At 43.7% G+C, this 144,179-nt stretch overlaps 3 protein-coding genes across 8 annotated transcripts; 1 reads left to right on the forward strand and 2 right to left on the reverse strand.

Annotated features, from left to right (window-relative positions):
- The first annotated feature begins 26,560 nt into the window (after nt 1-26,560).
- On the forward strand, nt 26,561-41,648 carry arhgap15 (Rho GTPase activating protein 15). Of its 4 annotated transcripts, none has more exons than XM_063498459.1 (14): nt 26,561-26,664; nt 28,211-28,376; nt 28,809-28,980; nt 29,050-29,121; nt 30,519-30,659; nt 30,753-30,842; nt 30,935-31,033; nt 31,201-31,330; nt 35,984-36,118; nt 36,488-36,586; nt 39,640-39,717; nt 40,114-40,248; nt 40,486-40,591; nt 41,296-41,648. In XM_063498459.1, exons 3-14 carry the CDS (start codon nt 28,891-28,893, stop codon nt 41,477-41,479), a joined length of 1,359 nt encoding a protein of 452 aa, XP_063354529.1. In that variant the 5' UTR covers nt 26,561-26,664; nt 28,211-28,376; nt 28,809-28,890; the 3' UTR covers nt 41,480-41,648. The 4 variants fall into 4 exon arrangements, with proteins under 4 accessions (XP_063354529.1, XP_063354527.1, XP_063354530.1 ...); XM_063498460.1 differs by having other exon boundaries at nt 26,598-26,664; nt 28,335-28,376; XM_063498458.1 differs by having other exon boundaries at nt 26,613-26,664; nt 27,645-28,376.
- Nucleotides 41,649-43,463: 1,815 nt separating this feature from the next.
- On the reverse strand, nt 43,464-94,549 carry LOC134644876 (kinesin heavy chain-like). The gene is made up of 26 exons (XM_063498007.1): nt 94,273-94,549; nt 88,333-88,420; nt 88,170-88,243; nt 87,980-88,084; nt 87,702-87,750; nt 87,524-87,579; nt 80,373-80,460; nt 80,154-80,278; nt 79,962-80,066; nt 79,670-79,818; nt 79,419-79,567; nt 77,265-77,434; nt 75,654-75,722; nt 75,369-75,575; nt 72,114-72,260; nt 71,844-72,032; nt 71,617-71,734; nt 71,421-71,497; nt 71,199-71,308; nt 70,895-70,996; nt 70,515-70,575; nt 66,035-66,106; nt 65,580-65,684; nt 62,976-63,192; nt 62,717-62,881; nt 43,464-47,072 (listed from the first exon to the last, which is right to left on the reverse strand). The coding sequence occupies exons 1-25, from the start codon at nt 94,402-94,404 to the stop codon at nt 62,724-62,726; spliced, it is 2,922 nt and encodes a 973-aa protein (XP_063354077.1). The 5' UTR covers nt 94,405-94,549; the 3' UTR covers nt 43,464-47,072; nt 62,717-62,723.
- Nucleotides 94,550-98,038: 3,489 nt separating this feature from the next.
- Nucleotides 98,039-109,817, reverse strand: acvr2aa (activin A receptor type 2Aa). 3 transcript variants are annotated; one of them, XM_063499443.1, is made up of 12 exons: nt 108,879-109,788; nt 108,260-108,479; nt 106,138-106,256; nt 105,864-106,018; nt 105,257-105,280; nt 104,819-104,962; nt 100,711-100,854; nt 100,275-100,408; nt 100,089-100,203; nt 99,239-99,377; nt 98,825-98,955; nt 98,039-98,661 (listed from the first exon to the last, which is right to left on the reverse strand). In XM_063499443.1, the coding sequence occupies exons 1-12, from the start codon at nt 108,931-108,933 to the stop codon at nt 98,464-98,466; spliced, it is 1,578 nt and encodes a 525-aa protein (XP_063355513.1). In that variant the 5' UTR covers nt 108,934-109,788; the 3' UTR covers nt 98,039-98,463. The 3 variants fall into 3 exon arrangements, with proteins under 3 accessions (XP_063355513.1, XP_063355514.1, XP_063355515.1); XM_063499444.1 differs by lacking the exon at nt 105,257-105,280; XM_063499445.1 differs by lacking the exon at nt 98,039-98,661 and having other exon boundaries at nt 98,847-98,955; nt 99,205-99,377; nt 108,879-109,817.
- Between the last annotated feature and the right edge of the window lie 34,362 nt (nt 109,818-144,179).

The following is a 144,179-nucleotide window of genomic DNA, read 5'->3' on the forward strand; positions in this document are numbered from 1 at the left end:
ACCCTGTCCACTCTGAGAGGGACAGGTTCTTTTTCTCACTCCTAACCAGCCAGCGCCTCGATCCGGTTGGTCTTTGGGTCTCACTCCTAGTTAAAGCTAAATCTGGCACCTATGCCCTACCCAAATTATAACCCTAACCCTAACCAATTTGTTTATCTAAAATTAATTGAATCCTAATTGGAATTTAGCCCTATTTTGCCTACCCCCTGATCTAATCTGGCCCTAAAAATTTACTATTTCGGACAAATCCCAATTCTACTTCATTTTTTGGAAATTGAATCTCAAACCTCAGCCCAGTACTAGATCTGAAGCCCAAGTAATCCTAACCCTAACTGAAACCTAAAGCCTAACCCACAGTCACATCGCCTTTCTAAATTGTTTACTCCCCAAGTAGGGTTGAGTCCTCCCCAAGTAGGGTAGAGAGTTATAGAAAAAGCCAAGTCGGCATTAATAGGAACCTAAAATTGGAAGAGAAAGAGACAGATGTAGGCCAAAAGGAAGGGTAAAGGGCAGAGGTCAAGAGAAGGGAAGAAAAGGATGAGGAAAAGGGAAAAGTCAAAGGGGAAAGAGGAAAAGACTGAAAATGAAGAAAGGAAAAAGAAGGGAAAGATTAGAGCCAAAAAGACTGGCAGAATTGGAGAAAAGCAAAAAGCTGAAAAGAAATTTAACAGAAAGCCGAAAAAAAGCCAAAGGAGGCGGGATCAGAGGGGAGAGTATAAATAGGAGGCTCAAAACACAGCTCTTCAGTATGCCCTCGCCTGAGGAAGGAGGAACATCTTCGAAACGTCGCGACAGGGGCATACTCATTTAATTTTTTCAATTTTATGTTAGTTTGTTATTTTAGTTTGTTATTTTGGGGGATTTTATTTCATATTTTAATTCATGTTTTATTCATTTTCCTTAAAAACTCAAATTGGAGATTAATTCAAACTAAATTTGAAAGGAAACACAGAAAACAAATTGGAATTAAAAATCTTTATTGGACAACCTGCAAAAAAAGAAACACTTACCTGTTAAAAAAGTAAAAAAATACTTACCTGATTGGAAAAAAACCTGCAAAAAGAAATACTTACCTGAAAATTAAAAAACAATTATGGAGGTAGAGGGATGTGAGGCTGCAGACCGTCGGGTGCGATGGCCCGTGCACGCTCTGTTCCTCCTGGAGTGCGCACGGGGACTCGATTGCTGTGACCCTGTCCACTCTGAGAGGGACAGGTTCTTTTTCTCACTCCTAACCAGCCAGCGCCTCGATCCGGTTGGTCTTTGGGTCTCACTCCTAGTTAAAGCTAAATCTGGCACCTATGCCCTACCCAAATTATAACCCTAACCCTAACCAATTTGTTTATCTAAAATTAATTGAATCCTAATTGGAATTTAGCCCTATTTTGCCTACCCCCTGATCTAATCTGGCCCTAAAAATTTACTATTTCGGACAAATCCCAATTCTACTTCATTTTTTGGAAATTGAATCTCAAACCTCAGCCCAGTACTAGATCTGAAGCCCAAGTAATCCTAACCCTAACTGAAACCTAAAGCCTAACCCACAGTCACATCGCCTTTCTAAATTGTTTACTCCCCAAGTAGGGTTGAGTCCTCCCCAAGTAGGGTAGAGAGTTATAGAAAAAGCCAAGTCGGCATTAATAGGAACCTAAAATTGGAAGAGAAAGAGACAGATGTAGGCCAAAAGGAAGGGTAAAGGGCAGAGGTCAAGAGAAGGGAAGAAAAGGATGAGGAAAAGGGAAAAGTCAAAGGGGAAAGAGGAAAAGACTGAAAATGAAGAAAGGAAAAAGAAGGGAAAGATTAGAGCCAAAAAGACTGGCAGAATTGGAGAAAAGCAAAAAGCTGAAAAGAAATTTAACAGAAAGCCGAAAAAAAGCCAAAGGAGGCGGGATCAGAGGGGAGAGTATAAATAGGAGGCTCAAAACACAGCTCTTCAGTATGCCCTCGCCTGAGGAAGGAGGAACATCTTCGAAACGTCGCGACAGGGGCATACTCATTTAATTTTTTCAATTTTATGTTAGTTTGTTATTTTAGTTTGTTATTTTGGGGGATTTTATTTCATATTTTAATTCATGTTTTATTCATTTTCCTTAAAAACTCAAATTGGAGATTAATTCAAACTAAATTTGAAAGGAAACACAGAAAACAAATTGGAATTAAAAATCTTTATTGGACAACCTGCAAAAAAAGAAACACTTACCTGTTAAAAAAGTAAAAAAATACTTACCTGATTGGAAAAAAACCTGCAAAAAGAAATACTTACCTGAAAATTAAAAAACAATTATGGAGGTAGAGGGATGTGAGGCTGCAGACCGTCGGGTGCGATGGCCCGTGCACGCTCTGTTCCTCCTGGAGTGCGCACGGGGACTCGATTGCTGTGACCCTGTCCACTCTGAGAGGGACAGGTTCTTTTTCTCACTCCTAACCAGCCAGCGCCTCGATCCGGTTGGTCTTTGGGTCTCACTCCTAGTTAAAGCTAAATCTGGCACCTATGCCCTACCCAAATTATAACCCTAACCCTAACCAATTTGTTTATCTAAAATTAATTGAATCCTAATTGGAATTTAGCCCTATTTTGCCTACCCCCTGATCTAATCTGGCCCTAAAAATTTACTATTTCGGACAAATCCCAATTCTACTTCATTTTTTGGAAATTGAATCTCAAACCTCAGCCCAGTACTAGATCTGAAGCCCAAGTAATCCTAACCCTAACTGAAACCTAAAGCCTAACCCACAGTCACATCGCCTTTCTAAATTGTTTACTCCCCAAGTAGGGTTGAGTCCTCCCCAAGTAGGGTAGAGAGTTATAGAAAAAGCCAAGTCGGCATTAATAGGAACCTAAAATTGGAAGAGAAAGAGACAGATGTAGGCCAAAAGGAAGGGTAAAGGGCAGAGGTCAAGAGAAGGGAAGAAAAGGATGAGGAAAAGGGAAAAGTCAAAGGGGAAAGAGGAAAAGACTGAAAATGAAGAAAGGAAAAAGAAGGGAAAGATTAGAGCCAAAAAGACTGGCAGAATTGGAGAAAAGCAAAAAGCTGAAAAGAAATTTAACAGAAAGCCGAAAAAAAGCCAAAGGAGGCGGGATCAGAGGGGAGAGTATAAATAGGAGGCTCAAAACACAGCTCTTCAGTATGCCCTCGCCTGAGGAAGGAGGAACATCTTCGAAACGTCGCGACAGGGGCATACTCATTTAATTTTTTCAATTTTATGTTAGTTTGTTATTTTAGTTTGTTATTTTGGGGGATTTTATTTCATATTTTAATTCATGTTTTATTCATTTTCCTTAAAAACTCAAATTGGAGATTAATTCAAACTAAATTTGAAAGGAAACACAGAAAACAAATTGGAATTAAAAATCTTTATTGGACAACCTGCAAAAAAAGAAACACTTACCTGTTAAAAAAGTAAAAAAATACTTACCTGATTGGAAAAAAACCTGCAAAAAGAAATACTTACCTGAAAATTAAAAAACAATTATGGAGGTAGAGGGATGTGAGGCTGCAGACCGTCGGGTGCGATGGCCCGTGCACGCTCTGTTCCTCCTGGAGTGCGCACGGGGACTCGATTGCTGTGACCCTGTCCACTCTGAGAGGGACAGGTTCTTTTTCTCACTCCTAACCAGCCAGCGCCTCGATCCGGTTGGTCTTTGGGTCTCACTCCTAGTTAAAGCTAAATCTGGCACCTATGCCCTACCCAAATTATAACCCTAACCCTAACCAATTTGTTTATCTAAAATTAATTGAATCCTAATTGGAATTTAGCCCTATTTTGCCTACCCCCTGATCTAATCTGGCCCTAAAAATTTACTATTTCGGACAAATCCCAATTCTACTTCATTTTTTGGAAATTGAATCTCAAACCTCAGCCCAGTACTAGATCTGAAGCCCAAGTAATCCTAACCCTAACTGAAACCTAAAGCCTAACCCACAGTCACATCGCCTTTCTAAATTGTTTACTCCCCAAGTAGGGTTGAGTCCTCCCCAAGTAGGGTAGAGAGTTATAGAAAAAGCCAAGTCGGCATTAATAGGAACCTAAAATTGGAAGAGAAAGAGACAGATGTAGGCCAAAAGGAAGGGTAAAGGGCAGAGGTCAAGAGAAGGGAAGAAAAGGATGAGGAAAAGGGAAAAGTCAAAGGGGAAAGAGGAAAAGACTGAAAATGAAGAAAGGAAAAAGAAGGGAAAGATTAGAGCCAAAAAGACTGGCAGAATTGGAGAAAAGCAAAAAGCTGAAAAGAAATTTAACAGAAAGCCGAAAAAAAGCCAAAGGAGGCGGGATCAGAGGGGAGAGTATAAATAGGAGGCTCAAAACACAGCTCTTCAGTATGCCCTCGCCTGAGGAAGGAGGAACATCTTCGAAACGTCGCGACAGGGGCATACTCATTTAATTTTTTCAATTTTATGTTAGTTTGTTATTTTAGTTTGTTATTTTGGGGGATTTTATTTCATATTTTAATTCATGTTTTATTCATTTTCCTTAAAAACTCAAATTGGAGATTAATTCAAACTAAATTTGAAAGGAAACACAGAAAACAAATTGGAATTAAAAATCTTTATTGGACAACCTGCAAAAAAAGAAACACTTACCTGTTAAAAAAGTAAAAAAATACTTACCTGATTGGAAAAAAACCTGCAAAAAGAAATACTTACCTGAAAATTAAAAAACAATTATGGAGGTAGAGGGATGTGAGGCTGCAGACCGTCGGGTGCGATGGCCCGTGCACGCTCTGTTCCTCCTGGAGTGCGCACGGGGACTCGATTGCTGTGACCCTGTCCACTCTGAGAGGGACAGGTTCTTTTTCTCACTCCTAACCAGCCAGCGCCTCGATCCGGTTGGTCTTTGGGTCTCACTCCTAGTTAAAGCTAAATCTGGCACCTATGCCCTACCCAAATTATAACCCTAACCCTAACCAATTTGTTTATCTAAAATTAATTGAATCCTAATTGGAATTTAGCCCTATTTTGCCTACCCCCTGATCTAATCTGGCCCTAAAAATTTACTATTTCGGACAAATCCCAATTCTACTTCATTTTTTGGAAATTGAATCTCAAACCTCAGCCCAGTACTAGATCTGAAGCCCAAGTAATCCTAACCCTAACTGAAACCTAAAGCCTAACCCACAGTCACATCGCCTTTCTAAATTGTTTACTCCCCAAGTAGGGTTGAGTCCTCCCCAAGTAGGGTAGAGAGTTATAGAAAAAGCCAAGTCGGCATTAATAGGAACCTAAAATTGGAAGAGAAAGAGACAGATGTAGGCCAAAAGGAAGGGTAAAGGGCAGAGGTCAAGAGAAGGGAAGAAAAGGATGAGGAAAAGGGAAAAGTCAAAGGGGAAAGAGGAAAAGACTGAAAATGAAGAAAGGAAAAAGAAGGGAAAGATTAGAGCCAAAAAGACTGGCAGAATTGGAGAAAAGCAAAAAGCTGAAAAGAAATTTAACAGAAAGCCGAAAAAAAGCCAAAGGAGGCGGGATCAGAGGGGAGAGTATAAATAGGAGGCTCAAAACACAGCTCTTCAGTATGCCCTCGCCTGAGGAAGGAGGAACATCTTCGAAACGTCGCGACAGGGGCATACTCATTTAATTTTTTCAATTTTATGTTAGTTTGTTATTTTAGTTTGTTATTTTGGGGGATTTTATTTCATATTTTAATTCATGTTTTATTCATTTTCCTTAAAAACTCAAATTGGAGATTAATTCAAACTAAATTTGAAAGGAAACACAGAAAACAAATTGGAATTAAAAATCTTTATTGGACAACCTGCAAAAAAAGAAACACTTACCTGTTAAAAAAGTAAAAAAATACTTACCTGATTGGAAAAAAACCTGCAAAAAGAAATACTTACCTGAAAATTAAAAAACAATTATGGAGGTAGAGGGATGTGAGGCTGCAGACCGTCGGGTGCGATGGCCCGTGCACGCTCTGTTCCTCCTGGAGTGCGCACGGGGACTCGATTGCTGTGACCCTGTCCACTCTGAGAGGGACAGGTTCTTTTTCTCACTCCTAACCAGCCAGCGCCTCGATCCGGTTGGTCTTTGGGTCTCACTCCTAGTTAAAGCTAAATCTGGCACCTATGCCCTACCCAAATTATAACCCTAACCCTAACCAATTTGTTTATCTAAAATTAATTGAATCCTAATTGGAATTTAGCCCTATTTTGCCTACCCCCTGATCTAATCTGGCCCTAAAAATTTACTATTTCGGACAAATCCCAATTCTACTTCATTTTTTGGAAATTGAATCTCAAACCTCAGCCCAGTACTAGATCTGAAGCCCAAGTAATCCTAACCCTAACTGAAACCTAAAGCCTAACCCACAGTCACATCGCCTTTCTAAATTGTTTACTCCCCAAGTAGGGTTGAGTCCTCCCCAAGTAGGGTAGAGAGTTATAGAAAAAGCCAAGTCGGCATTAATAGGAACCTAAAATTGGAAGAGAAAGAGACAGATGTAGGCCAAAAGGAAGGGTAAAGGGCAGAGGTCAAGAGAAGGGAAGAAAAGGATGAGGAAAAGGGAAAAGTCAAAGGGGAAAGAGGAAAAGACTGAAAATGAAGAAAGGAAAAAGAAGGGAAAGATTAGAGCCAAAAAGACTGGCAGAATTGGAGAAAAGCAAAAAGCTGAAAAGAAATTTAACAGAAAGCCGAAAAAAAGCCAAAGGAGGCGGGATCAGAGGGGAGAGTATAAATAGGAGGCTCAAAACACAGCTCTTCAGTATGCCCTCGCCTGAGGAAGGAGGAACATCTTCGAAACGTCGCGACAGGGGCATACTCATTTAATTTTTTCAATTTTATGTTAGTTTGTTATTTTAGTTTGTTATTTTGGGGGATTTTATTTCATATTTTAATTCATGTTTTATTCATTTTCCTTAAAAACTCAAATTGGAGATTAATTCAAACTAAATTTGAAAGGAAACACAGAAAACAAATTGGAATTAAAAATCTTTATTGGACAACCTGCAAAAAAAGAAACACTTACCTGTTAAAAAAGTAAAAAAATACTTACCTGATTGGAAAAAAACCTGCAAAAAGAAATACTTACCTGAAAATTAAAAAACAATTATGGAGGTAGAGGGATGTGAGGCTGCAGACCGTCGGGTGCGATGGCCCGTGCACGCTCTGTTCCTCCTGGAGTGCGCACGGGGACTCGATTGCTGTGACCCTGTCCACTCTGAGAGGGACAGGTTCTTTTTCTCACTCCTAACCAGCCAGCGCCTCGATCCGGTTGGTCTTTGGGTCTCACTCCTAGTTAAAGCTAAATCTGGCACCTATGCCCTACCCAAATTATAACCCTAACCCTAACCAATTTGTTTATCTAAAATTAATTGAATCCTAATTGGAATTTAGCCCTATTTTGCCTACCCCCTGATCTAATCTGGCCCTAAAAATTTACTATTTCGGACAAATCCCAATTCTACTTCATTTTTTGGAAATTGAATCTCAAACCTCAGCCCAGTACTAGATCTGAAGCCCAAGTAATCCTAACCCTAACTGAAACCTAAAGCCTAACCCACAGTCACATCGCCTTTCTAAATTGTTTACTCCCCAAGTAGGGTTGAGTCCTCCCCAAGTAGGGTAGAGAGTTATAGAAAAAGCCAAGTCGGCATTAATAGGAACCTAAAATTGGAAGAGAAAGAGACAGATGTAGGCCAAAAGGAAGGGTAAAGGGCAGAGGTCAAGAGAAGGGAAGAAAAGGATGAGGAAAAGGGAAAAGTCAAAGGGGAAAGAGGAAAAGACTGAAAATGAAGAAAGGAAAAAGAAGGGAAAGATTAGAGCCAAAAAGACTGGCAGAATTGGAGAAAAGCAAAAAGCTGAAAAGAAATTTAACAGAAAGCCGAAAAAAAGCCAAAGGAGGCGGGATCAGAGGGGAGAGTATAAATAGGAGGCTCAAAACACAGCTCTTCAGTATGCCCTCGCCTGAGGAAGGAGGAACATCTTCGAAACGTCGCGACAGGGGCATACTCATTTAATTTTTTCAATTTTATGTTAGTTTGTTATTTTAGTTTGTTATTTTGGGGGATTTTATTTCATATTTTAATTCATGTTTTATTCATTTTCCTTAAAAACTCAAATTGGAGATTAATTCAAACTAAATTTGAAAGGAAACACAGAAAACAAATTGGAATTAAAAATCTTTATTGGACAACCTGCAAAAAAAGAAACACTTACCTGTTAAAAAAGTAAAAAAATACTTACCTGATTGGAAAAAAACCTGCAAAAAGAAATACTTACCTGAAAATTAAAAAACAATTATGGAGGTAGAGGGATGTGAGGCTGCAGACCGTCGGGTGCGATGGCCCGTGCACGCTCTGTTCCTCCTGGAGTGCGCACGGGGACTCGATTGCTGTGACCCTGTCCACTCTGAGAGGGACAGGTTCTTTTTCTCACTCCTAACCAGCCAGCGCCTCGATCCGGTTGGTCTTTGGGTCTCACTCCTAGTTAAAGCTAAATCTGGCACCTATGCCCTACCCAAATTATAACCCTAACCCTAACCAATTTGTTTATCTAAAATTAATTGAATCCTAATTGGAATTTAGCCCTATTTTGCCTACCCCCTGATCTAATCTGGCCCTAAAAATTTACTATTTCGGACAAATCCCAATTCTACTTCATTTTTTGGAAATTGAATCTCAAACCTCAGCCCAGTACTAGATCTGAAGCCCAAGTAATCCTAACCCTAACTGAAACCTAAAGCCTAACCCACAGTCACATCGCCTTTCTAAATTGTTTACTCCCCAAGTAGGGTTGAGTCCTCCCCAAGTAGGGTAGAGAGTTATAGAAAAAGCCAAGTCGGCATTAATAGGAACCTAAAATTGGAAGAGAAAGAGACAGATGTAGGCCAAAAGGAAGGGTAAAGGGCAGAGGTCAAGAGAAGGGAAGAAAAGGATGAGGAAAAGGGAAAAGTCAAAGGGGAAAGAGGAAAAGACTGAAAATGAAGAAAGGAAAAAGAAGGGAAAGATTAGAGCCAAAAAGACTGGCAGAATTGGAGAAAAGCAAAAAGCTGAAAAGAAATTTAACAGAAAGCCGAAAAAAAGCCAAAGGAGGCGGGATCAGAGGGGAGAGTATAAATAGGAGGCTCAAAACACAGCTCTTCAGTATGCCCTCGCCTGAGGAAGGAGGAACATCTTCGAAACGTCGCGACAGGGGCATACTCATTTAATTTTTTCAATTTTATGTTAGTTTGTTATTTTAGTTTGTTATTTTGGGGGATTTTATTTCATATTTTAATTCATGTTTTATTCATTTTCCTTAAAAACTCAAATTGGAGATTAATTCAAACTAAATTTGAAAGGAAACACAGAAAACAAATTGGAATTAAAAATCTTTATTGGACAACCTGCAAAAAAAGAAACACTTACCTGTTAAAAAAGTAAAAAAATACTTACCTGATTGGAAAAAAACCTGCAAAAAGAAATACTTACCTGAAAATTAAAAAACAATTATGGAGGTAGAGGGATGTGAGGCTGCAGACCGTCGGGTGCGATGGCCCGTGCACGCTCTGTTCCTCCTGGAGTGCGCACGGGGACTCGATTGCTGTGACCCTGTCCACTCTGAGAGGGACAGGTTCTTTTTCTCACTCCTAACCAGCCAGCGCCTCGATCCGGTTGGTCTTTGGGTCTCACTCCTAGTTAAAGCTAAATCTGGCACCTATGCCCTACCCAAATTATAACCCTAACCCTAACCAATTTGTTTATCTAAAATTAATTGAATCCTAATTGGAATTTAGCCCTATTTTGCCTACCCCCTGATCTAATCTGGCCCTAAAAATTTACTATTTCGGACAAATCCCAATTCTACTTCATTTTTTGGAAATTGAATCTCAAACCTCAGCCCAGTACTAGATCTGAAGCCCAAGTAATCCTAACCCTAACTGAAACCTAAAGCCTAACCCACAGTCACATCGCCTTTCTAAATTGTTTACTCCCCAAGTAGGGTTGAGTCCTCCCCAAGTAGGGTAGAGAGTTATAGAAAAAGCCAAGTCGGCATTAATAGGAACCTAAAATTGGAAGAGAAAGAGACAGATGTAGGCCAAAAGGAAGGGTAAAGGGCAGAGGTCAAGAGAAGGGAAGAAAAGGATGAGGAAAAGGGAAAAGTCAAAGGGGAAAGAGGAAAAGACTGAAAATGAAGAAAGGAAAAAGAAGGGAAAGATTAGAGCCAAAAAGACTGGCAGAATTGGAGAAAAGCAAAAAGCTGAAAAGAAATTTAACAGAAAGCCGAAAAAAAGCCAAAGGAGGCGGGATCAGAGGGGAGAGTATAAATAGGAGGCTCAAAACACAGCTCTTCAGTATGCCCTCGCCTGAGGAAGGAGGAACATCTTCGAAACGTCGCGACAGGGGCATACTCATTTAATTTTTTCAATTTTATGTTAGTTTGTTATTTTAGTTTGTTATTTTGGGGGATTTTATTTCATATTTTAATTCATGTTTTATTCATTTTCCTTAAAAACTCAAATTGGAGATTAATTCAAACTAAATTTGAAAGGAAACACAGAAAACAAATTGGAATTAAAAATCTTTATTGGACAACCTGCAAAAAAAGAAACACTTACCTGTTAAAAAAGTAAAAAAATACTTACCTGATTGGAAAAAAACCTGCAAAAAGAAATACTTACCTGAAAATTAAAAAACAATTATGGAGGTAGAGGGATGTGAGGCTGCAGACCGTCGGGTGCGATGGCCCGTGCACGCTCTGTTCCTCCTGGAGTGCGCACGGGGACTCGATTGCTGTGACCCTGTCCACTCTGAGAGGGACAGGTTCTTTTTCTCACTCCTAACCAGCCAGCGCCTCGATCCGGTTGGTCTTTGGGTCTCACTCCTAGTTAAAGCTAAATCTGGCACCTATGCCCTACCCAAATTATAACCCTAACCCTAACCAATTTGTTTATCTAAAATTAATTGAATCCTAATTGGAATTTAGCCCTATTTTGCCTACCCCCTGATCTAATCTGGCCCTAAAAATTTACTATTTCGGACAAATCCCAATTCTACTTCATTTTTTGGAAATTGAATCTCAAACCTCAGCCCAGTACTAGATCTGAAGCCCAAGTAATCCTAACCCTAACTGAAACCTAAAGCCTAACCCACAGTCACATCGCCTTTCTAAATTGTTTACTCCCCAAGTAGGGTTGAGTCCTCCCCAAGTAGGGTAGAGAGTTATAGAAAAAGCCAAGTCGGCATTAATAGGAACCTAAAATTGGAAGAGAAAGAGACAGATGTAGGCCAAAAGGAAGGGTAAAGGGCAGAGGTCAAGAGAAGGGAAGAAAAGGATGAGGAAAAGGGAAAAGTCAAAGGGGAAAGAGGAAAAGACTGAAAATGAAGAAAGGAAAAAGAAGGGAAAGATTAGAGCCAAAAAGACTGGCAGAATTGGAGAAAAGCAAAAAGCTGAAAAGAAATTTAACAGAAAGCCGAAAAAAAGCCAAAGGAGGCGGGATCAGAGGGGAGAGTATAAATAGGAGGCTCAAAACACAGCTCTTCAGTATGCCCTCGCCTGAGGAAGGAGGAACATCTTCGAAACGTCGCGACAGGGGCATACTCATTTAATTTTTTCAATTTTATGTTAGTTTGTTATTTTAGTTTGTTATTTTGGGGGATTTTATTTCATATTTTAATTCATGTTTTATTCATTTTCCTTAAAAACTCAAATTGGAGATTAATTCAAACTAAATTTGAAAGGAAACACAGAAAACAAATTGGAATTAAAAATCTTTATTGGACAACCTGCAAAAAAAGAAACACTTACCTGTTAAAAAAGTAAAAAAATACTTACCTGATTGGAAAAAAACCTGCAAAAAGAAATACTTACCTGAAAATTAAAAAACAATTATGGAGGTAGAGGGATGTGAGGCTGCAGACCGTCGGGTGCGATGGCCCGTGCACGCTCTGTTCCTCCTGGAGTGCGCACGGGGACTCGATTGCTGTGACCCTGTCCACTCTGAGAGGGACAGGTTCTTTTTCTCACTCCTAACCAGCCAGCGCCTCGATCCGGTTGGTCTTTGGGTCTCACTCCTAGTTAAAGCTAAATCTGGCACCTATGCCCTACCCAAATTATAACCCTAACCCTAACCAATTTGTTTATCTAAAATTAATTGAATCCTAATTGGAATTTAGCCCTATTTTGCCTACCCCCTGATCTAATCTGGCCCTAAAAATTTACTATTTCGGACAAATCCCAATTCTACTTCATTTTTTGGAAATTGAATCTCAAACCTCAGCCCAGTACTAGATCTGAAGCCCAAGTAATCCTAACCCTAACTGAAACCTAAAGCCTAACCCACAGTCACATCGCCTTTCTAAATTGTTTACTCCCCAAGTAGGGTTGAGTCCTCCCCAAGTAGGGTAGAGAGTTATAGAAAAAGCCAAGTCGGCATTAATAGGAACCTAAAATTGGAAGAGAAAGAGACAGATGTAGGCCAAAAGGAAGGGTAAAGGGCAGAGGTCAAGAGAAGGGAAGAAAAGGATGAGGAAAAGGGAAAAGTCAAAGGGGAAAGAGGAAAAGACTGAAAATGAAGAAAGGAAAAAGAAGGGAAAGATTAGAGCCAAAAAGACTGGCAGAATTGGAGAAAAGCAAAAAGCTGAAAAGAAATTTAACAGAAAGCCGAAAAAAAGCCAAAGGAGGCGGGATCAGAGGGGAGAGTATAAATAGGAGGCTCAAAACACAGCTCTTCAGTATGCCCTCGCCTGAGGAAGGAGGAACATCTTCGAAACGTCGCGACAGGGGCATACTCATTTAATTTTTTCAATTTTATGTTAGTTTGTTATTTTAGTTTGTTATTTTGGGGGATTTTATTTCATATTTTAATTCATGTTTTATTCATTTTCCTTAAAAACTCAAATTGGAGATTAATTCAAACTAAATTTGAAAGGAAACACAGAAAACAAATTGGAATTAAAAATCTTTATTGGACAACCTGCAAAAAAAGAAACACTTACCTGTTAAAAAAGTAAAAAAATACTTACCTGATTGGAAAAAAACCTGCAAAAAGAAATACTTACCTGAAAATTAAAAAACAATTATGGAGGTAGAGGGATGTGAGGCTGCAGACCGTCGGGTGCGATGGCCCGTGCACGCTCTGTTCCTCCTGGAGTGCGCACGGGGACTCGATTGCTGTGACCCTGTCCACTCTGAGAGGGACAGGTTCTTTTTCTCACTCCTAACCAGCCAGCGCCTCGATCCGGTTGGTCTTTGGGTCTCACTCCTAGTTAAAGCTAAATCTGGCACCTATGCCCTACCCAAATTATAACCCTAACCCTAACCAATTTGTTTATCTAAAATTAATTGAATCCTAATTGGAATTTAGCCCTATTTTGCCTACCCCCTGATCTAATCTGGCCCTAAAAATTTACTATTTCGGACAAATCCCAATTCTACTTCATTTTTTGGAAATTGAATCTCAAACCTCAGCCCAGTACTAGATCTGAAGCCCAAGTAATCCTAACCCTAACTGAAACCTAAAGCCTAACCCACAGTCACATCGCCTTTCTAAATTGTTTACTCCCCAAGTAGGGTTGAGTCCTCCCCAAGTAGGGTAGAGAGTTATAGAAAAAGCCAAGTCGGCATTAATAGGAACCTAAAATTGGAAGAGAAAGAGACAGATGTAGGCCAAAAGGAAGGGTAAAGGGCAGAGGTCAAGAGAAGGGAAGAAAAGGATGAGGAAAAGGGAAAAGTCAAAGGGGAAAGAGGAAAAGACTGAAAATGAAGAAAGGAAAAAGAAGGGAAAGATTAGAGCCAAAAAGACTGGCAGAATTGGAGAAAAGCAAAAAGCTGAAAAGAAATTTAACAGAAAGCCGAAAAAAAGCCAAAGGAGGCGGGATCAGAGGGGAGAGTATAAATAGGAGGCTCAAAACACAGCTCTTCAGTATGCCCTCGCCTGAGGAAGGAGGAACATCTTCGAAACGTCGCGACAGGGGCATACTCATTTAATTTTTTCAATTTTATGTTAGTTTGTTATTTTAGTTTGTTATTTTGGGGGATTTTATTTCATATTTTAATTCATGTTTTATTCATTTTCCTTAAAAACTCAAATTGGAGATTAATTCAAACTAAATTTGAAAGGAAACACAGAAAACAAATTGGAATTAAAAATCTTTATTGGACAACCTGCAAAAAAAGAAACACTTACCTGTTAAAAAAGTAAAAAAATACTTACCTGATTGGAAAAAAACCTGCAAAAAGAAATACTTACCTGAAAATTAAAAAACAATTATGGAGGTAGAGGGATGTGAGGCTGCAGACCGTCGGGTGCGATGGCCCGTGCACGCTCTGTTCCTCCTGGAGTGCGCACGGGGACTCGATTGCTGTGACCCTGTCCACTCTGAGAGGGACAGGTTCTTTTTCTCACTCCTAACCAGCCAGCGCCTCGATCCGGTTGGTCTTTGGGTCTCACTCCTAGTTAAAGCTAAATCTGGCACCTATGCCCTACCCAAATTATAACCCTAACCCTAACCAATTTGTTTATCTAAAATTAATTGAATCCTAATTGGAATTTAGCCCTATTTTGCCTACCCCCTGATCTAATCTGGCCCTAAAAATTTACTATTTCGGACAAATCCCAATTCTACTTCATTTTTTGGAAATTGAATCTCAAACCTCAGCCCAGTACTAGATCTGAAGCCCAAGTAATCCTAACCCTAACTGAAACCTAAAGCCTAACCCACAGTCACATCGCCTTTCTAAATTGTTTACTCCCCAAGTAGGGTTGAGTCCTCCCCAAGTAGGGTAGAGAGTTATAGAAAAAGCCAAGTCGGCATTAATAGGAACCTAAAATTGGAAGAGAAAGAGACAGATGTAGGCCAAAAGGAAGGGTAAAGGGCAGAGGTCAAGAGAAGGGAAGAAAAGGATGAGGAAAAGGGAAAAGTCAAAGGGGAAAGAGGAAAAGACTGAAAATGAAGAAAGGAAAAAGAAGGGAAAGATTAGAGCCAAAAAGACTGGCAGAATTGGAGAAAAGCAAAAAGCTGAAAAGAAATTTAACAGAAAGCCGAAAAAAAGCCAAAGGAGGCGGGATCAGAGGGGAGAGTATAAATAGGAGGCTCAAAACACAGCTCTTCAGTATGCCCTCGCCTGAGGAAGGAGGAACATCTTCGAAACGTCGCGACAGGGGCATACTCATTTAATTTTTTCAATTTTATGTTAGTTTGTTATTTTAGTTTGTTATTTTGGGGGATTTTATTTCATATTTTAATTCATGTTTTATTCATTTTCCTTAAAAACTCAAATTGGAGATTAATTCAAACTAAATTTGAAAGGAAACACAGAAAACAAATTGGAATTAAAAATCTTTATTGGACAACCTGCAAAAAAAGAAACACTTACCTGTTAAAAAAGTAAAAAAATACTTACCTGATTGGAAAAAAACCTGCAAAAAGAAATACTTACCTGAAAATTAAAAAACAATTATGGAGGTAGAGGGATGTGAGGCTGCAGACCGTCGGGTGCGATGGCCCGTGCACGCTCTGTTCCTCCTGGAGTGCGCACGGGGACTCGATTGCTGTGACCCTGTCCACTCTGAGAGGGACAGGTTCTTTTTCTCACTCCTAACCAGCCAGCGCCTCGATCCGGTTGGTCTTTGGGTCTCACTCCTAGTTAAAGCTAAATCTGGCACCTATGCCCTACCCAAATTATAACCCTAACCCTAACCAATTTGTTTATCTAAAATTAATTGAATCCTAATTGGAATTTAGCCCTATTTTGCCTACCCCCTGATCTAATCTGGCCCTAAAAATTTACTATTTCGGACAAATCCCAATTCTACTTCATTTTTTGGAAATTGAATCTCAAACCTCAGCCCAGTACTAGATCTGAAGCCCAAGTAATCCTAACCCTAACTGAAACCTAAAGCCTAACCCACAGTCACATCGCCTTTCTAAATTGTTTACTCCCCAAGTAGGGTTGAGTCCTCCCCAAGTAGGGTAGAGAGTTATAGAAAAAGCCAAGTCGGCATTAATAGGAACCTAAAATTGGAAGAGAAAGAGACAGATGTAGGCCAAAAGGAAGGGTAAAGGGCAGAGGTCAAGAGAAGGGAAGAAAAGGATGAGGAAAAGGGAAAAGTCAAAGGGGAAAGAGGAAAAGACTGAAAATGAAGAAAGGAAAAAGAAGGGAAAGATTAGAGCCAAAAAGACTGGCAGAATTGGAGAAAAGCAAAAAGCTGAAAAGAAATTTAACAGAAAGCCGAAAAAAAGCCAAAGGAGGCGGGATCAGAGGGGAGAGTATAAATAGGAGGCTCAAAACACAGCTCTTCAGTATGCCCTCGCCTGAGGAAGGAGGAACATCTTCGAAACGTCGCGACAGGGGCATACTCATTTAATTTTTTCAATTTTATGTTAGTTTGTTATTTTAGTTTGTTATTTTGGGGGATTTTATTTCATATTTTAATTCATGTTTTATTCATTTTCCTTAAAAACTCAAATTGGAGATTAATTCAAACTAAATTTGAAAGGAAACACAGAAAACAAATTGGAATTAAAAATCTTTATTGGACAACCTGCAAAAAAAGAAACACTTACCTGTTAAAAAAGTAAAAAAATACTTACCTGATTGGAAAAAAACCTGCAAAAAGAAATACTTACCTGAAAATTAAAAAACAATTATGGAGGTAGAGGGATGTGAGGCTGCAGACCGTCGGGTGCGATGGCCCGTGCACGCTCTGTTCCTCCTGGAGTGCGCACGGGGACTCGATTGCTGTGACCCTGTCCACTCTGAGAGGGACAGGTTCTTTTTCTCACTCCTAACCCTTTCTCTAAATATATAAATCAATATTCATAACCCTTTTAATCACTGCATAATTCACACGGAAAACACAAAAATAGTTATTAAAATCACAAATTTTATTAAAACCCCTAAAAATACCATATTGATTAAATACACAACCCTAATAAGCATAAAACCACAATTCGGCTAAAAACATACAACTACAATTTTCAAATCATAAACACATATCTCTACAACACTATAAAATTCATAAAATTCATAAAAACACAATTGGATTAAAAACATACAAATGCAAATTTAAAAATCTTATGTACATCACTAAAAAATACAGTTCTTTAAAAATTCACATAATGTACAAAATAAAAATACACTTTACACAATTTCATTACAAAGGTTAAAAAAACACACGTTCATTTTAGTCTAAAATCATTACAGACATTTTAAAACACATTGGCTAACCTAAAAATGAAAAATCACCAACACCAAACCAAGCCTATAAAAGGCTGCACAGCAGAGAGGAGCTCATTTGGGAGCTGACCTTCGAAGGGACAACATCTCTCTCGCTGTGCTTATCCCAGCTTTCAATTCATTGTGCCCCAGCCTGAGGAAGACCTATTTCAGGTCGAAACGTCGCGGCAGTGGGCACATTAATTCATTGATTTTCACTTATTAAAAAATTAAAAAAACTTTATTAATTTCATTTTTTATTTTTCTTTAAAACACAAATTTCATTTACTTTTTTTCTCTTTTTTTTTTTCTCTCGCCTTTGTGATTGTAAATTCATATACATATTTTTCATATCTAACTAAAATATAATAGCACATCACAACAATTATTAAATAAAGATAACAAAGGGGAAATCAAGACACAAAAAATTGAAAATTCAAATATGGGGTCCCGGATGGACTCGGAGGGCTGGACTGTGGTGCGTCATGGGAGAGGGCGGCTGCCTTCCCGTGGACGTGTCCAGCAGGGGACAAGCGGCAGAGGCGGAGGGATGGACAGAGCACCGTCTGGACCCTTTAGGGACCGGACTCACTTCCACATCCCTAACCCCACCCATGATCCCTTCCCCTAACCCTAACCTTTCCCCCTTCCCCTAACGCCCCAAATTGGCTTTATGTTTAACCCCTAATTTGGAATAAATAAATAAATAAATAAATAGTTTAAAAACCTTTTTTGAATAAATATATAAAGATAAAAAACTACTTTTTTCAATTCATGTCATATAAAATAAATACCTAAACATAAAACTATTTTTATGAATAAATACATACATAAATATAATAAATCTCATTACTATTTTTTTAATTCATGTTAAATATGTTAAAACCCTAATTTTATGGAAGGAAACAGGAATACAAAACATCATTCGTAAATTGGACAATATAAAACACATTACCGACCAGAGGGTAGAAAAGGAGCGCAGGTAGGAGAGAGGGCTCATTTTGCTCTTGACAGCCGAACAGTGCACATCTCCAGCAGCCAGCCATTGTTTTGAGCGCTTGGATTTGAGTTTGTTTTGTTTTCTTTCGTGCCTCACAGGCCTGAGGAAGACCTTTTGAGGTCGAAACGTTGCCTGAGGCACGTTTAATTTTTTTCAACCGGAAACCACGGTTTTTTGTTTTTAGGGATTTTTAAGCCCCTGTGCTCTCTTTTAGTTGTTTGCAGAATTTTTATTTTTGTTTACACCAAACAACCGAACACACGGTTTTTCTTTTAAGGGAGTTTTAAGCCTTCGGGCTCTCTTTTAGTTGTTTGGGACCGAATTTACGGTGTTTTATTTTAAGGGATTTTTAAGCCTTTGGGCTCTCTTTTAGTTGTTTAAAAACAATTTTGTTTTATTTCATTTATATTTAAAATAAATAATTAAAAACCACTCGTCATGGCGGACGAGTGGCAAGTAGTCCGCTACGGAAGACAACGCCAGCGTCTCTTCCTTGAGAACCCTGACAGGGATCGGGGGTTCTTCCGTGGGATGGCCCGTGCACCTTCCTTCTACCCTCGTAGGAGGAATCAACTCCCCTACCATAACCCGAAGATAAAGAGAAAAACAGTGAGAAAAACAAAGAGATGAAAGAAAAGAAATAGAGAAAAACAAAGAGAAAAACAGTAAGACAAAGACAAAAGTAAAAGAAAACCAAGTAAAAGCAAAATAATGTTTCACAAAAACTAAGAAAGAATTTTTTCAACTAAAAGCACAAGTAGGAGGAGCTAACAAAAGTATAAAAAGCCAAGAGAGGCAAACAGAAAACAGAAAGACAGAGACAAGACACACTGGGTCGGCCTGAAGAAGGCAAAAACATGCCGAAACATCGCGAACGGCCCAGTGATGCTAAAGTGCACTACTACCCTAGATATGGGCAATTTTTTGAATCAGGGCAGGGACACCACCACCCGGCCCCATCGATGGCCCGTGCACCTCACGCTGCCAGCTTGCTGGTGGTCTGCTCTGACTCAAAACCCTAACCCCCTAACCCTAACCCTGATGCTGCAGGCGGGAGGATGTGCTGTCTGGGTCCTCCAGACCCTCAGCTAACGAGGTGTGGTGCTGGCTGGGCTCCTCAGACCCACCAGCAGACGTGGCATAAGGCTGGACGGGCTCCTCGGGCCCTCCAGCTGACGACACTAAAGGCTGGCTGGGTTCTCCTGAACCTCGAGCTAACGACACTTGAGGCTGGCTGGGCTCCTCCGAACCCCCAGCTGACGACACTTGAAGCTGGCTGGGCTCCTCCGAACCCCCAGCTGACGACACTTGAAGCTGGCTGGGTTCTCCCGAACCCCCAGCAGACGACACTTGAAGCTGGTTGGGCTCCTCCGAACCCCCAGCTAACGTGGATTGAGACTGGACGGGCTCCTCGGGCCCTCCAGTGGAAACAGACACTGAGGCAGCAGGTACGCAGACCTCTGCCGGTGTGGACACTGGTTGGAACTGAGCAGCACAGTGGCTAGACTCAGGCAGCAACAGTGGGATGCAGTCCTCAGAGGGCTGAAAGTGTTCCCCAACACACTCAGCAGAGGACGGAGGAGGAAGGGTGAACTCACTTGAGCTCTCAGGGGGTGCTGAGAGCTGAGACTGCTCTGGTGAGTTCCCCGGTGAAACTGCTGGAGCTGGCGTCTTGACCTCTAGGGGTCCAGAGTCAGCTGGTGAACGACACCCAGCCTCTGGGGAGGCCCTAGAGGGAGTAACGGTCTCTGAGGTGGCCAGCTTAAGAGAACCAGCAGATGTTGTGGTGAAGTGTGTTCCCTGCTTAGAATGAGACGGTGAGGATGGTGACTGAATGAACGGGTGGGTAGGCTGCTGAACTGGTGGTAACTGAGCTACAAGTAGCGAAGTTGTAACAGGTGGTGGAGTGGCAGACTGAACCGAGGGCAGCGCGGCTGCTGACTGAACCGAGGGCAGCGCGGCTGCTCACTGAACCGAGGGCAGCGCGGCTGCTGACTGAACTGCTAACTGTCCTTCTAGCTGTGTTACAGACCCCACATTAGACTGTGGTGAAAGTGTGAATGGGAAAACATGGTCAGGAAGCACTGTTCCAGTGAGGTTTACAGCTTCCCCTGAATAGACCAGTGCAGATGAAAAAGAGTCCAAAACATTTTCCTTCTCTACACTCATAGTCTTTAACTCAGTAACCCCAGGCTTAGAAACAACAGTGTGAACACAGTCATTAACACAAAACGTAGGCTCAGAAAAGGCGGTCTGTGGCGCAATGGCCATGGGTGAGACAGAAAAATCATTGTTAGCGTCAGAAGGAACACAAAAAATAGCTCCAGAAAACACAGTCACTGAATCTGACGCAGCAGAAAAAGTGTCCCTTTCACTCACCACAGCCGACTGCTTACATGTCCTTACATCCGGCTGTGGGGTGCCGCGCCGGAGGCGCGAACGTCGCTTCCTTCTTGGAGACTGCTCCGACGGACCGGGTAATTCCTCGTCCGGCCGGTCGGGCGGCACGTCCTCCATTGAAGCGAGTGGGCGAGCGGCAGCGGCGGGAGGGTGAAGGTGAAGCTCGTAAAGAACAAAATTCTGTACGAGCGGGTGCAATGAGTCCAATAACCAGGGGTAACTGGAAATAAGGTGTTGTTGTCACGCCCGGTGTGGCAGGCGTGTGGAGATTATAGAGAGGACCCAAAAGGCGGCAGCTCTGGTGCAGGTGAGTCTTTATTTACACGCGTGGGCACAAACAACAAAGGCAGGTGAACAAGAACTGAAAAACCTAAACTGGGAAGAGCTAACAAACAAACCTGAAACCTTGGGTCGAGAAACTGAGATGCAGGGAGAAAAACACGAGAACACGGAGGGGAGCAACACAGACGAACCAGCAACTAACAGAGGCAGACACGAGGTTTAAGTACACAGAAGGATAACGAGGGAATGAGACACAAAAGGAGGGCACAGCTGGGAGTAATCTGACCTGACGAGACAGGGGAAATGTAACTGAACACACTGAGATAAGACAGAGACTTTCAAAGTAAAACAGGAAACACACACGTAATGACACAGACTCAAAAACGCAGACTAAACACAGGGATACACGGGCAGAAAAGAATGAACACTAACCGAGGGAGAACAGAACCAAAAGTACAATAATAGAAAACACAAAACGCTGGGTCAAAAAGGACCCAGGATCATGACAGTTGTAGGTCGGTTTCCACAGTGTAAAGAGAGGCTTCTCCCTCATGCTCTAACAACTGGTAAATTAATATAGAAGCAGAGTTGATAACGGCCTCCTGAAGCTCCCTCGGTGGACTGAATGCCGCTGGATCCATATCTGGCTGGTCCGTACTGTCACGGCGAGTGAGATGAGCCGTGTGGAAAATAAAGGAGGATCCAAACGCAGGCACTTGTACAGGTGTGAGGGTGGTTTATTAAACACAACAATGAAATGGACAAACGGCGAACGGAGCAAAGACTAAACTACACTGGGAACAAACTAACTACAGAACACGAACCTGGACATGAATGAGAGCGGGCGGAAACAGATGACGACGGATGACAGCAGGGCGAACACACGGATGAGACATGGTGGATACACAGACGGACCAGCAACAACAATGACTAAAGACGTGACTTAAATACACACAGAGAAACACAAGGAGATTACACACAGGTGGAAGACACAGCTGGGAGTAATTAACAAGACGAGACAGAGGTAAAACTGAACACACTCACATGAGACGCAGACCTTCACAATAAAACAGGAAACAAGAACACTACACCGAGACGCAGACCTGACACTGAGAAACAGACAGAAAATGACACATAGAACTAAACCCACACCAAAACATGAGAACACAAATCCTAAATATCAATAAACAGAAACATGGAACTCAAATAACAATAATCACCATCACCACAAAATGAGAAAACAATCCAAAACACCAAGATAACTGAAACACAAAGTGCCAGAGAAACATAAAGAACAATCCATAATGCAAAAGTAAACCAAAACATAATAAACTCAAAATACTGGGTCCAACGGACCCAGAACCGTGACATAAAGTGTATGTAAATATCTGGTTTCAGCTGTGAATATACTGCTGTGTATTGAAATTCCTCTTGTTTTGCATAGAAATATACTGAAGAACATACAAAGCATAATATATAAAATGACATCTACCAGAGTTTTTTCTTTGAAAGAAGCCCCTTATGTCCATTCTTGTATATCAGTACATTACTGTAACCGATTTATTTAGCCGTGGGGGGTAACAACTGAAAATATGAAATAAATATACATGTAAGCTAAGACTCTCTAAAGAAACAGCATTGTTGTTGTTCGGCTTTTCATTTCACCATTTGTTGATTCACTTGAAGAGCAAGTAACGTAATATGGGTCAAGTGATCAGTTTGATATCAATCTTTTGTGATACACCGTCATATTTACATTATTTGTACAGTACGAATGATTTGCTTTGGTACCTGGTCAAACTTCAGTTCTCCTCTGTCTGCCTCGCTGCCAGTGTTGCCAACTCCTCAGTATTGAAAATCGCTATTGGCTGTCCTAAAAGTCGCTAGAAGTCGCTAAATGACGTCATCGCCTAATTTGCATAATTGGTCATGCTTTTTTTTTTTTCCCCCCTGTCCCGTTTGGATCTTTAGCCATCAGAATTGTTGTCTTAAGGCCAAGAGAGATGCCAAGCGGATTTACTTTACCAAGTGGATCATCATGGCCTTGCCATATTGGTCCATTTGATTGACCTTTATTATAATTATGTATTTATTTTATTTTCGGTTGTTACAGTCGGGACAGACATGACTGGGGGATAGGACAGGGAGAAAGAATGAAAGAAAGAGGGGGAGAAAGAAAAATAGAGGGGAGAAGAGATGGTGAGAAAGGGGAGAAGAAAGAAAGAGAAAACAAACAAAACACCTGGATCCCCTGTATGGAGAAAAAAAAACAGAAGAGAAAACAAACAAACAAAAAACAGCAACATAATAAATACAGCACCATCACAATAAACTAGCTAGCAGTAGATAACAGTAGATACTAAATATTAAATGTTATTGTGCAGCACGCAAGATAGACAGCGCACAATGTGCTTTGAGGTAGCAGCCAAGAAAGGTGTAGTTTGTGTCTCTGAACACCTGTGTGTACACCTGTGTGGATAAGCATGCTTGTATTCCGAAGGTTTCTCCATGTAACGATCTGCTAGGGAGTGTGGGGAGCCATAGACCCGTCCCCCAGGGCATGAAGCAGGTATGGAGAAGATCCAGGCCCCAGACATCTAGAGGCCCCAGAGTACGAGGACCCAAGGAGGACCACCAAAGGGGGGGGGGGAACCGTGCCACCCTCCTGGGAAGAGCTGAGTAGAGCCCCAAACGAGAGGTCACCCAGCAGCCACAGAGCAGAGGCCAGAGGGGGTTGCAGTGGTGTGCCCGCGGGCTCTGCCGGCAGCCAGCTGCGCCAGAGAGGACCGAGCTTCAGGCCCTGAGGACACCCCACCCCCCGGAAGCGGCCCAGCCGGGCCACAGGCGCCAGGACCCGCCAATCGGCCACCAGGAGTGAGCTGGTACATACATGAGTGCCCAGCCCCAGCCGACAAGAACCACCAGCACACCAACGTCTGAGGGCATCAGCCACTGGCAGGGAGTGTGGTGAGGGGAGATAGGCCTCCGTACTTTGGAGGGCCTGAGATGTTCCCAGAGAGGTGGAGTCTAAGACCCAACCTGACATATAGACACAGACGAACAGGCGCACGCAGACTCAAACGTGTATTCCCACCCCCATATACACAACCAAATACTCGGCACTTACCCAACGTGTAGACAGACACAAATAGACACTGCACAGACAATCACACTCCCCAAACATACTCTATATCCAAGGTCCAGGTACCCCCGCCCCCAGAGGGGCAAGCCGCACCTAGACCCAGGAGGTGTAACCCTTCTCTCTGGGGTGGAGGCAAGCGGACCGCCTCCTTATCTGCAGTAGTAGGGAGGCCCCGCATCACAGACCCCAATCTGACGGCCAGCACCTCTTCCCAGCCCCCCAGCCCTGACGGCTAACAGAACCGGGGTGAGTGAAGACCCCAAACCTCCCTCTGCCCACTCATATGTAGTGTTGCTGTGTGCTGTTCTAAAGTGCATTTAAAACACAGGAGGGCATGGTGCATCCTGCCAGAGAGCAGCACGGCTCCTCCCGAAAACCTTCAGTGTCTATATGCATTAAAATTGAGGGTAGGGCACAAGCGCCAGAGGTGGGTTGGAATACACCGACCGTCCTCTGGATGCTGTAAAACGTGCCCACCCCCAAGGCCCTATATGTATGTGTTATGTGAGAGTGTGAGTAATGTGGATGTCTAGGTTGCAGAATAAAATTGAGGCACAGGTGGCCAGAAGGGGAAAGAGGGGGAGTGCCTCCCCTGCACCCTGGTGACATATCTGCACCCCAAGCCCTGCGTGTGTGGCAGCAGCACCGCCCAGCCCTACAGAGTCCGGGGCAGCCCACCCGACTCCACCGCAGAGAAAACTGCACCCACCCCATCATCCAATCATCTCCCAAACTACACAAGACAATAGACACCCAGGTTGAGTTCATTCTCTACCTCTCCTATATCTCTCCCCCACCTGCAAAGTGAGCTCCTGTAGAGAGGAGAACACCTGCAAAGATATAACAGCCTAATTGGTCATGCTAATGTAATTGTAACCTACGTTGTTGGAGAGAGAAATAACATCATGGAAGAGACATAAAGTGAGTAAAAACGTCCTAAATGCATTTAGAGTTTGTTTTGAACTACAAATTAAATTTCTTTTAGCAATTATTGTTTTTTGTTTTTTTTTAATGTCACAATTCCAACCCTGCTCCTTTACCCGGGCTTGGACCGGCAAAAGTGACCCGAAATAGGCGCTCTGGTGGAGTTACTTTGTATGTGTGTTTATAAGTAGTTTTAAACATTGTGATCCACAAAACAGCATAACAGTAAAAGAAGATCTGACTGCTTTCAGTCAGTGCGGGAGCAGAGGCTTCGCTCATGCGCGATTCATTTGCAGTTTGGACGCATAGGTGTGAACATCTTCTGCCCTGATAGCAGCAGGGGGAGGACTATCCTCCGCCTGTGAGCGCTTTGGACCGGGCAAGGTGCCCACGGCAGCACCGCTACTTGTTGAGAGTAGGAGCGATATGTGCTTTCACATCAAAAGTCGTCATAAATAAGTCTCCAAGAACACCAGAAAAATTCGCCAGATTTGTCGCTAGTCGCTTTTTAGAAAAAAAGTCGCTAAGGGGGTCTGAAAACTCGCTAAATATAGCGACAAAGTTGCTAAGTTGGCAACACTGCTCGCTGCGTTTCTCCAACAGCGCACTTGCAGGCAGCAGCTGCCCCCGCCCCCTCACTCAGTCGCTTAGTGTCTGAGCTCGGATCATACCAATATTAGGGGGGATTTACGCACAGTCGTAAATTCCTACAGTGTGCACTATGTGCTTTGAATATTGTGTGTAGTTTTTTGTTTTGTACAGTTGTCAGCCAGGCATCTAACTATGAAAAAAAATTACACTCCAAAAGACCCCGGGCTTCTGAAAAACAACCCGGGCTTTAGCCCAGTAAGCCACCCCCCCCCGCTCCGCCACTGGTGGACAGCCTTCGTCGTGTCGCTGTGACAACTAATGATCTTTCCTTATTGAAATAATATGTTTAATACAACTACTACACATGTCAGTTTAAAATTATAGAAAGACATTCATTATATTATATAAAATGTTTTGTATCTTTGTGATTTGTCTGTTTCCTTTTCCTGTTGTATAGACTCACTTTAGATCAGCTAACTCTAAATACTGAACTAGCAGCTGGTACCTGTCAGAACGTCTCAAGCTTAACTACAGCATGAAATAAATATTAATAAAATCTGTGCTAACACACAGTTAGCCCATTTCACCATCATTATTGAGATTATGTATAATATCTAAACACTTTGTTAATCATTTATTTAGAATTTCCAAATGATGCCAAAACCATGCCATGAGCCATCAACAGCTCCTTGATAACTTGTGTGCAGTTGGTGTAATATTTATTTTAAAATGGTGAATATATCGTTTGCAATGTATAAAGCTACTGTTATTAAACATGTTATATTATAGTATATAAGCATATTAATTACATATAAGTCACTTATATCTTATAAATTAGATATTTAGGTGGAATAATATTTCTAAAATAATAAATTTACTATGTACTGACACAACAACAGGCCAAAAAAGCCTTGAAATAATCAAAATAATCTGATTAGGTTTATAAATCCAGGGTAAATAAAGTCAGACCGTCTGTAATGTTTGAACACCAGCACTGACAGAAGTGACAAACTGCCCGTGTCTGGTCTCACGAGAGTGAGGTTTGTTTTCAGGAAATGGGGAGGTTGCAGCAGTTGTAGTTTGAGACGTCTGGTTTGAAGAAACCACGTGATGCTTTTTACTTCCTCTGACAGTTAGGCCTCTCTGCGTCTCTTCTTTTGTGATCTGAGACATACAGAGATGGCGGGTACAAGGTGAGTTCATTTTAAATATGAAATCTCATTATTCTGTTGTCTCTGTGATTGGTTTGTTTTGGTGCGTGTCTGCAGGTCTTACCACTGCGTTACTGGGGTTCACATTTGTTTACTTTCTGTAGGCCTCCGCTCACTTCTGGCTGAAATTAAAAATAGGCCAATAATAATAGGAATAACCCTAAATGAGCATAAAGATTTCATTTGCTTATTTATTTAGACTAATCTCATCTCAAGTTAAGGAAACATTATAACAGTCTCTGATTCAGACTATGAGGTTATGATAGTAAGACTTCATGCACGACTGACGGTCCAGCTTCCGTTGTTTGGAGGGTTTCATTTTGTTTCCGGTTAATGAGGCTTCACTTCTCATCATGTCAGTTCTGAGACCTGATCATATTTTTAAGTGTGCTGTTTTTATGATGTGGTTTTATGTCACAGTCAGTTACTGAAACAGCTCAAACCCACAGAACTGCAGACACGAGGGTTGATTCAAACATATGTCAACGTCATAAAAACGAAACGATCAGAGTGTTTAATGTTTTTATTTGCATTTTCTAACACACTAATCAGACATTTCAACAATATATTTAAATTTAATATTGAACACAAAGAGTTCAGGAAGTACATACAAACCATCAGCTTCTTTCTATAACCCCACATACTCCAGCCCTGCCCTCTATTTTTAAATTATTTGATTAACCACATTTTAGGAGGAAGACCAAAGTGTTACGAGATGGTACTTTGACATTTTCATGATACCGCTCGACCTCTGATGTACACGGAACTTTTCATTAAAACTGTTGAAAAAAAGATGTGACTAGGGATTTCAAGAAATGCTGTTTTTTGTTGTTGATTGTTTTTCCATTGTATTCTCCAGGAAAAGTGTAAACTTCATCCTACTCTTTTGTGTGGACATAAAGATATACATGAAAACTTGATGTTTTTAAAGTTGTGCTATTTCTTCTTTTCTCTTATTTCAGTTATTTCCATGTTTGAAGTAAAAATCTCTCTCCCTAGCCCTCCCTCCTCCCCCGTTGACTTTTGAGGGAACTGTTGTTGTGATTTGGCGGTATATAAATAAAGACGATGGTTGTTTACACACCTGACACGTGGTAAAATTCTGTCACCAGAATCATGTTTGTTGATGCTTAGGCCTGGAAGTATCTGCATAACAGTGATAAGAACTACTTGAATTCTCCAGATACTAAGAAAAAGAGCTTCAATGTTTCCCTTATTAACGTCTTTAGAACAGGAAAAATGCTGTTCTATAGTTTAAAAATACACCATCCAGCCATTCATGTAAACCAGCAACAGAACTGTAAATGTCAAGTAACAGTGTGTTTTACATTCCATGCCAAAAGCTGCTGACACTGCCTGTTAAATACAACCGGACACACCCTTCTCTTGTTCTAAGTCCTGGTTAATTTTCCTACCCAGCTTTCCTTATATTGTTTCCCACTGAGATCGAGGAAAACTGGTTAGAAAAGGAGAGAAGAGGTACTATTCAAACATAGCCTCAGTCTTTTCAGCTCTGGTTTCCTTGCAGCTGGCTAGCAGAAAGGCAGACATTGTGTAACTAAAGTGAAGCAAACAGGAAAAAGTCAAACTGTCCTCAGATCCTTTTGTGGATGGAACTTCTGAATGTTCAGTCACTCGGTTTAAACAAACAGGAGGTGGAGGAGTGGATGAGAAGTCAGGGTGGATGTGAACAGGTGAATAGACACAGACACAGACATTTCAGTTAAATTTAACTGATTCTAATATTACATATTTTATTAAATGTATTTTTATTTAATCATGGTTAATTTAACATTAAGCATAATGGGTGTTTAAAAGCTACTTTTTAAATAAATTGTAAAATAAACTTTCAGTGGGGGATACAAATTCTACAAAGTATTTCCCAAAGTACACAAATGAAAAGAATGAACAGTCTATGTACGGTTTTACCTGAGAAAAGGGTTACCTATACTGCCTGAGGAAACATAATATTCTTCATGATTTTAATGGGAAATAAAATGTAATATCATGATACATTTTCTATAAAGTGGATTGTTTAGGAGCATAGAAATATAAATTCACAGACATCAAAACTAACTGTAAAGCTATGAAATGATAAAAATGATTGTTTTGTTTTTCATTTGCAGAATCACGAACCTGCAGAGTACCGTGAAACCACCGGTGATTCAGGCTCCACAGCGCAGCACAGCGACACAGGGAGCCGTGCAGATGCGCATTAAAAACTCCCCGAGCTCCGGAGACCGTCTGAGTCAGTCCAAGTCGATGGTGCTGCAGGAGACCGACCTTCCTCAGAAGCCTGTACGTAAATCACAAAGCAGCACCAGCCTGCAGGAGACGCTTTTGTTTTAATGAACATGTCTTTTGCAGATCTCTCGACATCGCAGGAATCAGTCTCAGCACAATGTTGTGGTAGCAGGAGCTGCTACATTTGAACCTCTGGTAATTACAAACTATATAATCATTATATTCCTCCTGTTTTCAAAAAGTTCCTTCACAGATTCGGTTTAATCTCCTCTCTCCACATCTGACTCCCCCACATTCACTCTTCTGTAAGATGATCTTACTTTGTCATTTTGCTTTCCTTTTTTTTTTGCGATCCACAACAACTGATCCCAGTGCAGATTGGTCATCATTTATGAAAACAAAAAAAATCTACTTCCCAATTAAATGAGTGAATGTTTCAACGACAGCACAGTGGCGTACGAAACAGTGATTAGCACCGTTTCCTCACAGCAAGAAGGTCCTGAGTTTGATTCCACCACCAGTCTCTCTGCGTTAGCCCTGTGACAGACTGGCGACATGTCCAGAGTGTACCCTGCCTCTTGCCCTATGGTAGCTGGGATAGGCTCCGCATTTGACTTAACTTCATACAAAGTGTTTTTGGTGTTGTTCTTTTTCTTCAGTTAGAGAAACCTACTTTGTCTCGGGCTTGAACAAATGCATTAAAGCCTGTGTGAATGTCTGTTCATATATAAAAGTAGACCTAATACTTTCTGTGCCCAGGTTCTTATGTGTGGAAAGTTCTACTGTTGAATAAAAATAGATAAGATGATAAGTAGATAACACTTTATAATACAGCCTGTGACTAAGGGTGTAATTCCCATAGAGTTAAATAAAATTTTACATGACATTACTATGCAGTTATATTTAGCTACAAGTACTTACTGGTGGATGTACTGCAATGAAGGGGTAAAAGTTCAAGTTTTTACAGGAAATAAGAAATATTACACTGAAAGTAATGTGGAGTTTGTAACTTCAGGTATTTTAAAGGAAAGAAGAAATAATTATACTGAAGGTAACTTTAAGTACTTTGTCATTTTTGTGTAATTAAGTAGATAAATATAATTTCTCCATCTTAAACTGTAATTGCACTGTTCTTTTAGGGGCATTAGGTAGTAGCTTAACCTTGTCCTTTTACATTTTTATTATCCATTACATTGAATACATACATATGGCTATCCAAATCTGCATGTCAGATTTGGATAGCCATCTGGTTGGAACTACTGGTGAGGCCAGGAACGTTCAAAGCTTTAGAAGTGGCTTGTTCTGATCCCCACAAGTGAGTCTGATTATCGGTGTCTACAGAAGGTTCACTGACATCTTGGTTTGGTTGACATATGGATTAAATATGCATGTCTGTTCATTCAGATTAGTTTTTCACAACTAAACATGTTTATTTTAAAATAGATTTGATGTAAAGTCCCATGTTCAGTTTGTCTTTCTGGGTTTCTGATGATTTTCCTTCCCCCCCCCCCCGCCCCGCCCCACTCTACTCTCGACAGCATATGTATAAAACGTCTGAACACTTCCTAAATTTCCCTTTTGTGTGCTTCCAGGTGGATTTGAAAGGTGAAATCATGAATATGGCTAAAATTTCAGAGAGTGGTAAGAAGCAGAGGAAGAACTGGTCTTCAGTGTGGACTGTGCTCACCTCAGACCAGTTAATGTTTTATAAAGACAAACAGGAAACTGGACAGGTATAAAAATCTTTCATCACTACTGTCAGTATATCTCTACTTATATTTATGTTTAACTTGTGTGACCCATCACATTACTGTCTTTGCGCTTAGAAACCAGGAGGTAAGGCTGATGTGCTTCAGCTGTGTGGAGCAGTCATTGAGTGGAATACTGAGAAATCAAGCAGGAAAAATGTCTTCCAGGTGAACACTTACCTGCTGCTGATGGCTTATTCTCTCTGGTTATTTAAAATAGATGGTACAGAAATGAACTATTTTCTTTTTACCTGTTCTAGATTACAACAAGCACAGGAAGTGAGTACCTTGTCCAGACTGACAGTTACTCCACTGCCAGCAAATGGTACGACGCCATCAAAAAGACTGTCGACTCTTCAGTAAGAAGTCCCCACCCTTTAAAATCATCATTATATTCCTTGTTCATTAATTCATTATTTATAAATTGTTTCTGTGCATTTTGTGAATTTTTTTTCAAAAGGACAAATTGATCACTTATTAATAAAACCAATCTTCCTGAGATTGCGTGTACCTCTTTTCTGCTCAGACTAAAGAAGGTTTTCCTCTGCGGAGATCAAACAGCACTGACTACCTGCCCAGACACAGCTCCCTACCTGGATACGGCTCTGCTTCTCCTGGTGTCAAACAACGTAACCCGATACACCGACGATCCATCAGTGAGTCTGAGGAATAATGATTTGTATTTATACAAAGCAGCAGTAAGCAGCTAAAGGGACAGAAACCATTAGTGTGTAAAACATGATTCACATCTAAATTATCATGACTGAGGTGGAAAGCAGCTGTGCAACTCTTAAAAAAAGTTAAGGTAATAATGTCACGGACTCGGGCGCAGACCAGCTGAACTAGTATTACAGTCACAAGTGTATTTACAAACACACCATGTGAAATTATATACAGTGTATGGGGGCAGGGACTTTCATTGGTCCAAGGGAAAAAGGGAAGAGAGTCCAAACACGCTCCGCTCGCATTTGTCTTTAGCACTCTCACCTACTCCACGCCACGCTGCCAGGGAAACAGATCCAGGGATAAGGACGAGTCCGGGAGTCTATGCACAGGAGAACCGTGGTTAGAATAAACTGAGAAATCACGCAAGAAACAGATTATCAGAGCTGTACTGACGAGAATAACTCAACAATCCAGCAAAGACGCCTTCTGAGCCCTCAGCTTAGAAATCAGGCCAGGAGTCCAGGTAATCAGGCAGATTCACAGCAGCTGCATGGGCCAAGGGCGGGAGCCCAGCTGAGCTCCGCCCAGGCAGACAGGTGAGAGACAGGAAAGGGGAGAGAGAGAGACGCTCAAAACAAAATGTGGCCTGGAAATTAGGTCAACCAGGGAGACACGGAGACCATGACAAATACAGTCCTTGGACCAGTCAGTACGGGGTTTATGTGTATTTAGCCATGGATAACCGAGAACAAAGGATACAAGCGTCGTCAAACAGAAAGGAACTAATCTTTTCAACATGGTTGCCGGAAAGGGAGATCTGAATGGCAATATATATGTCAATATAAACCTGACACTAACACTGGAGTCTATGTAGGGAGACGTCCTCAATCATGCCCCCCAGCATTCCTGCTGCTACTGACGGACAAGATCTTTCGGCCACGTGGGACAGGTGTCTGCATAGTGTCCTTATCTGCCACAATAAAAACACTGACCATGTCATTTCCTGCAGTCTGAGAGCGAAAGTTGGGCCTGGCCAAGCTGCGTGGTCTGCTCTTCCTCCTCTGCTGGCTCGTCTCTTCCTGGCCTTTGTTCCGCGGGGTCAGCCCCTCATGGATCTGTCAGGACTGGAGACCTGTTTACCATATACCTGCATGTTGTCATCAATCCTAACACTCATGGAAATCAAAGCATCCTACTCACTGGAGTTGAATGCTACCGTGCAGTGACTTCTCTTCATAGTGAAAATACAGCTCCCAGCTCTATCTCTGTACAATGGTGCTCAGCTATCTCCACATGTTCCTGTAAATCTCCTGGGAGACTTTCACCTTGACGAGCTGGATTACTGACTGTGTTCCTCAACGATACAGTGTCAGCTACTCTGTTAAGTAGAGAGCTATTGACAAGGCTGATCAGCATCAGGATAGCATGATTAGTCAGGAGGGGTGGCCAGCACCAAGGCAGGAAACTCTTCAGGCTGGATTTGCACCAAAACACAAACACCACTACACACACACACACACACAAACATGCACAGACCAGGGGTCCGTTCTTCGTACCTCGCTTACTACATCCAAGATCAAATGACACATCCAAGATCAAATCATCGCGCTAACTTTGAGCTCGCTAATCCGGTTCTCCGAACACACCTGTTGTTGACGATTAGTACAGCTGGATGAAGTAATCTGAGATCACTGGGTGGCTTAAAAGGGGCTACGCATCGATAGTAGAAACATTGATCGGCAACCCTTTGATTGGTCGGCGAAGATGTCGAAGGAGCGCGCTCAGTATTTCACGGCAGCAGAGCAAGAACTCTTGATTGAGGGATATCAGGGGTTTCAGAGTTTAATTAAAACGCAGGGGAACACTGCAAAGGCTGCAAAAGCAAGGAGAGAGGGCTGGCAGAAAGTTGCTGACAAATTAAACTCGTAAGTGATCCATGATATTACATTATATCATGTGATATTATATTATACCACATTATATTATATTACATCATATCCTCTTTCACATTAGAGCCACAACAGGACCCACTAGAACATGGGAACAAGTAAAAGTGAAATATAAGAATATTCTACAGAATGGTAATATTTATCACTTATATTGCTTTTAGTCTCTTGAAAAGAGACCCTGAAATAATCTGTTTGTTTGTTTATAACAGCAACCAAGAAAAGGGCAGAGCAAATAAAGACAGGTGGTGGTCCTGCACCCCCTCGTCACACCCCGGCTTTCTGTACCGTGACATTTATTGACATTGTGGGTTTTCTTGTGTGTAGTTTTACACAACACTCCATCACTTTTACCTGTTCCCATGCAAGGGGTGGCTGAAGCATGCACAGTAAGTTGGGAGATATATCTATCTATCTATCTATCTATATATATATCTGTATAGAGAGAGAGAGAGAGAGAGAGAGAGAGAGAGAGAGTGAGTGTGTGTGTGTTAAGTAAATAACAAAAAAAGCGATATCTCTCTATGAGCACACTGTCACGCTGAGCTAAAGGAGCCTGTCTATCCCGCAATATACGCTGAATTCTGAAGACTCTCCTTATCAATCTTGCACCTTCCGCAATGGGTTGCTCGCGTACAAACGGACAGGACATGGCTGCGACAGAATTCCCAAATCCACCTTCGCTTTTATAGCCGTGGTCTCTCATCTTGATTACACGAAGTAATTTACTATTACTACTCTAAAATATGAATTACATCTGACATAATCAAATACATGACAAAGAATGATTAATAGTACATTTCCCTTTTTTTCGGAAATGACCTGTATGTATCTGTATGATATCAATAAAAGAATCAAATGCTGCATTGTATTTAGTTACATTGATAATATTTATTTATGGTAAAACAGTGGAGAAATATCGCTGTTGCTTTCGTATAAATGCAGCGGACATACCTGAGTGGCCGCGATCTAATCCTGTTTACATAAAGTAAGCCTGCTCCCAAGCAGGTTTACGCTTACGGATCTGTTGCTATGACAGCAAGTCCCGGATGAGCTTCGGAGAACTGAATGATCCAAGATCACGCGAAATCGTCAACAATCAAATCCGGCTAACTTACTTAGCGAGGTATGAAGAACGGGCCCCAGGAGTAGAAAACACAAATACAAATACAACACAGACATGGCAGGTCGACTGGCGAGGAATGGCGGACCATGACAGAAAAAGACTCGATGGTACTAAAAGTAGCTGTAGATAATGTTACATCTGTGTGATGATTATGGGTCATTTTGGCTCTAATGGTTAAAATGTTATTTGTGAAGAAGTGGCTACAGTGCTGAAGGCAAACCTAGGGTTGTTCTTATTTTTTATTTCTCCAGGCTAAATGATGATCCTCTAAATTTGTGACACGCCATTTCCTCTCCAGCTTACGAGTTATCTGCTTTAGGCTACGTGTTTGAGAATTATACCACGGAGTCAGGTACTTCTGATTTGAGGCCTTAGTTTTCACCGGAGCTACAGTATCCAGAGTCGTACGTAGTGAGGAGGTAAAATTATTAACAAGATGATCGACCTCTGTTGGAGTAGCGTTCAGGTAGCTGCCCTGCTCTGTGTTGGTACAGGGCATTGAAGATGATAACAGTGGGTGGATTATATTCTTAAACTTAGTTACAGCACTTTCAGAAAGACATCTACTGTGATAAAGTCGACTCCCCACTGCTGTGTAATCAATTATTGTAAATGTAAATGTTATCAGGAAATGATCAGACAGCAGAGGGTTTTCAGGAAACACTGTTAAATGTTCAGTTTCTATGCCATATGTTAAAACAAGATCTAGAGTGTGATTAAAGTGGTGGGTGGGTTCTTTTACATTTTGACAGAAGCCAATTGAGTCTAATAACAGATTAAATGCCATGTTGAGGCTGTCATTTTTAGCATCTACATGGATGTTAAAATCACCCACAATAATTATTTTATCAGAGCTGAGCACTAAATCAGATAAAAAGTCTGAGAAATCAGAGAGAAACTCTGTGTAAGGCCCAGGTGGACGATAGATGATAACAAGTAAGACTGGTTTCTGAGTTTTACAGCTGGGGTGGACAAGGCTAAGCATCAGGCTTTCAAATGAATTAAAAGTCTGTCTTGGTCTTTGGTTGATTAATAACCATACCATCAGAATATGGGTGATGAGAAACATCATTTAAAGTTAACATTGAGAAACATTATTCTGAACATTATTCCACCATAGTTTGTTGCAGATTGGTGAACCTCTGCCTATTTTCACTTCTGAGAGCTCCTGTTGTGCCCAAACTGTACAAAGATTGGCTACAATCTGTTTGCATCCATGAAAACGCTGTTGTGATTGGATACAATTACCCTGATTAGCTGCAAATTGTTCCTGCAGCTGTTTCTTTTTAGTACCTCTTACTTATCCAGCTTTTTGTTTCTCTGTCCCAAGAGCTGATGTTTTGCTCCCATCTAATTCAAAATGAGCGCATGTGTGTGTTTTCTGTTCTATTGTGAGTAAAATATGGCTTTATAAGATTTGAAAATAATTCATTTCTGTTTTTTTAATCCCTAACCCTTTTACATTCAATTCAACTTAATTCAATCCTGTTTTATTTACACAGCGCCAAATCACAACATCACTTGTTTTACATAGTATCTCAAAGCTGTACCTCAACCTGTTTCTTCTGTAGACATGTTTGGCAGCTCAAAGCTGAAGCACAGCGCCTCAGATAGTGCAGACAAGAATGGAGTGAAAAACAGGCTGAAGAAATTCATCATCAGACGTCCATCCATGAAGACTCTACAGGAGAAAGGCCTGATAAAAGGTTTCTGCTTGTTTTGCTTCGGCCTTTTTTCTGAAGCCTTGTTTTCCAGTCGTGTTTTTATGCTTGCTTCCTTTCCTTTAGAAATGTCTTTTTTAAAAATTAAAACTTAACTAACAGTTTGGATAAATTTTGTTTCAACAGCATTGCTGGCAGACTAGAGAGGTTTAAGAAATAAAATAACATCATGTTTTTAGATACAGTATGTTACCTTTGCAGAAGCTTTACAGGTTCGGTTTTACAACCTAACCCTGGTCCTAACACAAGCTTAAAATGATTTTTGTGAGTGAACTGGCTTTCAAAATGTGCTTAATATAATAATTAAGTTAACAAAAATTGTAATTGATCAAATTGTTATAACATCTGTCTCAGATCGAGTGTTTGGCTGCCATCTGTCGAGTCTCTGTGAGCGTGAAGGGAGCACAGTACCAAAGTTTGTTCAGATCTGTGTGGATGCCGTTGAGAAACGAGGTACGTTTACTGATACTGAAACTCAGAGGCACTACAGCTTAGTTGTTCCCCCTCCTTTGTCCTCCTGTCTGTCTCCCCCCCCCCCCCCCCCCCCCTCCAACGAGGAGTTAAACAGTCTGATGGCGTGTGGGACAAAGGAGTTTTTAAATCTGTTGGTTCTTGTCTTTGGGAGAAGCAACCTATCACTGAACAGACTCTTCTGGTTGTTTATGACCGTGTGCAGAGGATGCCCAGCATTGTCCATAATGTCCAGCAGTTTCTTCAGTGTCCTTTTCTCTGCCAGTGACACCAGAGTGTCCAGCTTCATGCTGACCACAGAGCTTGCTTTCCTGATCAGTTTTTTCCAGCCTGGATGAGTCCTTCTTTGCTGTGCTGCTCCCCCAGCACACCACAGCATAGAAAAGTAGGGGAGACCGGGGATAGTTGTAACATTTTTGACATTTTTGTCTGTAGCTTGGAGCTCTTTTAAGGTAGTGGATTCAAAATGTAAGTAAGTATTTACATGTCTCTGCTATTAAATAGTGCAGCTATTTTCTCTGCAGCACAATTACCCATTGCATGGTATGGTCTCAAACACAAAGAGTGAAATGTTACAATTAACCCCATAGTCTGGGTTAGTTGTAACATATCCTGGGGTGAAATGTAACACAATGAAATAAGGGTACTGACAAAACATTAACATGTAATCTTTGTTTATTCAACACATGAATGCACTTAGAGCCATTTATGTAGCTGTGTGTGTGTGTGTGTGTGTGTGTGTGTGTGTGTGTGTGTGTGTGTGTGTGTGTGTGTGTGTGACAGAATGCAGAAATCTAGCTTTTGAACATATTCCAACCCCCCAAAAAAAGACAAATTATGGAATTTTCTGCAGCTGAATATTTCATTAATTTTGGTTGGTCTTCCTTGAGTTTGGCCTCATTGGCTCAGTGGGCATTATAACCTACAACTCTTGCACCAACTTTTGAACATAGCAATGAAGCTGAAAAAATGTAGTTGTGTACCAGCATCGCAATTTCATTACTTTTTATCACGGCTTACCTTGGTGTGGTTTGCAAAGTGCTTCAGAAAGATGAGGAAATCTGTTTCTTGCACCCATCCTGATTTATTTCCACTACCAGTACTTCCTACTGGTCCATCTCTGACACAGTGGTCTGGATAATGTATGTGTGGGAACACAAACAGAGGTTGTGTTGCCAATGGCATTAACCACATATACAAAGGCGACCAGTGAACCTCTCTCTGCTGATGTCGTTGCCCCAACTTGTTTAGTATAAGTTAAAGTAATAGTGTGGTAAGTTGTAACATCTGCATTATTGTTACAACTAACCCAGACTGTTGCTGTTACAACTGACCAAGACTCCTATAGCCATGAACTAGCTAAGATTACAGCCAACGGCTAAAACATTAGCACTAAAGACCTACACAGAATATATCCCCATAGACATACAAATAACATAATTTAAGTTTGATGAGTTTAACTGCAAAGCAGATAATGCTATTAGAAATTGAAATAAAGTAGAAAAACGTACTTTTTGGCATACAAATGACTTTTTTTCATGTTAAATTGTCTGTGTTTGACAAAACGTGCTGATTTTTCACATGTGATAGCAGAACTGAATTGGGCATGCACAGGATGAGTCACATCATTTGAAACTTAGCCCTGATTGGAGAAATTGGAAGTGTTACAACTGACCCACGTTACAACTATCCCCGGTCTCCCCTACTCCAGCAACCACTGACTGGTAAAACATCCTCAGGAGCTTCCTGCAGATGTTAAAAGACCTCAGCCTCCTGAGGAAGTACAGTCGGCTTTGGGCTTTTTTATCCAGTTTGTTATCCACCCACAGCCCGAGGTACTTGTACTTGTTCACCACCTCCACCTCCTCTCCCTCTACCTGAACTGGCAGTGGACCTTCTCTGGACCTCCCGAAGTCCACAACCAGTTCCTTGGTCTTTGAGGTGTTGAGTTGCAGGTGGTTTGTGTGACTCCATGCGACAAAGTTCCTCACCAGACTTCTGTACTCCTCTTCCTGATTATCCCAGATACATCCCATGATGGCTGTGTCGTCTGCAAATTTCTGAATGTGGCAGGATTCAGAGTTGTAGCAGAAGTCAGAGGTGTACAGGGTGAAGAGAAGAGGGGACAGCACAGTTCCCTGTGGTGCTCCTGTGCTGCTGACCACAGTGTCAGACGTGATGTCCTTCAGCCTGACGTACTGTGGTCTGTCAGTGAGGTAGTCGGAGATCCAAGCCACCAGGCAGGGGTCCACCTCCATCCTGTTCAGTTTTTCCTGAAGCAGACAGAGCTGGATGGTATTAAAGGCACTGGAAAAGTCAAGAAACAGGATCCTGACCGTGCCTTTTCCCCCATCCAGGTGTGAGTGGGCTCTATGTAGGAGGTACAGGATGGCATCCTCCACTCCGACATCCGCCTTGTATGCGAACTGTAGTGGGTCCTGGGCATGTTGTACCTGTGGTCGGAGGAGGATGAGGAAGAGCCGTTCAGTCTGTTACTGTTATTGTGTGTGTGTAACTGTGACCACATGATTTCTTTTGGCATTATTCTGATTGTAAACACAGGTACAGTGGTATGAAAACGTGTTTGCACTCTTCTTCAGTTCCATCTGGAAATTAAGAAGACTCAGATTCATGCTGACCAGTGCATGAGCCAGAGTCCAGTTTCTGCATCTCTGTGAAAGTTAAAAAGTGCTTCTGCATGGAATTGTTGTATAAAGAATGTGCTGCCATCTGTTTGTGACCTCAAACTGAAGCGCACTCGGGTTCTGCAGCAGAACACAGCAGCAAGTCCACCTCCGAGTGGCTTAAGAAAAACAAAATGAAGAATTTGGAGTGGCCCAGTCAAAGTCCTGACCTGAACCCAGACCTTATAAAGCCAGTTCATGCTCAAATAACCTCAGATGTGCTAAAATTCCTCCACAGAGCTGTAGAAGATTCATTGCTAGTTATCACACTTAATTGCACATGTACATATGGATCTATTGAATGAGCTCAGACTTAAATTAAGGTTTTTAATAAAGTGCATCTCTTTGCAGGTCTGGAAGCTGATGGGATCTACAGAGTCAGTGGAAACCTGGCCACAATCCAGAAACTTCGCTTCCTCGTCGATGAAGGTCAACTAAACAGTAGCTTCTACAGTAGCTGTAAAGTAGTTAATTTCCCTTTCATTTATGAAAATGGGTTATAATTAATCAGCGTAAGTCTTGCATTGCCCTGACAAAGCTATGGGATTAAAACAAAGAGTCAAACAATGCAGGTTACAAAATGAAACAGAATTTTATTTAGAAATTAAACCTCGATACACAGCTAAGCAACTAAGTCAGTCAAACAAACCCATCAAAATAGTGCTTGTGGCATGAACTTTTACCAATAATTTATATCAAAATGTATTAAATCCTCCTAAGTAGACTCCGAAGTTAAAAACCAATATGTAGAAAATGGTACAAGAATGTGCTCTGACCTCTTCTCATAAAATTCTGCTCAGTAATATTTCCATGGTTGTCCCACAGAGGAGGATCTAGACCTGGAACACAGTCAGTGGGAGGATGTCCACGTTGTCACCGGAGCCCTCAAAATGTTTTTCCGTGAGCTGCCAGAGCCACTGTTTCCATTCAGGTTTTTCCAGCCTTTTGTGGAGGCCATCAGTGAGTAAAACCTGCCTTTGTTATAAATCTTCAGTTTGTGATGACTTTACAAAATGGGTCTTTTATTTCTGTAATCTCTGCTGCTCTTGGTCAGGTCACTTTAAGAATGAGACTTGTATTTGGACAGAATCTATAGACTGCTTGAACAAGACTCCCCCCCCCCCAAGTTTAAAAATGTTTAAACTTCAATTAGAAACCTAAAGGTTAAACTAATGCTGCTGTCATTTGTTTTAACAGAGATCAAAGAACCCAAACAAAAAGTTCAGGCCATGAAGAAACTGATACAGCAGCTGCCCAAACCCAACCATGACACCATGAAGCTTCTCTTCAGCCACCTGCACAAGTAATCCAACACACACCTGAACCTCACCTGTTAGGAGCATTTACAGTGTTCAGGCTGATCACTGTGGAATAAACCACTGCACATATTACTTTACAAACAAGTGACAATTCTTACATTCCTGTCCTTAAATTTGGCTTTTATCTTATGTTTCTTGTATTTTGCACACCGCTGTTGCTTGTGAAGCTTGCACACAAGAATTTCACTCACATGTGCTGTGACAGTTCACACAATCAGAAAGGCACCATCACAATATCAGGCATATGGCACTTTGATTTAGACAAAATGATCAGATCAAAGACTGAATACCTTTGATCTGATGACAAGAACAGTCACCTCAAGGTTTTTTTTATATTGTAAGAATATAAATCCAGAGAAAAATCCATCATACAATGTCCTATAAACAAGCACTTGACAACAGTGGGAAGGGAAAACTCAATTTTTAACAGGAAGAAACCTGTTAAAGGGAGGGGCAGCCATTTGCTGCAACTGATTTAAACATGTTAAGCAGTTTTGTTTTGGCTTTGGATTACATAATCTCACATTGAAAAAGTTTACTATCAATATTCAGAAAAGAACCTGGATTTCCCTGGGGTGGGGTCGTATTTATAAACTCAGGATGGGTAGCACACAGTACACTGTTTGATGCTTTGTTAGCTCATTTAAAGGACATGTTAACTTTTGCATTTTCCTTTTGGTTCTTGCAGAGTTCTGGCCTTTTCCAGGAAGAACCTGATGTCCACTCAGGGCATCGGAATCGTGTTCGGTCCAACGCTGATGTGGCCTGAACTGGATGCCGGAAACATGGCGGTCAACATGGTGTATCAGAATCAGATTGTGGAGTTCATTCTCACTGAAAGCCAAGAAATCTTCAACTTGGACAGGAAGTAAAAGGTGCTGAGCGGGACCAAATCATCTGATGGACTCACGTTTACAGATATTAGAAGCCATGTCTGGTTTGGGCCGGGATGTAAAAACTGGAATTTTCAGAAGATATTTTGTCAGAGTTTATATTGTATTAGCACAAACAAATCTATAATTAAATGTTCTGACTGTTTTACCTCTGCCACAATCGGTTTTGTTTTCAAATACAAAAATATACAGTACTCCAATAAATCATTCTAATGATTTTCTGTATATTTGTAACGTACCACTGAATATTTAAAACATATCCTAGTGTCATTATAAAATTCAGCTGCATTATCACAAAATTAGCCTGCAGAGCAAACATGTTTTTATTTATAAAACAGAATCGTAGTTATTTCAAATATAGCATTCACACTACTCAAGGCTCCACATGAACATCTCAAACAAACCCTGTCATATTATTGGTAAAATATTGCTGAAGATTATTTTAAAGTTATTGAATGATGGTGAGTAAATAAGATGATTTGTCTGATTAGTGTGTTTGTTTGTAAACAGTCTTGCAGTATAAATATTGACTAAAAAGAAACAATAGAGCCTGAAGTCAACATCGTAAACATCCAACTTTAGTGAGAACGGACGCATTTAAAAAATCTACAGCAAACAGATTACTGGATCCAGACAATAATTTGTGTGTCAAAAGTTAAAATGAGTGAATATAACGGAAAATATGTTCATGTGTGAATAATTCAGCCCAGAAAGTGTAAATCTGTCAGCACAAAGAGTTTGATGTGTGTTTGTGAGTTTGACAATTAATCAATGAATTCTGCCCGGAGGTACTGAACCGATTAAAGTTTTTAAAGGTTCTTTCTTGTGGTCTGAACATATCAGACTACAGCGACAAAAATTTATTTAATAAGAATAGAAAAAGAGGTGATTTTAAATTCCTGTAAACAGCACAGGTTCCCACTAGTTCGTGTTTGTATGTTAAGATATTTTAACTGAACAGAAATGAAACGTTCTAAAAATTATTTGAGATTTTAAAGGTTGAACATCTTGTGAGAGATGAAGATACTGAAGGTACATCTCAAGTTTATTTGACTAGTTCCTACTGATAAAGATATTCTAGAGAATTCGCTGATTAAAATTTACTAAGTTCAGCCGTCTGCTCCTTGCTGTCTAAAATATAACGGAGTAAACTCTCGACCGTCTCACACTTCTGTTTGATCAGTTTTCTGTTTGACGTTTATTCAGCTGTGTGGAAACTATAACTTTAATCTCAGCCAAACCAATTTACTCACGAACAAATTGAACACTGAAAAAAGACAAACATTAACATTTTCAAGTTATCTGAGTAGCCAAAGACCGCGGGGATGTGAAAACGATGTGCAGGGAGTTTGCTGTTGTCGCCCCGGTCAGCTATCAAGCTGGTGGGTCTCTGAAAACGTCGGAGCACTTTTACAAATATGTGATGTCTTGATAAACTGAGCAGATATTTGAAGTTTACACACCTACTTTCTCACCTTATAATATGTTAAAAGTTTATTTTGTGACCCAGAAAGATTAATAAGAGTAATATTAAAACTTAGTAGTGGCCGCCATTGTTGGAAACTGGAATTGGCTGGGCCGCGCCATGAATTCTGGGATATGGTGGGCCACGAAGGACACACCCGACCCATCCTTCAAATTCGGGGAAAAGGAGGACGCATTTGTCGGCTGCATTTGGAGGAGTCTACGAATTTGGACAGCCTTCAGCATGTCGGCCTACAAATGCGGCCTCAGAAGGATGCAGCCCATGAATTTGGATACCCCCAAAGTGTCACAGTAAAGTGGCAATTCATGAGAGGCTGATTAAAAGTCTGTTTTATAAATGTTATTCTAGAATTTTTCCAGTGTTTTTTTAAGACTTGAATTTTATTAGATTTTTTACAAGAAACAGAAAGAAAAAATAGAAGGGACATTCCACTCAAGACAGTTAAAATAGCAAATGTATTGAAGATGCGTACACCATCTCAACAAAAACAGAGTGCAAAATATAACATAAATAAATAACGATGCCAACAGTTCACGTAAACCCGATTACAGCTGTTCTAATTAATCACAAGCTTAACTACTTAAGCCAGATACATCACTGACCTGTATATGAAAAACAGTTGGCCCATTTATCAGTTTAATCATCCGATCTCACATTTTTCCAGTGTTTAAATAAATGATTAAGAAGTAAACACTATTCCTGATGTCAGATAAACATCTTTCACTTTATTTGACATGTTCAGAAACACGTGATGTTCGATGTCTTTACAACAACCTGTGAATCACTTCAGTATCACTTTGTTCTTACAGCACATTATGAACATAGTTATGATAAACACTTTCATTGGCAGCACGTAAACATTACCAATACATCAATAAACACTTACAAACAGATGTGCTTTAGCTTGCTTTCAATACAATGTTGGAGATGTAAAGTGACCACAAACACTGCAGAAAACATGATGTTCTGATTGGCTGACATCATGTCACTAACTTCCTGTTCACAACATCTGCCATCAGCTGATCGTGTCACTTTGAAGCTGTCATTCATCAGCCTCGCCGCTCTGTAAACTTACTGCAGATTCACAACAACAACCACAACACAAACACACTGACACATGATCATTTCCAGCTGGATGACAAAAGTAACATACACACTTTTCACTTTAAGCTAATAAATAAACAGTAAAATAAACTCCTTAAATTACACTCCAGTAATAAACACATTAAAAACACACAATCAATATCTGCAATCCAACACTGTCGTCAGGGAAATAAGTTTTAAATTAATTTTTTTTTAAAAACACAACAACTTTCGATCGTGTTCCTGGAATTTCCTGAATTTTATTCCTCCAGCAGCGTCTTTTAAAGCTGCAATCATATTTATGGTTTGAATGAAAGAGAAAGTGTGTGAGAGGATCGCTGCAATTTTTAAAAACTCATATAATCAAAAGTTGTAACACTTTGAAAATTTTATTTCAAAATGAAAAAAAATGTGAGAAACATTTGTTTCATTAAAAAAAGATTTTATACTGAGGTTTTTAATGCAACAACATAAACAAGGCTCTAGAGTGTGACATGTGACCCAACTTCTCAGTTGGGTCACATAAAAGAATCCTAGGTCGCACCGGTGCAACCAGTCATTCAAGTAAAGAAAACATCACACATTATGCCTGTATCGTGGTCTAAACCAATCAGAGATAGTGAGGGGCAGGAGCTCTCTGATTGGTCATGGTCCAGATGTAGGCCTATGTGTATGTACATTTGAAGGTGCAGGCAGGTAGACAGAGGTGAGCAGCCTAGACCCGATAGAAGTGGCTGTAGCTGTGGGTAATGAGAAAAGATGAAAAGAACGATTGATAACTCTTTCATTAAGGTCTGATCCGTCTGAAATTCATAGTGAGTGCTCTGACACGGAGCCATCAACCTCTCAGGTTATGTCTAACACTGGTCCAGAGATGGCATCAGATAATGAGCCCACTGACAGTAAAAGCGTAAAGTGTATACGTTGGGAAGAGAGCGGCTTGACCAGTTTCCCTGGCTAAGATACAGTAAAGCTGACAACATGATGCACTGCATTTACTGCGGTGAGTGTGGAGAAACTGTGGCCGGCAATACTGCATTTGTGACTGCAGCTAATACGTTTCAAAATGAAACGCTGAAAAAGCACAGTGTATTCAGGAAACACATTATATGCTGCGATAAATGCACTGGCCAAGTTTCCCCTCTCCCCACGGCCTTTCAGCGGCAGCAAACAGGTCGTCAGAAGAGGCCGATGTGATGATTACGTTTAACATTGCCTACGATATTCCCAAAGAAGATGTTCCATTCACTAAGTTCAAGACCAAAATAATTCTTCACAAGAAAAATGTCTTGAAGGTAAACCCCACGTACAGTAATGATGTCACGTGTGCCCAGGTTACAGGTGTCATCGCAGACACATGGGAAAAAAGGGGGGAAAGGCCAGATTACAGGAGTTGGCCATCTGAGGGCCATGTGACTGCAATGGAGGAGGGTCCACAAGATATAAAGCTGTTCAGACACTGAGATGTTCACTTTGAAGCCTGTCAGACACTTTGAGGTCTTTTTAATTTACATTTTCTTTTTATTGAATATATCTTGAGATGTTTTAAGTTTAAATTTCAGCTCAGTCAAGCACTTTAAACACATTTTTCAGTAACTTGTCTTTCTTGTAGAAATGTGCTCCAAATAAAGAACTTTGTGTTGACAATTTAAAAAAAATAAAATAAGTGAACATGTAAAACTGCGGTCTTAAGTGACGCGGTTAAAAAATTTGGATGCACCTAAGGAAAAAAGTTAGCCGCACCAGTGCAACTGTAGCAAGAAGTTAGTCTAGAGCCCTGACTGATTTTAGTATCATTATTATGTGTGTTTTTATTTGTGTGGCCCCTCCCACCAGAGGATGTGGGTGTGGGTTTTTCTCTCTCCTCCCTCCCAGGGTTGTGTGTGGGTATATCTTGACAGCCGAGTTGTTTGCTTGGATTCCTGTTCCCAGACTGGACAACAAGCTGTGTGTTTCTGATGGTAACTTTGAGTGTTCTCTGTGTGAAACTCCTGAGTCAAAAAGGTCATTAGTGAGTAAAGTGAGTGATCTTGTGTGTGTGGCGTTGTGAGACCTAATCAAGCACTTTGTAAATAGTTATTAATAGTTTTGTAAATTAGACAACCTGGAGTATTCTTTTACTTTATGTTAAACAAGGCAGCAGCCTGATAGGAATGAGAAGCCTTTTCTGTTGAAATCCGTTTTCTCTTGTTTGAGTAGGACCTTAGGTTAGAAATGTATCTGTTGTTTGACTTTCATTTTGGGCAGGGAACATCAGGGACCTTTATTTTGGTGTGGCTCACTGCCGAAGTCAACAAACGGCTGCGTAGAGTTTAGACTGCTAAAAGTTTTTGTCCTTGGGTGGAGTTGGAATCAGGGAGCAGCATTTCCAGATTACCCCTAGGTTTGGAGAATAACACTTTTTAAAGATTACAATAAACTCTTATTTAATTTAATTTCAAACGAGGAATTCTGCACCTCTGTGAAAAATCTGTTTGCTTTAAATCTGAGAGTTGAATGCCATAAACATGATGAGTAAACCCTGACAGGTTTACAGACTCAGATTCAGACTCAGATTTTAAAATTTAGGAGAGCAGGTTTAGCTCACAGCTAAAGGCAACCAGACGCAGCGACCAGGCAGAACTGACCCGAGAGCCTTTGGTGCATCTTTCCTCTCTTTCTCCACTGTGCTGTGTAATAAAGGCAACAGACACCCAAAAATCTAAAAATGTCATTTAGTTAAAAAAAAAGAAAAAGATAAAATATTAACTTTTCTTAGCGGTAATTCTTTGATTGTTTGAGAATAAACAACAACAACAAAAATTCAGAAAACAGTCAGAGAGAGCACCTGTGTTAGGGTGGAATGTTTGTTAAGCTGGCAAGGCTGTTAAGGTGGATTGTTTAAGGTGGAATGGCTGTTAAGGCAGAACATTGTGGGATGTGGTTCCAGTATAGGCAGAGTGGTGAAAACAGGAGGGTCCAAAGATCCACAGAAAAGGAAACTGATCCAGAGTCATCTGCTACCTGTGAAGAACAGGAGTGATTAAAAAAATGACTCAGAAAGAAGTGAACAAACTGACTGATTAAACAGTTAATTCAGGGTTTCAACATTAAATATTAAACATACTCTGACCCGGGAGAAAGAGTTTGCTCCTATTCAGTTTTCTCAGACTTTTTATCAGCGTAGATAAATAATTATAGCGAGTGACTTTAATATCCATGTAGATATGTGCTCTCTTTCCCAGCACCCTGGCATAGGCTTTCCTGGGAGGGCAAAGATGGGAACCACCAAAACAGCCCTACAGCATCCAGAGCCTTCAGGAACTCAGGCCAAACTTCTTCCACCCCAGGAGTTCTGCCACCATGGAGTTGTTTAAGTGGCCTCACTCCCGGTGATGGACAACTCGCCCCCCCCCCCGTACACAGACTCTGCTTTCTTTACAGATAACATGTCAGTAGAATTAAAAAGGCTTTCAGCATGGCCTCTCCGAATTCCACCTAAACCCAGGTTTTTGCTTCGGCCACTGCCCGACCCATGATCCTCTTGGCCTGTCATTACCTATCCCCACCAGTGAAGTGACATTCCATGTCCCAACTGCTAGTCTCAATAGCCTGGGATTAGTCCACCGGGGTTTTCTAAAAACCTTAAAAACATGAGATCTAACCAGATACTTGGCGTTACCTTGGCCTCCAATAACACTGTGAGGAATCCAATTAATCTTGGATTGATGTGATGGCAGCGTGCTACTTCGGTTCCTAAAAAGGTGCATTTTTTTGTTTTTTGTTTGCTTTTCTATTGATTCTGCCCCCGTATTACACAACGTGTGTGAAAGATACAAAGACTCTCATACACCCGCTACGCTCTTCTGGAATATCAATGTGAGATTTAAAACTCTAACCAAAGATCCTCTAACAAAAGAATACAATACAATACAACTTTATTTATAGAGCACATTTAAAAACCAATGGTATAACAAAGTGCTTCACATAAAAGACAGAAAATAAGACAGAAATATTATAAATATTATAGGACCATAACAAAATACCACGTATGCTAACAGGTCAGTGTCACTAATACACAGGAACGGCATAAAATGCATATCAAGTAAAACATGTTAAAAGCACAAAACCACAAAAGATAGTCAAGTATTTATTTATTGTCATTGTCAAGAACAATGAAATTGTGTTTGGAGCTTCTACAACAAATAATAATAAATACTAAATTCCCCTTAGACCAAAGTGTAACCATTTAACCCAGTGTGACTTCAGTGCAATGAGACGATCCTTAGCAAAAACATGAGAATATGACAGGTAATGTTCATGGGACATTCAGACAAAGACCTGAGAAATATGACAAAGTGCAACAGTGCAACCCATTCAATTATTGTACTGTGACATATGATAATTGTCTATTTTTCAGACCAGTTCACTGCTATTAATAAGTTGGATATGGTTATTGTCCGTGAGAGGGGGGGCAGAGAGGGGGGGGGGTGGGGCAGAGTTCAGGAGCCTCACAGCCTGTGGATACAGGCTGTTGGCCAATCTGGACGTTCTGGCCTGTATGGACCTGTATCTTCTCCCTGAGGGCAGCAGGTGGAAAAGGTGGTGCGCAGGGTGATGTTGGTCCCGCAGGATACTGTGCACCCTCCTCAGACAGCGAGTGGGGAAGATGTTGCTAATCTCTGGCAGAATCGTTCCAATAATTCTGCCAGCTTCTTTCACCACCCGCTGGAGTGCTTGCTGGTCGGCCTTGGTGCAGCTGGGGAACCACACTAGAAATCCATACGTCAGAACGCTGCTGATGGCACAGTTGTAGAAGTTCAACATCAGAGGTCTGGGAATGTGTGCGCTCCGCAGTCTCCTCAGGTAGTAGAGGCGCTGTTGGGCCTTCCGTACAGCTGAGGTGATGTGGTTGCCCCAGGACAAGTCCTCAGTCACAGTTACCCCCAAGAATTTAAAACTGCTCACCCTCTCCACCGCCTCACTGCCAATGAAGAGAGGCCGGTAGTTGTTATGACCTTTCCTCCGGAAATCTACAATAATCTCCTTGGTCTTTTTGGTGTTTAAGACCAAGTTATTGTCGCGGCACCATGACTCTAGTTGTTGCACCTCTGTCCTGTAGTTTGTCTCATCGTTGTAGGATATGAGTCCGAGCACTGTGGTGTCGTCGGCAAACTTAACAATGAGATTGGACGTACATTGGAAATACAGTCATGAGTGAAGAGAGTGTATAGCAGAGGGCTCAGAACACACCCCTGAGGGGCACCGGTGTTGACCACAAGGGTGGAAGAGGTGTTCTTACCCACTCTGACACTCTGTCTACGGTTAGTGAGGAAGTCCACAATCCAGTTGCACAGGGAGGAGTTGAGTCCCAGTTGATGGAGTTTGGGACGGAGTTTGTATGGCCGGATGGTATTAAAGGCCGAGCTGTAGTCTACAAAGAGGAGCCGTGCATAGGTGTTCTTGTGCTCCAGGTGCTCCAGTAGTGTGTGCAGCACTGTGGCAATCGCGTCCTCAGTTGACCGGTTCTCCCTGTATGCAAACTGGTGCGGGTCCAGAGATGGTGGAAGGGCAGCTCTGATGTGTTTAATGACCAGTCTCTCCAGGCATTTGGCAGGAATGGGGGTGAGTGCCACAGGTCTGAAATCGTTCAGACATGTGACATTTGACTGCTTGGGGATGGGAACGATGGTTGCTGCTTTGAAACAGGATGGTACCAGTGAACAGGACAGCGAGGTGTTATATATAGAGGTGAAGACGTCCGCCAGGTCCGCAGCACAGTCTTTTAGCACCCGGCCCAGCACTCCATCTGGTCCGGCCGCCTTCCTGATGTTAATGCTGCGGAACACACGCCTCAGCTCATGAGTGCTCAGGACTGGAGCAGGGTCGGTTGAGGGGAGTGGGGACAGGACAGGGTCGGTGTTATCCCTATCAAAACGGGCATAAAAGAGGTTTAGGTCCTCAGCCAGAGTAGGACTGTCGGCTGAGGGTGATGGTGTTCTCCTCTTGTAGTCTGTGATGGCCCTGATGCTCTCCCAGACCTGTCTTGGGTTTGTGATGTTCTCAAACCTGGCCTCGATGCGCCTCCTGTGCTGCTGCTTGGCAGTCTTGATGCCTCTTCTCAGGTTAGCCCTGGCAGCACTGTATGCCTCCAGGTCCCCGGAATGGAAAGCGTTGTTCCTCGTTCGGATAAGTTGTTGAACTCCGTGTGTCATCCAGGGTGGATTATTAGGGAACACACTGAGTCGTTTCCAAGTTGTTACATTGTCCACACAGAAACAGATGTAGTCCAAGACAGTGGAGGTGTAACTGTCCAATGCGACACGATTGTCAGTGTCCTGCTCCTTGAATACCTCCCAGTCTGTGCGGTGGAAACAGTCCTGGAGCATCGGAATAGCATCCTGCGGCCATGTTCTCACGGTTTTGGTTGTAATCCCAGTGCTCTTGATCTTTGGTGTGTATATTGGGTGTAGCAGAAGAGAGAGATGGTCTGACAGGCCCAGGTGGGGACAGGCCTGGGCTCTGTATGCGTTCGCCATGTTGGTGTACACCTGGTCCAAAGTTCTATCTCCTCTGGTAGCACACTTCACATTTCGGTGGAAATTGTGAAGTACAGATTTCAGGTCCGCGTGGTTAAAATCCCCAGCCACAATAAAGACACTGTCCGGGTGTGCTACCAGGCTGTTATTGATGCTGCTGCTCAGTTGTGCTAACGCTAGCTTAGCATTAGCATCTGGTGGAATGTAAACAGCGCAGATGTAAACGGCAGAAAATTCCCGAGGGAGATAGAATGGACGGCACTTTAACACCAACAGTTCTGCCTCTGTACTGCACAGTCTGTCCGTTACCGTGACGTTCGTGCACCAAAAGTTGTTGATATAGATGCACAGCCCCCCGCCGGTCTTCTTACCAGAGTCCGCAGACCTGTCGGCTCGGTAGGCGGTACGGCCTGCTAGCTCAATAGCCGCGTCGGGAATGGCACTGTCCAGCCACGTTTCAGTGAAAATCATGCACGAACAGTTGTTGAAAGTCCGTCGAGTGGCGATCTGCAGTCGTATTTCATCCAGTTTGTAACGGATTGAACGAACATTGGAGAGGAATATGGTCGGGAGTGGTGGTTTGAACGGACTAGCCTTTAGCCGTGCCCACAGGCCTCCCCGCCTGCCTCTCTTCTGCCTCCGCTCGCAGCGTCTCCTCCTGCGGCTCGCTGTTGCAGGTAGCCCCGGGGGTTGCTTGACGATCTCCGGGGGGATGAGATACTCGGATGTTAGTTGAAGATCTCCACGGCTTAGTTGTAATAGTTGTAGTAGATCATCTCTTTTGTACTGAAGTAAACCCAGACTGTGTGAAATGATACACAGTGCCACCAAAAGTGCAAAAATGTAGGAGCTCCGGGCCGCTGCGTCTGTGCGCGCCGCCATTCGAATCAAGTGTATGAAAGGTAAAATAGAGTAAGTCTAGGGATCAGATACAGGCATGAACGAGCAGGAAAGGCGATAAATAGGTTTTTAACCGTGATTTAGAATCAAACGCGCAGATAACAATAGGAAGGTTATTCCATAAATGTGGTGCAGCCAAGGCAAACGCACGGTCACCTCAAGATCTTGGCTGCACCAGGAGTAACTGAGTAGATGATCTCAGTGCTCGAGCGGGAATGTACAAACTAAGGAGCTCGATCAGGTAGCTCGGGGCTGTGTTGCTGATCATTTTAAAAGTAAGCAGCAGTATTTTAAATTGGATGCGGTATTTAATGGGTAGCCAGTGCAGGTCAGCTAGAACAGGGGTAATAGAGGCAAACCTCCCAGTTCCGGTCAGAAGGTCACAAAGGCGTGAACAAGCTTTTCCAGGTCCTTAAGCGGAACATAATGCCTAGCCTTAGAAATGACACGCAGTTGGTAGAAAGTAGATCTAACTACAGCAGACACTTGTTTATCAATTGCTAACAGTGTCAGAGAGGGAGCTGGCAACCAAAGGCATCGTGAAATTGTCCGCGAGAAATATTACTATCAAATACAACGATTTCAGTTTTCTTATCATTTAAGATATGTCACGGTCCTGGGTCTGTGACACAGTATTTTCTGTTCTATATTGTTAATCTTTGATTTCTTGATGTATCTTTGTTTATTCTTATGTTTTGGTTCTGTGTATCCCTTCTATTGTAGTCAGGTCTTTGTTAAGCCCGCGTCTCTGAGTCTGTGTCTTTGCGTGTGAGTTTCCTGTTTTACTTTGAAGGTCTTTGTCTCATGTGAGTGTGTTCAGTTTACGTCTCCCCTGTCTCATCAGCTCTGATTTTTCCCATGTGTGTTCCTCTCCTGACTCCCATCCCTTGATTACTGCTGTGTGTATTTAAGCCCTGTGTGTTATCCTGCCTGTTGCCGGTTCGTCTGCGTTATCGCCCTACGTCATCCTATGTTTTTCTCTCCATGTCTCCCTGCATCTGGCTTCAGGTTTGTTTTATGCTTAGTTTTCCCAGTTTAGATTTTCTCAGTTCCTTTTTTTCGCCACCCTCGCCTTTTTGTATTTTCAACCGCCACAAATAAAGCTACCTCACATCAGCAGTGCCTGCATCTTGGGTCCTTCACTAATTCCACACGGCTCGCCCCGCGAGCCTTGACAAGATAAGAGAATTTCCTAAGAGCCACTCTTTGACCTGACACATGCACTCTTGAAAGCAGTGCAGAGACAGAGCAGGATCATCAGCTAGTTCAAAGTAGATCTGTATATCATCAGCGTAACAGTGAAAAGCGATATTGTATTTCTCAAAGATTAGCATATACAGCGAGAAAAGAATAGGGCCCAGCACAGATCCTTGAGGCACGCCACAGCAGACAGGTGCAGCGGAGGAAGAGCAGGTGCCCAGGTTAACCGAGAAGGACCTATTGGAGAGGTATGATTTAAACCAATCAAGAGCGACACCTCTAATGCCTACAGTATGCTCAAGCCTCGCTAACAACATGCTGTGATCCACCATGTCAAAAGTCGAGGATAAATCCAATAGAACTAGGACCGCAGCGCATCCAGTATCAGCAATTAGAAGATCATTTAGGACTCTAAGCAAAGCAGTTTCAGTGCTGTGACGTGGTTTAAAGGCAGACTGGAATTTATCAATAATGTCATTTGCATCCAAATACGCCTGGAGTTGTGAAAGAACTATCCTCTCGCAAATTTTAGACAGGAACGGGAGCTTAGAGATCGGCCTGCAATTCACATAATCATTATAATCAAGGTTCCTTTTTTTAAGAACAGGTTGGACTACAGCATGTTTAAAAGCTGACGGGTCGAAGCAGTCCTATACTATGCGAGGTGGGAGGATATCATATATAGGATTAGTATTATTCAGTTGCTCAGCTAATCGCTTGAGAGTAAGGAGGGACACGGGCTCAAACTGATGGAAAGTTGATGAACAACCAGGAGTAGAAACAGGGCTCGACACTAAAGGAAGCGAGGAAGAGAAGAAACTTTATCTAAGAAGTGATTTAAAAATTGTTCACAAAGAGCTGGAGAGCACACCAGCGACATAGCAGGACGGGGATTGGCCACCGAATTAAAAATTTTAAATAGCGTTCGGGGGTTGTGACCATGAGCCAGAATCATTTTTGATAAGAAAGCCGCTTTGGCCATTTTAGCAGCAGTTTGAAATTTCGAGCGGCTGGAATGTAGGATTTCACAGGATACCTGGAGTTTATCTGTTTTCCACCTCCTCTCATCGCGGCGGTAGACACGTCGTAAGGCACACGTAGAGTCGTTTAACCAGCATTGGGAAAAGGTTGTAGGGCGCTTCATTTTAATGGGTGCAACAGTGTCAAGGATAGAGGAGCATATGGATGGCAAGGTGTTTGCAAAGTCATCAACCATATGAGAGGCAGAACAATCAAAAGTACTGGACGCAGAATTCAGGAAAGACACAGAAAAATTTGCCACAGTTTCAGCATTAACTACACGTAAAGCAGGAACTCAGGGTGCAGTTCAGTATTATCTAAGTCAACATGACTGCGGAGTGGTCGGAGATCCCAACATTGTTTATATTCTTGATACAAATGTCCAAGCCATACGAAAAGATCGAGTCAAGGGTGTGGCCCTTAGCGTGGGTAGGTTCATTTACCCACTGAACGAGGTTAAAAGAGTCAGTTAATGCAAGAAAGTCTTTAGCTAACGGGTCGTCCTTACAGCAGATGTGTATATTAAAATCACCAAAAATAAGAACACAGCCATGTTTAATAAGAACAGATCCTAAAAGGTCGGCAAATTCAGAGTTAAAAGTCTTATTGTATTTAGGCCAGCGATAGGCCACAACACACAGAGTAGCCAAAGAGTCAGTCATCTCCAGTAGCTGAGCTTCAAAGCTGGGGTAGGTAGGGGAGGGGAGCTGCTGAACGTTATTTTTAAAAACCGGAGCTAAGCCACCACCTCTGCCAGTAAGTCTCGGTGAGCTAAAAAAGGCACAGTCTGGGGGGAGAAGCTCGGAGAAGGGGATGGACTCACCGGGGCGAATCCAGGTCTCCGTCAGGAGTAAAACATCCAGTTCAGAAGCGAGGAAAAAGTCATTTAAAAGAAAGGTCTTGTTTGCCAGTCACCTGACATTTGTAGCTCGTCACATTATGCTTAGGTTGCTGTGATGGACGCCACATCTGGAGCACGTAATCCAGGACCGAACAGGGGGGCATGCCACTGGAAGGGCTGGGTAGGCTTGTAATCCAGCGGGGCAGATCCACCGATAGCTAAGCAATTTAGCATCAAAGCGGTCTCCGGAGGAGGGGAGAAAGCGTACGATATCCCGGCCAGCATTTGGATAATCCTTAGCCTTTGCTTTAACCCTTAGATGCACACGTGGGGTCAAAAATGACCCCACAGGTTGTTTTTCTTCAAAATCTTTAAAATGCAAAGTTGTAATATATTCATATTCCAGGTACTCCTCATGAAACATGTTTGTAACATGAGGCCATTTGCATTTTTATTTATTTTTTCATTAATTTAAAAAAAATGCAGTTTTTGTATCACTACCCCACTCTTCCACAAGTGGGGTCAAAAATGACCCCAAGCAGTTCCTATGGAATCTTCATTCTTAGGAACTCTGACTGTCCCACTTACACTTCTGATGGATCAAGAATTATTTTTTACACAGTAACATACATGATTTATAGTCAGGGCTGCACATAAGTGGTCCGCAGGTGTGTATTCGCTATCAAAATAAAAGTAATCCCGGAAATTCAGAGATTATGCGCTTCTTTTGTGGTGGAGGAACACCAAAGTAATTGCTTACGGAGCTTGCTTCTTCGACATCTTTAAGAGTTCTGAACAAATGTCTGTCCTCCTCCAGATTATCTTATGTACGCAAACGAGCGTTCCAACTTCTTATCTGGTACGCATCTTTTATTTTGACAGCGAATGCGCACCTGCGGACCATTTATGTGCGGCCCTGTTTATAGTTTCCTGTGCATTTCAAACATTGTCCTTTCTGATGTTTTTTTTTATAATATTTAAAGTAACATGGCTGTAATGAGGACAGCTAGGATCCCTGTGGACCTTGCCCTACAAATGATCCAGGACGGATGGGATGAAGAGCCCATCGGAGGCATTGACTCAGAATCTGACATCTCAGATATAGAGGACCCAGACTATTGTCCCCCCACTGAACAAGGCCAGTCAGATACAGAGGAGTCCTCTGATGAGTCCTCTGAAGAGTAAATGGATATTGAGTCTAACAGAATGAGCCCCTCTTACTGCTCTAGCCACAATATTCTGAATTAGTCGGCCAGGGCTTGCACCTGGGTTTAGTACTGTCTCCCCAATAGATGGATGGAAGATGTTCATGTCTGATAATATAATAGAAGAGGTTCTGACATGCACAAACATGGAGGCATGAAGAGTTGCCATAGACAGGGGAAAAGAGTGGAAAAATGTAATCAAACATAAGCTCCTAGCCTTCATTTGATTGACCATTCTTGCAGGAAGTGAGAAGAACTGGGATGTACCAGTCGGTGTTTTTTGGGAGTCATTGTACAAGGCCACTATGTCAATTGAAAGATTTAAAGATATTCGCCGTTTCTTGCACTTTGATGACAAGAGGACCAGAGCCTACCGACTGAAAACAAACCACATGGCAGCTTTCCGCTACATATGGGGCCTGTTCCTGGTCAACTGCAGGCAGAAATTCCTCAGTGATTGTGTTACAGTGGATGAACAACTTGTGCCTTTCAGAGGGAAGACCCAGCTTCTGCAGTATATGCAGAGCAAGCATACAAAAGTGATGCAAGTGATACAAAAACTGCAATTTCTTAAAATTAATGAAAAAATAAATAAAAATGCAAAGGGCAAACATGTTTTATGAGGAATACCTCAAATATGAAAATATTACAACTCTTCATTTTAAAGATTTTGAAGAATAACAACCGAGTTTATAGCAAAATGCATTGTTTCTATTTGGGGTCATTTTTGACCCCACTCGTGGAAGAGTGTAGGTATTGGTAGGTTGTGCATCCAAGGGTTAAGGTAAGCCTTGAGGCGGACGCGAAGACCACTCCTTTTACCCCGTTTCCTGTAACGTTTCTTGTGCAGGTTGGGAAGGGGTAGGCAGGAAATACTGGTGGAGGAGTCTAGCCGTAACAGGGTGGCGTCACCCAGGTTCCAATATGGATCCGAGCAATGCGAGTAAGAGAATTGGAGATTTAAAAGCGTTTGTCTGTCGTAGGTTATTAGTGCACAAAATGAGCATGAGCATAAAATCAAAAAAATTAACGAGTACTATGCCAAGGTCCAGTAAAAGGGGTAGGGAATGTAAAAAGCAGAGGCACAGACGCAGACGCGGACGGCTTGCCATACACACTGGCGCCATCTTGAGTCCCCGCAAGTGCGCCCTCAAATTGCCTACTGCTACCATCACAGTTCCGAACCCGGAAGCGCAGCAAGGAAGTTCAAAAAACTCGCTGAAAAGCCTTCAGTTGATCCAAAATGCTGCAGCAAGAGTCCTGACAGGGACTAGAAAGAGAGAGCAGATTTCTCCTGTATTGGCTTCCCTTCATTGACTCCCTGTTAAATCCAGAATTCAAAATCCTGCTCCTCACATACAAGGTCTTAAATAATCAGGCCCCATCTTATCTTAATGACCTTGTAGTACCATATCACCCTATTAGAGCACTTCGCTCTCACACTGCAGGCTTACTTGTTGTTCCTAGAGTATTTAAAAGTAGAATGGGAGGCAGAGCCTTCAGTTTTCAGGCCCCTCTTCTGTGGAACCAGCTTCCAGTTTGGATTCAGGAGACAGACACTATCTCTACTTATGCTGCAATAGGTGCCCACATAGCAAAATTGGTATGGCCCCGGATCTGGCCCACACCTGGCCCACACAATGTGCTTACACATGGCCCACATACCGCAAAGAATGATGGCCCTTTGGTGGTCCAGGTGTCAGCTTTATGTGTACCTTAATCAAGCCATGTAATAACAACATGTGCCAGAACATAATAGTGCTAAAGTCACATGACGAAACTCTGTTCAGACAGTGAATGGACTGATTCTTGTATAGCGCTTTTCTACTGTCCCGGATTACTCAAAGTGCTCTATACAACGTTGGCTACCATAGCAGTATAGTATTGCAACATGGCATTTGGGTCTTCTAATTAAAATAGGAAAATAGGAACATAAACAGTGGCATCTACGCCAGGCCTGGCCCACATCTGGATGACATACCACTTACCATGCCAGAAGTCAACCAGCAGTCCCGGCTTGATACCAGATCCGGGCCAGACCTGCTTGCTATGTGGGTGTAGGCTGCTGGGGGATTCCCATGATGCACTGGGTGTTTCTTCTTCAGTCAGCTTTTTCACTCACTATGTGTTTATACACCTCTCTGCATTTAATCATTAGTTATTATTAGTCTCTGGCTCTCTCCCACAGCATGTCTTTTATCCTGTTTTCCTCCACTCAAATATACAGGGTGGGCCATTTATATGGATACACCGTAATAACATGGGGATGGTTGGTGATATTAAAGTCCTGTTTGTGGCACATTAGTATATGTGAGGGGGCAAACTCCTCAAGATGGGTGGTGACCATGGTGGCCATTTAGAAGTCGGCCATCTTGGATACAACTTTTGTTTTTTCAATAGGAAGAGGGCCATGTGACACATCAAACTTATTGGTAATGTCACAAGAAAAACAATGGTGTGCTTGGTTTCAACGTAACTTTATTCTTTCATGAGTTATTTACAAGTTTCTCTTTGTTCACAGCCATTGACATGTCGAAGAGGTTAACACGTGAGGAGCGAATCGTAATTGTGTTGATATCTGGTGAACGCAGTAACCGGGTCATTGCAGCAGATTTCAATGCAAGACATCCTACGAGACCACCCATCTCCCATGCTACAGTTAGCAAACTGCTTGCTAAGTTTCGTGAAACTGGTTCAGTGTTGGATTTGCCAAAATGTGGACGCAAGAAAACTGTCACTAATGAAGAAACAACAGTGGCTGTCCTAGCTTCATTCAGCAAGAGCCCACAGCGTAGCACTCGCCGCATGTCACTGGAGAGTGGCATTACTCGAACATCCCTTCGGCGGATATTAGCTACTCACAAATGGCACCCTTACAAACTCCAGCTACTGCAGCATCTCAACAAGCGTCTGGACTTCTTTAAGTTGCTTGAAGACGTTTCACCTCTCATCCGAGAAGCTTCTTCAGTTCTAAGGTCAAATGGCCGAGAGTCCCAGACTTAAACCCAGTGGGAGTATCCCCCCAAAGAGGGACAAAGGACCCCCTGGTGATCCTCTAATCACATGAGCCAAGGTGTGAAAGCGGGTGTGGGACCTAATCAGCCAGGGTTTCGGGTGAGCTCATTGTGAAACCTGGCCCCACCTTGTCATGTGAATTCCTGAGGTCAGATGGCCCAGGATGTGAGTGGGCATTAAGGCGTCTGGGGAGGGAACTCAAAACTGGATTATAGATGGCAGACAGTTGGTGTCGTAAACCACCGCCTCTGTTCAAAGATGGTCGCTCACAGTGGACATAGATGGCCTCTTTCACTCCTCTTTCAAACCATCTGTCCTCTCTGTCCAAAATGTGAACATTGGCATCCTCGAAAGAGTGTCCTTTATCCTTAAGATGCAGATGGACTGCTGAGTCTTGTCCTGTGGAGGTGGCTCTTCTATGTTGCGCCATGCGCTTGTGAAGTGGCTGTTTGGTCTCTCCAATGTAGAGGTCTGGGCATTCCTCGCTGCACTGTACAGCATACACCACGTTGTTAAGTCTGTGTTTTGGAGTTTTGTCTTTCGGGTGAACCAGTTTCTGTCTGAGTGTGTTGCTGGGTCTGAAGTACACTGGAATGTCGTGCTTGGAGAAAACTCTCCTGAGTTTCTCTGATACACCGGCTACATAGGGGATGACAACGTTGTTGCGTCTGTCTTTCTTATCCTCCCTCGCTGGTGTCTGATCTTCTTTTCTGTGCCTCTTTGCTGACTTTATGAACGCCCAGTTAGGATAACCACATGTTTTGAGTGCTTCCTTTACGTGTGTGTGTTCCTTCTTTTTTCCCTCAGGCTTAGAGGGAACATGTTCTGCCCGGTGGTGTAAAGAAGTCCAGACGCTTTTCTTTGCAAACTCCTTTGACTACGATGACCTGGATGACTGAGAACCTTCACAGACATATTGCCGTACATTTTGGGAGAAACACCCTTCAACTGGTACGGGAGTATGAAAGGGAATCAAGGAAACCTTCGTTTCAACCTAAGATGCAGACAAAGCAGAGTTGTTCCTAAGAGCTTGCGCCTTGGATCCACATTCAGGGGACACAGAGCAGACTTGATTCTACAGAGAGCACAAAATCACCTTTTAAGTGAAAGGATAAGACAGGTCCATTTCACTATAGATGCCCTCCAGATCAAGATCAGCCAGACTCTGCAGGAACTGGAAACCCTTCTACCCTCTCCAATCCTAGAAGAGGTTTACAAGTTTGTGGACAAGGCTCAGCGGGCCCAACACTCTCAAGGAAAAGAAAGACAACGCAGGAAATTTCACACCTTGCTTTCAAAAACCCACACTCCTCAGTCGGAACCCACACAACTCAGAGAAGAAAACACACCTGAAGACAGTCGGGAGAAATGGGTAAAGAACTTTTCAGACCGGAATCTCACTGAACCTGAAAAGAGGGTTTTAGCCAAAGGACTCAATTTCGCCATTTCTCCGCAACAGTTGCCCATAGTGGACCTCATCACACCCACAGAAACCGCCATACGGATTAATAAATTATCACAGACAGAAGCAGAGCAAATCAGGATGAAAGTCTCAGCCACCCTCTCCAGTGCCAAAGTCCCTCCGTCCAACCTTACATTACAAGAAAAGAAGGCCGTCGCTTCCCTGAGCAAAGACCACAACATCACGATATTACCAGCGGATAAGGGAAGGTGCACCGTGGTCCTAAACACAACAGATTACCACACAAAGATCACTACTCTCCTCAGTGACAACAACACCTACGAAGCTTTAAAGCGAGACCCCACAAGCAGCTACAAAAAGAAAGTTATAGCTTGCCTTCAAGACCTTGAAAAGGACAAAATCATTGACCGCATTACATATCACCGCCTTTATCCAGGGGATGCCATACCCTGCATTTATGGACTTCCTAAAATCCACAAGGAAGGGGTCCCACTCAGACCCATAGTCAGTAGCATAAACTCAGCCACTTATAACATTGCGAAACACCTTGCTACCATCCTTGCACCTCTCGTGGGGAACACCCCACACCACATCAAGAACTCCACCGACTTCACCGACAAGGTCCAGAAACTGACCCTGGATCCAGATGAAACCATGGTGTCCTTTGCTGTAGTCTCTCTCTTCACTTGCATACCCACCACGGAAGCAGTAGAGACTGTCAGAAAACGACTACAAGAAAACAGCTCCTTGGAAGACAGGACCAACTTCACACCCGATCAGACCTGCACACTGTTAGACCTCTGCCTTACCACAACATACTTCAAATACAACGAAGGCTTCTACAGACAAAAACATGGCTGTGCCATGGGCTCCCCCGTGTCACCTATTGTAGCCAACCTTTACATGGAGGAAGTGGAAAGGAAGGTTCTTGGCTCTTTCAAAGAAAGAGTACCCAGCCACTGGTACAGATATGTAGACGACACCTGGGTCGAAATCAAGACACAAGAAGTGGAATCCTTCACTGCGCACAATAACGCTGTGGATAAAAACATCAAGTTCACCAGGGAAGACACAAAGGATAACTGTTTGCCTTTCCTGGACTGCGCCGTGCACATTGAAGAGAATGGCAACCTCAACATCGAAGTTTACCGGAAGCCCACACACACGGACCAGTACCTCCTCTTTGACTCCCATCACCCTCTGGAACACAAACTTGGAGTAATCAGGACCCTACACCACCGAGCAGAACATGTTCCCTCTAAGCCTGAGGGAAAAAAGAAGGAACACACACACGTAAAGGAAGCACTCAAAACATGTGGTTATCCTAACTGGGCGTTCATAAAGTCAGCAAAGAGGCACAGAAAAGAAGATCAGACACCAGCGAGGGAGGATAAGAAAGACAGACGCAACAACGTTGTCATCCCCTATGTAGCCGGTGTATCAGAGAAACTCAGCAGAGTTTTCTCCAAGCACGACATCCCAGTGTACTTCAGACCCAGCAACACACTCAGACAGAAACTGGTTCACCCGAAAGACAAAACTCCAAAACACAGACTTAACAACGTGGTGTATGCTGTACAGTGCAGCGAGGAATGCCCAGACCTCTACATTGGAGAGACCAAACAGCCACTTCACAAGCGCACAACATAGAAGAGCCACCTCCACAGGACAAGACTCAGCAGTCCATCTGCATCTTAAGGTCAAAGGTCACTCTTTCGAGGATGCCAATGTTCACATTTTGGACAGAGAGGACAGATGGTTTGAAAGAGGAGTGAAAGAGGCCATCTATGTCCACTGTGAGCGACCATCTTTGAACAGAGGCGGTGGTTTACGACACCAACTGTCTGCCATCTATAATCCAGTTTTGAGTTCCCTCCCCAGACGCCTTAATGCCCACTCACATCCTGGGCCATCTGACCTCAGGAATTCACATGACAAGGTGGGGCCAGGTTTCACAATGAGCTCACCCGAAACCCTGGCTGATTAGGTCCCACACCCGCTTTCACACCTTGGCTCATGTGATTAGAGGATCACCAGGGGGTCCTTTGTCCCTCTTTGGGGGGACACTCCCACTGGGTTTAAATCTGGGACTCTCGGCCATTTGACCTTAGAACTGAAGAAGCTTCTCGGATGAGAGGTGAAACGTCTTCAAGCAACTCAAAGAAGTCCAGACGCTTTTCTTTGCAAACTCCTTTGACGACGTCACATTTTCAATCTCTATTGAAAAAACAAAAGTTGTATCCAAGATGGCCGACTTCTAAATGGCCACCATGGTCACCACCCATCTTGAGGAGTTTGCCCCCTCACATATACTAATGTGCCACAAACAGGACTTTAATATCACCAACCATCCCCATGTTATTACGGTGTATCCATATAAATGGCCCACCCTGTAGAAAAGCTCCCAAGGATTTTATTTAATGAGCTGTAATAAAACACATCAGTTTGACAAGCAGTGCTGACAGAAATAAAGTTGTGGCTGAAGCTTTGTAGTTGTGTGCCATGGTTTCTGAGGTGTGACTCACCTGGAGCCTACTTGCTGCTGCTCTGGTGGAGATGTTGCTGAGGTTGCTGTCGGGGGGGTTGGTGTCGTGGGCTGGACCCTGCACCCCCTCCTCTGATGGTCGGTCGGATAGCATGGGAGAAGGACGGATTCTGATGGTGCTGATGACCGGCTCTTATTGGCTTGGCTATATGAATGCAGGTAACAGGTGAGTTTAGGTAATGACAAACAGCCTATCACATCACATATCAGACTTGGCCTGTTTTAAGTTATCTTCTCACCAATCTGAGCCGAGTGTCCTTTCCTGAACAGGTTTTTGGACCGCACGGCCTCTTTGATGCGGTCAACTTCCTGTTGGTAGCGTTTGCGATCCCTCACGGCTGACTCTTTTGCATTTTTCAGAGCAGTTTCCAGAGCTTTCACTCGCTCCGCTGTCGCCCGAAGACGCTTCTCCAATTTGGGCAGCTCACAGCGGAGCTCAGCGTTATCCCGAACCAGCTGAAGGAAACAGCTACTGTCAGTTATGTGACTTGAAAGCGTGTTTGTTTATCCACCTTGAGGAATCCCCAGTAAAACACTTCTTTCTTTAATTATTATTTATTAAAGCAGGCGATGAATGATTACATGTTATCATGTACATGGATCCCTTTTGTTCAGAAGACCACAGGCTGTAAAGTTGCAGATCAGAGTTCCTCAACTTATCAGTATACAAAGTTTTATATGCATCTATCTGATTGATTAAAACTGATGGGGAGAAATCATAGTTTACACTTAATTCTCCCTTCGTCAGTGCCCCAGGCTGTTCCCAGCCTCTCAGCAGTCCGCCTTGTCCAATCCAGGGGAGCAGCACCTACAAACTCTGCTAAACGTGTACTAAGTGCTTTTCCCTATTCTCTCACCTTTCACCTAACAGCCTGTTGTCTTAGTGACCGTGAAAGCAACCCTGACTGAGACGCCAGATGTTGTCTTGTCTCAAGCGGTCGCAAATGCAGTGTTGGGCAAGTTACTTTGAAAAAGTAATTAATTATAGTTACTAGTTACTTCTTCAAAAAAGTAACTTAGTTAGTAACTGAGTTACAAGATTCTAAAAGTAATTAATTACTTGAAAAGTAACTATTGCATTACTTTAAAAAAAAATGTTTAACCCTCTGGGGTCCAGGGTATAATTGGCCATTTTTAACTACTTTTGATTTCGCTCTACATTTCACCTTTAAAAACGATTTACTTTGTTTGGTATCATTCTTTTCAGCACAACCTCACGTGTCTGAATTTACAGTTATGTTTTCATTTTGACTGTATTAACACAACTGATCTAAAATCAGACAAAAAACATAAAATCCGAGTAGAAAGTTATATGTTTTACTGTAACAACCACAAACATGTTTATTGAATCATATTTCATAACTTTAAATGCAAATATAAATTGTCAGTGTTAAAATCCTATGCACAAGTTTTCCAAACAACAAAGTTATTTGCAGCCATTTACCTTTTACCCCTTTTTAAAATAACCATTTCAAACTGTTTACAGAACAATCAGCTATTCTTCAATAAGATGCCACAAATTATTTGTGCCACTCCAAAACAATAATTTCTGTCCACTATAAAGGAGAACATCACAGCTGATACCTGCAGGTCTGACAGCAGCAGGTGTATCACTCCTGTTTCTACCTGGAGACAGCAGTCGCCTCATTGCTCTGACACACAACACAAAACTATCCACAACACTACACACTAACTACACAAGACAACACATTAACTACACACTCCAAACACGCTAAACGTCACAAATCTCTCACATCTCAAAACTCGCTCTCTCTCTTTTTCTGCTCTCTCTCTCTCGCCGTCACTCCTAAATCTTCCCCCTCTTCCTAAACAACCAAATGTCATATTGCCATATCATTTTTTGATTGGTCGACATGGTGCATTTTTCCACCAACAGGAACGGGCTGTTTTTTGTTTTGGTTTTTTTGGTCATAAGCAGAGAGTGCTTGCTGCGCTGTCCTTAGACAGTAAACGCAACGAAGCTATTGAGGAAAAAACACGTATATATTGTTTATCATGACTCTGGTTTTACGTGGCCTATCAACACAATTTAAAAGCTGGTATATATCACCTTGTTGCTTTGTCATCTTGAAGTGGTCATGTGATTGGCTTACCACGACTACTTTATTCTTCCTCAGTCAAACAGCAGCACTCCTGCGATTGTTTTGCCCCCTGAGCTCCAGGTGTTTTGCCAAAAAGTGATCGTCGGGCAGAAAGTGATTGCCGTCCGCTGGAGCGCGCGGAGCTGCTTAAAGCTGTAGCGCCCAGATTACTTACAGCTACTTCCGTGCAACTGATATAAGATGCTGTAAGCTGAACACAGCTTCAACCGTCTGTTTATTGAAAAATAGTAATGGGCCGCATTTTCTTGTTAGTAACGGTAACGGCGTTACGATAGGAATAGTAATTAGTTAGATTACTCGTTACTGAAAAAAGTAACGCCGTTAGTAACACTGTTATTCCCATCACTGCCCAAGTCTCCACCTTATCATAGGACTTAGTGTCCCTTCACCTGGAAGCTTCTACACTGTCTACACGTCTAAATTCTTAGGCTTTTATGCACTATTATACCTGAGAGACTGCTTCTCATTCACATGGTCACACAGAGGATCACAGCTGGAGACACAAGCTTCACTGCAGGATCTGTACTCTGTCATATTTCAAGAAATAATTGCCAACAAACACAACATCACCAAACATCCAATCACAGAGCGACCTGTCAATGACAGACCCGCACTAAAGATCCTGGTTTTAAAAACTGAAACACACACTTCCAATGGGGGAGACACCAGTTGAGGGTGACCCTGTGGGTAGGGCTTAGAGACTAGGTGAGAATCACTTACCTGTTTGTGGACCCTGCTGAGCTGCTCCAAGTTATTTTCTAAGAAGACGATCCTCTGTCTCTGAGCCAAACTGCCACCAGCCTCATCGCTGTCATTCTCTGAACTCTGATCATGACAATAACACATGAGACTTTATCACTGAACAGACAAACAGACACACACACACACACACACACACACACACACACACACACACACACAATGATCCCTAAAACTCCTCACAAAATGGACTGAGGCAGATCAGCTAGGTTAACGTCAGTGGAAATGCAATGTCGCAATGGCACTCTTTAAACTTTATTAAATTTGAATGAAAATAAGCTGGAAAATGATAAATGAGCTTATTGTAAACCTGGAGCAGCGACAGCATTCAAAGCAGGAAGTGACATCAGCGATTGTGTGAAGAATCAAAGCTCTGCTGCTCTGAATCTCAAAGTAAAGCTACTTTTTATTCTTACATTCTTGATTCGAGCTCCGATGTCGTCGATGAAGAGTTTGCGAAGGTTGTTGAGCATCTGCAGCTCTTTGGCCTGTTGGAGGAAACAGAGACTCAGCTGGTCTCACATCAGCAGTAAGAGATTTTGGACTTTATCATTTTGCTTCTGTACATCATCACAGAGGAAACCAAGCATCCAGCATGTGACTGAAGAGTAGACTTATACCAGTATACCCAGGAACTAAACACTACTCACCCTCTGCACAGCAGCACCATTTGTGGTGAGGTCTGTGTGGTGATCTTTGCCGGGCCTCCTGAAATCACTCTCTCTTTCATTTTTTCCACACTGATGGTGACTTTTGGATCTACACCTGACTTCAAGCTGCTTCATGTCCATTCTGTAAACGGACTAAACACCGTAACTGATGGGACCGACCACTGACATGTCATCTGGAAATGTTACAATGTGGTTGTTGCTGGATCTGACTGTAAAGTCATGTGTAAACAGTCTAAACAGCAATGAGCTCAGGACACGCTCCTGAGGTGTACTGACTGAGATGGTTTTTCATCTGTGGCTGCCATTTTGAATTCAAAATCCTGCTCCTCACATACAAGGTCTTAAATAATCAGGCCCCATCTTATCTTAATGACCTTGTAGTACCATATCACCCTATTAGAGCACTTGGCTCTCACACTGCAGGCTTACTTGTTGTTCCTAGAGTATTTAAAAGTAGAATGGGAGGCAGAGCCTTCAGTTTTCAGGCCCCTCTTCTGTGGAACCAGCTTCCAGTTTGGATTCAGGAGACAGACACTATCTCTACTTTTAAGATTAGGCTTCAAACAATTCAATTCAGGATGCAGAACTCATGACTGTGAAATGTCTCCCATTCTATTCACCTTGTCAGTTTTTGGAGATTTTTGTCATAGCAGCCTACATAGCACCGCATGCTAATGCTAACAACGCACTGAAGGAGCTACACAATAACATCAGCTCGCTTCAGAATAAGCACCTGGAAGGTTTTTAGGTAGTGGCTGGGGATTTTAACCACTTGAACCTGACAGACATCTTACCAAGGTTTTATCAGCATGTCACCATACCGACACGGGGAAATAACACGCTGGACCGTGTTTACACCAACATGCGAGATGCATACAGAGCAGTACCCCGCCCCCACCTCAGCCTCTCCGACCACATCTGTATTATGCTGGTCTCTGCCTACCATCCCCCACTACGACGCTCCAAACCACGCTCCAGACCATCACTGTGTGCCCCAGTGACGGTGACTCTGCACAGGGTGTGGCCACTTGCCCCTCCCTTCCTTCCCTCCCCATCTCCAGCTGCCTCCCTCGTCCCGCTCCACCACAATCACCCACACATGCAGGGCCTTGGGGTGCGGGTGTATCACCAGGGTGCAGGGGAGGCATCCCCCCCTCTGTCCCCTTCTGGCCGCCTGTGCCTCAATTTTATCCCACAACTTAGACATTCACATTACTCACACTCTCATAACACAAACATATAGGACCTTGGGGGTGGGCACGCTACACGGCATCCAGAAGACCATCAGGGTGTACAACCTCACCGCTGGCGTCATTGCCCACCTCTCAATTTTAAATACACGTAGACATTGAGGGCTATCAGGAGGGGCTATACGCTTACCTGCTGCTCTCTGGCAGGTAGCTCCATGCCCTCCTGGGTTTTAAATGCACCTTAGAACACACATGCATCAACACTACATATGAGCGGGCGGAGGGAGGTTTGGAGTCTTCACACATCCCCGTTCTCTGTTGCCTGTTGGGGTGGGGGGGCTGGGAGGAGGAGTTGGCCGTCTGATTGGGGTCTGGAATGTGGGGCCTCCCTGCTGCTGCGGAGTCAGGGCAGGCCTATCTCCCCCCACCACTTCCCCTGCCAGTGGCAGATGCCCTCAGACATCGGTGCGTTGGTGGTTCTTTGTGTCCGGGTACCCACCGGCTCACTCCTGGTGGCTGCTTGTCGGGGCCTGGAGCCTGGGGCTCGCTCGGGCCCCTTCGGGGGTGGGGTGCCCTCGGCCTCTCGGCCTGGGGCTCGGTCACTCTGGCACAGCTGGCTGCCGGCGGAGCTCACAGGCACGTCACTGCAACCCCCCCTGGCTTCTGCTCCGCGGCTGCTGAGTGACCCCTCATCTGGGGCTCTCCTCAGCTCTTTCTGGGATAGTGGCACGGCTGCCCCTCTGTTGGTCTTCCTTGGTCTCTTGTGCTCTGAGGGTCTCTGGATGTCTGGAGTTTTGATCTCCTCCATACCTGCTTCATGCCCTGGAGGACGGGGCTGTGGCCCCCCACACCCTCTAGCAGATCATTACATGAAGGAACCTTTTAAAAACAAGCGCGTCCATGCTCACAGGTGTACACACGGGTGCTCACACACACAAACTACACCCTTTTTGGCTCCTACCTCAAAGCACACTGTGCGCTGTCGATCTTACGTGCTGCACAATAATGTTTAGTATTTACTGTTATATTCACATAGATCATCGCGATGATGTTGTTTATTATATTGCTCTCTTTTTTGCTTGTTTTCTCTTTTTTCTTTCTCAACAGGTGATCCAGGTGATTGATAGATGTATTTTTTGTCTGTTTGTTTTGTTGGTTTTTGTTTTTTGCCCTTTATCACCGTTCCTCTTCCCCACTGTTTTTCTTTCCCTCTTTCTTTCTCCCTTTTCTTTCCCCCAGTCATGTCTGTCCCGTATTTAGCAAGTGAAAATAAAATAAAAAAAACAATAAAAGCAAAGGTGAATCAAATAGACCAATACGGCAAGGCCGGGATGGTCCATTTGGTAAAGTGAATCTGTTTGGCATCTTTCTTTGCCTTTAGACAATAATTCTGATGGCAAAAGAACCAAACGGGACAGGCAAAAAAAAAAAAAAGAAAGAAGAAGAAGTCTGTGCCCTGCTGAAAGCCGCCTTCAGGTCTGGTGACGCACAGGAACTCAGGAGGGCTAGAAGAGAAATGACTGCAGGCGTCACGAGAGTCAAAGCCACATACGCACAGGAGATAGACGGTTATTTTTCTTCCCAGGATCCACGCAGTATGTGGAGGAGTAAGTGCATCACTGACTACAAAACTAGGGATACACAATGGCCCAGGGATCCTTCTCTGCCTGAGGCTCTCGACCGGTTCTACGCCCGCTTTGAGGACCCTAACACGAGGACCCTGTGCTAAGTCCCCTCCTGTTCACACTGCTCACCCAACCATCCAGGCTGTCATATTGTAAGGTTTGCAGCTGTGGTTGGTTGCATCACAAACAATGATGAGACCGGCTACAGGAAGGAGGTGGAACACTTGCAGGACTGGTGCAGGAAAAACAATCTCTGCTTAAATGAGAAGAAGACGAAGGAGATGATTGTGGACTTCAGGAGAGGAAGACACACACACACACCCCTGCATGTCAGAGGATCTGCAGTCGAAGTAGTACCCAGCTACAAGTACCTGGGTATGTACCTAGATAGCAACCTCACCTGGAAAAACACTTCCAGCCTGATCACGAAGGCTCACCAGAGGCTCTACTTCCCAGTGGCAGTGGAAGTATCTGTGCCTTTTGTTAACCCTAAACTGTGCATAGACGTTGTTCAGTTTATCTGGTAGAGAGCGGTCGAAATGTCTTATCATCAAGGAGGGGGGCTTTGTAGTCACTAATCTGCGTAAACAGACTGCAGAGTCCTGGCCTGACGAGGTAGCTCTTCTGTGTTGTGCCATCCGCTTCGCCAGAGGTTGTTTGGTTTCCCCGATGTATAAATCCTGGCAATACTCCTGGCACTTAACAGCGTACACTATGTTACTCTGTTTGTGTCGGGGGACCCGATCCTTGGGGTGGACCAGTTTTTGGCGCAACATGTTTTAGGGTTTAAAAGCCACAGAGACCCGGTGTTTAGAAAAAATGCGTCTCAACTGTTCCGATACTCCTGACACATATGGGATCACTACAGGTTTTCTGTTAGGCAGCGGTTGTCCTTCTCTCCTGGATCGGGTGGAGCTTTCTTTTGGCGCCTCCCCAGCTTTGACAAAAGTCCAGCTGGGATAACCACATTTACTCAGGGCCTTCTTGATGTGATGTTCTTCTGCCTCCCTGGCTGCTGTGTCTGTGGGGATGGTGTTCGCTCTGTGTTGTAGCGTCCTGATGACGACATGAAATTGAAAAATTGAATTGGAGGCCCTTAATTGAAGAGCTTATTTGCAGACTTTCAGGAGTAATCCTTTATACAGCACCAAATCACAACAACAGTCGCCTCAAGGCGCTTTATCTTGTAATGTAGACCTACAATAATACATGAAGAGAAGATAAACAGAATCAACTTTTTAGGATTTCCTTACCTGGAAGATTGAGCACGCATTTCAACAGTTCATATAAAATTTTAGTTGAATTGAAAATCTGCACTTCAGTCACAGATTGATGCAACACCCACTGTGGTGCTGCACAGAAGCACTTCTGGATCCAGGGCATCTATGCAGTGAAAATATAATCTCATACCACCGTCTCCTCCAGACCCTTCAGGTCTTCTTTAGCTTGTTCTCTCTTCTCGTTCACAAACCTGAAGACACAAGCAGAGTTTAGTTTAGTTGAGCTGAACTCCGTTTACACCCACTGCCTGTTAATGTGAGTTCACTGATTGGTCAGAGAAACGGTAGGTGGAAGCAGAAGGAGGCGACATGATACGATGATGTCATCTGAGCGCCGCAGGAGTTTAAATGAGAAAAATAACATGATAAATAAATATGTGTTTTCTGTCTGACACACTTAGACGTCACAGGTTATATCGTGAACTGAATGTGGACACAACCATGTCTGATGGCGCTAAAACCTCAATCACGATGTTTGAGGCGACTGCAAGAACAGAGGGACAGACGTACATGAGCTTTTGAAGCTTCTGGTCTTTGTTCTGATCCTCTGCTCTCAGTTTGTCCAAGTCAGACTGAAGCTTCCTATTTTCCAGCTGCAGAGCCTGGTTCACGCTGAAAGAAACAAAGAAGCTGGAAACAGCCGGCTCAACACTCTGACAAAACACATGCTTGAAGCAAAAATCTGACCAATAACAAATCTCTTTAAAATGAACGATGTGACTGAACCCAGAACAGCTGAGAAGAGTCTGAGAGCAGCTCAATCACTCAGTAATCAGTAATATCAATAATCAATCAATAATAATCAATAACTCACTCTTTGAGTCGGTCGACGTCTCTGTGTTTCTGATCGATCTCATCGCGGAGTCGACTCAGCTGTTTGTGATGAACCTCCCGGTGGTTCTCCATCTGTTCCTCCAGTGTTCTCTACAGAACACACAGCGACACTTCCATCACCTCTATCACTGATTTACCTTTGACAGACCTGCCTCACTTCCTGATTGTTACTTTGCTCGCAGTGACATCACGCCATGTTTACCTTCATCTCCACAACATCCTTCAGCTGGCTCATGTGTTCTTTCTCTTTGTCCATCACTGTCAGCTCGTGCATTTGACCTGCTCACACACAAACACAGAGTCTCTTATTGTTTCTACCTGTTCACCTGTGATGGATTTTTAAAAATACCTGTTAGCCAATCAGAGTTTACTGTTTCCTGTAACCATGGCAGTATTACCTTGAGCGCGGAGCTTGGCGACCTCCTCCATCAGAGCATCCTGACTCTCCTCCAGCTGCCTCTTCTTCTGTTCCACCTTCTGGAGGTCATCGGTGAGAGACCCCAGCTTTGCCCGGAGCTGCACAAGCAGACACACAAACAACTCACACAGGTGAGTTTATCATCACACCTGCTCAGACAGGCTGTGTGTGTGTGTGTCTCTCTGTCTCAGTTTGTATTTGTCTCACCTGCGACACGAGCAGCTGGCACGTGCTCAGCTCCTTCTCATTCGCCTTCATCTTGCAGGTGTTTTCTGTCAGGTTGACCTCCAACTGTTTGCTGCGGTTCACCAGAGATTTGACTTCAGACTTCATCTTACTGATGTAGAGTCGGGCGGATGTGAACTCTTCCTCCATCACTCCACTCACTTCAGTCATCTGAAGAGACAGAATCAGAGTTTGTTTTCAGACACATGAAAAGTAGAAGTAGATGAGAAGAAGAACTAGTTTGAGGCTCACAGCTTTGAGCTCGGTGGTCCCGAGAACACTGCCGATCTCACTGAGGTCTCTGAGCAGCAAACTGACGATCTCCGCTGACCTCCTCTTATGATGAGAGCTGAGCTCCTGCAGGGAGAACAGCTCCCTCTGAACAGCCTCCAGACTGACCTGGAAACACAGCAGGCTCATTACACATCCATCCATCCAAAAATCCATCTAAACATCCATCCATCCAAACATACATACATACAGTCAGGTCCATAAATATTGGGACATCGACACAATTCTAACATTTTTGGCTCTATACACCACCACAATGGATTCCAAATGAAACGAACAAGACATGCTTTAACTGCAGAGTGTCAGCTTTTATTTGAGGGTATTTACATCCAAATCAGGTGAACGGTGTAGGAATTACAACAGTTTGCAAATGTGCCTCCCACTTCTTGAGGGACCAAAAGTAATGGGACAGAATAAGAACCATAAATCAAACATTCATTTTTTAATACTTGGTTGCAAATCCTTTACAGTCAATCACAGCCTGAAGTCTGGAACACATAGACATCACCAGACGCCGGGTTTCATCCCTGGTGATGCTCTGCCAGGCCTCTACTGCAACAGTCTTCAGTTCCTGCTTGTTCTTGGGGCATTTTCCCTTCAGTTTTGTCTTCAGCAAGTGAAATACATGCTCAATCGGATTCAGGTCAGGTGATTGACTTGGCCATTGCAAAACAGTCCACTTCTTTCCCTTCAAAAACTCTGCAGTATGCTTTGGGTCGTTGTCCACCTGCACTGTGAAGCGCCGTCCAATGAGTTTTGAAGCATTTGTCTGAATATGAGCAGATAATATTGCCCGAAACACTTCAGAATTCATCGTGCTGCTTTTGTCAGCAGTCACATCATCAATAAATACAAGAGAACCAGTTCCACTGGCAGCCATACATGCCCACGCCATGACACTTCCACCCCAATGCTTCACTGATGAGGTGGTATGCTTAGGATCATGAGCAGTTCCTTTCCTTCTCCATACTCTTCTCTTCCCATCACTCTGGTACAAGTTGATGTTGGTCTCATCTGTCCATAGGATGTTGTTCCAGAACTGTGACGGCTTTTTCAGATGTCGTTTGGCAAACTCTAATCTGGCCTGCCTGTTTTTGGGGCTCACCAAAGGTTTACATCTTGTGGTGAACCCTCTGTATTCACACTGGTGGAGTCTTCTCTTGATTGTTGACTCTGACGCACATACACCTGCCTCCTAGAGAGTGTTCTTGATCTGGCCAACTGTTGTGAAGGGTGTTTTCTTCACCAGGGAAAGGATTCTTTGGTCATCCACCACAGTTGTGTCCCGTGGTCTTCCTAGTTTTTTGGTGTTGCTGAGCTCACCAGTGCGTTCCTTCTTTTTGGGAATGTTCTAAACAGTTGTTTTGGCCACGCCTGATGTTTTTGCAATCTCTCTGATGGGTTTGTTTTGTTTTTTTCAGCCTAATGATGGCTTGCTTCACTGGTAGTGACAGCTCTTTGGATCTCATCCTGGCAGTTGACAGCAACAGGTTCAAAAAGCAAACAGCACACTTGAAATGAACTCTGGACCTTTTATTTGTTCATTGTAATTGGGGTAATGAGGGAATAACACACACCTGGCCATGGAACAGCTGGGAAGCCAATTGTCCCATTACTTTTGGTCCCTTAAGAAGTGGGAGGCACATATACAAACTGTCATAATTCCTATACTGTTCACCTGATTTGGATGTAAATACCCTCAAATAAAAGCTGACACTCTGCAGTTAAAGCATGTCTTGTTCGTTTCATTTGGAATCCATTGTGGTTGTGTATAGAGCCAAAAATGTTAGAATTGTGTCGATGTCCCAATATTTATGGACCTGACTGTACATACATACATACATCCAAACATCCATCCACCCACCCATCCAAACATCCATCCATCCAAACATCCATCCATCCATCCATCTAAACATCCATCCATCCATCTAAACATCCATCCATCCAAACATACATCCAAACATCCATCCACCCACCCATCCAAAAATCCATCCATCCAAACATCCATCCATCCAAAAATCCATCCCTCCAAAAATCCATCCATCCAAACATCAATCCATCCCTCCAAACATCCATCCATCCATCCAAACATACATACATACATCCATCCAGACATCCATCCACCCACCCATCCAAACATCCATCCATTCATCCAAACATCCATCCATCCATCCAAACATCCATCCATCCATCCATCCAAACATCCATCCATCCATCCATCCAAACAATCCATCCAAGTATCCATCCATCCATCCAAACATCCATCCATTCATCCAAACATCCAAACATCCATCCATTCATCCAAAAATCCATCCATCCATCCAAACATACATCCATTCATCCAAACATCCATCCATCCATCCAAACATCCATCCATTCATCCAAAAATCCATCCAGCCATCCAAACATCCATCCATTCATCCAAACATCCATCCATTCATCCAAAAATCCATCCATCCATCCAAACATACATCCATTCATCCAAACATCCATCCATTCATCCAAACATCCAGCCATCCATCCATCCATAAATCCATCCATCCATCCAAACATCCATCCAAGTATCCATCATCCATCCAAAAATCCATCCATCCATCCAAACATCCATCCAAGTATCCATCCATTCATCAAAAATCCATCCATCCATCCATCCAAACATACATACATCCATCCATCCAAACATCATTCCACCAACCCATCCAAAAATCCATCCATCCAAACATCCATCCATCCAAACATCCATCCAAACATCCATCCCTCCAAACAACCATCCATCCAAAAATCCATCCACCCACCCATCCAAACATCCATCCATCCAAAAATCCATCCATCCAAAAATCCATCCAAACATCCATCCATCCAAAAATCCATCCATCCATCCAAACATCCATCCATTCATCCAAAAATCCATCCATCCATCCAAACATCAATCCATTCATCCAAACATCCATCCATCCATCCATCCACCCATCCATCCAAGCATCCATCCATCCATCCAAGCGTCCATCCATCCATCCCCATCCATCGAAACATCAATCCATTCATCCAAACATCCATCCATCCATCCATCCAAACATCCAAAACTCCATCCATTCATCCATCCAAACATCCATCCATCCATTCATCCATCCATCCAAGTATCCATCCAAACATCCATCAATCATCCATCCATGCATCCATCCAAACATTCATCCATCTCTCTGACTGTGGACTCACAGTTTTGTGAGCGAGCTCGTCGTTCAGCTGTTCATTGCAGCGGTTCTTATTCTCCACCTCCTGACTCTTGTGGTCATAGTTGACAGCCAGCTCCTCCAGCGCCTGCAACACCTCTTTCACCTCCTCTTTAGCTGAATCGCTTTCCCTCTGCAGGCGGGACAGCTCCTCCTGCAGCCGCTCATAGTCCTGGCGGATAGATGCCAGCAGCTGGTGGAGAGCTATTGATTAACCTGTGATCCATCGATCAGTGGATAGTATGGAATGTAACACTCAGGTGAGACTCACCTCATCCTGGTCGATCAGCTGCTGTTTGAGTTTCTCAGACATCTGACTCTGCTGGTTGATCTCATCATCCTAAACATCAATCAGACGGAGTTTAATGATTTAAACATGTCTTCCAGCTAGTTATCACAGCAGGTGTTAAAAAGACTGACTGTACAAAACCAGACAAGATCTGGCCCATCCATGCAACTTGTGACAACAGATAATTTCACACACTATCCAGAAAATGGGCTGGATGCTCTCCGGGGTTACTGCACATGCTGGAATTTTGGCATGGACTGTCCATTGATCCCTTGGCATTTTACTGTTACCTTGTTAAAATAAAACCCTATCATCTCATATTTCCCGACTTTTTCTAAAATGGGCTTACTCATCAAATACTGAATTTTGGGTGTGTGGGATCCAAAGACAAATAATTATGACCACTATAACCTAGAAGTGGAGAGGATGTTTTGACCCGGCCTAAATTATCCACTACAGAGGGACTCCGGGTTGCCTAGCAACACAATTATTGACATACATTTTGATGTAAAGACTGCTTTAACATGACTAAGAGCTAGCTATGTGTGACTGATCAATAAATATGTAGATGATGGTGACAGGGTGGGTCAGAGCGGGAGTCTATGACTGAAGCGGTGGAGGGCAGCAGAGGAATGGCAGCTGAACTAATCAGAGAATCCAGAGTGTTTAGAACTACCTGGAGAAAATAATGAATGAAATCCAGGGTAGAAAGGCAGAATCAGACTTTGACTGTTCTACTTTTACAGTAATTATTTATTGTTATTGTTACTAAGTGTTTCTTACATTTTTGTAGCAGTGGTGAAGCCAGTTTTAAAATGCAGATGCTCATTGCCTAAGGGAAGCATGTATAATGTAAACAGAATTGGTCCTAGCACTGAACCCTGTGGAACACCATAATTAACCTCAGTGTGTGAAGAGGACTCTCCATTTACATGCACAAATTGGAGTCTATTAGATAGATATGATACAAACCACTGCAGCGCAGTACCTGTAATACCTACAGCATGTTCTAATCGCTCTAATAGGATATTATGGTCAACAGTATCGAACGCTGCACTGAGGTCTAGCAGGACAAGCACAGAGATGAGTCCACTGTCAGAGGATATAAGAAGATCATTTGTAAGCTTCACTAAAGATCCCAAAGGTTGATTGTGCTCATCTGGATGTTCTCAGTGGGAGAAACGTTGCATCATCACCCAGGTGGACCTCTTCAGTCTCAGCTGCCTGCAGGTTTCCAACCTTATAAACAGGACATTAGCACAATGACTGAAACTAGCACCACTGACTAACACTGGGTTGTGAGGTCAGTTTCTTTGATATGATGTTCATCACATCAAGAAGGCCCTGAGCAAATGTGGTTATCACAGCTGGACTTTTGTCAAAGCTGGGAAGGCGCCTAAAGAAAGCTCCAGCCGATCCAGGAGAGGGACAACTGCTGACTAAGGGAAAACCTGTAGTGATCCCTTTTAAAAATCTTTTGTTCCACAGTCAGAGCTGCTGTCATGAGACCTCCACAATCCGTTAAAAGAAAAGCACTGCTGTCTTTGAGCTTTTAAATAGTTTGGCCTCACACAGGGTACAGGTGCGACTCACTTTGTCGTCCAGCTGCTGGTACAGGTCAGTGATGAGAGTCTCGTACTGCGACTTCTCCTCCTCAGACAGGGCAACGGGGGGCGGAGCCAAGCTGTCAATCGCTGCTGCTGTCTCGCTGCTGCACTTCTTGTTTCTGTTGCCCATCTGTTCCTCCACAGGTACAGACTCACCTGGAGGAGTCAAAATTACTGATAATAGCATCAAATCAGGATCCATGAATAAAACATTGGCCACATGCTAACATCACGAGAGACGGAGCTGCAGCTGAGAGTCTTATCAGTGAGCTGCCAACAGAAACTAAACAGGAATTCAATCAGACGCAAAACGAAGGCTCAGACACAAACAGCTCCACTCTGACAAAATATTAAGAGACTCTCCATCATAAACGGTTCACAGTGACAGCTTTCCCAAACAAACAACTACTACCACGTGTACAGTATAGCAGCCTGTAGTGGACAGGTGAATAGCTGCATGTAAAACGCTCCCTGGTACTGTCGCTGCCTTCTCTAAAACGAGTTTAAAGAGAACTGATCAAAGCGTGACACGGAAACCTTCAAAGTAGGGCTGGGCCATATCATACCGTTCACGATAATACTGGTATAATGTTGGGCAATGATAAGAAAATGAAATATGGCGATAGAATATGGGTAAAACGCGCATGCGCAGTGCCTTTGTTTTCATACGCACATGGCAGAAAAAGCATGGCGGAGAATGAGAAGGGCGAAAGCGGATCGTTGAGTGAAACAGATGAACCAGAAGTGGTTTGTAAAAATGCTGCAACTTCAGTGGTGTGGAACTGGTTTAGCTTTCGTCCGTCAGATACACAACAAAGCACAGTTTTTTGTTAGAGCATGCAAGCGGGCCGTCGTTATTATCGTGTTTTTCGGAAAATAAGTCGCGCTTAAAATCCTTTAATTTTCTCAAAGAATCGACAGTGCGCCTTATGTATGAATTCTGGTTGTGCTTACTGACCTCGAACCGATTTTATGTACATGGCGCTCAGAAATCTGTCAAAAATGTTTTAGTGCGACTTTGCTAAGCTACGAAGCCGCACCGCTTGATGGATTTTTGTAGCATTACAGCTACCGCAGTCAGGAGCCTCGCGGAGTGATACGTACTGTGCTTCAACATAATATTACCGTATTGTGTGTGTATAACCTCTTTTTAAGTTTTGTGGATATTATACATGGTTATGCTGAGGATATGTCGGCCAGTTTCCACTGGAAATGCCTTTTGGTTAAACTGTCAGCGAGGAATTTGCATAAAAAACAGCTGCTTGTTTAAGTGAAAATACATTGATGGGTTTTTTGGGGTTTTTTGCACTAATAAAGTATTTTTTCTCGCGTCAGTTATATCGTCAGTTATATCGTTATTGCAAATTTTCAAATGTATATCATGATAAATATTTTTGGCCATATTGCTCTGTCCTACTTCAAAGAGTCCCGAAGTGAAACCTTTACAGACTAAAGTAACACAAAGATGGAGGCAGACGTTTACCTTCCAGGAGGAAGAAAAAGCTTTAAACGTTCTTTTGGAACAAAGCTGGTAAATGTTAAAGGATGAGTGTTTCTTTATCATTAAAGCTCATTTAGGAAAAGCTGCCAGAATACATGCCCAGAGGCTGTCACGTGGGGAGACTTGCTGATAGGAGTAGTTTGATGTCAGAGGGTTGAGTCCAGCAAAAATCATGATCTTTCTCTAACCGAACTCTTTTGGTACCAGAACCAAATGTGAAAAAAATTACAGTGCAGAATGCGTTCGTGCCACCACCAAATGACCTGCCTTCCAAAACACGTGACAGATTTAAGATGACGTAGCAGCAAGATGCAGCCTCACTCCACCTTTGTGGAAACTGTGGACTTTAAAGCACATACATCGTTTACAGCTGCTGTTTCCTGGATAGTCACATTCAGTGCAGGAAGAAAACTGAAAAAACCCAAACATGATGCCCCCTTTGCTGTTGGTGGAAAATGCACCACATCAACCAATCAGATTATTTGACAACATGGGCATTCGGTAGCTCTGAGTAAAAAGTTGTGGGAGTGCCAGCGGTGAGAGAGAGCGATATCAATCGTGGGTTTTGAGCTGTCTGGAGTGTGCAGGCAGATTGAAGTATAAACGCCGTGAAAACCCTGAAGTAACATCTTTTTTCACCTTTCCTCCAGCGTTTCAGCTCATTCTCCAGTTTCTGGATCATGATGTTCAGACTCCTGTTCTTCTCTTTCTCCTTCTCATACTTCTTCTTCCACTCCTCGGCGGTCAGCTCCAGGTTCACAGACACTGTGTTCTTTATGGTTTTAGCTCTGAAACAACAGGACGCGGAATGAAGAAACACTCAGATCTGTGGAGGACGTACTTCGACCACAGTACTCTGCTTTTTCCTCTGAACAGGTGACTTGCCGTACCTCTGTCCAAACATGAGGGTGGACTTGGTTTCAGCCTCGTTGTAAACAGACGGCGAGCAGCAGATGATGATGGTAGTTCGACAGTTTCCACCCAGAGAGTCCTGAAGGATCCGGGTCATCTTACTGTCTCTGTATGGAACGTGGGTTTTCTAGAGACACACGAGACACGTGACAATCACTTCACCTGAAAATCAGCTGAGCTGCGACGTTTCTGTCAAACAAATCAAGTTAAATCCAGAATATTTCAGGCGTACATGTCAGAGACCTGAAGATCAGAGACATGAAGACTCACCGTTCCTTCACTCAGGGCAGCGATGACGTTCCCCAGAGCAGACAGAGACTTGTTGATGTTTTTAGCCTCATCCAAAACGGCGCCCTCTGCTCCTGTTTTACTCACCTGGACGGCAGAAAGCACAATCCAGGTGTCAGCAAGCAGAAACTTACAGAGAACAGGTGCTCACTGAGTGTGATGGAGAAGTGTGACCTTCTCGCTGCCTGCCAGGTCCACCAGGTAAAGTTTCCCTGATAGCTTCATCTCCGTCTCCACGTTCTCCTGTTTGATGTTGATCAGAAAAATGCTGTGACTGCGAGAGCTGTGCTCGTTCATGTCTGCAGGAAGAAGAAACCCCATTCAGTAAACTGATCCGAGAACAAACACACGATGGTCGGAGCGGAAGTGTCACACGTACAGGTGAAGACTTACTGGTCACAGCGACGTGTCTGTTTGCTTTTCCTTCATCGATAACGTCCATCACCTCCTCGGGACTGGAAACAAAGCGCTCCGTACAGCCCTGACAGTAAAACACACATCAGTAGAGTATCAGGACCCTGCAGACATGCGGTAAATATGGCTGTTTGGAGGAGGCGTGCACCCACAGCACACCTGTGAGACTCAGCAGACAAACAAAATTCTCCATAAACTGAACGAATATAAATACAGTGACCCCGACCCCCCCCCCCCCCCCCCCCCCCCCGTCCGGTAAGGCTCACAGGCCCTGGACCACAACGATCGTTCATCATATCCAGGCTATGTCTCTGTTATCTTCTCTTAGCCTAACATTGTCACACAAAGCTGATCATCAGCTGGCTAAGGTAACCAGGGTTTCCCATGCACACTCATGTGAAAAGAGCGGGGCTGGCAACATCTGACCAATCATAAAGGGGCATTTCACGGATCATATGACTTATCTCTATGCCACCTAGTCCAGAGATGTTATCAATGATAAAAATCTAAAGCTCATAAAAGCATTTATACAAAATACAAATAATATATTTTATGTAAAATAGAAAATGTTTTATTTTATATAAAACAAAATATCAATTTAATATTAAAGCTTACTGTTCCACAGCTCCATAAAGGAGACGTGGAAACTTGAATGAATGTGATTGGTTGTGTTGCGTGTTTCCAGCGGTGACTCATCATCAGATCAGAATCAAGCACAATGACAATTAAACATTTTCAAAATCACCAGAATAAAACAGAGATTTCTGTGACAACCAGATCTAGGAAACATGACCTGCTCCTCACAAAGGTTGTACCTCCCCTTTTGTGAGTGTGGACGCTTCCTCTCTTTGCTCTTTAAATGCTTTGCTTCCTTTATTGATTTTTATGCTGATTTTTTCCCTTTTTTTCCGTATGAGCTTACCTGCAATAGCTTTTGGACACTTATAGATCATTAGGACTAAAGTGTTCTTAACAGAAACAGCAACATTTTTATAGTTACCTTATCCTCAGCGCTCCGTGTGTGTGTGGTCTACACACAGCTGAAGCCTGATTACAGCGTCTGGGCACCGAACAGCCTCAATAGCCTGGAAAGGTGCTAACCGCTAGGCTAACTAGCAACAAGACGCCTTCCCTCTCCACAGATGACTACCACAGCCTCCTGCAGAAGATTGCAGTACTGGAGACAAAAATTCATCGCTTAGAAGTAAACGTGGAGGTAAATGGACTGTGTGGAAATGAAACAACCTTGCCTTTGATTCAAAACAATGGCGATGAGCAAGCTAGTACACAGCTAAGGAGCACAGATAACATGACCAAGAAAGTAGACTCTGTGCATTATTATAAATCCTCAAGCGATAATCCCCCCTTGGACTGTCTTGGTGCAAAACCAAGACATAAATCATGTCTCCTGGAAGGGGGAGGACGTATCACAGGCACAGCACAGCGAGCTGAAATCTCTGAAACCGACTGGCCTTCACTTCCTACGAGACAGAGAAGCTCTTCTACCCCTGTATACGGGAGGAAACAGGACTGGACAACCGTGAATAGGAAGGTTAACAACAAACCTCCAAAACAACTGAATGTGAAACTGCAGAACAGATTTGCTCCACTATCAAAGGACCCTGGATCTATATCGGACAACCATCCATCTAAAAGTAGCGAAGTAAGGTCTGAAAATCTGTTGAAAAGTAAAAGGCCACAGGGAAAGCTAAAGGCTAGGCCTGAAACTCTGATTGTGGGTGACTCTGCCGTAAAGGATGTACAAAGGATGTGCGGTAAGAACACTAAAGTCCTCTGCTTTCCTAAGGATATGGTCAACAACCTGAAGGAGAGAATTCTTCAGATTGCAGATGAATATCCAACTGTGACAAATATTGTTCTGCAGACAGGGTCAAACGATGTGTCCAAACAACAGTCAGAGGTTCTGAAACGGGACTTTACTGGATTATTAAATACTGTAAACTCTCTGAATGCAGCTGTATTCATCAGTGGGCCTGTACCGCCTGTCAGAGGAGGAGACGAGAGATTCAGCAGGTTGTTTGCACTGAATAAATGGCTCATATCAGCATGTACTGACCACTCAGTGCATTTTATCAACAACTTTAATATTTTTTGGGAACGCAGGCATCTGTTTAAAGCAAATGGATTTAATTTTAACAAGTCACGGGTGAAACTGTTCACCTCCAACTTGTTTTATTCCATACGTCATCCATCTGTGCTTGGTGCCAAGGCTGAGATAAACGAGGAGTTATCTCATAAAGAGGAACAAACAGTACTCCAAGAACAGACAAAGCCCAGCAGAAACCTTGAGGAGGAGCTCCATCTGCCCCCACCCGGGAAGAGTCTCAGAAATGAGAGACATCTGAGGCAAGAAGAGGGGTCCCTATTTGCCTCCAACTCTCTCAACAACACCAACGACCAGGACCAGGGACCACGACCTTCCCCAGTCCCCCAAACCCCTGACAGGCCATCACCCTCCTCCCCCTCCCTTTCTCCCTCCTCCCCACACCTGAAATTCACTGAGGAGATGATGGAGCGGGTCAATGCTGGGCTCAGATCTACCCCCCCAGCCCAATCCCTTTTTGTCCCCCATAAACCCCCCACCAGAGCAGCCAAAGGTTCGCCATCGAGCCCCGCCCTCAACAGAGCAATCAAAGTTACATTGCCCAGCCTCCTCCCCCCTTAGTTCCTCCTTACCACCTTCATGCTCTGTCTCCGCAGTCTGATGTGTGATGTGTGGAGGGTCCGGGCTGCGAGGATTATGGCAGTGGTGACTTTTCCCAGGAGAAGCTGGGACCCTGTTTACTAGAAGGTTTTAAAATTTCTGTACTTTTAGGTGACAGAAGGAGACGTGTGGCCTGGTCAAAACACAGAGAGCTGCACTCTAAAAGATCTTTAAATATAGTAAACATACCTCGTGTGCCACAGACTGCTCCCAAACATGAGGGGGCAAATAATACCTCTAAAACACTTAAGTTGGCTTTATTAAACGTTAGATCTTTAGCTGGGAAAACATTTTTAATTAATGATTTAATCACTGAGCACAGCCTTGATTTTATGTTTTTAACTGAAACTTGGTTGGACCAAAGTAACAGTGGAGCTGTTCTCATCGAGACGACCCCTCCTAACTACAGTTTTATCAGTGAGGCCAGGGTGAGCAGGAGAGGAGGAGGGGTTGCCGTCTTATTTAATGAATCATTTCAATGTAAGCAGCTATCTCCTGGAAGTTTTCAGTCTTTTGAATATGTGGCTTTACAGCTGAAGGCCCCATCCAAAGTTGTGTTTCTTAATGTTTACAGGCCTCCCAAATACTGCACAGACTTTTTTAATGACCTCAGTGAACTGCTGTCTGTGATCTGTGTTGATTTCGACTGTGTAATTATTGTTGGGGATTTTAACATCCATGTGGACAACCCTCAGGACAAAGGGACTAAAGACCTGAGTAACACTCTGGGCAACTTTGGGCTGACTCAGCATGTAACAGAGACCACACACAACAGCTCAATTACTTCTTAACACAGAATAACTGCTATGATGCCTTCCAGTCAGGTTTTAGACAGAACCACAGCACTGAAACCGCTCTGACCAAAGTGTTTAATGACATATGTCTGAATACAGACAGTGGAAAAATGTCAGTCTTAGTTTTACTGGATCTCAGTGCAGCATTTGATACAGTTGACCACAACATATTACTCAAACGACTGGAGAACTGGGCAGGTCTCTCAGGAACTGTACTAAACTGGTTCAAAACATACTTAGAAAACAGGAAATACTTTGTATCAATAGGTAACTTCACATCTGAGCAGACAAGTATCACATGTGGAGTTCCCCAAGGTTCCATCTTGGGACCCCTTCTGTTTAACATTTACATGCTCCCACTGGCACAGATTATAAAGAACAACAAAATAAACTATCACAGCTATGCAGATGACACACAAATATATATCACAATGTCACCAGGAGACCGAGGCCCTGTACAGGCTCTTGGTAAATGCATTGAGGAAATTAATGACTGGTTGTGCCACAATTTTCTATAGCTAAACAAAAACAAAACTGAAGTAATAGTCTTTGGTGCCAAAGAAAAACGATTACAGGTCACCAGAGAACTTCAATCTATACACCTAAAAACCACAAACCAGGCGAGAAATTTGGGTGTAGTGATGGATGCAGACCTAAACTTAGAAAAACACATTAAGACAATAACAAAATCAGCTTACTATCACCTCAAGAATATTTCAAGGATAAAAGATCTGATGTCTCAACAGGATCTGGAAAAACTAGTCCATGCATTCATCTTTAGCAGGCTTGATTACTGTAACAGCATCTTTACAGGTCTACCTAAAAAATCAGTCAGACAACTACAGCTCATTCAGAACTCTGCTGCTCGAGTCCTCACTAAGACCAAAAAAGTGGACCACATCAGTCCAGCTCTGAGGTCTTTACACTGGCTGCCTGTCCGTCAGAGGATAGACTTTAAAGTTCTGATGCTGGTCTATAAAGCTCTGAATGGTTTAGGACCAAAATACATCAGTGACCTCCTGACCCAGTATGAACCTTCCAGATCCCTCAGGTCATCTGGATCCGGTTTTTTATCAGTTCCCAGAGTCAGAACCAGACACGGAGAAGCTTCATTCAGCTTTTATGCTCCATATATCTGGAACAAACTCCCAGAAAGCCTCAGATCAGCGGAAACACTCAGTTTATTTAAATCCAGGTTGAAGACTCACCTGTTCTCAGCTGCATTTGAATAAAACACCAAATCCTTAAAAGTTTTACTTTTAAGCTTAAATTTCAAAACTTACATTTTAACTGCTGATTTTATCTACTGTTCCTTTTTTTTCCATTTTAAATCATGCTTTTTATTTGTTTCTGTTTTTTAATGTCTCTGTAAAGCACTTTGAATCACCTTGCTGTTGAATTGTGCTACAGTGGCTTGCAAAAGTATTCGGTCCCCTTGAACCTTTCCACATTTTGTCACATTACAGCCACAAATATGAATCAATTTTATTGGAATTCCACGTGAAAGACCAATACAAAGTGGTGTACACGTGTGAAGTGGAACGAAAATCATACATGATTCCAAACATTTTTTACAAATAAATAACTGCAAAGTGGGGTGTGCGTAATTATTCAGCCCCCTGAGTCAATACTTTGTAGAACCACCTTTTGCTGCAATTACAGCTGCCAGTCTTTTAGGGTATGTCTCTACCAGCTTTGCACATCTACAGACTGAAATCCTTGCCCATTCTTCTTTGCAAAACAGCTCCAGCTCAGTCAGATTAGATGGACAGCGTTTGTGAACAGCAGTTTTCAGATCTTGCCACAGATTCTGGATTGGATTTAGATCTGGACTTTGACTGGGCCATTCTAACACATGGATATGTTTTGTTTTAAACCATTCCATTGTTGGCCTGGCTTTATGGGTCGTTGTCCTGCTGGTAGGTGAACCTCCGCCCCAGTCTCAAGTCTTTTGCAGACTCCAAGAGGTTTTCTTCCAAGATTGCCCTGTATTTGGCTCCATCCATCTTCCCATCAACTCTGACCAGCTTCCCTGTCCCTGCTGAAGAGAAGCACCCCCAGAGCATGATGCTGCCACCACCATATTTGACAGTGGGGATGGTGTGTTCAGAGTGATGTGCAGTGTTAGTTTTCCACCACACATAGCGTTTTGCATTTTGGCCTCATCTGACCAGAGCACCTTCTTCCACATGTTTGCTGTGTCCCCCACATGGCTTGTGGCAAACTGCAAACGGGACTTCTTATGGTTTTCTGTTAACAATGGCTTTCTTCTTGCCAATCTTCCATAAAGGCCAGCTTTGTGCAGTGCACGACTAATAGTTGTCCTATGGACAGATTCCCCCACCTGAGCTGTAGATCTCTGCAGCTCGTCCAGAGTCACCATGGGCCTCTTGGCTGCATTTCTGATCAGCGCTCTCCTTGTTCGGCCTGTGAGTTTAGGTGGACGGCCTTGTCTTGGTAGGTTTACAGTTGTGCCATACTCCTTCCATTTCTGAATGATGGCTTGAACAGTGCTCCGTGGGATGTTCAAGGCTTGGGAAATCTTTTTGTAGCCTAAGCCTGCTTTAAATTTCTCAATAACTTTACCCCTGACCTGTCTGGTGTGTTCTTTGGACTTCATGGTGTTGTTGCTCCCAATATTCTCTTAGACAACCTCTGAGGCCGTCACAGGGCAGCTGTGGAGCTGTTTTGCAAAGAAGAATGGGCAAGGATTTCAGTCTGTAGATGTGCAAAGCTGGTAGAGACACACCCTAAAAGACTGGCAGCTGTAACTGCAGCAAAAGGTGGTTCTACAAAGTATTGACTCAGGGGGCTGAATAATTACGCACACCCCACTTTGCAGTTATTTATTTGTAAAAAATGTTTGGAATCATGTATGATTTTCGTTCCACTTCTCACGTGTACACCACTTTGTATTGGTCTTTCACGTGGAATTCCAATAAAATTGATTCATGTTCGTGGCTGTAATGTGACAAAATGTGGGAAAGTTCAAGGGGCCCAATACTTTTGCAAGCCACTGTATATAAACAAACTTGCCTTGCCTATTCTCTCAGCTGCTGTTTAACGATTCAGACATGAGTCTATGTCCATATTTGATCTGAGCTCAGCAGGTGGAGTGCAGGTGTCCTGTTTTATAATCATATAATAATGCTTATAGATTAATAACACTGTGTCTAAAAATCTATATTATTATTTGTTATTTAATATTTATGATTTAATACCATGTCTCTGCATGGAAGTAGAAAACTTTAGACCCTCCTACTGTTTGCACACAAACCTCTGACGGATCATCCAGGAATTGTGACGCTGTATTCTGGAGAACTGATTGGTCAGTGGGCGGTGCTTCATACCTGCTGATGTCTAATCTGGATCTAAACGGGCTCCGGAGCGAGTTAAGTTCACAGCATAAGTTACTGTGTCAATTTACCCCAGTTAGAATGAACCACCTTCTAACCCAAAATAGTTTAGGCCTCTGCAGTTATATCCAGTCACTATTTAAGCTACCAGGTGAGTCCAGTGGATCCCCCACAGCTGTGGAAACAAACATCTGGAGACAGTTTCTGCTGCCTTTTGTTCCTGCAGTTGAAACGCAGCTAACACGATTTATTTACCTTCACAAAGGGAACTCTGTTCTTATCTTCATGAACAGCCAGGTTGGTCTTTGACACTGAAACATGAAAGCATCATCATAGCAGTTAGCATCAGCTTGATTGTATTTACACTCTATTTCTACTCTACTATTCTATTCAACTCTATATGAGCATAGTAAAGGTTCAGGGTTGGTCTCACCATCCAGCAGGTCTCTGATTTTATCCAGATAGATTTCAAAATAAGACACCTGCAGATACACAGCCAGTGTTTATGTTACATTAAACATGTTCAGTCTTCTAAAAAGAAAAACTGTGATTCAGAATAAAAACACTTTAGAGATTAAATGATGCTACACTGATCAAATGATGATATTTCTTTGAATAAAGATGAAGAATCATTTTTTACAGTTAGATTTTCCTGAGATCTGACAACAGAAACACAAAAACAACATATATTTGTTTCACAAGCAGAATTACCTTGATATGGAACTCCAGGTTCTCATCCATGGAGTAGATGTGGTCGAAGATGTCTCTGGAAATACGAGGGATGATGCCCATCTGATGAGGGTCATGAAGGGTCCCCTGAAACATGACGAATCATTGAATTAATCATTCAAATAACACCAAAACAAAGACCTGAAAATAAACTACAAAACAACAGACCAACCTCCATTGTGTGAGTCTTTCCTGAGGAGGTCTGACCATAAGCAAAGATGGTGCCGTTATATCCTCCCAACACATCTGAGGCACAAACAAAGAAACAAACGCCGTTTACAGCCGTCACTTCCTCTCAGTCGCTTTCCTTCTTTAATGGAATATGTTGCACTGACCTCTGACGATCTGCTTGGCACAGGTGTCGTACACCTGAACCTGTTCAGTGGTTGGGGGGAAGACTCGGTCGAACACATACGGCTTCCCCTGAAACACAGGAAACACACTGTAAAGATAAAAGCCTCTGTTTGAAAAAAATGATTTATGCTGTCAGCAGACAGTCTCCTCCTGCTATGAAGAGGTCATATAAAAAACACTCTGCTCGCTGACACTGAGTGTTATGGTGTGATGTTTCAGTCTCTCAGTAACATCTTAACACATCGAAGCCAAGATTATTAACGTAAGTCAGTGAGGACTGTTTGATTTCTGTTTTAAAAAACAAAACTAGGAGGAGAGAAAAGAGTTATTTAATCAACATCTGACATTCATTTTCACTGATAACAAAGATAGAACTGACCAAGGTGTCTCAGTCATACAGGTCATGGTAATCTAAGGAGCTTGAAAAGAAAAAGCACTGGACTTCTTTGACTTTCTTGAAACATCACTGACCGCCCTACATATTCAGTTCAATTCAATTTTATTTATACAGCACCAAATCACAGCAACAGTCACCTCAAGGTGCTTTATATTGTAAGGTAGACCCTACAATAATACATACAGAGAAAAACCCAACAATCATATGACCCCCTATGAGCAAGCACTTTGGCGACAGCGGGAAGGAAAAACTCCCTTTTAACAGGAAGAAACCTCCGGCAGAACCAGGCTCAGGGAGGGGCGGGGCCATCTGCTGTGATTGGTTGGGGTGAGAGAAGGAAGACAGGATAAAGACATGCTGTGGAAGAAAGACAGAGATTAATAACAAGCATGATTCAGTGCAGAGAGGTCTATTAACACATAGTGAGTGAGAAAGGTGACTGGAAAGGAAAAATCCAATGCATCATGGGAATCCCCCAGCAGCCTACGTCTATTGCAGCATAACTAAGGGAGGATTCAGGGTCACCTGGTCCAGCCCTAACTATATGCTTTAGCAAAAAGGAAAGTTTGAAGCCTAATCTTAAAAGTAGAGATAGTGTCTGTCTCCCGAATCCAAACTGGAAGCTGGTTCCACAGAAGAGGGGCCTGAAAACTGAAGGCTCTGCCTCCCATTCTACTTTTAAATACTCTAGGAACAACAAGTAAGCCTGCAGTGTGAGAGCCAAGTGCTCTAATAGGGTGATATGGTACTACAAGGTCATTAAGATAAGATGGGGCCTGATTATTTAAGACCTTGTACGTAAGGACTTACTTACTGTTAATCATAAACACGTTAAACAAATAAAAACTGATTTTATTTCGTTAAAAATAAAAGAAGCTCTTCATTAATTAGAGTGCTTCTTAAGTATCTGCATTTATACAACATTCACACTCTGATGGAGGTGTCGCAGAGCAGCTCGGGGTATGTATGTCGCCAAAGGGTATTTGGTATGGCGACTGGGGCAGCCAGGGACCAAAACCACTGTCCGCTGGTCGTTGAGGTCACAGTGAGCTTCCCTGATCACCTCCTGGTTGGACTCCTGCTGAGCTGTCCTGATTGGTCAGTCCACACAGGCACCTCCACTGATCCTCCCACATCTACAAACCCCTCCATGCTTCCCTCCTCAGCACCTGTCAGACCATCTCCAGCCCCACAGCAGACCTTCAGCTCTGCTGCCTCCTCTGTGTGAGTGCTCCCCTCTGAGATCTTCAACGTCCATCAGTTAATGTTCAGACCTTTGAACTTTGACCTTCTTTATGTAATGCAGCCTTGGCTTTCTTGAAAGTTGAACATAAATCTAATTGTTATTTTTTTACAAAGTGTCTCCATTGTGATTTTAAATAAAGTTTGATAGCATTTATAGTTTAATGGAACTCCTGATGGTCACATGACTGTCTCAGTTTCTCCTTCAGAAAAACAAACAGACGATACCGAGACAACAACAGATTTACCTTTATATAACGAGCAGGGTCAAGGGTCAGGGGCTCAGGGGAGGTAACGAGAGCAAAAACAAGACATTCGGTCTGAGTTTAACGAGGGCTCGTTAAATCACCACAAACCTTTCACTGTTGTCTCGTTAGTTTAAATAAAGTTCAGTCTAAAACTTTATGAAGGAAAACTGAAACAAACAAGAGAATTCAGAGAGCGCAGCTGTCTCTGATGAGTTTTAAATTTTTTATTTCTACATTTAAAAGCAACAAAGTGCTTCACATTTAGTTATGAACAAGAGAAAAACAGGACCATACAACACCGGGCATTTGGGAATGTTTACAGTCACATGTTTGCTCCTCTCACTGAAAACGTTTCAGGTTTCACAGGTTGAGTCTTTTTCAGGTTGACATGATTCATTCAGTCTCAGTTATCATGATAACAGACAGGTTAACCTAAGTCTCTGTCAGAGCTCAGAGAGGAGAGAATGTATCTGAATCACAGTTAATCAGTCCTCAGTACATCAATGTGTCATTGATTATCAGTACAGTAAAATATCTGGTCTCATCTCTTCAGATGTCAACAGATTAGTCATTGAATGATGTCAAACAACATTTTAAAGGTTCAGAGCTTTGACAGATGTTGGTGCTCCATCAGTAAACAGCCTGTGTCTGCACTTTGTCAGGCTGCTGCTGAATAATTCATTTAATTTCAATCTAAAAGTTGGTCAGTGCGTAAGGAGCTTGAAAAGAAAAGAAAATCAGCTGGACTTCTTTAAGTTTGATGAAGATGTTTCAGCTGAGAAGCTTCTTCAGTTCTAAGATCTAGCCCCACCCTATCATGTGACTCACTAAGGTCAAAAGGCCCAGGATGTGAGTGGGCGTTCAGGCGTCTGGGAAGGATCTCAAAATTGGATTATAGATGGCAGACAGTTGGTGTCATAAGCCACGCCCTCTGTTCAAAGATGGTCGCTCACAGTGGACATAGAAGCTTCTTTCACTCCTCTTTCAAACCATCTGTCCTCTCTGTCCAAAATGTGAACATTGGCATCCTGGAAAGAGTGACCTTTGACCTTTAGATGCAGATGGACCGCCGAGTCTTGTCCCGTGGAGGTGGCTCTTCTATGTTGTGCCATGCGTTTATGAAGTAGCTGTTTGGTCTCTCCAATGTAGGGGTCTGGGCACTCGTCACTACACTGTACAGTATACACTACGTTGTTAAGTTTGTGTCTGAGTGTGTTGCTGGGTCTGAAGTACACTGGGATGGATCAAGGACACATATAAAACCTGCAGGACACCGGCCCTTGAGGCCTGGAGTTCAACACCTGTGATTTAAGGTGATAGGAAATATAAATAACTGCAACTTGAATCTTTACTGAAGCTCAGTATTTGACACAGAGTTTGATGTCACTGCTGTAATGACCAGTGATGGGAATAACAATGTTATAAGTAACGGCGTTTCTAACGGCATTACTTTTTTCAGTAATGAGTAATCTAACTAATTACTATTTCTATCGTTACAACGCCGTTACAGTTACTAACAAGAAAATGCGGCGCGGTCGCGTTACTATTTTTCAACAAACAGACGGTTGAAGCTGTGTTCAGCTTACAGCATCTTATATCAGTTGCACGGAAGTAGCTGTAAGTAATCTGGGCGCTACAGCTTTAAGCAGCTGCGTGCATTCCCGTGGACGACAATCACTTTCTGGCACAACACCTGGAGCTAGGGGGGCAAAACCACCAGGACTGAACTTCCAGCCATGCAGGATCTCTATAGACAGCGCTGCATGAGGAAGTCGCAGCGGATCCTCTCTGATCCCAGCCACCCTGACTTTTCACACTCCTGCTATCTGGCAGGCGGTTCAGGAGCATTCAGACCCACACTAGCAGACAGACACAGTTTCTACCCACAAGCCATCAGACTTTTGAACTGCTGACATTCCATACACACTCACTACAATTACAGGACTCTGCACACTGTCACTTCAACAAATGCCACTTAAATTCTCATCGAACAACTTTTGCACAAACTTGTAAATACCAACTCGTCTTAAATTCTCTAATATTTAATACTGGTATAGTACAGTTTTTGGTACAGTTTTTAAATTGTGTTAATAGGTCACGTAAAACCAGAGTCATGATAAACAATATATACGCGTTTTTTTCTGAATACTTTCGTCATGTTTACTGACAGTGGACAGCACTAGCAAGCACTCTCTGCTTATGACCAAAAAATAAGAAAACAAAACAACAACCAGCCCGTTGGTGGAAAAATGCACCATGTCGACCAATCAAAAAATGATATGGCAACATGACATTTGGTTGTTTAGGAAGAGGGGGAAGATTTAGGAGTGACGGCGAGAGAGAGAGAGTTTTGAGATGTGAGAGATTTGTGACCTTTAGCGTGTTTGGAGTGTGTAGTTAATGTGTTGTCTTGTGTAGTTAGTGTGTAGTGTTTTGTGTTGTGTGTCAGAGCAATGAGGCGACTGCTGTCTCCAGGTAGAAACAGGAGTGATACACCTGCTGCTGTCAGACCTGCAGGTATCAGGCTGTGATGTTCTCCTTTATAGTGGACAGAAATTATTGTTTTGGAGTGGCATAAATAATTTGTGTGGCATCTTATTGAAGAACAGCTGATTGTTCTGTAAATAGTTTGAAATGGTTATTAAAAAAAGGAAAAAGGTAAATGGATGCAAATAACTTTGTTGTTTGGAAAACTTGTGCATATGATTTTAAAATTGACAATTAATATTTGTATTTAAAGTTATGAAATATGATTCAATAAACATGTTTGTGGTTGTTACAGTAACAAATACTTTAATATACTTCATACTTTTCTACTCGTTTTTTGTCTGAATTTAGATCAATTGTGTTAATACAGTATGTCAAAATGAAAACTTAAAATTAAATGTATATGTAAAATTAAAAGTAGTCAAAAACGGCCAATTATACCCTGGACCCCAGAGGGTTAAACATTTTTTTAAAGTAACGCAATAGTTACTTTTTCTAGTAATTAATTACTTTTCGAATCTTGTAACTCAGCTACTAACTCAGTTACGTTTTTGATGAAGTAACTAGTAACTATAATTAATTACTTTTTCAAAGTAACTTGCCCAACACTGGTAATAACTAATAATGATTAATATAATAATAACTTTAATATTGGCCATATTACATTTACATTACCAGTGAAGTGACTTTAGTCTCATGAACAACATTAGCTAATTGTTATGTATTAGCTAATCTTAAATGACAGAATTCAGTACAGAAATGAAGCCCAACAATCATGTTTTTACAGTCCCGTGGTCTCAGCCTCAGATACTTATCAAATCAAACAGAGCTCATGTAAAACAAACAGATGAACAAAAGAAATTTGTCCTTCATTTCTGTCAAACAATGCGGTATGAAACGTTTCCAGCAGTTATTATCATTGTTGCTAGGCAACCTGAGCAGCGCAACGGAAGCTAGACCATCCCATTTCACAAGCATCGCACTTCCGGCCTTCTCGGTCTACAGCGAAGGCTTTATCCTCCAAAGGATGCAAACCCTGAATTGGGAAAAAGCCTATGTGTTAATAGACCTCTCTGCATTGAATCATATCTGTTATTAATCTCTGTCTCTCTTCCACAGCATGTCTTTATCCTGTCTTCCTTCTCTCACCCCAACCAATCACAGCAGATGGCCCCGCCCCTCCCTGAGCCTGGTTCTGCCGGAGGTTTCTTCCTGTTAAAAGGGAGTTTTTCCTTCCCACTGTCGCCAAAGTGCTTGCTCATAGGGGTCATATGATTGTTATTATTGTAGGATCTACCTTGAGGCGACTGTTGCTGTGATTTGGCGCTGTATAAATATAACTGCAGTGAACACGTTTGACTCTCCTGCTTTAAAGCAGCTGCTCCTGATTGATCAATACACTGTAAACAATGCACTGATTGATTGATTGAAGGAGGAGCAGCGTGCAGTGGTTCTGCAGTTACACACAGCAGGTTTGTTTGCACACTAAACAACACACACACACACACCGTGGCGCTGGGGCTGTGTGTGTGTGTGTGTGTACTCACCGACACCACCACGGTGTCCTCTCCGTTAAATTTCGGGATGTTTTTGTCTCCGCGGCTCCGCTCCGCCTCGTTCAGCGGCCTGAAGCGACACATCACCTTCACCCCGCACACGCCACCCTCCGCCGCCTCCATCACCGACAAGAAGCACCGACACGCACGAGGAAACACACACAAACCGGGAGGTTCGGCTCTGGTTCGGGTCCACACGGTCCGTTCAGAGGCTGCGGTCTCCGGTTAGTGCTTCTCCATCAGGAGGCTGAAGGCTCCACCTCTCACAGGTCCACCCTGGACCACCGAGCCGCAAAGAACCATGGGACATGAAGTCCTCCTTCACATCCAGCGTGAACATGTTTTAGTTCGGGTTAAAGCCAAATGGGTCATATTTGACTCATGACGTTTTAGGCTCTTTAAGACTTCATCGATTAGATTTTTTCCCTGAAAATCAAAATTGATAAAAAATAAAACTCAAAAACATTTATACTTCTTTTTTTAATTTGTCAGAGGGGTTTTTAAAATAAGTGAATAGATAAGGTGGAACAGTGGTTAGCACGATTGCCTCATAAGAGGAACAGGATGGAGGTTTGGCCCCCACCTGGGCGGGGCCTTTGTTGTGGAGTGTGCAGGTTCTCTCCAGGTGCTTCTCCCACAGTCCAAACACGTGTAGTTAGTGGGGTGATTCTAAATTAGCCATAGGTGTGAATATGAGTGCAAATGGTTGTCTCTCTCTCTCTCTGTGTGACCCTGTGACAGACCGTACCCGCCTCTTGCCCTATGGTAGCTGGGATAGCCTCCAGTTCCCGCCCCCGAGACCCTGACGAGGACAAGCAGAAGAGGACTGATGGATTTTCAGAAGGTTTGAGAAACATTCCCGTTTCAAAAATCAGAATTTTCTGACAACTTCATGATTAGAATAAATAATTAACCCGATAAATCAGAGTATGCTCTGGGTCATTGATGATCTGATCTCTAGAAGTATTCGGTTACACTCCTGGAGTAACGGTATTAACGCCACTGTGTAGAAATACTCAATTAGGACAGTTTTTTACTTTCTAACCATAAATTCAGTCACATGACACACCCCTGTATCAGCTGTTTTCTGTTTAAAATGGAATAAAGATTACATTATATTTAAGTAGGCAGACCTACCCAGAAAATGTTGTCAGCAACATCTGGATGGATGGGTGGACATTTTATTAGAACAAATTAAATTTCACAGTAAATTAGTTTTGAGTCCCCAGAAAGGCGTCAGTACTCAGTCTGCTAAATGTGCCGGCAGAATGAGGGTTAACATATATCAACATATAAATTTTAATTCAAATTTAATTTAGTTGGCAAAACATCTGAAAACAGAAGAAACGTGTGTGTCTGTGATCAGTATATCCACTGATCTACGTTCCACTCGTCATTCGTCTCCAGTTCATCCTCTGACTGAAGGCGGTCGAGTTACATCGCCCACGCGACGCATCAAAACACCTCTAACCTGAGCGTGCTCGGAGATTGAACATGATGTTCCCGTCGTCACCTTGATCACCACTGAGTGATGATCTCAGACTGCTTCAAAACATAAACAATCAGAAGAGGTTGGACGACTGATGACCAGAGGACATGATGATTTTCATAAACAGATCAAACTCTCTTACATCACAGACCGTACAACAACAGCATCAATAATAATAATAATAATAATAATGATGACCACACAGTTAAATGTTCTGGTTTCTTCTTCTGCAGCAGAAAATGATTCACTGTTAGGTTTGTGGGATAAACAGGATACAAATGCAGGACTTCCTGACAGACAACAGTGAATTTATTTACAGTGAAGAAATTCACTTCTGAGTCTTTTTCACACCTTGGCTCATGTGATGAGGCACATGGTCAGCAGTGGGTCGAAAAGGTACAACTCCCACTACGGGTTAAATACCTGCAACTCTCCACCATCTGGTTTTAGAACTGAAGAAGCTTTAGTCTGTGAAACATCTTCAGGAATCAGAAATACATCCAGTCGTTTCGTTAGATCACCTTGACCCGGAGGACTGAGAACCTACAGACACACTTCCTCCTCTTTGATCAAACCCCACAGGCAGTCAGGCTGCTGCTGTCACCACTGCTTTCATTTTGATGTTTACCGGCAGGGGGCAGTGTTTCACACAGCACGCTGCTGCTCTAAAATGCATTTGAATCACAGTGCAGCTGTTCCTTTATTGCCATTGGCTCAGCACAGGACTTACAGCAGACACACTTCCTGGTTCAACCTTCCAGTCTCAGGACCAGGACCACGCTAACACCTGGTATCAAACCCCCAACTCTTCACACGTGAACCCCTGAGCCAATAAAAGACAAAGCAGTATTCTCAAATAGTGGATTCTGTTCATCTGGACCTTTCATCATCATCCAGGTAACGTCTTCAGTCTCAGCTGGCTGCAGGTTTCCACCCTTATAAACATGACATTTGTATGATGACTGACACTAGCACCACTGAACAATGGGCTGGGAGGTCAGTTCCTTGAGCTCTTCTGTGTTGTGCCATCTGCATGGTCAGAGGTTGTTTGGTTTCTCTGATTTTGTTAATAAGGTTGGAAACCTGTAGTCATCTGATGAAAAGTTTCTCCCACTGAAAACATCCAGATGAACACGTCTGCCCAGATGTTTGCAGCTGTTTGTCCTGGACACAGTACTGCACTTTACAGTTGCTCTCTTCTTTTGTGCAATAAAAATAAAGGTCACATCCATATCTATCGATGGAGGTAGACCGCTCCACCATTCTCGTCCTTCCACACACCAACTGAAATCAGATGATTGTAGCAGGAAGAAAAAAACCTGATGTTTGTCTGCAGAGAACTGAAGAGCCTTTGTAGCACACAAACAACAGAACTGTAACAAATTACTGAATTTAGAGTAATTCAGTAATGTAGAGTACAGTAAAGCATTACTGATGCAGACTTTAAAGTTAACTGAAGTTTGTAGACCGACTTCACTCTCAGGTGTGTTTGATCTGTCAGGCATGCAGCTACAGTAACGGCACCTGTGAACTGATGACATCACTCACAGCAGTGATGTCATAGTGTGATAGTGCCATCAGCTCCATCACTCCCTGCTGCTCTGTCTGCAGATGTTTGATCCTCATATACCTGGTGTCAGCACATCTGTCCATGCTTCTGACTCCGCCTCCTTCCTGTAACCATGCTTAGAGCTGATTGAGAAAGTCTGGATTACCTGATCGAGTTCAGAACAATGATCACGTGACCTGAGCCTGATGTCGGGATATTTGAAACCAATCAGGAAACCCGATCCTCGATTTGTTGATCTGGATTCAAACAGCAGGGACCTGAACGCAACATGTTCTCATCTGAACAGATTCAGCAGTCAGAAAACAGACGCCGTGAATGCAGCACAGGTTTAGTGATGTGTTCGCTGACATCATCAGCATCATCTGAGGTTAAAACAGTCCTGCTGACCTTTGACCTCCAGCTGCTCAGCTTAAGGTGACACCCAAAGAGTTCAGATGCTAAATAACCAACCAATCAAAGCCTGTCCTGATGATCAAATGACTTCCTGTTTCTCTAAGAGACTCCTAAGTCTGACCCCGCCTACTCAGATGGCATCACACAGAAGCATGGTCTCCACAGCATGCACGTCTTATGAAGAACTCAGGATCAGTAAACAATGCTGAGGTCAGCTTACATGTGTCACACACACACACACACACACACACACACAGAGGAAATTAGTGTTTGAAAATAAAAACACGGCTCTGTTTGTGTTCCTGTAAAACAGATTGATGTTTTTATTCTCCGATAATCAATACATCTGATCACATGATTGTTTCCTGATGTCCTCACCTGACTGACTCAATGAGGCCACATGTAGCAGCTTTACTAGAACTGAGTTTGACCCCGAGACGAACCTGCAGGTCAGACCGACCTCATGGTGGCGAGGACTGAGAGACTCAGTCATCGGAGGTGAAAAGGTTCATGGCGGACGCGATTGTCAGCTCCAGGAGGTGAAAAAAGAAATAAAGTTTGTCTCTGTTCCTGATCAGACTTCTTGCTGATGGCCCAATCAGCTGTGCTTACCTGCACGAGCCTGTACACCTGTAGCACAGTCACAGGCTTTGTTCTTTTATTCTGACATCTGTACTCTCCATCCTACATGAAGTCTTTTATTTTGGCGTCCCCGCCCTGCTCTGATTGATCATAAGCTTGACTCTTTGGGCGGGTAGTCCACGTTGGTCACCATGGTGACGACCGTGACAATCTCCTCATGGGCCGTGACGCTCGACTGCTGCTGCTGCATCTGCACGACGCGCTCCTCCACACAGCCCGCTGACAGCCGCGCCTCCGCCTCATGATCCCAGCACTCCTCCATCGTCTCACAGAGGAGAGCCAGACCCTGGGGGCAGAGAGGGGACCTGGATCAGAGGTCAAACATAGCACTTGTTTCTTTATAAACTACACCTGCGGTGAGGTCATCCTGGAGCTTCAAACAACTGCATCGGCTATGCTTTACAGTGTACTGTGGGTAATGTGCTGGTGCATTGTGGGTAGTGACTCACGGCGTGCTTCTGCCAGCACTCTCTGATTGTGGGCCTGAGCTTCTTGTAGACTACCACCTCCTGCATGTCCTCCAGAGACGGATGCTGACCTGCCTCCTCCTCAAAGGGCAGCAGGTACTCATCTACTGGACCTGAACCACAGAAGACCAGGTGTGCGGATCAGTCAATGATAGTCTTCACTTTGCCACACACACACACACACACACACACACACCGAAGCAAAGCAGGTGAAGACGTAAACACAGGACGGCGGCGTTGGCCTCCACCGACCACAACGACATGTTCATGTCAGTTTCCTCACATGTCACATGACCATTCTTTGTAAGCAGGTCAAACTTTAACAACCAACCAGGCATGTTGTTAAATTTTGACGTGCTGACCTGGTGAGTCAGGTGACCTTCTGGCGTTTCATACCGTCAGCAGCTTTGCAGCGTGACGCGAGCTCCCACAGCACCAGCCCCACAGCGTACATGTCGATCCTCAGGAAGGCGTCTCTCTGGAAGTTGATGGCGCCCTCCAGGACCTCTGGGGCCATGTACCTCCTGGTCCCCACCTGACACAGACAGGAACCAGATCAGCTGTTTACTGAGGTGATGTGACACAACTACAAAGAGCAGAGGAGCCGGTGGAGGAGACATGGATAACATCACTGATATCAATAAAGTTTGAACTTGTTACGCAGCACTTGTCTGAAGCCCCGCCCCCTCTGACCTCATGGCAGGTGCTCACACATATTTTAAAACTCTGTAATAACACAACAGCATCTAAATGATGTCATTACTGTGGAGAACGAGCTGAGTGACCGGTAAACAAACACAGCTCATTTAGAGCCGACCTCAAAGCTGCTACAACTAATATGTAAACGCAGTGAGTTTATCACACCAGCCGCTCTGCAGCTTCACCTCCTCAAACCCTCTGATTGGCTGCTCTGCTCTCATTTCTCTCTTTGGTTCCCCACACTCTGGACACTGCTCCGTTCAGCTATGCCTCCCCCGCTGTGCACAGCTGCAATCAGCCCAGCTCAACATCCCAGCACTAATTATTCTTCTTTTATCAAACATCCCTGAATATTTACCCATCAGCCACCAGATGGAGCTATTTGCTTCTTCCTAACCCAGACTGTCCTCACCTGGACCATCAGGTGTACCTGGAACTCCATCATGCGTTTGCTAAACACTCTTAGATATTTCTGTATCCACTGACTGTTACACTCTCACTGCTGTAATGACAAAGTGTGACAGAGGCGTAGCTCGGGTGGACACACCTGTCCGTGAGCGTCACCTGGAGACTTTCCCGCCTCAAACCTGAGAGCGAGGCCAAAGTCGGCGATGCAGGCAGTCAGGTCGGACTTAAGCAGGACGTTCTTACTCTTGAAGTCCCTGAAAAAAAACACAGAGCTGTCAGGCAGGTGTGTGTACGCACCTGTGTGGGTGTGCCCGTACGCACGTACCTGTGTGCGATGGCGGGTTTGTATGCAGGTATGTCTTCGTGCAGGTAGGCCAGGCCTCGGGACATAGACTGAGCGATCCGACACAGTTCAGACCAGGAGAGAATGTTGGCTTTAAGGTGGTCAGTCAAGGAACCCTGAGAACACGTCATGAAGAACACAGAGTGAAGACTGAGGGTCAGAGGTCAAATTTGACTCAGAGTGACTCAGTCTTCTGTCCACTTTTATGAGTGATAGAATGGTGTGTGACAGGAACTTTGCATGCCCATAAAAGGAAAGGAAATTTAAGATTATAACCACATGGTTATAATCACATTATAACCACACATTCACAAACTGAACCCGCTCCAACTTGTCCACGCTCCACGTTCTCCCAGGTTCTAATGGAGTTTTAGGAGTGTTCTGCAGTTCCACCTCCAGCCTGCGGGGTCACTGTTACCTTGTGATGGTAGGCGGTGACGAGCCACAGCTCCGTTTGCAGCTCGCTGCCTCTCTTCTCAGCGCCGAGGAACTGCAGCAGGTTCTCGTGTCTCATCCCACTCAGGCTGAAGATCTCAAACTCGTTCTGCCAAGACTGACGCTCCTGAGCACAGGTCAGAGGTCAGAGTAGTCAGGGGCGTGGCCCAACTGTGACCTCACACAGAGGTAATTTCTCAACATGTGCTCTTGTGAGACATCATCAATTCAAAGGGTTAGGTTGCATTTCATCTGAAAATATGTGCTATTGTAGGATCTACTTTACGGTATGAAGCGCCTCGAGGCGACTGGTGCTGTGGAAATAAAACTGAACTGAAACTCAAAAGTGGCCGTGGCGGAGGAGAGCGGATAAAACTGTGAGTGAAGTTTGAAATGTGCCCGTTTCTGTGACACAAAGTAACTCTTAAGATGTTTCAGGCGAGAATGTAGATAGGGATATTTCCAAACATCACCTCCCTCTGGGCGAACGGCCAGTTTGCCTCGCCAGGTGTCAGCTGACCAAAAAGTCGAGGCTTATTCTCCCTGACTCCTGCCACATCATTTTTAAATCTCCCCAGGCTTTGGCCACTCAGTGGAGGTTAAACATCATGTTTGGCTTATTTCAGTGTTTTAGAGAAAATCTGTTTGATCCAAACTGGATCGCTGTATTTAACTTTCATGTCTCACTGGAGCGCTGTCACCGTGTTTGGAAATGAATCGTCATTATTCCCTCACGCAGATGTGCTCATGTATATGGAGCAGAAACATCTGGCGCAGCTGCTCATGAAGACTTCACACAAAGGATCAGATAATGTTTTTATGCCCAATAAAATGGATGAGCTCACGTCGCTAACCTGGTCACAGAGGGAGTACCGGCAATGTAGCATCATGATGCTAACGGAGTCGTGGCTAACACCGCTAACTCCGGACACGAGTGTGACACTACCGGGATTCCAGCTGCTGCGAGCGGACAGGACGAGAGAGAGCGGTAAGAGGAAAGGAGGGGGACTGGCAGTGTTTGTGAATGACAGATGGTGTAACCCTGGGCACATCACTGTGAAAGAACAACTCTGCAGCAGAGACATTGAGCTGTTAGCCGTTAGCATGCGTCCGTACTACCTGCCCCGGGAATTCTCGCATGTTATCGCGATAACAGCGTATGTCCCCCCCTCGGCCAACGCGGATGCAGCCTGTGACACTCTCCACTCAGTGGTCAGCAGACTGCAAACACAATCTCCGAGAGCCCTCCTCATAATATCAGGGGACTTTAATCATGCCTCACTGGACTCCACACTGCCCACCTTCACCCAGTATGTGACCTGCCCAACCAGAGACAATAAAACACTGGACTTTACTGTATGCCAATGCTGAAGAGGCATACAGTTCATCACCTCTCCCTCCCCTGGGCAGATCTGATCACAACCTGGTGCACCTTGTCCCTGTGTATGAGCCCTTAGTGCGCAGGGAGCCACCAGCCACCCGCACAGTACAGAGATGGTCGGAGGAGAGCGAGGAGGCTCTTAAGGATTGTTTTAAGTCGACTGTGTGGGAGGTGATCTGTGACGACCACGGAGAGGACATCGACAGCCTTACCACATGCATTACTGACTATATTAATTTCTGTGTGGATAACACCGTACCTACCAGGACTGTACGGTGTTTCTCCAACAACAAACCTTGGATTACCCCAGAAATTAAAGCCGTCCTCAAGCAGAAGAGGAGGGCCTTCAAATCCAAAGACAAAGAGGAGTTGAAAAGGGTGCAGAGAGAGTTGAGGGGACTGATAAGGAATGGGAAGGACAGCTACAGGCAGAAGATGGAGAACCAGCTTCAGCAAAACAACGTTGGTGAAGTCTGGAGAGGCCTCAGAACCATCTCAGGCCACAAACATCAGAACTCTCTGCCTGGGAGGGATGTGAGGTGGGCAAATGAACTGAATCATTTCTTCAACAGATTTGATTCAGCCATGAGGCAGTCTCCAACATCGGCTGCAGACTCACCCACCCCCACTGCTGCTGTTCCACCTCTGACACCTCAGACACTTCATACCTCCTCTATTCACCCTGCTCACTCCTCCCCACCCCCAACAACAGCATCCAATACACACTCAACACAAGGCTCCAGCCTGTCTCTCTCAACCACCCAGGTTAGGAGGGAACTGAGGAGGATTAAAGCCAAGAAGGCAGCGGGTCCAGATGGCATCAGTTCGAGGGTCGTCAGGTCCTGCGCGGACCAACTGTGTGGGGTGATGGAGCACCTCTTCAACCTGAGCCTGAGTCTGGGAAGAGTCCCACAGCTCTGGAAAACCTCCTGTGTTGTACCAGTGCCAAAGACTTCACGCCCCAAGGACCTCAACAGCTACAGGCCGGTGGCTCTGACATCCCACCTGATGAAGACCCTGGAGCGGCTGGTCCTGGCTCAGCTTCGGCGCCTTGTGAGCTCATCACTGGACCCACTTCAGTTTGCCTACCAGCCTGGCATTGGAGCGGATGATGCCGTCATTCACCTCCTACATCGCTCCCTCGCTCACCTGGAGACCGCTGGAAGCACTGTGAGAATCATGTTCTTTGATTTCTCCAGTGCCTTCAACACTATTCTTCCCTCGGTTCTGAAGGACAAGCTGGAGAACTCAGGAGTGGACCATCACCTCACTACCTGGATTTTGGACTACCTCACCGACCGACCACAGTATGTGAGGACTCAGGGCTGCGTGTCGGACAGGGTCGTCTGCAGTACGGGGGCCCCACAGGGAACGGTTCTGGCTCCGTTCCTCTTCACCATCTACACTGCAGACTTCTCCCACAACTCCACCCAGTGCTTCCTGCAGAAGTTCTCTGATGACTCTGCTATAGTCGGCCTCATCACTGATGGGGACGACAAGGAGTACAGAGGACTGACTCAGGACTTTGTGGACTGGTGCCAGCTGAACTACCTCCAGATCAATCCCAGTAAAACCAAGGAGCTGGTGGTAGACTTCCGCAGGCACAAACATCCTCCACTGCAACCACTGAACATCCAAGGTATGGACATTGAGGCTGTGGACAGCTACAGGTACCTTGGTGTTCATCTGAACAGCAAACTGGACTGGACTCATAACTCAGACGCCCTCTACAGGAAAGGGCAGAGCAGACTGTACCTGCTGCGGAGACTCAGGTCGTTTGGAGTGGAGGGCCCACTCCTGAAGACCTTCTATGACTCTGTGGTGGCCTCAGCCATCTTTTATGGTGTGGTCTGCTGGGGCGGCAGCATCTCTTCTGGGGACAGGAAGAGACTGAACAGGCTGATCCGAAGGGCCAGCTCTGTTCTAGGATGCCCTCTGGACCCAGTGGAGGTGGTGAGTGACAGGAGAATGGTGGCTAAGCTGTCATCCCTGCTGGACAACATCTCCCACCCCATGCATGAGACTGTGACAGCACTGAGCAGCTCCTTCAGTGGGAGACTGCGGCACCCACGGTGTGGGACGGAGAGATTTCGCAGGTCTTTCCTCCCCACTGCTGTCAGACTGTACAAAGACTTTAACTGATCAAACACACACATCCACAAATGTGCAATAACACAAATGTGCAATAATCTTTCTGGCATCGTTGTATTTTTACTCTGTTGTATATAGCATTTGTATTCTATTTTTATCTTATTGTATATTTTATTCTATTTTATTCTATTCTGTACAGTTGTGTACTGTATTTATTCTTATTTTATTCTAATCTTTGCTTCATAACTTTTGCACTGTCCACTTCCTGCTGTGACAAAACAAATTTCCCACGTGTGGGACTAATAAAGGTTATCTTATCTTATTTATGTTTCTACGACAATAAACAAAATCATTCTCACATCTGACCCGTTTGTTGTTGTTGTTAAATGAGCAGCGTGAGCTGTGCGTACATGTTTGTGTTTCAGTCATGTGACTGTTGGTGCTCAGCTGTATGAAGGTCATCAGTGTCTGGATGTTAGAAGAGCCGTGAAGACCAACGCTCTGATGCTCCTCTCATAGCCAAGCGTTTTGCCAAAGTGCTTGGAAGCACTTGTGTAGTAAAGGGGCTACTTGTATTATCAATATTAATCACACTGAGATTAACGGCACACACACCGACCTGGGCAGGGAAGATCTTGACGGCGACGTGTTCGCTGAGCAGCTGAGCCTTCCACACGCAGCCAAAGCGCCCCCTGGCTTTCAGCTCCAGCAACTGCAGAGGCTTCTGTCCCAGGACAGGGGAGGGGGGCAGGGGGCCGGGCTCCTGGAAGGGGGGGGAAATCAGAGACAGAGGATACAGGAAAATAAAGAACATCTTGTCGGGGCTGTCAGGCCACACCCACATGGACATGTGTACATTAAAAATACAGAGTGACAGAACCATGAGAGTGGGCTGGCCTAAAGATGGGCGGTGTGGCGTGCTGACACAGTCATGCAGGGCAAGGAAGGAGCAGGACGTGCAGACATCATGTGACACAAAACATAAAGGTGCTCAGAGACCCAAAGTGGGAGAACACAAGGCCGGTGGTGACGGAGCACGCTCAGTGGGTCTTCTTACCTCGACCATGATGTGAAAGGCGTGCTGAGAGGCAAAGAAACAGCTCAGAGTCACACAGACAGGAAGAGGTGGAGCTAACTCACAGCCTCCCTCTGAAACATCAGCATTGTCTCACTACTCCAGCTATGTGTCACCGCCTCCTCGCGTCTTAGCCCCTCCCACCCCAGAGGTGAAGACACAAGTTTTTAACAAAAAGAGCATCCATGTCACATGACACAGTCACGTGACAGAGTCGATGATGCTGTTAAAAACTACAACAAACACCAGCTCTATGTACTGTTACCGTGGAAACGGTGCTTTTCCTGATCACCCTGCGAGTGCTTCAGGTCTTTTATTTTGAATGTCAACCTGACGTGTTCCTGACTTCCTGATTGGACTAAACAGCAGGAACGTGTCAGGACAAACCCCAAACACCTGATCAGTACACCTGGCTTCAGTGTTTACCTGGAACGAGTTTGTTCACTTGCTGCTGGGACTTCCTGTAGAACAGACAGCTGATCAAAGCTGTTATGAAGCATTTATTGTGAAAGTTTGTTTTTCATTTTTTAAACTCAGAGCAGGAAGTCACCTGACTGTCACATGACCCACTCCTCACAGGAGGTCTCACCTGTGTGGGCACCAGCACAGGTGGGTAGGCCAGTTTGTGGTGTCGGTACATCCAAAAGGACAGCAGGACGATGGTGGCGACGGCCATGATGGGGAGCAGCGAATACATCAGTGCGGTGACCACCGGGGGTCGCAGTGTGAGTGGGATATTTGTCGCTATGGAAACACACACGGAAAAGAGGTTACAACATGAAGTACAGGAGGCTTTTCACTATAAGGTTCCATTTTAACATCAAAGATTTTCAGAATAAGGTGCGAGATGAGCAGGTACGTACGGGGCAGCGGCGGCGTGTGGTTGCTGTTGGGGAGGTAGAAGAACTTCTGGTTGCACAGACTTCCCTCACAGCAGCAGAAGAAGACGTCAGGGGACTCCTTCCTCTCGACACACTCCCTCCTATCATTTATTTATTTATTTATTTATTTAGGACAGTGCATGCTAATGAACATAAATGTAAAAACAAATTACATGAATGTAAACATGCCACATTATAGCCAAAGGCTAATTTCCATCTGTTGTCCTTAAACATAAAAAAATAGACATAATAATTCATAAAAATTCATCATTCATTCATAATAAAAACTCCATCACCAAACTTACACATACACACCATTCTGTTCCCAAATAAAACATTAAAACTATACAACTCATACGTGATCACACACTTGATTTGTCCATAACCAGTTTTTAAGCTTTGCCTTAAACAAATTGAAAGTCGAGCATTCTCTAATGGGTTGAGGAAGACTGTTCCACAGATGGCCGCCCTTGACAGAGAGGACATTCTGCCCAAATGCTGTCCGTCTGTGGGGTATAAACAAGTCTCCTCGGGTTGTAGCTCGAGTGGTCCTGTCTGAGCTTTCTTTATGCCTAATGAACTGCTTTAGTGGTGGTGGAGCAAGGGAGTGTAAGACTTTATATATTAAACAGACTCTTTTAAGTTTCATTAAGTTATTGAAGTTCAGTAATTTATGTTTTTTTAACACATGACAGTGGTGGTGGGAAGTCGGTTTTTTGTCAAGTAGTTTTAAACTTCTTTTATAAATGTTTTCAATAGTTTTAAGTGTTGTTGGACAAGCAAGTGACCAGGACGTCAAACAATAGTCCATATGAGAGATGATCATTGAGTAAAAATAAGTTTTTGCAACTTTCATATTTAAATTATTACTTATATGGTTAAAATTTCGATTATTAAATTTAAGTACCTGGGACACTTTATTTATGTGACTCTTGAAGGATAATGTTGGGTCTAGAATGACCCCAAGATATTTAAATTCTGGTGCTAGATCAAGCTCTACTCCATCCAGGAATATGTTTGACTGCTTCAAGTTTAAGGGGCGTTTGGAAAAATACATACAGACAGTTTTTGAGGTGTTCAACATTAGGCATGAGTCCTCCAGCCAGCTATTCATTAATGCTAAAGCAGCTGTAAGATCTTTTGCCACCTGCTGGACACTATTTGCTTGCGTATATATAACTGCATCATCCGCATACATTTGAGCAAATATATTTGGACAGACTTCAGGTAAGTTATTGATAAAAAGAGAGAACAATAAGGGCCCAAGAACAGATCCTTGAGGAACCCCTGTATCACAGTCTAAATATGGAGATTTAACCCCTATCAGGAAACAGCACAGATGAGCTGATGCACAGGTGAGGTCAATTCAATTCAATTTTATTTATATAGCGCCAAATCACAACAAAAGTCGCCTCAAGGTCACCACGCACAGGGGAGGTCACCACACTCAAGTACCCCCCCGATTGACGTGTCTCCTCCTCCTCACACGCAGTAATGTGTTTCAGCTTTATCACTGAACTCTCAAGTGACCTCACACATGAGCTCACAGTCGCTCACCTGTATGCTCTCTCACAGGTGAGCGACTGTGACAGAAATGTTATCACACAGGTGAGCTTTTACAGCACCTCTCAGTTCACATATGAAAAATGATCAATTGCTGTGATTGATACGTGGGCTGACTGGTGACAGGTAATGGTAAATGGACTGGTTCTTATATAGCGCTTTATACAACTCGCTCATTCACCCATTCACACAAGCACTTTTCTAAGTTCTTAGTGCTAACTAATTCATACATACACATTCGGAGTGTGTGAGTGTGAGCTAGCTATTCTTCTCCTGAAATCACTCTGGTCCTCCGAGTGAACCTACAGCAACACGTAGGCAAACCAATTCAACTACAGGTAGACATACACCTGAACACACCTGCCCTGAGGGGACTTATAAAATCACCACTCTGTACTTGAACAAAGTCAGGTTCAGGTCTGGGAGCATCATCGATCAATAACCCAATCAGGTCTAAACTCTGCTATCCTCCTGTTGAACCACAGAGGTGCTCCTTTACTTCCTGTTGTTACCTGAGCGTGACCTCTCTGGCCCCACCTACCTGTCGTAGCAGCTAGGGTCATCAAGCCAGCAGCCCTGTTTGACCACGGTCACCTGACCGGAGGTGTTCCTCCAGGTGGCGAAGCAGTGCTGCCTCTTATCCTTCTGCCCGGAGCAGATCTCCACGCCGCTGATGTTCCCTCGGCCCTCCACTGAGGAGGAGTAGGAGCTGTAGCTGTACAGCACACAGGTCTGAGTCTGAGTGTGGCCCAGGATTGCACCTGAGGAGGCAGAGGAAGCATACAGCATCATGAGAGTGACTGAAACAGGTATAGATCAGCTGTTTCCTGTCAGCTCAAGAGCTAATCAATAACTGACCAATATCTGATCAGCAGGTTTTCTGCAGGAGGTCTGAGGTGACCTGTGGTTGAAGATCACCTATATATGATATACACCATTGAAATGAAGCTGCTGGATAGCTGCCCTGAGGCGTTTCAGTGAGCAGACAGCATCACTGACACACAGCTGACTGCTCTAGCCTATCTTAGCTCTGAGCCTGGATTAGGATCAAAGCAGCTCAGAGTTATTTACTGGGGCTTGTTTCCTGTGACATCAGAATTACAGTCTGGTTTTTAATCGATTGTGTCTGTGGTGATGATGTTAGAGCCAGGTGTGCTCACCTGAGGAGCAGGTGATTAGGAGGACGCTGAAGGCCAGCCTGGTGGCGGATCCCATGGTGCTGCTCAGATAAATCCTAGTTTCAATCCTAATCCGGGATTACGCTCCCTCTGACTGACAACAGGACTCCGGGCACCGGAACCATGTCCCAGTCCAAGCAGCGGTTGCGGTCCGTTCACCGGGACGCCCCGTGAGAGCACCCGGGAAGAGGGGCCCAGGAGCCGGGCAGGCCCTGAGACATGGTGCGCTGTCAGGAGATCCGGACCTGAGGACCAGTACAGGCTGCTCGCCGGGTCGGAGCGGTGCTGTAAAGGTTTATGCTGCAGAAATCGGGTTATCGACGAACTGACAGGTTATCAATCAAAGGATTGATCTGGATTAACTCCATCAGCGAACCTCCGGCCATGAAGCACAGTTCACCTTGGACCCCTGCACCATTCTCCGCGAAGCCTCAGCCGTGCTGTGACCCTGGATCAAACTCACCTCCCAGCAGAGAGCCGGGCGGAGGTGTAGCCTCAGCCCGCCTCTGATGATCACTGCTCGGTCACACGGATGCTAGCTGGCCCGGCTACCCTTTAGCTTAGCTCCGAGGAGGAAAACCTCAAACCGCATCCGCGTCCCGTCTGTTCGCTCCGCGGGAGGAAGCACCGTGTGAACGATCCCGGACTGGCTCACAGCGTACAGCCGACCTGTCCGCCTCCCCCTCACCTGGTCTCCGTATTACTTCCACTCCACACTCTGAGGCCGACAGCAGAAGGAAGATGGCGGATACGCTGCGATCAGTTTGTCTTTTTCACCGTCTTCCATAGTCACCTGTCACAGCGTACACGATCATCTGACGGGCACCTGCAAAAACCAATAGGATGCCTAGAACAATCCGGAGTCCCATTTATTCACCAATGATTAGCCGTGTTTGTGCGTAGAGCCCATGGAATGAGGGAAAAGCCCCGCCCACTGAAAAGAGGTTGGTGGGCTGTCAGAAAAGTCTTTAAAAATGGAGAAAAATAAAAGCGGAAAGAAACCTCCATAAACCAATCAAAATTCAGTAAAACTAAAAAATTTTTTTACTATAATCCAATTAAAACCTAAAAAATATAAAAATGCTTTAGAAACTATTCATTCGTTTCTGGCCTGTGAGATTTATACTTTAAACTTGTTTCGTCACTTGGTGGTGGAAACAGCAGTTAGCGACTGAACTAACATCATGTAGGTCCTCAGTAATCCAGGTCATGGTAGTCGAGCTTGGAAAGAAAAACGTCTGGTCTTCTTTAACTTCTTGAAGACGTTTCACTTCTCATCCAAGAAGCTTCTTCACTTCTAACACCAAATTCATCTAATTCAAGGATTCAATGCGTTTATTGTCATGTGTGCAAGAAAAAGCATTTCTCTGTACAATGAAATTCTTTCTCTGCTGTCCACACGCAGATGCTGGTTAATATGTACAAATAGATAAAATACAAATAGCATGAATAAATGAATGGAGAAAACATTTGAAGTATTAAATAGATTTATGTGCAAAAGAGCAATATGTGAGATGACCTGATGTACAAAAATTATTATTACTGTTAAAATAGGTCAGCTGTTCAAGAGTCTGATAGCAGTGGGGAAGAAGGAGTTCTTGAGTCAAGATGTTTTGGATTTCACACTTCTAAACCTTCGTCTTGAGGGCAGAAGTGTGAACAGTCCGTGTTGGGGGTGTGTGGGGTCTTTGAGGATGGAGGCAGCTCTCCTCTGGACTCTGTGATGGTAGAAGCTCTGCAGAGAGGGCACCGGGGTCCTGATGATCTTCTCCGCAGTTGTTATCACTCTCTGCAGGCGTTTGCGGTCCATAGCAGTAGTGCTGCTGTACCATGCAGTGATGCAGCTGGTTAGTGTGCTCTCCACAGTACAGCTGTAGAACCTGCTGAGGATCTTGGGCGACATACCAAATTTCCTCAGCTTCCTCAGGAAATACAGCCGCTGCTGAGCCTTCTTGAACAGCTGTGGGGTGTTCAGTGTCCAGGTGAGGTCCTCAGTGATGTAGACACCCAGGTTTCTAAAGCTGCTCACCCTCTCCACTTCAAGTCCCTGGATAAACAGCGGCTGGTGAGGCCTCCTCTTCTTCCTCATGTCCACTATCATCTCCTTTGTCTTGTCAGTGTTGAGGGTGAGGTCGTTGTCCTCACACCATGACACCAGACCGGCCTCCTCTCTCCTGTAAGCTGCTTCATCTCCTCCAGTGATGCAACCGATCACTGCAGTGTTGTCCGTGAACTTCAGTATGATGTTATCCCTGTTGGAGGCGACACCGTCGTGGGTGTACAGGGTGTAGAGGATGGGACTGAGGACACAACCCTGTGGAATGCCAGTGTTTGTAATAAGGACACATCTAACACCTGCATATATTGACAGAGCAGTTCCCCTTGGTGGCTGCAGTTTGAAACACATCCCAGTCTGTTTGGGTAAAACAGTCCTGTCGGATACTCTCAGTCTCTGGGGTCCACAGTTTAACAGGTTTGATTGTTTCAGTTTCTGTCTGTAAGCCGGGTACATGCAGGGAGATGTGGTCAGACTGTCCAGAGTGAGGGCGTGGTGCAGCCCTGTATGCACCGTGTATGTTGCGTAAACATGATCCAGGGTGTTCTTGTCACGGGTAGGAATGGCCACATGTTGATGGTATTTTGGGAGTACAGTCCGTAAGTTGCACTTACTAAAGTCACTGGCGACAATAAAAACAGCGTCTCAATGAGTTGTCTCTAATGCGCTGATGTCGTCATGGAGTTTGCCGAGCGCTGCTGTGAAGTTAGCGCGTGGCTGGATGTAAACAATGACCAAAAACACAGCTGACAACTCCCGCAGCAGATAGTAAGGGCGGCATTTAGCATTAAAAACTCCACGTCTGGCGAACAGTACTTCTGGATAGTCTGCACGTTTCAGCACCACGATTTCTTAATGAACGCACACTAGAGTGACCATATTTTGATTTCCAAAAAAGAGGACGCTTGGCCCAGTCATGAAGAACTTTAATAATACTGTTTGCTTAAAGAAAATTTGAACATATTTAAACGATGCCTTCTCTCGGTTAATGAATGGTGAAACAAAAACGTCATATAGACTTTTACAAGTCAACAAGGGCAAAAAATAACTTAAAAACCTCTGGAATTAGATAATAGCACAGAAATAAGGCCTCATCTGTATAAGAAAAATTACCAGTACCGGGATGGTACGAGGGAAATTTCTTTTGCAGTTCGTCTGAAAGCTGCAGTTGCGCTTTGGCTGGTTTTAAACATCACCAGACATCACTACTGCGTGCTGTCTGTCTCGTCTGTGAGCGCAGAACAACCACTCACAAAGCCGCAGCTCAGGGATGACGTCACACATATGGGTCCTCTGTAGGAAAACCAGGACATTTTCATCAATCTCGAAATTCCCCCCGGACGCCCCGGACAGAACGTGAAAAGTGGACATGTCCGGGGAAAAGAGGACGGTTGATCACCCTAACGCGCGCACACACGTCCCCCGATAGCCTCACCGGAGGCTTCGAAGTCCACTCCTGGGGTCAGCTGACTCACTAGGACTCGGTGCTTATGGGCCTTCCTGGGGGTGGGGATGGTGGTAGGGGTGTCTCCTGGGGCGAACAATGACTTGAAGCTCCGGTGGGAGGGTAAAATCCAGAAGATTGTGTGAGTTACCGATGTCCAGTAGTGCCTGTAGCGGATATGTTAACAGTGCACAGCACTTATCCAGTGCAAAAAGAACAAAAAACAAACAACAACAAGTTGGCATCTGAAAGTGGAGCAAGCAAACACGTCTGCCTCGAGGGGCGCCATGATAATGTAAATAATGGAGAGTCCCTGATTTTAAACCCTGTTGGGAGTGGTCCCTTCACAGGGTCATGGACCCATTATTGATCATCGCCATAATCAGGTGAGCCAAGGTGTGAAAACAGGTGTGGGTCATTATCAGCAGAGGTTTCAGGTGAAACCATTGTGAGACCCTCACAACTAAAATACACAATCAGAAATATCAGGATGGATAAAGATATAATTAGTGTTGGAAAAGAAATGACCCCAACCTCTCCCACAGGGGGACTGTAGAAAAGGGGAGAGGCCAAAGGTTATGCCAAATTTATAGGGCTGCACCTAAGAAGAAGAAGAGGAGGATGAGGAAGGGCTCTGACTGATAATGAGGAAAACTACAGGTGTGGAGGTCCTAAGAGTCAGGATATGAAGGACAGTTTGGGGTTTAGAAGTTGTAGTTATAACAATATGTAACCTATGACTCAGTAACAGGTGCAGTTGTACAGCTGAGTCTTGTCCTGCCCAGGTGGCTCTTCTATGTTGTGTGTTTATGAAGCGGCTGTTTGATGTCTACAGTGTAGAGGTCTGAGCACTCCTCACTGCACAGCTACACTATTGTTTAGTTTGTGTCTGAGTGTGTGGCTGAGTTTGACAGATGTCTGTCAAACACTGACAGAGTTCTGTTGATTGTGATGAAGAGAGGAGCAGTGATGGTGCGAGTCCAGCAGAGGGGGCTGTAACACCACAGCTCAGAGTCACACTGAGTCCGCTGTTATCAGTGGCTGCTGACAGGAGAGTGACCAGCAGGGGGCAGCAGCACACTCCAGCCTTCGTGTCAGTGTGTCTTATGATTTTCAACACAAATATTAACCTTTGAGTGTGTCACTGTGTGTATGTGAGTGAGTGTGTGTATGTGAGTGAGTGTGTGTGTGTTTGTGTGTGTCTGTGTGTGTGTGAGTGTGTGTGTGTGTGTGTGTGTGTGTGTGTGTGTGTGTGTTTATGTGTGTGAGTGTGTGTGTGTTTGTGTGTGTGAGTGTGTGTGTGTTTGTGTGTGTCTGTGTGTGTGTGAGTGTGTGAGTGTGTGAGTGTGTCTGTGTGTGTGTGTGTGTGTGTGTGTGTGTGTGTATCCTGCTGCTCAGAGGTTGGATGAATGAAACATCTGAAGGTCGAGTCTTTGTTCTGAGGCTCGGATCTGGCTGCCAACATTATGACACAGTGCATTATGGGAAGCGATGGGAGGCGTCCCCCCAACATCATGTTGAGGCTTTTATTCTCTCATTTATTCACTCTGGTTTATTACAAACTCTCTCTCCCTCTCTCTCTCACTCACTCACTCACTCACTCACTCACTCACTCACACACTCACACTCACACACACACACACAGATGTGTGCGGGTCACAGAGTCAGAATATCATCCACGCTCAGCTGTTTTCTTTCAGATCCACACTGAATCATTAATCTGAGTTTGCAGCTGAACTTTTCCATTTTTATATATTTGCTTTGTTTTTGTTCATTGTTGGAGTTCAGAGGAGGGACGGCTGACACAACAACCTGCAGAGAAACACCTGAACAAGTCCACAGACCAAGTTGGTCTGACCTGCTGGTTATGTATATATGTGATCACAATTGTTATAACACTCAGGGCCTCGAACACGTCCCAGCACCGAGACCAAATCTGAAGAATCTTCATCGCTCTGTTTTAGTCTCTATAAAAACTCTGTGTGGAGTTACCTGTGGGAGGGACCTCAGCAGCAAGAGGTTGACCTTGATTGGTCAGTGGCTTCACCATAGAGCCATCTACCTGTGAGTGGAGGGTTTGATAGCAGATTGTTTATAGTCTTCAGACATCCATAACCACAGCTGGCATCACTTCCTGTTTCTCCTCCTGTGTGTGGAGATGAAACAATAATTAATCATACATGATGGAGTCACTGATCGGGTGTTGCTAACCGCTCTGCTTCCTGCTGTCACTGAAGGGTTAATCTCTTCCTCTTCCCATTGGACGGTGGCGGTGTCTCTCACGGTGTCCGTCCTGCTGTTGGGGCACTTCCTGAGCTTTCAGCCAGCTAAAAGGTGGTGTTGCTAGGTGACAGCGGCTCAGCCGTGGAAGCGTCTCCTCCCCGCTGGCCGACCGGCTCTGCAGCCAACACTAAAACCAAACGCACCCGAGGGCTCTCCAAACACACCCATTCTTCCTTTGACGAGTGTTTCCTGCTCCCGCAGGGAGCCTTCACTCCTCCTCCTCCTCCTCGTCCTGCAGACCTGCTCTGAGTCAGGAGGAAGAAAAGCGTCCCGGTGTCTGAGCGAGCTGGCAACCGGCGGACATCATGGCGGTTTCTCTGCTCAGCTGGCGGCGAGTCAAAGATCAACCACATGGAGACGCCACAAACGGCCTTTTAGCGCCTTGTTGTTTCTGCATGAGCGCCTCTAACTCGGCCTTTGTGCCGCCATCGCTCTGCTTCCTGTCTGTTGGTTTATTTCTCAGAAAGAAGGTGTCAGGATGCAGGGACGCTTTCATCTGAGTCACAGAAGAAGCAGCAGCAGCTCAATCGTCTCTGCAGGCTGAAACTGGTCTGAAGCTCTTACTGATCATCAATCAATAATCACTTCTCCCCCTCAGAGTTCTCTCAGTTCACGGCCAGAGGCTGCAGGCAAGTAACACCGGGTAGGCTTGACTTGAAGGTCGAACTTTGTCTCTGAGACCCATCGATGGCAGCGGTAGAGCGTCTGGACACGAAGCGTTTATCTATGACCTCCTGACCCCGGCGGCGCCTCCGTTTCTCACCTCCTCCTGGTGAAGACAAGAAGTCTTTGTGAGGCAAAGTCTCATTACGCCGCAGGAGCTGCTGCTCATTATGTCGCCTTCATCCAATCAGAGCTCGATCTGCCGCCACTCTGTCTGATAATGAGGAATTTAAAGATTACAGCTGGACGAGGAGGAAGAGGCTTCATCAGGCAGGAGAAATGAAATAACGGTGTGACCTCGTCTATCAGAGTGTCTCCTCTGAGACTGACTTCCTGTTTCCTGTTAGTCTGTGACTGCGATCATCACTCTGAGCTTCTCGTTTCTTTTTGCTGCTTCTTCACTTATCGCTGCTCGTTCCTCTGATACGATAAGTGATATTGATCACTTGCTGCTGCATCATCATTCAGCTATGAGGATCCGTAATGTCCCACAGCCACCAACATCATCATATCAATACATTTTTAAACTGAAGCTCAATAATCAATAAACTGATTAGCTTTTCTCAGAACATCAGTCCTTATATCATAATTACTGTTATTAGATATTGACATGTATGCTACTAAACTTACTATTACTGTGTGTTTCTGTCTGTACCTCTGATCAGGTCTGATTGGTGAATGCTCAGGACACAGACGAGCGTCTAAATAACGGGCTCTGTCCTCGCCGTTGTCATGTTCTGGCCCCGCCCTCTCGCAGCGTTTAGATTTCCATCCAAACAAAGCAAACTGGAGATGTTTGTGTGCTGATGTTCAATGACCTGCCTGACTGAGACCCATCGAACTACTTTTAATATTTAAAATGTTATATTATTTGTATAAATTGATTTAATCTGTTATTTTCTTTGAAATAGCATTTTGTTTATTTTCCTTTAATTTTATCTCCCATTTCGTTGTATTTTGTTTACATTATTTGATGTCACAGGAATTTGATTTTTTTATTATATTTTTAATGAGTTTTGTAAATTGAATGCATTTCTATTTTATCTGCCTGTTTTGTTCTATTTCTTTAATATTTAATGCTATTTGACACAGATGTTTATGACCTGAAGTTTAACCACGAATGTCATGAGCTTCCGTCAGTGGGCAAGGGCGAAGCCTGTGGTGATTTCCTAACCCAAACAGTCAGACACATTTCCAGCCTGAAGCATGAGACTCGTCCTCACCGCCTCTGACAGGAGCTGAAACAGCGATCTGACCCAGAGGTCACCAAAGGAAGTGTGATCGGGGAGCTTTAATTTCACGTGTCTGAACGTTGGAGGCCGGTTTAAATAAAAAAGACCAGCTCCTTCATCTCTTTGTTGGTTTGAAATGTTCGGAAGAGCTAAATGATGTCAGCTGATCATCAGGAAAGTTTCTGACGGTGGCCTGAAGTCCTCCGACTTCTGATCACACAGGCTTCATTAAAGCAACCGTTTCCTCGTCATATCTGACACTTCCTGTTTCTCCTCAGAAGGTCAAAGTCTTTTCAAGTGTGATTAATTAAAGCCTGAGAGCCCATCATTTATCCCGACCCTGAGTGTTTCCTATCAGAAACCGAGCACGCCTGTGAAATGATGTTGATTTAAAAATGAGCAGCAGCCTCGATAAGACGCCGATTCATTTCCAGTTTCAAAACGTGTTTTAAATGAATCCTCAGCAGATAACAGCTCTCATTCAGGAGGCAGGAGAAACTCAGTCTGCAGAACAACGAGCCTTATCATCACAAAGCTCAGCCTCTCATGGTCCACAGGAACTCAGGTAGGCTTCAGCACTGACACCGTAGGCTTACTTTAAACCGGGTCCATTCGGTTCTGGTCTCCTGAGACTGGGACTGTAAACTCGGCTATAATTCTTCAGCAGAGTTCATTCTATTAGCTGTGCTACTCGAATCCAACCACATGAAAACTGTCAGAACCTTTGACACCCAACCAAAACTGAGTTTAGTCTCCACCTGTGGACCAATAAGTAAGTAAATTCTATTTCTATAGCACATTTATAACCAAAGCAATTTACAGTAAAATAAAAGAAAGAGGTTCCTAAAACCTGACGGTACCTACACTCACAGTGTGTCACATCCGGGAAGGCAGACGGCGTGGAGTGAAGAGGATGCAGACCCAAAATGAGACGATGGAGGCAGAGTGAGCTGATGAACAAAAAGCGAGCCTTTATTTGGCTACACAAAACTGTAAACAAAAGGAAGACAAACTAACAAAAACCTAAACTGGGGTAAGCTAAACATGACATACGACCTGAAACATGGAAACATGGGAGGAGAAACACAGCAGACAAACTGACAGAGGACTAAATACACAAAGGGTAAAAAGGGAGTGAGGACCAGGGGGGAAACACAGCTGGGACTAATCACACACATGAGACAGGGAGGAAGCAAAACAGAATAACACAGGAAACTGGAAATACATGAACATAGAAACCAGGATGACCAGACGTAAGACAAAGAACACGGGAGAGGCACAGTAACAAAACCTCAAGACTAGAAATCACCAAAACACCAAAGAATAACTGAGCTGGAAGTACAAAATACTAAACCATGAAAAACCACTAAATCACAGAATATTAATAATCAAACATAAACCCTCTGACACCAGACCTAGAACCATGACACGGTGTCTACCCATCGTCCAATCACAGCTCCAGAAACCAGCAGGTTACATTATCTTAGATCTTAAAACAGTTACAGCGGATGTTTTTCTGAGGTCACTGCAGAGTTTGAGTGTAACAGCTGCAAAGACAAGAGCTGCTTTTAAAATAAACTTCCAACATGATGTTCAGGGGATTTATGGACACAGGAAATCACCATGTATGCAGGTTTGTCTCTATGGGACAGTAATGAGCATAGAAACCACAGAGACTCTATTCTTTAAGATCAGCCAGCACATCCTCAGACTGAGCCATTCCCTCCAAAACTGACAAAATGAACAACGGTAGCAGCTTCTGCAGTCTGACACTCCTGTGTTTTTGATCCAGCAAATCTACAGCAGCGCTGACCATAAATAATAAACCATAAATCTAACCTAGTGGAAATTCATCGAAAGAAACAGTTAGCTATCTGCTAATCAGTGCTTAATTTCACAGTGCACCAAACTGGAGCTCCACCTCCTTGTATGCTCTGTTAGTACAATGACCTAACGGCAGCCTTATTATTGGTCACATGATGTCTTTACAAATGCTCCAACAGCACAAAGGTCCAGTTCAGGTCAAGCTAGCAGACAGCTAGCAGCTACAGCCACCTGTGCTGCCACTGATCTGTCAGTCAAAGAGGCCACGCCCCTAATAATTTAAACAGGTAAGTTATAGAAACCTACAGTTGGTACAAAGGACAAATTATATAGAGAGACCAAATAGTTTGTGGGTCAGGCTGTAAACGTGTTAATTTTATGGGGACTAAATTACTGCTGCCTCTGGTGGACCTTAGAAGAACTGCAGGGTTTTTCAGCCCAGGAAAGATCTTCAGTTTCAGTTCTTTGGGAAGTGTCAGAGAGGAGGGCTGGGTCTCTTTCTGAAACACTGTGGGTGTATTTACAATAAGAAGCGAGGAACGAGCCAAAAAGCTGAGCTTACTGCCAGAAAAACACTTCATGAAGATTAAACTGAGGCAGCCAATCACAGCAAGGCTTGTCCTTCTAAAGAGATGGGGAGTTGCGTCATTATTACACCCAATCGTCCCATTCGTTTACACACCTCATGATAAATAACACACTTTATTGATTTAATGCCTCTTTACACAAACATCAGCCCTGAATGCCGACTCACAGGCACCCAGAGACCCAGATCCTGAGAGCTGGTTTTAGTATGTCTCTGAGCTCCATCAGCCGCTCTCAGGTTCTGTATGTTTAATGATCCTCAGCAGTCATTAAGGTACAGTCCAGAGTCATGTGTCACAGTTTTACTCCTCTGCTGCAGCACTCCATGTTTACTCACATTATCAGCCGTCTGGTTTCTCTAAAATCTTTTTTTTTTGGTTTGGAGGGCTGGGTTGTAGTCTGCAGCAGAAAGCTGCCCATTATCCTCTCCAAGCTCACTTCACATGAATACAGAGTAGGAGCTGATTAGCAGCAAACACTGAACACCATCAGTTGCCGCTCATGCGCTTACAGCTGCAGATGAATTACAGGCTGCCAGAGTTTGAGTGATTTTACCCAGTGGGATGTCTGCAGGACACTGTGACAGGGACGAGGCTGATGAACCTCCTGTTTACTCTGCAGACCAGGCCGAGCCTCAGTCCAGCTCGCAGAGCTGTGCTGCTGGACCGCTGCTTCATGAAGGCACCTGAGTGTAAGTAGTAACGTGTGGCAGTGGCAGCACTCAGCTTAACCTCAGTCTGAAATCATCTTTCACACATTTAGAAACTTTGTTAGACGAATAAACATTAACCTGAACCTGAACCTCATTGGCTGCCTCTCACAAAAGAGTAGAGCAGGTGGGTGACACTCACCTGCTCTGTATGACATCATACAGATACAAACATATGAAACACGATAACCCTGACGAGTGTGTAAATAAAAACTCCACCTTGTTAAATAGTGTCACTTGTGACAGCAGTGCAGCGAAACATGGTGAAAGATAAGCTTATCCTTAACAAGTGTTTAGAGACTGAATAGATATTAGCGCACCGTCAAAGCAAACTGGTTCTCTGAGATAATTACAAAGAATTCTGATAGTCCCAAAGTCCTGTTTAATTATGTCCTGCATCCCACGAGTACAGCTATATGTGAGCCTGCCTCACACACTTGTGAAGGTTTGTTACTGAAGAAACTGAGAGTTATCAGAGCTCATATTCTGCTCCCATCTCCAGACCCTTCTGATCGACCAATATGCTGTTCTTTCCTCCTTGAACTTTACCTTATCTTACTGATATAATCATGCGTATGAAACCTGATCCTTGTGCCCTGGACCTGGTCCCCATGCCATTTCTCAGAGATGTGTTGCAGGCAGCTGGCCCTAACATCCTCACTATTGTAAGTATTAGTGCCTCAGGTGGAATTCCTCTTCGTATTTTTTTTTTTTTTGTCTGTCCCATTTGGTTCTTTAGCCGTCAGAATTGTTGTCTGAAGACCAACAAGGATACCAAATGAATTTATTTTGCCAAATGGATCATCGAGGCATTGCCGTATTGGTCCATTTGATCAACCTTTGTTGTTATTATTTATTTTATTTTCAGTTGTTACAGATGGGACAGACATGACTGGGGGATAGGAAAGGGAGAAAGAAAGAGAGGAAGGAAAAGAAAAACAGAAGGGAAGAGGGACAGTGAGAAAGGGCACTTACAAAGACAAAGAAAAAAATCTCCTGGATCACCTGTTGAGAGAAAAAGAAGAGAAAACAAGCAAAAAAAAAACCCAAAGCAACATACTAAACACAACACCATCCTGTTAATCTAGCTAAGTGTGAACAGCAGTAAATACTAAATATTGAATGTTGTTGTGCAGCACAGACAGCGCACAATGTGCTTTGAAGTAGCAGCTAAGAAAGGTGTAGTTTATGTCTACGAACAGTGAACACCCGTGTGCACACCTGTGTGGATCAGAGCGCTTGTATACAAAAGGTTTCCCCATGTAACGGTCTTTTTAAACTACCTCTTCTTCAGCCACAATAAACCCCAAACAAGTTTGTATCTGTCAGCTCTTAATAATTTTAGACTTATGTCGAAGCTGCTGTTTTTGTCTAAGATGTCCTCATTCTTAAATATCAGTTTACTTTCAAAGCATTTCACAGTGTTGAGTCTGCTGTGTTGAAGCTGTTCGATGACGTGTTTTTATCTGCTAATGTAATGTTTTCTTTTAGACCTCAGTGCAGCATTTGACACTGTTAATCACAGTCCTGCTGAAGCGCTTGAAGAGATGCATCAGCATTCAGGGTTCTGCTTTGAAATAGTTTGACCCTTACTTAGAGAACAGAACATTTTCTGTTGTGCTGGGTAATCACTGCTCTTCTTGCCTGTGGCATACCCTGGGCTCAATCCATGCACCTTTTCTGGGGCCGGGTCAGAATCAGAATCAGAAATACTTTATTAATCCTGAAGGGGATTATGGGACAGCAGCCCAAGCAGAGAAGCCCAGACCTCCCTCTCCCCAGCCACCTCCTCCAGCTTGTCCGGGGGAACACCAAGACGTTCCCAGGCCAGCCGAGAGATATAATCTCTCCAGCGTGTCCTGGGTCTGCCCCGGGTCCTCCTCCCGGTGGGACGTGCCCGGAACACCTCACCCAGGAGGCGCCCAGGAGGCATCCTTGTCAGATGCCCGAACCACCTCAGCTGGCTCCTTTTGATGTGGAGGAGCAGCGGCTCTACTCTGAGCCCCTACAGGATGGCCGAACTCCTCACCCTATCTCTAAGGGAGAGGCCAGCCACCCTTCAGAGGAAGTTTGTTTCCACCGCTTGTATCCGCGATCTTGTTCTTTCAGTCACTACCCACAGCTCGTGACCATAGGTGAAGGTAGGGGCGCATTACCTGTTCTATGTACTAACTCCATTAGTGGGAGAGTGAAAATAGAAAAGCAGAGGTAAGAAGAGGTATTTGTGTAGGTACAAATCACCTGACTTGGTACAGCCATGATGTGGTGTTTTGGTTGCGATGACAGCTCAGGAGCCTACTTGGATTAACTTCTTCTTCTGGATCGGGAACAGGACCTTGTGTCGCTCCAGAATCTCTCTGAGAAACTGACCTGAAGTCCATTCCTCTGCAGCTCTTCACCGGCTCTTTCTGTTTAAATTATTTGAGTTTGGCCACAATCGCTCTGTGTCCGCATGCACCGTCTCGTTGACCTCCCAGATGATGAACACGATTAAAGGCGATGTTTTTAGATACATCCTCTGAGAGTTTTAGGTGGGTTAGGATATTTGGACCACTGCTTCAAGATCTTCTTCTGGCTACTCTGGTATTCCTGAAAGCACCAAGGTGACCCTCGTGTTGCTGGTCTGCAGCTCGATGACAGGTTTTTACATTTTTTTTAACAGAGTCAGGTCATTCATTTGGTCAGGGATCTCACCAACTCTGTGAGGGTGGCGTTTTCAGATAACCTCTCTAATAACTTAAGAAAGGTATTGGAGGGCCTGAAACACAACACCAATTACAAAGGCAATGGAACAAATACAGATAACATGGACGTCTTATTAGCAGAGGAACTTAACTACTTCTTTGCCTGCTTCAAGAAATCTGCAGTCACCCCCACCATGCACACTGCCCTGCCCACAGCCTCCACTGAGCACAGCCCCCACACATTTAGCCTCCACGAACTCCAGGTTTGCAGTGTGTTCAGAGCAGTAAATCAGAGGAAAGCTGCTGGCCCTGACTGAATACTTGATAGAGTGCTCAAAGCCTGTGCCGACCAGCTGACTCCTGTGTTCACCAGACTATTCAACCTCTCCCTGTCACATGCCACTGTCCCTCACTGCCTGAAATCACCAACAATAGTCCCAGTCCCCAAGTCCACCACCATCAGTAGCTTCAGCGACTACAGACCCATCGCACTGACTCCAATTTGTAAAGTGCTTCGAGAAGCTGGTCCGAAAGCACATAAAGGACTGCCTCCCACCCAGCTTCGACCCCCACCAGTTTTTGCCTGTAAGGCAAACAGGTCCACAGAGGATGCAATTTCCACTGCTCTCCACTCCACTCTGCATCACCTGGAGAATCCTGGGACATCGGTAAGGATGCTCTTCATTGATTTCAGCTCGGCCTTCAATACCAGCATCCCAGACATTCTTATAGCCAAGCTGGTGAACTTGGACTCCCCCCCTCCACATGTGCATGGATCAAAAACTTCCTCACAGACCAATCACAATCAGTCAGGCAACCAGAGATCATCCACCCTGTCACTCAGCACCTGCTCGCCACAGGGATGTGTGCTGAGTCCACTCCTATACACCATCTACACCAGTGACTGCACCCCCACGCACCCCTGCAACATCATCATCATCAAATTTGCAGACGACACTACTCTGATGGGGCTCATCACCAACGATGACGACACCGCCTACAGGGGTGAGGTCCAGCGACTGTCAGAATGGTGTGACTACAATAACCTCACCCTAAACATGGTTTAGGGTCCACAAACACATCAGCCCTGGTGAAGAAAGCCCAGCAGCGCCTCCATTTTCTGAGGGTTCTGAGATGGAACAGGCTGCAGACCGACCTCCTAGTGTCCTTCTACCGTGCCGCTATCGAGAGCGTGCTGGTGCACGCCATCCCTGTGTGGTACGCTGGTTGCACAACAGCTGACAAGAAGAGACTACAGAGGGTCATCAGAACTGCAGAGAAGGTGATTGGCTGTCACTCCCCCCCGGACTTAATTGCGAGCTCAAAATGTCTCTCCAGAGCCAGGGGGATTATTAAAGACCACCTCCACCCTAACCACCACCCTTTCAATATCCTGTTCAATGTTTCTACCCATACACCATTTATATAGTTCACTTACATATATGTATATATACATATATATATTGCTTTCCCCCCTTATTGTATATTTTTTTCTTTACTTTTCCACCTTTGTGGTCCAGCTACCCAATTTCGCTGTGCAAGAAACCGCTCAGTGACAATATAAACTCTAAGTCTCTCTAAGTCTCTAAGCTTTCAGCAGTAATTGTTGCTGCTGGATGAACTGACTCACACAGCACCTGAAAGTCTTTATGGGGGATTTCCAGGATGGGTCAAAGTTGGACAGTGTTTTGTGTATGAACGGCAAAATGTCCACGATGTTGTTGTTTTGTGGAGAAGCTGGTTCCGGTGAGTCTTGGGTGTGGCTTCATTTCGAGGGTGGTGTTCCTTTGCTGCTGGAGGGAGTCGGCACCTTGTTACCTGGTTTCCACATAACAACAACAAACTGGTCAGTTTAATGGTGCGAACTGTCCAGATCTTCTTTGTGGTCCCTCCAGTGATGAAGTTGGTTGGAGTTTAATTCCTACTGCTGTAACCTTAAAAGCTGTGCAGGAACATACTTGCAGAGAAAATTAGTGGCTGGAATGTTCTCAGTCATGTTCAGTGCTCGCTGTGTCTAACTTTACCACAGCATAACTGTCCCTTACTTACCTGTCACTTCCTGCTCAGCACTGATCTAAAAACAACTCTAAATTCATCCAGAACATGTGAGGCCTGTGGGGTGAAAGCTCGAGATCTTAAAACAAAACAAAATATAACACTATATAAGGAAATAAAAAGTTCACACATGAAAGTTATCCGGATAACTTAGAAGTGAAATCTGCAAATCAATCACGTGGAAGCGAGGGAGCAGCTGACTCTTCTTTATTTGAACCTGGTGGGTTTTCCTGAAGTTCTTTCAGATTTGTGGAGCCCTCACAGCTCTGCTCGTACCTCTGTGGAGCCTCCAGACGAGGGGGGTAGGTGGCTCTTACGTGGTAATGAAAGCTCCATGTGCGTAGCTGCAGGTTCATTAAGACCAGCAGCTGTTCTCTGATGTGGGACAAAGCTCACAGCAGCCCCTCATCTGGAGGTTAATGGGCTGAACGGCCACCCTCAGCGCTCTCTGCACTGCGGCGCTGCGGTCAGTTTCACAGGTAAACCAGTCACAGCCACGTGTCATGTGTCTTTATTTAAGAGTGTGATCATTTCAGTGCTTTGTGACTCTTTTACAAGTCACGTATATATTCAGTGTATACAGTACATATTATTTAATTAATTCATTATGGCAGTCCTGGCGTTCCATAACATATGAGTATAATACACATATGTGAAGTATATATGTGTATCATTGAGACAAATCAGACAGACCATAGATTTGTCCTTCTGAGACTGTAAAGATTTAAGCTCCAGCTCTGATTTTATCCTGCTGCTCGTTTCAGTTTGGGGATGAAAACAAATAAAGACATTATTATTCTTATTATAAATAATAACAACAACAACAATAATAGTGATGATGATGCTTTTCTATCAGGTCTCAGGATAAAATGAGCTGGATGTGTTTGTTTGTTTGTCCTGCAGGTGGAGCTCTTCTCCTCTTCTGTGTGTTCCATCTGCGACTCCTGAATCTGCTCCCAGCTTCTCCTCTCTGCTCTTTGGTTCTCGCTCTTCACTCACATCACACCAGCACGGAGGCCGGCTGACATTATAAAAAAGGTTTTGGGGAGATAATCGATTATAAATGATGTCTGAAAGTCTTTGAATATTAAAATATTCCAGATCTGTTCAGGTTTGAGGACACAAACACTGCACCAGATTATCGGTTAATTTCTTCACATTGTTATGAATTATTAGTCTACTTATTAAAATAGACTCTGACATTTATGATTTAGTTGATGTTCATGTAAAAAAGTGACCAAAATAATCTCCTCTGTATTTGGAGGATATTTGACAATGAAGTCATAAAATGTGAACTCAGGAGGAGAGTTGTGTTTAAAAACTTCCATCTTCTTCTTCTTATGCGGGGCTGGGTGGCGGGTGTCAGGGGCTGTGACCCGGCATTTTGTGTGCATTTGGTATTAGTGGTTTCCTATGCTACATTGAAAGAATGTTAAGTTTTAGGATTATTATCAGGTTGCCTTGAGTTTAGGTCTAGTTTAGGTTATTCTGTGTCTTTTTAGTTATGAGTCTTTTCCTGTGCACTATGTGGCCTTGTCATCAGTGTCTTACTTTCACTTATGCCTGTGTTTAAGTGTCTCTTATTGGTTCGTCATGTTGTATCTGTGTGTGTTTGTCTGTCATGTTTCATGTATGTGTCCTGTTATGTCTCCTGTTTTATTTTAAAGAGGTCTTGTGTTCTTTGTTTACTTCCCTGTGGTGTCACGATGTTTATCTGTGTCAGCTGTGTCCCCGTGTGTTTCCACTTCCCCTGATCACCTCATGTGTGTATTTGTGTGTTTTCGTTCAGTCAGCGCCAGGTCGTCTGTGCTACTTTTCCCAAGTCATAGTTTAAAGTCAGAGTAGACACAGTTCATAGTTTTCCTTGTGAAGTCAGAGTTCATCAATCTTGTTGTGCTTTAGTTTGTTTTCACTTTCATTTATGTTCCACATGTATCTGCCCGAAATAAAGGCTCGCCTTTTGTTGGAACTGAGTCTGTCTCCTCGCCTGTGTCTGCTTCTGGGTCCTCCTCACACACTCCAGGAGTGCCCTCCGGGGCCTCCTCCTGGTGGGACATTCCCTGACCACCACCTCACCCAGGAGGCGGCGAGGAGGCATCCTTGTCAGACGGCCGAACACCTCAGCTTACTCAGGAGAACTCGTCCCTGACGTAGAGTGGGCACTCCACCTGTTCACTCCCCCCCCCGAATATTACATTAAAAAAACATGTAAATCTGTTGAATACTAAAAACATCACTATGAGCCAAGATTGTTTAAAAGCCTGAGGTCTAATGATTTCCTTCTTGTTTCTGACAGTGAAAGGTTCCACTTGATGCTGTGAAAACAATAAAAGCAGAGATGTTTGTTTGTTTTTTCTCTTCACTAAAATCTTTGTGGAGGTTTTATTGTTCAAACATTTCTGTTATTGGCAGCTCTGGGCCTCCATAGCTCTGACGGTATGTCGGGCTGATTGGTCGGCCGCCATCACCCTGCATACCAACCACACACACACACACACACACACACACACACACACACACACACAGATGATGGGGGTGGATGGTGTTTTTTTTCGGGGCCCTCCCTCCTCTTTCCCAGCATCCTCTGGGGGACGATGCGAGCCAGCAAACCCTCCTCCCTCCCTGGAACAGCTAATCCCTGAATCCAGTCCAACACCACAGTCTGAGAGCGAGCGAGGGAGCCCGCTGCGACTGCCAGGCGTGTCCCCGTGTCAGGCTCAGAGATAACTCAGCAACATGTCTCAGACCCAGAGAGCATTACATTGGGTACCAGTATCACAGTGATCGCTGCCTTCGTGCTGTTATTAGTTCATTATTCAAACACACTGCTGATTTCTCTGTGAGCTCCGATGAAGCTGCTTCTCTCTCAGGTTTGAAGTCTGTTGTTGACCCTGCTGACGGTCAAAACTAAAGAAGAAAATTAGCATTTATTTATCCATGTACAGATTTTGATGAGGAGAAACAACAGAGTTTGTGCAAAAAAATCAGATTCAACAAATAAAATGTCAAATAAAAAAAATTTTTACAAATTAAAACATTTGGAGTCTACGTCGAATAGAAACTTTATCAAATGTCAGAAAATGTTTTAAATGTAGCACAAAAATGAAAGAATATTAATATGTGAATTCATCAATTTTAACTCTTTAAATTTTAATTTCCATCATTTCAAACATAAATTTCCTCATTAAGAAACAGTAATCAGTATTAATGATCAGTATCAGGTAATAGGCAGTAATAATCATAATAATATTGAACTGAATTTATTAGTAATAATAAATAATAATCAGCAATAATAATTAATAATCAGTGATGACTGATGAGACTGTTCTGGTTTGATCCCTGAAGGTAAAATGGGCCAGTCTAACTGCTGGAACAGAGTTTGAACAGACTGGCAGTCTGGCCTGAACTTGTGATAGAAACCAGGTGAATTACATGAAACTGACAACGAAGAAGCTGCCACAGGGCTGCGGATCAGACTAATTCCTGGAATCACTCCAAGTGAACATAGAGCCAATGAGTTTACAGACTAAACCAGGAGAGACACATTCAGAAATGGAACCTTTTCAGAGGCAAACAGAAGCTTCAGGCACAACAAGATGGACATTGTTTTTATTATTCTGGCGGTTCAGTCGGGGGCCGTCTCTGAGAACGTTGGTGCCTCCTCAGATTCCAGTGGTAGAAAGATTGCTGACTGCTCCCCAGGTCAGAGGCTGACAGTTGAACATGGGGTAAAGAAACAGGACTACAGGTGTGAATCAGGAGGAATTGCCTCCTCCTTGTGATCACCGATGACAGTTGGAGGTGACTCATGTGGAGAGAGTTAAGCTTTGTCAGCAGGGCGTCGGGCCATCAGGTCACTGAAGGTAAAAGCAGTTCCTCTTGAGCGGCGGTCAGAGGAAGTGTGGGAGCGGCAGGTCGCCTCAAGTTGCCACATCGCTGACGGTTTGAGTTACCTGCCAACGGTCTGAGTGTGATGAAATGTGCTGACGGTGCGCTCTGAAAGCCACTGCAGTCTGAGTCAGACCGCCGTTACCCAACGCACTGCAACAAGTTCTGCTTTCCCAGCAACAAGGTGAGAGGTGGAGGGACGCTGAAGCGAGGAAACGGGAGGGAAGAAAAGACCAACATGAAACCGCAGAAGTGATGATGAAGAGGAAAAAAGCTGCAGGTCAAAGGTCAGATTTACAGCAGGACTCAGTCTAACTCCTCCACACTGACTATTTCTGCTGTCAGCTTCCTGAATGGCTCCAGAGTGCTTCATCACTACATTACACCCGTCTCAGATTACACCTTCTTCCTCAGAGACTAATTTCATGTGTGTTTTCCATGGTGTTATATTATATATCTGTAAATGACCACAGCAGACCCGGTGACATTAACATGTTTGCAGCATTCTTTACTAGCACACACACGGTTGCTGTTCACGATACACACAGAGCTGCAGCTCTCCTGCTGCCAGCTCTTACCAACCCCAACCACAGGACACGGTACAATATTTAAGTCTGCGGGCGTGATTGCGGATGCCGTGCAGGTGCGTCCGCGTTCCCTGCATGGCATCTGCAGGCCACGCCCCGCCACAATATATATACATCTATGTATTCCCATCTAAACGAGGACAACATTATACTAACCGACACGTGTAAAACTAAGAAACACTCTGATTTCAAGCTAAATCTGAGAACTGTTGTAAACAAAGGCATTTTAAACGATTCACGCCCCTTAACTGTGCGGCACCCAGTGTTGCCAACTCCTCAGTAAGGAAAATCGCTATTAGTTGTCCTAAAAGTCGCTAGAAGTCGCAAAATGACGTCTTCGCCTAATTTGCATAATTGGTCACTCTAATGTAATTGTAACCTACGTTGTAGGAGAGAAAAATAACGTCTTGGAAGAGCCATAAAGTGAGTAAAAAACATCCTAAATGCATTTAGAGTTTATTTACAAATACAAATTAAATTTCTTTTAGCAATTATTGTTTTTTTTTTAATGTCACAATTCCAACCCTGCTCCTTTACCCGGGCTTGGACCGGCAAAAGTGACCCGAAATAGGCACTCTGGTGGAGTTACTTTCTGTGTGTGTGTGTGTTTATACGTAGTTTTAAACCTTGTGATCCACAAAACAGCATAACAGTAAAAGAAGAACTGACTGCGTTACAGTCAGTGCGGGAGCAGCGGCTTCACTCATGCGCGATTCATTTGCAGCTTGGACGCATAAGTGTGAACATCTCCTGCCCTGATAGCAGCTGCGTGAGGACTATCCTCCACCCGTGAGCGCTGTGGCACGGGCGAGGTGCCCACGGCAGCACCGCTGCTTGTTGAGAAGAGCGATACGCGCTTTCACATCAAAAAGTCGTCATAAATAAGTCTCCAATAACACCAGAAAAAGTCGCCAGATTTGTCGCTTTTTAGAAAAAAAGTCACTAATGGGGTCTGAAAACTCGCTAAATATAGCGACAAAGTCGCTAAGTTGGCAACACTGGCGGCACCTCACATCGTGCATTATCAACATTACACAATATCCTCCAGACAGACAACGAAGGAAAACACTTAAAATAACAATGTTAAGTATTTCATGAAAACATGTAGGACAACAGATATTCAGCAAATGTGACACACTGATATTTGAAATACTAATAAACTGACGGAAAAATGTGCCGTACATTATGAATGATGCATGCTGTTCAAACATTCACAACAACCCCTTCAGTAAAAGTGAAAATATAAAATAACAAAACAATAACTCATCATCCAGTTTTTCTGCTTACCTGAAGTCAAGTTGCAGGGGCAGCAGCAGGAAAACCCAGACTTCCCTCTCGCCACCTCCTCCACTTTATCCAGGGAAACATGAAGCTGTACCCAGACCAGCCGATAGATGTAATCTGTGCAGCGTGTCCTGGGTCTGCTCCGGAGCCTCATCCAGGTAGGACATGCCCAGCTGGAACACCTGACCCAGGAGGCCAAAGCCTGCCATCTCCTTTGGATGTGGAAGAGTATTGGCTCTACTCTGAACCCCTCCCAAATGACTGAACTCCTCACTAAGGCAGAAACACCAGGCCGAGATTAACAGATTAATGGTGTTTGTTGGGCAGGTGGCTGGAAAACATTAGGACACAACTACTTACTGATATTAGGCCCGTAATTAAAATTTTAACAATTAGATTAAACAGCTGTTAAGTCTGATTAGTGACAACAGCAACGATTAGTCGGCTGTGAACAGAGTTTACAGTAAAAAAATATATATATTGACGTCTATGTATATTAGAGGGAAATGTTGTAAATGTGAACGTATATAAATCTGACTGTATTTAAATATGAGTGCATATCGATGTAACTATATAAATATGAGCCTATGGAGATGTAACAATGCTTCTGGGCAACAAATCGTACATTGTTGGAAAGCCTGTTTATTTCCCTTACATGGTCCCACATTTGTAGGGAAACTGCATTTGTGGGTTGAGCAGCAGAGTTGAGTATGTGGATGGTGTCCATGAAAAATGTATAAATAAAAACAAAATAATGCTGAACTTGGTTTGAGGAACATCTGGTCAAAGTTCCCCTGTGGCAAGGATCATCAGATCGGCATCCTTGGAGTAGATACCAAATGCCTGCTGTAGCAGGGTCCATTCTCACAGGTGCTGCTAATCCAGCACCAATCAGGCACCTGATTGTCAGTACCTGGCGTATGTTTGTGTTTGTTTTTCTTTCTTTAAGGAAGTACAGGAGAACGACTATCTTTTACAGGTTTAATCCGTTTCAGTAGTTGACATTACAAGTTATAGCACGCTGGACCTCGATGTAAATCAAAAAACCTCTGCTGCCCGACCTCTGCTTAACAAAGAGGATCACCCTGTAAGCAGGCAACACAGTTTTATACCACAACAAAAATCTTCTTCTGGGAAACGACATGGCGTCCTGTCAGCTCCCCTCCAGATCTTCTCCTGTACGTCTGACTCCATTGCGTGTCTGCGAGGAGCTCAAAACAAGAGTCAGGAGCAGAATAATCTGCTTGGTAAGTTTTGGATGGCCACAACCACACACTCAGTGTGGTATATTTAGATGCAGATGTTTATAGATTTGACATTATGTAAATATGAGTGTATATAGACATATATGTCTGATGAGTATATGTGAGTGTACATTAACTGTAGAGCTGTTCTGTCTTAAACTGTGCCGTGTTTTTGGTTGTGATTGACGGATGTCGTGTTTCTGCTGAGCAGGAAATGTGGGGCAGCACCAGAGTAAAGTGAAGAAATTCAGTTTCATGTGAGAAATGTTCAAAAACGACATGTGTAATCAAATTTTAACTGGAATCTAATATGCACATACTGATGGTCCTGCTCCGTCTGACGCTCGTCTCTGACGCTTGCTGCGCTTCCTGTGGAGACGACTTCAAACAGGAACTTCACTCGTTCCTTCACTTTGGAGCGCGTGCAGAGACGAGGCTGAGCGCTCTGAGTGGCAGGTGGAAACATGGCGGTGATCACAGACCATAACATGACACTACACAGCAGAATAAATATGATGCCGGCTCTCCGTGGAGCTCAAACAGTGGATGTACCGATTAACTCTTCACTCATAGGAAGCAGTTTGTAATGAAGCAGCAGATCCAACATTGGGGATTCCACCAAAACTGAGATTAAAGAAGTAATTCTGCTAAATATCTCTGATAATTCTCCTTGCACTGGCTGAATAAACGGTTTATGATCCTCTTTGGGAGAAAGGGAGTGTTTTTACACATTTATGAGCCAACATCTAAGACTCAGGGAAAGAACATGGAGAACATGTCAGAACGTCATGTTGGTTCACCTGCTTGAAGGTCCCAGATTCAGATGGATGAAATCTGGTTTCCCTCTAACAGCCCATAATTGCAGTCACATGACCTGCAGACTGATTAATGTGTGAGACAGCAGAAACAAGTGAGAAGGACCTGCAGAGGAAAAGATATGAAGTCTGTCAGTGTTTTCACAGCTGCACCAAGGAAACACTTGCACGATCTTCACACAACCTTCAAGCTGAGCCAGAGGGTGTTTCCTGTTTTCTGACAGCAGTCTCTGACCTTTGACGTCTGAGCTCTCTTGCTTCAGTTAACAAAGAGAAACGATTTAGAGTCATTGCGTTAGCATTCAGACAACCTGCAGCTGAAGACCATTAAGAACAGCTGTGGAGCAGGAGCTGCGCCCCCGACAGGCTGGACCAGGAACAAAAAAGAGCGAATAGACGAAACACAGTGTCCCAAAGAGACCATCACAGCAGAGAGACCATCAGAAAAAAGAGACCAAAGATTTTTCTGAGGATTGTCAGAAAGTGGAGATGCTGTTGGGCCTTCTTTACAACAGCCGAGGTGTTTGAGCTCCATTGGAGGTCTGTGTCTATGTGCACACCCAGGAACTTGAAACTGGAGACCCTTTCCACACACTCCCTGTTGATGCTGACAGGCTGCAGCTCAGACTTCCTCCTTCTGAAGTCGACTACCGGCTCTGTTGTCTTGGTGGTTTTGAGGTCCAGGTTGTTATCTACACACCAATCTGACAGCCTCTGAACCTCAGCTCTGTATGCCGTCTCATCTCCCCCAGAGATGAGCCCCACCACGGTGGTATCATCTGCAAACTTGATGACTGCGTTGTCTGGGTGGGAACTAACACAGTCATGTGTGTACAGAGTGTACAGTAGGGGACTCTGTACACAGCCCTGTGGAGAGCCGGTGTTAAGGCTGAGGGAAGATGAGGCCCCACTCTACCTCTGTACACGGTCTGACAGGAAGTCTCTGATCCAGCAGCAGGTGGTAGAAGGAAGTCCGATATCCAGCAGTTTTACTGTTAGTCTCGCCGGGAGTATCGTATTAAAACCAGAGCCAAAGTCAACAAAGAGCAGCCTGGTGTGACACCGCTGTTGTTCCAGGTGAGAGATGGCGGTGTGGAGCGTTGTAACAATGGCATCTTCAGTAGATCTGTTAGCTCTGTGTGCAAACTGGAGCGGCTCGAGTGTGGGTGGCAGGCAGGACATGATGTGATGTCGGACCAGTTTCTCGAAGCACTTGATTATGACAGGCGTTAGAGCAGCTGGTCGGTAGTCGCTGAGGCTGTTAATGTTGGTCTGCTTTGGCAGTGAGACAGCTGTGGCTGACTTTAGGCACGGCGGGATGCAGGACTGGGACAGTGAAGTGTTGAAGGTCTTAGTGAAGACCCCAGCCAGCTGGTCTGCACACCCTTTTAGGGCCCTCCTGGTTAACCCATCTGGACTAGCTGCCTTGTGGTACCTCCAGATGTTAGTGCCTATCAATTTGTCTTTGTAGGTCATGTGACCTGACAGAAAGTGGACTGCCATCTCAGTGTGTGTGTGTGATGTGTGTGTGGCGCGTCTCCCCGCTGTGTCATCACCCTGGATTACACCCTGATCACACGCATTGGCTGAATGGGAGAATTATGTGGTTCTTTGTGCTGCTGCTACTGTTTGTGTTGTTGTTGTTGGTCTCATCCTCCTTTTGTTGCCGTTACCTCCTGCGTTCCTCCTCCTCCTCTGATCCTTCATCGGTCCTGGATCTCCTCCTGAGGCGTAAACACGCTGGAACAAAGAGCTGTGCTGGTTTTATTGTGGGTTCAGGCAGACTGAAGGTTTATCCAGCAGAGATAATGTGAACACATTTCACACAGTAGAGTCCGGCTCATGTTAAACACCACCCACACTGATGCTAGAACACACACATCTATCAGCCACAACATTAAAAATTTCTCAGCTCTAACCGGGATGCCGGCAGCAGATGCTCCTGTCCTGTGGTTGGGGGCGGGGCCTACAGGTGTTGTTATTAAGAAAGCAGAGATGTTCTCCTGTTTATTCATTTCCATTCAAGTATGATTTTAATGAAACTTCTCCTCTTCCTCATCTCACTCGCCTCGTTCTGAATTATTGAGGAGTTTTACTTCCTGCATCTTTTTTTCTGTCTCTGCAGTTTTCTGATATTCAGCAGCAGCTTCGGTCTGATCTCAGATCAGCGTCGTCTTCGGTTCTGTTGATGTTCTTTACATCTGATTTCACTAAATGAAGAACTCAGCTCTCTGCACTCCGAAGTCATTTAAACAAGTTTGGTCAGAGCACACATGCACAGACCCACAGGGGATTATTTTGCACCAGAGTCAGTAACTTCATGGGTCAGGTTTAACAGAACTCATTAGTGTTGATGTTGACTCTGGTTTGAGTCCAGTTACTATGAGATGGACCCAGTGTTAACTGTGCGAGGTCCAAACTGCATTCAGAGGTGAGACAGCAGACACTATCCTCTCACCCTCCATTCTGAGAGGGGAGGGGGGCAGAGGGGAGCTGAGAGGAGCAGGTGTTCATGAAGTGCAGTAAAAAGCTGAAACAGATGCAATGAGCTGACTGCAGTCACGATATTATCAGAGTCTAAATCGTGCAGGTTTGTGGTCTGAGTGTCCTGCACACCTGAAACAACACCAACCCTTTGGCTATGGTCCAATGACTCAAGAACATTTATGAAGAACATCTGTGAGGTTCATGCATCTCTGCACAATTCTCTGGCCTTCATCTGCCCATTTTAAAGGCAGCTTGCAGATCCTCTGAGGACCTGAAGCAGCTGTGCAGAGAGTGAAGTACACACTCCAACATCATGCTCCTGCTGAGGTCGACTATCACCTAAAGGTCACCTCAAGCAGAAAAGCATGCTAATAAAGTTTATACAAATAAAAGACAAAAGAAGAGTCGAGAGCTGCAGAAGGCTGTGGTACTCATATTTTGGTGCCAAATTACAACAACAGTTGCCTTATGGTACTTTGAATTGGAAAGACCCGGCAGAACCAGGCTCAGGCCCAGGGCCATCTGGGAGATTGGTTTTGGGTAGGGATGGGTATCGAAACCCGGTTCTTGTTGAGAACCGGTTCCCACTGTTTCAATTCCTTGGAATTGTTTGCCATTTTTGCAAACGATTCCCTTATCAATTCCAGTCGCCCCGAATGACGTCACCACGTTGCGGAGCGTCATTTACCTGGCAGGAAACACGGCGCCTAAGCGGCTCAAATGCTCAAAAGTTTGGTCATACTTTATGAGAACGGATGACAACAGGGCAACTTGCAATACTTGCAAAGTAGATATTTCATTTAAGGGAGGAAACACTACGAATATGCAAAAGCATTTGCTCACAAAACACGCGATGACCTTAAATGAATGTCGTGTTTTTAATTCCGCTCCGGACTCGTGAATCTCAAACCAGCAGCAGCGGTAACGTTTGCACGTCCTCTCCCGTTAATGCGGCAGGTAAATAATCAACTAACAGTGCATATTATGTTAGTGCAATCTGCCTTATTACAAAACCTGCCATTACTGTGCATTTACAGTCAGGTCCATAAATATTGGGACATCGACACAATTCTAACATTTTTGGCTCTATACACAACCACAGTGGATTCCAAATGAAACGAACAAGACATGCTTTAACTGCAGAGTGTCAGCTTTTATTTGAGGGTATTTACATCCAAATCAGGTGAACGGTGTAGGAATTACAACAGTTTGCAAATGTGCCTCCCACTTCTTAAGGGACCAAAAGTAATGGGACAATTGGCTTCTCAGCTGTTCCATGGCCAGGTGTGTGTTATTCCCTCATTACCCCAATTACAATGAACAAATAAAAGGTCCAGAGTTCATTTCAAGTGTGCTGTTTGCTTTTTGAACCTGTTGCTGTCAACTGCCAGGATGAGATCCAAAGAGCTGTCACTACCAGTGAAGCAAGCCATCATTAGGCTGAAAAAAACAAAACAAACCCATCAGAGAGATTGCAAAAACATCAGGCGTGGCCAAAACAACTGTTTAGAACATTCCCAAAAAGAAGGAACGCACTGGTGAGCTCAGCAACACCAAAAAACTAGGAAGACCACGGGACACAACTGTGGTGGATGACCAAAGAATCCTTTCCCTGGTGAAGAAAACACCCTTCACAACAGTTGGCCAGATCAAGAACACTCTCTAGGAGGCAGGTGTATGTGCGTCAGAGTCAACAATCAAGAGAAGACTCCACCAGTGTGAATACAGAGGGTTCACCACAAGATGTAATCCTTTGGTGAGCCCCAAAAACAGGCAGGCCAGATTAGAGTTTGCCAAACGACATCTAAAAAAGCCGTCACAGTTCTGGAACAACATCCTATGGACAGATGAGACCAACATCAACTTGTACCAGAGTGATGGGAAGAGAAGAGTATGGAGAAGGAAAGGAACTGCTCATGATCCTAAGCATACCACCTCATCAGTGAAGCATTGTGGTGGAAGTGTCATGGCGTGGGCATGTATGGCTGCCAGTGGAACTGGTTCTCTTGTATTTATTGATGATGTGACTGCTGACAAAAGCAGCACAATGAATTCTGAAGTGTTTCGTGCAATATTATCTGCTCATATTCAGACAAATGCTTCAAAACTCATTGGACGGCGCGTCACAGTGCAGGTGGACAACGACCCAAAGCATACTGCAAAAGCAACCAAAGAGTTTTTGAAGGGAAAGAAGTGGACTGTTTTGCAATGGCCAAGTCAATCACCTGACCTGAATCCGATTGAGCATGTATTTCACTTGCTGAAGACAAAACTGAAGGGAAAATGCCCCAAGAACAAGCAGGAACTGAAGACTGTTGCAGTAGAGGCCTGGCAGAGCATCACCAGGGATGAAACCCGGCGTCTGGTGATGTCTATGTGTTCCAGACTTCAGGCTGTGATTGACTGTAAAGGATTTGCAGCCAAGTATTAAAAAATGAATGTTTGATTTATGGTTCTTATTCTGTCCCATTACTTTTGGTCCCTTAAGAAGTGGGAGGCACATTTGCAAACTGTTGTAATTCCTACACCGTTCACCTGATTTGGATGTAAATACCCTCAAATAAAAGCTGACACTCTGCAGTTAAAGCATGTCTTGTTCGTTTCATTTGGAATCCATTGTGGTGGTGTATAGAGCCAAAAATGTTAGAATTGTGTCGATGTCCCAATATTTATGGACCTGACTGTAGGTGACCATGATGAGAGAGGCAGAGTCTGGATGGTTCAGATGCTGGCAGTTCTCGCTGCAGTCTACCGTTAGCATCTCCTTTCAGGCCAGGATAGACGAATGTCACCGAGCAGTGACTAAGTTTGTGGTAAAAGGCTTGCACCCATTTGCCACAGCAGATGCCCCCGATTTTCGGTAAGTGAATGTGTTTAATTGAAGGCAGGGGCATTACTGGATATTCTTGTGTAATTGCTACAGAATAATTTATGTTATACTTTGTTATTGCTACAGAAGAATATTTGTTTTATTGTTTTACATTTACAATTTTTTTTCCTGGGGACCCTGTGACACCCCATTGAAGAGCCGTAGGCTGTGGATCTCTTAAGATCTCACTGTTGGGTTTGTAAGGCCATGTTACTCCTACATTTCTATCTTGTTCAAAGAGAAGATATAAAACAAAGTTCTAAGCTAATCGACCTTAGTGTTCTCCTTTTTTAAAAAGAATCAATAAGAGAATCGATAAAGAATCGAATCGTTAAACAGAATCGAAAATGGAATCGGAATCGTGAAAATCTTATCAATATCCATCCCTAGTTTTGGGTGAGTGGACGAAAGCAGGACAAAATGTCAGGTATATAAACACCTGAGAAGAAACACCCAGTGCATCATGGGAATCCCCCAGCAGCCTACGTCTATTGCAGCATAACTAAGGGAGGATTCAGGGTCACCTGGTCCAGCCCTAACTATATGCTTTAGCAAAAAGGAAAGTTTGAAGCCTAATCTTAAAAGTAGAGATAGTGTCTGTCTCCTGAATCCAAACTGGAAGCTGGTTCCACAGAAGAGGGGCCTGAAAACTGAAGGCTCTGCCTCCCATTCTACTTTTAAATACTCTAGGAACAACAAGTAAGCCTGCAGTGTGAGAGCGAAGTGCTCTAATAGGGTGATATGGTACTACAAGGTCATTAAGATAAGATGGGGCCTGATTATTTAAGACCTTGTATGTGAGGAGCAGGATTTTGAATTCTGGATTTAACAGGAAGCCAATGAAGGGAAGCCAATACAGGAGAAATCTGCTCTCTCTTTCTAGTCCCTGTCAGGACTCTTGCTGCAGCATTTTGGATTAACTGAAGGCTTTTCAGGGAGTTTTTAGGACTTCCTGATAATAATGAATTACAGTAGTCCAGCCTGGAAGTAATAAATGCATGAACTTTTGCACTGTCCACTTCCTGCTGTGACAAAACAAATTTCCCACGTGTGGGACTAATAAAGGTTATCTTATCTTATCTTATCTTATCTTATCTTATCTTAACTAGTTTATCAGCGTCACTCTGACACAGGATATTTCTAATTTTAGAGATGTTGCGGTCTCTTGTCACTTTTCTCTGGTCACTTTTCCCAGACAGGCATGAACATTTTCACACTTTTCTCTCTTGTTTAAACTCTCAAAGTTCAAACCTTCGTAGAAAAATAAGTCTAGTATTATAAAATGAAACCAAAGTCACCCGCGGTTGCCTTTGACGGTGCAAAACGTTTCGTCGACATTGGTGAGTTTGTTGGGGAGCAAACTTACAAACATACAGTACAGCACTTCACAGTCACACTGCTAGCAATCGAAGATTTATGTAAATTTGACTAGCTGAACGCATTCTGTACTGTACAGGAGACGCGGCATGAGATTGATTGATAGTGGTGTTGGGTCTGCGCTTCCACAGGCCCCGCTGGTTAACGAGATATTCTCGTTAACGACAAGCAAGGAAACAAGAAGAACATCTTTAACCGGTTTTTACTTGCTAGCAAGGGAGGCCCGCTCAGTGTCTCAGGAAAGCACTCTGAATCCAACCACAGACGACCTCGACTCTGGCCTCCGCTTGCCGCCTTTTATTGAAAACAGTTACAGTACACACAAGCACCTCCCATTGTAAAACCCCCCTATGGTCACAAAAGATAAGGCACTATGTGTGTATGTGTGTGCATGTGTAAGTACGTGTGTGTATGTGTGTGTGTCTGTGTGTATGCATGTGAGTGTGTGTGTTTGGGGGTGCGTTTGTGTGACCTCCTGCTCACCAAAGGGTCATAAAGGCAGGAAGCTTACAAAGCAAGAGAACAGAACGATCACATAGATGTCCCTGTAATAACACACTACAGCCTCCTGGCTGGAGAAGTGGTCAGACACAAAGGAATGTCTTTGATCATGCTGCTTGAACTAAGACTTACAAATTTAAGTAACACAATGACAACATTTAACAATTTGACTCAAACAAGTGGTCTACAGCCAATCAGGACACAGAACACAATGCTCTGTAAAAAATTTTTTAAAAAAATGCAAAATTGCACCAAAAATATTTGTGAAACAGCGAGGCCGCGAAAGGTGAACTGCGTTATAGCAAGGGACCACTGTATTGCACAAATGGAAGAAAGCAGTCCCACATATTTGTTTAATATGTGCATTGAAGGACATGTCCTGGTCAAAAATGACTCCAAGGTTCCTCACAGTGTTAATCAGAATCAGAGTCTGAGAGACTTTATTTATCCCAGAGAGAAATTGAGCTGTCACAGCAGCAATATACAGACAAACACATAGTACTTATATGAAATGAAGTGTAGAAACAGAGATATTGATAAATATTAAGATAAATACATGTGTGTGCATATATATATATATATATATATATATATATATATATATATATATATATCTATCTATCTAGATAGATAGATAGATAGATAGATATAAAAGGACAAGTATGTGTGCAAATATGTTGTGGTGTACAGAGTGACAGGATGCACTGAGGTGTGATTAATTCTGTTCCACATCTGTGGATCAGATCCACTTGGATGAATGAGTCTGACAGCAGCAGAAGGAATGACCACCTGTAACGTTCCCTCAGACAGCCTAGTTGAAGGAGCCTGTTGCTGAAACTGCTCTTCAGATTGTCCAGTGTGTTATGGAGGGGATGGGAGCAGTGATGGGAATAACAGGGTTACAAGTAACGGTGTTACTTTTATCAGTAATGAGTAATCTAACTAATTACTATTTCTATCGTTACAACGCCGTTACCGTTACTAACAAGAAAATGTGGTGCGGTCGCGTTACTATTTTTCAACAAACAGACGGTTGAAGCTGTGTTCAGTTTACCGCACGTAAGTAATCTGGGCGCTACAGCTTTAAGCAGCTCCGCGCGCTCCCGCGGACGGCAATCACTTTCTGCCCAACGATCACTTTTTAGCACAACACCTGGAGCTCAGGGGGCAAAACAATCGCATGAGTGCTGCTGTTTGACTGAGGAAGAATAAAGGAGTCGTGGTAAGCCAATCACATGACCACTTCAAGATGACAAAGCAACAAGGTGATATATACCGGCTTTTAAATTGTGTTCATAGGCCACGTAAAACCAGAGTCATGATAAACAAGATATACGCGGCGTTTTTTCCTGAATAGCTTCGTTGCGTTTACTGACAGTGGACAGCGCTAGCAAGCACTCTCTGCTTATGAGCAAACAAAAAAAAAAAAAAAAAAAATCAGCCCGTTCGTGTTGGTGGAAAAATGCACCATGTCGACCAATCAAAAAATATATGGCAACATGACATTTGGATGTTTAGGAAGAGGGGGAAGATTTAGGAGTGACGGCGAGAGAGAGAGAGAGAGAGAGAGCAGAAAAAGAGAGAGAGCGAGTTTTGAGATGTGAGAGATTTGTGACGTTTAGCGTGTTTGGAGTGTGTAGTTAATGTGTTGTCTTGTGTAGTTAGTGTGTAGTGTTGTGGATAGTTTTGTGTTGTGTGTCAGAACAATGAGGCGACTGCTGTCTCCAGGTAGAAACAGGAGTGATACACCTGCTGCTGTCAGACCTGCAGGTATCAGCTGTGATGTTCTCCTTTATAGTGGACAGACATTATGTTTTTGGAGTGGCACAAATAATTTGTGTGGCATCTTATTGAAGAACAGCTGATTGTTCTGTAAACAGTTTGAAATGGTTATTTTAAAAAGGGGTAAAAGGTAAATGGATGCAAATAACTTTGTCGTTTGGAAAACTTGTGCATAGGATTTTAAAATTGACAATTTATATTTGCATTTAAAGTTATGAAATATGATTCAATAAACATGTTTGTGGTTGTTACAGTAAAAAATATCACTTTCTACTCGGATTTTATGTTTTTTGTCTGATTTTAGATCAGTTGTGTTAATACAGTCAAAATGAAAACATAACTGTAAATTCAGACACGTGAGGTTGTGCTGAAAAGAATGATACCAAACAAAGTAAATCGTTTTTAAAGGTGAAATGTAGCGCGAAAATCAAAAGTAGTTAAAAATGGCCAATTATACCCTGGACCCCAGAGGGTTAAACATTTTTTTTTAAAGTAATGCAATAGTTACTTTTCAAGTAATTAATTACTTTTAGAATCTTGTAACTCAGTTACTTTTTTGAAGAAATAACTATAATTAATTACTTTTTCAAAGTAACTTGCCCAACACTGGATGGGAGTCATTGTCCATGATTGCCAGCAGTCTTCCCAACAGTCTGTCACTGATCACCTCCTCCAGGGTGGAAAGCTTCATGCCAACAACACACTCGGCCTTCCTCTTCATTTTTTTAGTCTCTTTGTGTCCTTTGCTCTGATGCCTGCACCCCAGCACACCACAGCAAAGAAGATGGTGCTCACAACAACAGACTGATAAAGCATAGAGAGCCGCCTGCTGCATACATTGAAGGGTCTGAGCCTATGTAGAAAGTAAAGCTGGCTCAGACCCTGTTTGTTGGCAGACCACTCCAGCTTGTGATCCGGTTGGACTCCCAGATACTTATAGGATGTGACTGTTTCAACATCAGTCCCACCAATGCAGACAGGGGAGGGTCAGAATATGTTTCTGCCAAAGTCCACCACCGGCTCTGTCATGGCCTGACCAGCCCTGCTGGGCGACCTGATCATTTATGTTTGTGTTTATTTTGATGGAGCCGCGCTTCCCCGGAGGCAGGTCCGCCAACCCGGAAGCAGCTCCGTTCGGAGTTTCTGCACACCGCCGATTAATCAACACTCACCAGCTGCCGTGAATTATCCGCCGGCAGACCCCGATGTATTTAACGCTGTGACCAGGCTTCAGTCAGCGCTGGGTCATTAGACTAAGCTCGTTAGTAGTGTTTAGATCGTGTGCTCTTTCATACTCCCTTTCGGATTGCTTCTCACTCTTTTTTGTCTTTTGCACCAGGAGGTGGAGAAGAGAACACGGGAGCTGAATCACGAGCGGGGAATTAACGCACGGAGTGTCGCCTGTTTTGCCATCGCCATACTGCACTTTCGGGAGCTGGGTGAATTGATCACGGGGAGCCACGGCCGAAGGACTGTTATTATTTCACACTGTAAATAAATTCACTGTCTCATTGCAAAAGGAGATCTGCGTTCGAGTCCCCTCCTTTCACACACCACGACAGGCTCCTTTGTTTTGGCCACATTCAGCTGAAGGTGGTTCTCCTAACACCACCTCACAAACTGACCAATCAGTCCTCTGTACTCCTCTACCCATTCCATCTCCACACTTCCAATAATGGCTGTGTCATCAGAGCTATCCCATAAGCTCATAGCTCTTTTGCACATAAATCTATTTAATACTTAAATGTTTTTGTCTGCATTTATTTATTCATGCTATTTGTATTTGATCTATTTGTACATATTAACCAGCATCTGTGTGTGGACAGCAGAGAAAGAATTTCATTGTACAGAGAAATGGTTTTTCTTTGCACACATGACAATAAACGCTTTGAATCTTGAATTTCTATAGAAGACAAGTTTCTGTGATGTACTTGAAGTCAGCCGAATAGATGATAAAGAAGAAAGTATTCTTATTCTTGAGGCCAAGGTAATGCCATCCAGAGTAAGAATCTGGTTAGATACTATATTTCTAAGATTTTCAGGGCCGAGTACAATAACCTCAGTTTGATCTGAATTAAGAAGCAGAAAGTTAGCGACCATCCAGGTCTTTATGTCTTTAAGACATTCCTGCAGTTTAACTCATTGGTGTGTGTTATCTGGTTTCATGGACAGATAGAGCTGCGTGTCATCTGCATAGCAGTGAAAATGTATGTTATGTCTTCTGATGATACTGCCTAAGGGATGTCACAGCCAAGGCCGAACCAGACAACTGGACTGAAATGCAGATCACACACGGAGGCACTCCGTGTACACCTGTCTTTTCAGATAAGGACTGCAGTAACTTTCTACGATTTTTCCAAGATAAAATCAGTGGCGTAAGAGGAAACTTAGCTCCCTCAGATAGTCCCTTCAACCATGATCTTCCACACCCTGTAATTATGGAATCCTCTCACCCAGTTTCTTTAGAAGATCTATCAGAAATAGTGACCCAAATGAAACCCTCAATGAGTCCAGTTGATGTCCTACCTACTTCTTTATTTTGCAAAGTTTTTGACACCATTGGGCCCTCTGTGGTCACACTGATAAACTGTTCCCTGCTGTCTGGCTCTGTCCCCAGGTGCTTTAAACAGGGTGTTATTCAACCTATGCTGAAAAAGCCGAACCTGGATCCGACTCTTCAGTCATGCTACAGACCCATCTCAAAACTTCCTTTCATTTCTAAAATATTAGAAAAAGTTGTTTGGTGCCAAGTAAAGAAGGCACTGGAGAAACATAACATTCTTGATAATCTTCAGTCGGGATTTAAAAAGTCACACTGCACAGAAACTGCTCTCCTCAAAGTCACAAATGACCTTTTTATGGCCGTGGACAGAGGTGATTGCTCAGTCCTTGTCCTATTGGATCTTAGCTCGGC

The sequence above is a fragment of the Pelmatolapia mariae genome, linkage group LG16_19 (genome assembly GCF_036321145.2).
Source record: "Pelmatolapia mariae isolate MD_Pm_ZW linkage group LG16_19, Pm_UMD_F_2, whole genome shotgun sequence".
In the NCBI taxonomy this organism is placed as follows: Eukaryota; Metazoa; Chordata; class Actinopteri; order Cichliformes; family Cichlidae; genus Pelmatolapia; species Pelmatolapia mariae.

Bases quoted from the DNA above. Each gene is read 5' to 3' on its own strand.
- arhgap15 (XM_063498457.1), top strand. The intron at 28,981-29,049 runs GTACGTAAATCA...TGTCTTTTGCAG, and splicing joins CCGACCTTCCTCAGAAGCCT to ATCTCTCGACATCGCAGGAA. The intron at 40,592-41,295 runs GTAATCCAACAC...TGGTTCTTGCAG, and splicing joins CTCTTCAGCCACCTGCACAA to AGTTCTGGCCTTTTCCAGGA.
- LOC134644876 (XM_063498007.1), bottom strand. From the start codon at position 94,404: ATGGAGGCGGCGGAGGGTGGCGTGTGCGGGGTGAAGGTGATGTGTCGC. The intron at 88,421-94,272 runs GTGAGTACACAC...CCTGTGTTTCAG, and splicing joins AGGACACCGTGGTGGTGTCG to GGGAAGCCGTATGTGTTCGA. The intron at 77,435-79,418 runs GTGAAAAAAGAT...TGACTCCTCCAG, and splicing joins GCTGAAACGCTGGAGGAAAG to GTGAGTCTGTACCTGTGGAG.
- acvr2aa (XM_063499443.1), bottom strand. From the start codon at position 108,933: ATGGGATCCGCCACCAGGCTGGCCTTCAGCGTCCTCCTAATCACCTGC. The intron at 106,019-106,137 runs GTACGTACCTGC...GTGTTTCCATAG, and splicing joins CCACACGCCGCCGCTGCCCC to CGACAAATATCCCACTCACA. The intron at 100,855-104,818 runs GTCGGTGTGTGT...ACCTGTGCTCAG, and splicing joins TCAAGATCTTCCCTGCCCAG to GAGCGTCAGTCTTGGCAGAA.